Genomic DNA, 144,179 nt, shown 5'->3' with positions numbered 1-144,179 from the left:
TTGCAGAGCTCCCTGGATGCCAGGATGTGAGATGGAAACACAGAACCAAGTAAAAAGACAAATAAAAGAGATGCATTTTACTTCCAGTTACGGAGGCTTTCTTTGAAATCATCCTTTTAATTGGTTAATATGAAGCTCTGGAGAGTCTCATAATAGAGCAAACTCTAGTGCGTGGGCCAAAGTACAAAACCTCTGCTAGCGAAATCTTATAGCAACTAGTTTTGTATACAATGAATCAGTTCAAATAATGTCATTCAGTTAAACGATTTTTATTCAAGTATTCAATGTTTCATACAGACTTCCAGCAGGCTGCTTAGGGCGATACTGGTTTTTAAAGGCCCTGAACCCGAATTATACACCCGTACTACAGTCATGGGCCTATAATGAGGTGAGGGCCTATAACAACCAGTATAGCCTGAAACAGAAGGGCTATAAGTCTATTACAACATTTCACCCACTGACGCAGAATGTTCTAAATTAAAATTGGAACATTGGAATGTTGGAAGCGCCATTGAGTGCTCTGGGCTTCTAATGGCTGTTAAAATTCCAGAGTTCCAACAGTCCAATGTCTGTTTTTCACAGCTGTTGCTGTGAACAAAGGTCATGTGGAGTCCAATGGGATTTAAATCCCCTTGGGCTCACTGAGGCCTTTGTGTTATTTGTTAGAACATTCTGCTCTCTACTGGCAGAATTTTCTAATAGCCTTATAGCCCGCCATAGCTGGGCTATACCGACTATTAAAGGTCTGCTCCTTTGTTAAAGGCCTTCGGCTCTGGGCTTTAAAGCTGTAGTCGGCCTTTAATGGCCAGTATAGCCTGCTACAGAGGGTTATAAGGCTATATTAGAACATTGGAATGTTAAGCGCTCCATTGTGGACAATGGAGTGCTCCGGGCTTCTAATGGCTGGAAAAATTTGGACAAAGGCCTCTTGGAGACCGAGGGGATTTCAAACCCCTCAGGCTCCGTGAGGCCTTTGGTTTACTAAGTAGAACATTCTATTTTCTAAGGGCGGAATGTTCTAATAGCCTACACAGTGGGCTACACAGTGGGCTACACAGCCATTAAAAGCCCCCTTCCTTGTTAAAGGGCTTTAGCTCGAGTCTTTAACACTGGAGCGGGCCTTTAATGGCCGGTATAGCCCATGTGGCGGGCTATAAGGGAGAAACAGAAAGACAAACATTAGTCTTGAGCTGCTTCATTCTCTTCAAAGGAGCTCCCAATATTCTAATGTTCTAATATCGCATTCATGCACTTATAAGTGTTGTTAATAAGGCCAATTTATTGAATCTTAATTTGCTGACCATGGAAAGATAAAAGGCTGCGTTGGCCTTGTCAGCACTTCAACTCCAGACCTTCAATTGCTGAATTCAGGAGCCAGCATTAGCTTACCAATCCATCTCTCCTGTTATGGCTGTGCTTCAACTTAAACTTTGCAATTAGCAGTCTGTTTGCTTCTACCGCCAATGTCTGCACTCCCTCACACACAATTAAGCGGCCCAGTAGCAGCTCCTAAATGTTTGATGTTACCGTATCACCAGAACTCTAGATGTCTCAGCACCTGTTTAAATGAGAATGCAAAAAGGAGTGAATGAAGCCTTCAATGACCAGATAGCCTAGAGTTGTACATAATAAAAAGAGCTGTTGATAGGATGTGTTGATGATATAGCAGAGTGACTACCACAGAGCAGGTAGAAGGGGCAATACCAAGATAAAAATCCAACAGGCTTTTCAGGTTCTACTGAGAGGTTACAGAGCCACAGGTCCTACAGTGTGAACTGTGCTTTGTAAACCAGTGCAAACATATGAAGTATCAAAAACATTTATGTTTATTTTCAGCAACCACAAAATTCCCAGCTCTGCACCCACACTTTAGTCTTCCCTGTGCTGTCTCTAGCCCTTGAGCCTGATTAAGTTGAGGCAGCATTAAAAAAGATCAAAGATACCAGTGAGCAGGAAGAAACATGTTCAACAGTAGGTCTAAAAGATGAATGAATGAATGACTGGTATTTATAAATCATGCAGCTACTCCTACCAGAGTGACCCAGTGCTACAGGTTCACACAAGACTGCCCTGGCGGCGGATTAGCTCCTAAAAAGCCATGTTTTCAGCAGTTTTTTAAAATTCGTCAGATCCATGGAGGTTCTAAGGGCCGCCGGAAGTTTATTCCATGTTTGAGCCCCTTGAAGCTAAAGGATTTAACACCCCTGCCTGCCAGGCGTACATTAGGGACACATGCATAATCTGCAGAGGTTGATCTGAGCACTCTTGTAAGGTGCATAAAGGCAGACACGTCTCCTGAGGTAACTAGCCCCTTTACCATGGAGGGCTTTAAAAAAACTTACCATGGCTTTAAATTTTATCCGCTCCCTCACCGGGAGCCAATGTAGGGCCTTGAGATGAAGGGCCATGTGGAACCTAGATTTTAGACAGAGAATCGGCCTAGCTGCTGAATTTTGCACCACCTGAAGGCGCTGCAGGAGGTAGTCCGGTAGGCCCAGGTAAAGGATATCTGCATAGTCCAATCTGGATGTGATCAATGCCTGGACTACTATCTTCCTGGCATCCAGTGGGAGTAGCGGAAGGAATTTTCTCAACATTTGAAGTAGGCCAAAGCAGTTCCCCACTAGGGCCTGAACTTGGGAGCGCATAAAGAGGGCATTGTCTATGTAGATTCCGCAAATCTTCACTGTGGATTGGGCAACACTAGGGGGAGAGAATTCCTCCGGCCACGATTGGCTCCAGTCGTGCACTGAGGGCAGGCCGAAAAAAATATTCTGATTTATCAGAATTGCACTTGAGCTGGTTCTCCATCAGCCATCTGAAAACCTCAGTGAGAAAGGATTAAATTGCGCCCCGTCAAAGTCTGTGCCTTTTTTGCAAGAGTATCGTCAGCGTATGAAAGTATCATAGCACCATAGGCCTCCACCAGTGGTGCTAAGGGAGACATGTACAGATTAAAAAGTGTTGGTCTCAGAGAAGAGCCCTGAGGGACTCCCACCTGCATACTGGGCATGGAAGGGGGGGTCCAAATTACCAGTTCTCTGCCTTCCAGATAGGATGTTATCCAGGCTAGAGCCCTGCCTCCAATATCCATGTTCTTCAGTCTATTGAGGAGCCTCATATGTGGCACTGTGTCGAACAATGCTGACAGGTCCAACAATATGAGGATCGCTCTGCCCCCCTGATCCAGCTTCTCCTTGAGATGTTCCATCACTTTCAGCAGGGCTGTTTCAGTGCTGTAATTGGCCCTGAAGCCTGATTGAGTGGGGTGCAAGAGATTATGATTCTCCGCATACTCCATGATCACTTTATTGACATGCTTCTCCAACACTTTGGAGAAGGCTGGAAGGAGGGAAATAGGCCTGTAATTTGTGGGAGTATTTGGGTCAACGCTCAGTTTTTTCAAGAGTGGCATGATTTTTGCCTGCTTCCAGAGTGGTGGCACAATGCCCGCTGCCAGAGATGAATTCAGCACCTTATTAATTGGTTGGTTTATGGTGTGCAAGGGCAGGTAAATGTTTCACTGGGCCGGCATGTGTTAGTGATCCAGATTTAAGGCTCATCAGGTAAGTAAGTGAATCCCTAATTTCAATGGCCGGAAAATGTAATAGTTGTGCGCCTTGTGAGAGTACCAAGGCAGGATGAGGCCTACTTAGTTCCTCTTCCACGCTAGATGAAGGTCTATCCTCTCTGGTCCTCACAGAGAAGGACTGCTGGATTGTAACTATTTTATCATGGAAGGACTGGTCCACCAGGTGAGTCCAGTCTGCTGACAACGGTGCTACTTTACTGTTTGCCTTAGGAGCCATAAAGGACTTTACGATCCCAAAGATCTCCTTGCCGTTATTATTAGTGAGCGCAATTTTGTTCTGCAAAAAGCTTATCTTGGCCTCTTTCACCATTTTATAGTGTGCTTTTAAAGCTGCCCTATAAATTTTCCTATCCTCCGAAAGATAATGGTTACGCCACTTCCTTTCGAGATTTTTACATTTACTTTTGCTAACTCTCAAGGATTCATTGAACCAGGGAGCTGAGCGACAGACTCTTTTAGAAGTGCACAAGATCAGGGGAGCGACTGCGTCGATGTTAATCCTCAACCAGGAGTCTATGGCGCAAGCGTCCACTGCAGGATTGTCTGAAAGTGAGGGTAAAGATGAGTCAAGCGCCTTCTGCAGGGATGGCAACAATATCTTATTAAGAGCTCTGAAATTATATTTGGGGGCTTTCATCCGTGAAGGTGCGTACTTCCCTATGGTTGATATCCGAAAATCTGACAAGGGAATGATCCGACCATGTTAAAGGGATCGGAGGATCAGTGTCCAATATTGTATTACAAAAGATTTGGTCTAGTACATGACCCAACTTGTGTGTGGGATCCATAATGAGAGGCATCAACTTACAGGCTGCCATTATTTCCAATAGGGAGGCCACTTGAGGATCCAACGGCTTATCCATGTGTAAGTTTAGGTCACCCAATATAAGAAGGTGTTTATATTTGAGAGCTAGCGGTGTAATACATTCGTGAAGGGACCGAATAAAGTTGCTGGATGGCCAGGTGGTCAGTAGATCAACATCCCAGCAATACCGTGGTGTGGTGACAAAGTGCAGCGGAAGCCAAGGCATTCAGCGCCTTCAAGTAGATCAATTGAGATGGAATCACACTCGACTTTCTATTTGAAAATAACAGCGACACCGCCACCTTTCCTTCCCACGCGATCTTTCCTAATGATCTTATAGACCAACGGGATAGCAGATGCAATGGTGGGATTGGAGGCATCCGACAACCATGTTTCGGTGAGAAACAGGAAGTCTGGGTTCTCATCTAATATGAGATTGTGTATTTGTGCCTCATGTTTTTGCAGCGAGTGGGTATTAGGCACTATTAACCTTTTTTTCGCTAGAGGCTGGCCCCGCATTGAAATCGTCCCAGGTTCTGACCGGAAACCATTTGCATTTTGGGCAGTGTGAAATGACTCCACTGTCCTTTTTAGCTGCAGTTCCACTGCACATATGGGGGGTACCTACATTGAGCAGTGCATCCGGTCCGTATTGTATAGTATGCATTGTACCTGAGGCTTCTCTGGCAGCATCACTGGTGCCAGCCGCCTTCGGGATGCTGATGGGCGCAGACGGGCTTGCCTTTAGCGCGCCATCGGGCACCCACTGTGTGCGTCCGCGGCATGGCCATGCAGCGGGTCTGCTTTTATGCATCTAAGGACTAGAGCGGCCACCTTCCCAAAATGGTGGCACTCTATGTCCACAACGTGAGGCAGAGCACACCATTTCCTTAGCTGAACAGCGTTCTGTGTGGAGCGTTCTAAGCACAGTGCAAGGTGTGTGTGGCATTCAAATTCAGTTTAACATACAATGGCACGTTAATGCTAAAACACACTACTACTAAAAATAGTATTTTTAAAACCAGCTAAAACCTCTCAGAAACAGGCTGACTCGCATGTAAGTATGGGCGGAAAATCCGTTACGCTCGCGGATTTTACGGATTTTCAGTAAATTCGCAATCCGCGAGATTTGCGAATTTCCCGCAAAATCCGCAAATTCTCACGCAGCGGATTTTTTTTTTCTTGGTGATACAATTTTGCGGCGCGCGGCGTTTATCATCATTTGCCGAGTTGTTTTTCTCGATATTTTGCGAGTGCTGCGCCATTTTGGATCTTGCTGCGGGATCCCGCGGGAATTTGGCAAGCGCGATTACGTAATCGCGGCTTGCCAACTTTTGCAGCGAGCGTTTGTCAACGCGAGTACGCCGAGATCACGTCTCGCGGTACTTCGCAATTGCGAGATTTGAGATGCGGCGAGCAGCAATAATCTCGCACACGCGAAAATATAAAATTTGCAATTCTGCACAAGAAATCCACCAGCAAGCAGCATAAACCTTCTTGAAATGATGATTTTTATCTGAATAACTCCTTAGGTTGACATTTGCCTGCACTTTTTTTAGCGAGGAGTCCATTTTGGCCAGGGGAGGTGGGGGGTGGGAGGAAGGAAATGCCCCACAGTCTTCAACTTCCTGTTCCTGTCCAGCAGGCTCCTCCCAGTGCTTTGTCCATCTCCTGGTCACTTTTCATTTGGATCTGGAGCTGGAAGGATTACTTTTTGTGGATGCTGCTGGATATTTGGATTTGAGTCCTTTTTGACTTTCTTTGGATCACTGTTGGATTAGAAATTTTACAAGTAAGTTTGTTTGGGGCATTACAGTTGCTGCAACTACAATTTTGGAATTTTCGATTTTTGGGCTGTTTTGGGGCCTTTTGCCCAGGGGTACTCAGTGGTGGGTGGACTGAGTCTTTCTGTGGGGTGTCTTGAACTTAAACATCACGGAGGACATGGATGGATTGGGATTGTGCTGATTTTTCAGTGATTTTCGTTTTTTGGGGCTGTACTTGTGGCCTTTTCACCAGGGGTATTTGAGTCTAGCATGGGCCTAGTCTTTCTGTGGGGTGTCTTGAACTTAAACATCATGGAGGGCATGGATGGAATGGGATTGTGCTGATTTTTCAGTTATTTTCGTTTTTTGGGGCTGTACTTGTGGCCTTTTCATCAGGGGTATTGAGTCTAGCATGGGCCTAGTCTTTCTGTGGGGTGTCTTGAACTTAAACATCACGGAGGACATGGATGGATTGGGATTGTGCTGATTTTTCAGTGATTTTCGTTTTTTGGGGCTGTACTTGTGGCCTTTTCACCAGGGGTATTTGAGTCTAGCATGGGCCTAGTCTTTCTGTGGGGTGTCTTGAACTTAAACATCATGGAGGGCATGGATGGAATGGGATTGTGCTGATTTTTCAGTTATTTTCGTTTTTTGGGGCTGTACTTGTGGCCTTTTCATCAGGGGTATTGAGTCTAGCATGGGCCTAGTCTTTTTGTGGGGTGTCTTGAACTTAAACATCATGGAGGGCATGGATGGAATGGGATTGTGCTGATTTTGCAGTGTTTTTCGATTTTTGGGGGTGTTCATGGGGAGGGACAGGCCATGTGGCTGGGGGCCATTTTGAGTGCTGCTACAGGCCCTGGCCATGTGCTGGGAGGCAAGTGGCCATTTTGAATGTAGGCATTGTTGTTAGGCCTGCAACCATTTTGCCTACTTTTCAACCTTTATGCCCAGGGGTAGTGAATCTTGCATGGGCCTAGTCTTTCTGTGGGTTGTCTTGAATTTAAACATCATGGAGGGCATGGATGGAATGGGATTGTGCTGATTTTTCAGTGATTTTCGTTTTTGGGGGCTGTACTTGTGGCCTTTTCACCAGGGGTATTGAGGCTAGCATGGGCCTAGTCTTTTTGTTGGGTGTCTTGAACTTAAACATCATGGATGGCATGGATGGAATGAGATTGTGCTGATTTTTCAGTGTTTTTCGATTTTTGGGGGTGTTCATGGGGAGGGACAGGCCATGTGGCTGGGGACCATTTTGAGTGCTGCTACAGGCCCTGGCCATGTGCTGGGAGGCAAGTGGCCATTTTGAATGCAGGCATTGTTGTTAGTCCTGCAACCATTTTGCCTACTTTTCAACCTTTATGCCCAGGGGTAGTGAGTCTTGCATGGCCCTAGTCTTTCTGTGGGGTGTCTTGAATTTAAACATCATGGAGGGCATGGATGGAATGGGATTGTGCAGATTTTTCAGTGATTTTCGTTTTTGGGGGCTGTACTTGTGGCCTTTTCACCAGGGGTATTTGAGTCTAGCATGGGCCTAGTCTTTCTGTGGGGTGTCTTGAACTTAAACATCATGGAGGGCATGGATGGAATGGGATTGTGCTGATGTTTTAGTGATTTTCGTTTTTTGGGGCTGTACTTGTGGCCTTTTCACCAAGGGTATTAAGTCTTGCATGGGCCTAGTCTTTCTGTGGGGTGTCTTGAACTTAAACATCATGGAGGGCATGGATGGAATGGGATTGTGCTGATTTTGCAGTGTTTTTCGATTTTTGGGGGTGTTCATGGGGAGGGACAGGCCATGTGGCTGGGTGCCATTTTGAGTGCTGCTACAGGCCCTGGCCATGTGCTGGGAGGCAAGTGGCCATTTTGAATGTAGGCATTGTTGTTAGGCCTGCAACCATTTTGCCTACTTTTCAACCTTTATGCCCAGGGGTAGTGAGTCTTGCATGGGCCTAGTCTTTCTGTGGGTTGTCTTGAATTTAAACATCATGTAGGGCATGGATGGAATGGGATTGTGCTGATTTTTCAGTGATTTTCGTTTTTGGGGGCTGTACTTGTGGCCTTTTCACCAGGGGTATTGAGTCTAGCATGGGCCTAGTCTTTTTGTTGGGTGTCTTGAAATTAAACATCATGGATGGCATGGATGGAATGGGATTGTGCTGATCTTTCAGTGTTTTTCGATTTTTGGGGGTGTTCATGGGGAGGGACAGGCCATGTGGCTGGGGGCCATTTTGAGTGCTGCTACAGGCCCTGGCCATGTGCTGGGAGGCAAGTGGCCATTTTGAATGCAGGCATTGTTGTTAGGCCTGCAACCATTTTGCCTACTTTTCAACCTTTATGCCAAGGGGTAGTGAGTCTTGCATGGGCCTAGTCTTTCTGTGGGTTGTCTTGAATTTAAACATCATGGAGGGCATGGATGGAATGGGATTGTGCTGATTTTTCAGTGATTTTCGTTTTTGGGGGCTGTACTTGTGGCCTTTTCACCAGGGGTATTGAGTCTAGCATGGGCCTAGTCTTTTTGTTGGGTGTCTTGAACTTAAACATCATGGATGGCATGGATGGAATGGGAGTGTGCTGGTCTTTCAGTGTTTTTCGATTTTTGGGGGTGTTCATGGGGAGGGACAGGCCATGTGGCTGGGGGCCATTTTGAGTGCTGCTACAGGCCCTGGCCATGTGCTGGGAGGCAAGTGGCCATTTTGAATGCAGGCATTGTTGTTAGGCCTGCAACCATTTTGCCTACTTTTCAACCTTTATGCCCAGGGGTAGTGAGTCTTGCATGGCCCTAGTCTTTCTGTGGGGTGTCTTGAATTTAAACATCATGGAGGGCATGGATGGAATGCGATTGTGCAGATTTTTCAGTGATTTTCGTTTTGGGGGGCTGTACTTGTGGCCTTTTCACCAGGGGTATTTGAGTCTAGCATGGGCCTAGTCTTTCTGTGGGGTGTCTTGAACTTAAACATCATGGAGGGCATGGATGGAATAGGATTGTGCTGATTTTTCAGTGATTTTCGTTTTTTGGGGCTGTACTTGTGGCCTTTTCACCAGGGGTATTGAGTCTTGCATGGGCCTAGTCTTTCTGTGGGGTGTCTTGAACTTAAACATCATGGAGGGCATGGATGGAATGGGATTGTGCTGATTTTGCAGTGTTTTTCGATTTTTGGGGGTGTTCATGGGGAGGGACAGGCCATGTGGCTGGGGGCCATTTTGAGTGCTGCTACAGGCCCTGGCCATGTGCTGGGAGGCAAGTAGCCATTTTGAATGTAGGCATTGTTGTTAGGCCTGCAACCATTTTGCCTACTTTTCAACCTTTATGCCCAGGGGTAGTGAGTCTTGCATGGGCCTAGTCTTTCTGTGGGGTGTCTTGAATTTAAACATCATGGAGGGCATGGATGGAATGGGATTCTGCAGATTTTTCAGTGATTTTCGTTTTTGGGGGCTGTACTTGTGGCCTTTTCACCAGGGGTATTTGAGTCTAGCATGGGCCTAGTCTTTCTGTGGGGTGTCTTGAACTTAAACATCATGGAGGGCATGGATGGAATGGGATTGTGCTGATTTTTCAGTGATTTTCGTTTTTTGGGGCTGTACTTGTGGCCTTTTCACCAGGGGTATTGAGTCTTGCATGGGCCTAGTCTTTCTGTGGGGTGTCTTGAACTTAAACATCATGGAGGGCATGGATGGAATGGGATTGTGCTGATTTTGCAGTGTTTTTCGATTTTTGGGGGTGTTCATGGGGAGGGACAGGCCATGTGGCTGGGGGCCATTTTGAGTGCTGCCACAGGCCCTGGCCATATGCTGGGAGGCAAGTGGCCATTTTGAATGCAGGCATTGTTGTTAGGCCTGCAACCATTTTGCCTACTTTTCAACCTTTATGCCCAGGGGTAGTGAGTCTTGCATGGCCCTAGTCTTTCTGCGGGGTGTCTTGAATTTAAACATCATGGAGGGCATGGATGGAATAGGATTGTGCAGATTTTTCAGTGATTTTCGTTTTTGGGGGCTGTACTTGTGGCCTTTTCACCAGGGGTATTGAGTCTAGCATGGGCCTAGTCTTTTTGTTGGGTGTCTTGAAATTAAACATCATGGATGGCATGGATGGAATGGGATTGTGCTGATCTTTCAGTGTTTTTCGATTTTTGGGGGTGTTCATGGGGAGGGACAGGCCATGTGGCTGGGGGCCATTTTGAGTGCTGCTACAGGCCCTGGCCATGTGCTGGGAGGCAAGTGGCCATTTTGAATGCAGGCATTGTTGTTAGGCCTGCAACCATTTTGCCTACTTTTCAACCTTTATGCCAAGGGGTAGTGAGTCTTGCATGGGCCTAGTCTTTCTGTGGGTTGTCTTGAATTTAAACATCATGGAGGGCATGGATGGAATGGGATTGTGCTGATTTTTCAGTGATTTTCGTTTTTGGGGGCTGTACTTGTGGCCTTTTCACCAGGGGTATTGAGTCTAGCATGGGCCTAGTCTTTTTGTTGGGTGTCTTGAACTTAAACATCATGGATGGCATGGATGGAATGGGAGTGTGCTGGTCTTTCAGTGTTTTTCGATTTTTGGGGGTGTTCATGGGGAGGGACAGGCCATGTGGCTGGGGGCCATTTTGAGTGCTGCTACAGGCCCTGGCCATGTGCTGGGAGGCAAGTGGCCATTTTGAATGCAGGCATTGTTGTTAGGCCTGCAACCATTTTGCCTACTTTTCAACCTTTATGCCCAGGGGTAGTGAGTCTTGCATGGCCCTAGTCTTTCTGTGGGGTGTCTTGAATTTAAACATCATGGAGGGCATGGATGGAATGCGATTGTGCAGATTTTTCAGTGATTTTCGTTTTGGGGGGCTGTACTTGTGGCCTTTTCACCAGGGGTATTTGAGTCTAGCATGGGCCTAGTCTTTCTGTGGGGTGTCTTGAACTTAAACATCATGGAGGGCATGGATGGAATAGGATTGTGCTGATTTTTCAGTGATTTTCGTTTTTTGGGGCTGTACTTGTGGCCTTTTCACCAGGGGTATTGAGTCTTGCATGGGCCTAGTCTTTCTGTGGGGTGTCTTGAACTTAAACATCATGGAGGGCATGGATGGAATGGGATTGTGCTGATTTTGCAGTGTTTTTCGATTTTTGGGGGTGTTCATGGTGAGGGACAGGCCATGTGGCTGGGGGCCATTTTGAGTGCTGCTACAGGCCCTGGCCATGTGCTGGGAGGCAAGTAGCCATTTTGAATGTAGGCATTGTTGTTAGGCCTGCAACCATTTTGCCTACTTTTCAACCTTTATGCCCAGGGGTAGTGAGTCTTGCATGGGCCTAGTCTTTCTGTGGGGTGTCTTGAATTTAAACATCATGGAGGGCATGGATGGAATGGGATTCTGCAGATTTTTCAGTGATTTTCGTTTTTGGGGGCTGTACTTGTGGCCTTTTCACCAGGGGTATTTGAGTCTAGCATGGGCCTAGTCTTTCTGTGGGGTGTCTTGAACTTAAACATCATGGAGGGCATGGATGGAATGGGATTGTGCTGATTTTTCAGTGATTTTCGTTTTTTGGGGCTGTACTTGTGGCCTTTTCACCAGGGGTATTGAGTCTTGCATGGGCCTAGTCTTTCTGTGGGGTGTCTTGAACTTAAACATCATGGAGGGCATGGATGGAATGGGATTGTGCTGATTTTGCAGTGTTTTTCGATTTTTGGGGGTGTTCATGGGGAGGGACAGGCCATGTGGCTGGGGGCCATTTTGAGTGCTGCCACAGGCCCTGGCCATATGCTGGGAGGCAAGTGGCCATTTTGAATGCAGGCATTGTTGTTAGGCCTGCAACCATTTTGCCTACTTTTCAACCTTTATGCCCAGGGGTAGTGAGTCTTGCATGGCCCTAGTCTTTCTGCGGGGTGTCTTGAATTTAAACATCATGGAGGGCATGGATGGAATAGGATTGTGCAGATTTTTCAGTGATTTTCGTTTTTTGGGGCTGTACTTGTGGCCTTTTCACCAGGGGTATTGAGTCTAGCATGGGCCTAGTCTTTTTGTGGGGTGTCTTGAACTTAAACATCATGGAGGGCATGGATGGAATGGGATTGTGCTGATTTTTCAGTGTTTTTCGATTTTTGGGGGTGTTCATGGGGAGGGACAGGCCATGTGGCTGGGGGCCATTTTGAGTGCGGCTACAGGCCCTGGCCATGTGCAGGGAGGCTAGTGGCCATTTTGAATGCAGGCATTGTTGTTAGGCCTGCAACCATTTTGCCTACTTTTCAACCTTTATGCCCAGGGGTAGTGAGTCTTGCATGGGCCTAGTCTTTCTGTGGGTTGTCTTGAACTTAAACATCATGGAGGGCATGGATGGAATGGGATTGTGCAGATTTTTCAGTGATTTTCGTTTTTGGGGGCTGTACTTGTGGCCTTTTCACCAGGGGTATTTGAGTCTAGCATGGGCCTAGTCTTTCTGTGGGGTGTCTTGAACTTAAACATCATGGAGGGCATGGATGGAATGGGATTGTGCTGATTTTCAGGGTTTTTTTTCGATTTTTTTGGGGTGTATAACTGAACTGATATTCCTCTGTCTTCCATTGTTTTTAGGTGCAGAAGACTCAAGAGAACCACCAGTGCCAGGAAGAAGTCCTGCAGCGGTGTGTCTGTGCAGCATAACGTCACGCGACGTCACGTCTGGCCTCAGACAACTCTACAATTCGTGCAACTGCGGCCTGCTGTCTGACCTGCTCTGAAGAAGATGGCCCCAAAAAAAGGTCTCCGTAGCTCCTCTAGCAAGAAAGTTGCTAGTAAGGAGCAGAAGAAGCAAGTTACCAAGGAGGCTGGTGTGCCAACCGCCACGTTATTTGGGAGCAAAAAAAAAAGTACGCCTGCAGCAGCAGGATCTGCTGGGGACCAAGCTGGGAGCAGCACCCCCGCTCCATTGGGTTCAGTGCCTCCACCACCACGCCAACTTAAGTCAAAGCCCTTGATTGCTTCAGAGGCAGTCAGTGTACTTCTCCAATCACCATCGACCAGTGATGTTGGCTCATCACAAGAAAGTAGCAGCAATGTCCCTGAATCAACACAGGTTGTTGTAACTCATCTGACAAGTGTTGAACAACCACAGCCGCAACAACAACATGTGCAAGTAGTACAAGCCCAAGTACATGTGGAAGGAGAGGCAGCGCAAGGAGATGCGCAAGCAGAGGTGCATTGAGGGTCACAAGTGCCCACAATAGTTGTTCCTCCCGAAGTAGGGGCACATCAGGAAATTGACAATCAGACCGAGGTATCATTTGAGGAAGCCACTCCTCCTGATGATCATTCATTGTCTTCCACATCCCTAGCAAGGAAAAGATCAAGGGGGGTGTCTACATCTTCTTCAAGCCCACCTCCTACTGATGATCTGGATGACGATTGGGTACCACCACGCAGCCTGAGAGTGAGGCACACCATGATCTGACAAAGATACCTAAGCGTAAAAGGAAGGTCGTCGAAAAACTCATAGCTATGGAGTGTGATGAGGCTCAACAAGAAGTGACTCATACTGCTGCTGATGAAGCCTCTCACGACGACGACCCAGTCATCATAAAGGTCACTGCAGCCCCAGCGGGCATGCAGCAAAGAGACATTTTGACCCTATCCCGAGAAGCTGCTGAGCGTGATGATGATGTCGACGAGGAGTCAATGGAAACACAAAAATCATTGGATTTGGAGTTAACTAGTACACCAACACCTACCGCTTCCATATTTCTTCCTCGCAAGAAGGGACTTACATCTACCTCGACCTCAATTAGTGGTGGTGAAAGTGCAAAACGTACTGAAGTTCGGCAATCCACATCCTCCACTTCATCTGGCATTAGCAGCAGGACCACCACCACCAGTATCGCCGCCTCCTCCGGCACCCAAAGACATTTCAAGTCTCCAGTTTGGGACTTCTTTAGTGTTTGCCCAAGAATGGAAAATGTAGCCATTTGTAGCATTTGTAAGCTTCGAGTTAGTCGTGGTAAGTTTGGTACCAACTATGGTACCGGAGGCCAGAGAGGTCATCTTAGGAGAGCGCACCCTGTCCAATGGTTTGCGCACCTAGAGGCGGTCAAGGAAGCCCGAATTGCACGTAATGAAAACGTTGATTTTTCATCTGATGATGACGAGGAGGAAGAAGACGATTCAAACACTTCACTTACACCCAGTACCCCTGTCAGCAGCACACCCCATGTGAGCCACACTAAGAGTGTGGGAGAGAGTGAGACATCAATGCGGAAAAGTTCATCAGCGAGCGTAACTGGGTCGAAGATATCATCATCATCCCGTAAATCCTTGGTCCAGGGCAACATTAAAAAGATGTTGTTTAATTGTCTATCCTGATCATACTAGACCGGAATCAACCTGTTGTGCTATGTTATCCTGCTCTTGTCTATCCTTCGGAACAAAAACTTTAAAATTAGACCTCAGTACTCCTGGACCAGATCCTTCGCGCTTCTGTATTGCAATGTACTGTATTTGTGAGCCCTCGGGCTCTTCGCTGTGTTGTATTTGCGATTTCTATCAATAAAGGTCTTACAAAAATAAAAAAAATAAAAAAAGATGTTGTTTACACAAGCGCAATATGAACGCAACCACCCACTGACGCGTCTGTATAACACTAAGCTGGCTAAAATGCTAGCTCTGGACCTTCTCCCTTTTTCTTTTGTAGAAGGGGTTGGTTTTCTAGAATTAGTGGCAGAGCTCTGCCCTAAATGGAAGGTTCCTAGCCGGTTCTATTTTGCCCGAGTTGCGGTTCCAGCACTACATGAAGATGTTCTGAAGGTGATTGGGGCAGCTTTGCAGAAGAGTGCTGTTCACACTATACATCTGACAACAGACATGTGGACCAGTGGCGCAGGCGCTGATTACATGTGCATCACTGCACACTGGGTCTCTTTTTCAGGGGCTAAAGCAAAGCTAAACACAGGTGTTGACGCGGACATTGTTTTTAAAGCTGCTCGGAAACATGCAACACTAGCCATGTTTGGTTTGGAGAAACGTCACACAGCAGAAAACATTTTGGATGTCTTTAACACAAAGGTCCTTAAGTGGCTGTCCCCAAAAAAACGCCAGGTTGGTTATGTTTCCACGGACAATGGCGCCAATATAGTTAAGGCCATGAGGCTGGGTGAGTATTTCAGAGTGCCGTGTTTGGCGCACTGTATAAACCTGGTTGTCCAAAAATTCTTGGGTAATAAAGACAGTGCAGCGTACAGAGTATTGGACACCTGCCGAAAAATGTGCAACCATTTCAGCCATTCTTTTAAGGCCCGGAAGCAGCTGAGGAGCCTGCTATATCAACGTCAAATGCCAGTGAAAGCACTCATCCAGGAGGTGGTAACACGTTGGAACTCAACCTTCTACATGCTTGAGCATCTGTATGAGCAGTATACGGTACTCGATCAATATTTCTTAACAGAGGGTACAGCTCAGGAGGACCTGAGGATGGGTGCGGCGCAATGGAACATAGTTCAAAGCCTGACACGCATGCTTCGTCCTTTTGAGTTCTTCACGCGTGCAGTCAGCAAGGAGGACTGTAATTTGGGAAAAGCTATCCCATTGTTGTACATGCTGGAGCACCAACTGAAGGAGGTGTGTTCTGTGTTTGAAAAAGATGTAAAAAACCAAGACTCTTTTGTTCTGGCTGAGAAATTATTAGAGCTCCTACAAGGTGATGAACGTCTTAAAATGATCCACTCAGAACAGCATTACATTTGTGCTACTATTCTGGATCCACGCTACAAAAAGGCGCTGGCAGGCCAAGCATTCTTTCCTTTTGATGATGAACATGTTCCAAAGTACAAATGTTGGCTAGCCTTGTCAGCCAAGAGGTTTGAAAGAGAACGGCAGAAAATTGAAGGAAATGGCAGTACATCAGCAGGCCATCCCCAGTCAAAACAATCCACTTCTGCACCTGTGGCTGTGGCACAAGTGACCTCTCAGCCGTTAAAGACACCGGCAACCGGATCATCTGCACCAGACACAACAGAAACATTGGAGGCTGAAGAGGATTGGCTAGCTCGGCTTGGGTTTGGTTCTCAAAAGGTCAGAGGCACAGCAACAGCTAAGCAAAGTGGAGGAACCTTAGATGAGGACCTTGAGTCGATGGTGAAGGACTATCTGAATGACGCAACAGAGGTCTATGTTAATGCTGACCCATTGGCGTATTGGCATGGGAAAAAAGAATTGTGGCCACAGCTCACCAACCTGGCTTTAAACTACTTGTCTTGCCCACTCGCAAGCGTGTCTTCTGAACGTGTTTTCAGTGCTGCTGGTGGCATTGTAACTTCCAAACGGAGCCGCCTCTCGCCCAAAAATGTGGAGAGGTTAACAATGATCAAGATGAATCAGCACCTCATACCACCAGATTTCAGAGTACGAGAAAGCGTGCCGGATGAAGACGGATGAAGGTGGCCAGCAACATAGATGAGGGAATTTCTACTCTGTCAGGTGACACTGAGCTCACCCTGCCTGAATTCGCAGAGTATGATGACGAAGCCTTATTCTTATTCCTGGACCGTGATACCGAGCCCTGAAAATGAGACAACGAATCAATAACTTTCTTTTTCGTCCTTATTCACTTTTATTCCTGTGTGTCTGTCTTTCTTTGTTGTGCACAGTTAATATATTTCAAACTTTAATCAGATAATCACAAAAACAAGCCCATCAGCAGAACTGTCTTCACTTGTTTGCTAATTGATTTGAAGGTGCCGCAGTCTGCATTCCTCAGGTTCACAAGTTCAGAAGAACATGCTCCTCTATCCTCCTCCTCCAGACTCCTATTTCCATCAAAGCAGAGGGCTGGTTTACGCCCAATGAAGAAAGACTCAGCACTTGTGGGGGTGTTGTTCTACCTCTTTGCAGGTGAGTTGACGGCTCTGGGACCATTGTTGGGAAGCTTTAATACCGGATAAAAGTGGTTTGGACCAAATCAGAGGCGCAAATTTTTTAGTGTTTTTGCTGACTCGCTTGCCTTTGAGGTGCTCTTAGGGGGGGTTCCGTCTGTTTGTGGGTGAGTTTCGGGGTCTGTCAGCACTGCTGGGACACTCTAATCTTGATTGCATTTGCTTTTCAGGAATTCCGTGGTGGCAACCCCGACTTATGGCCTAGCTACGCAGCGCGTTTGGACCGAAGGCCGAGAAATATTGTAAGTAGGAGATGTTGCTTTTGGCCTGTTTGGGGGTGTTATGCTTTTTGGCGGGTGGGTTGGTGGGTCTTGGGGCATTCCTGGGAAGGTCTAATACCGGGTAGAAGTGGTTGGGACAAAATCCACGCCGATTTTATTTTGCTATTTCTGACATTTTGCTCAATGTAGCGTTTTCGGGGGCCTGTTTGGGGGGCTTCCTGGTGTTTGTGGGCGAGTTTCGGGGTCTGGGAGCACTGCTGGGACACTCTAATCTTGATTGCATTTGCTTTTCAGGAAATCCGTGGTGGCAAACCGGACCTATGGCCTAGCTACGCAGCGCGTTTGGACCGAAGGCCGAGAAATATTGCAAGTATGAGATTTTGCTTTTGGCCTGTTTGGGGGTGTTATGCTTTTTGGCGGGTGTGTTGGCGAGTCTTGGGGCATTCCTGGGAAGGTCTAATACCGGGTAGAAGTGGTTGGGACAAAATCCAGGTCGATTTTTGTTTTTGCTATTTCTGACATTTTGCTCAATGTAGCGTTTTCGGGGGCCTGTTTGGGGGGCTTCCTGGTGTTTGTGGGTGAGTTTCGGGGTCTGGGAGCACTGCTGGGACACTCTAATCTTGATTGCATTTGCTTTTCAGGAAATCCGTGGTGGCAAACCGGACCTATGGCCTAGCTACGCAGCGCGTTTGGACCGAAGGCCGAGAAATATTGCAAGTATGAGATTTTGCTTTTGGCCTGTTTGGGGGTGTTATGCTTTTTGGTGGGTGGGTTGGCGGGTCTTGGGGCATTCCTGGGAAGGTCTAATACCGGGTAGAAGTGGTTGGGACAAAAGCCAGGCCGATTTTTTTTTGCTATTTCTGACATTTTGCTCAATGTAGCGTTTTCGGGGGCCTGTTTGGGGGGCTTCCTGGTGTTTGTGGGTGGGTTTTGGGGTCTGGGCGCACTGCTGGCTATATATACTTTACTTTGCAAGAGGTTTGAAGCAAACCCATGGTGGCAGAGGGGAGTTAGGGCCTAGCTGCAGAGCGCGCGCGAAGTGATTTGGGAAATTTGGAAAAAAATGACAAAGTCCCCATTTTTGTACTTTTGCTCTTTGGCTGTTTGGGGGTCTTCTACTCGTTTTCTCCTGGGTTGACGGCTCTGGGGCCATTGCTGGGAAGCTCTAATACCGGATAAAAGTGGTTTGGACAAAATCCATGCCGATTTTTTTTTGCTATTTCTGACATTTTGCTCAATGTAGCGTTTTCGGGGGCCTGTTTGGGGGGCTTCCTGGTGTTTGTGGGTGAGTTTCGGGGTCTGGGCGCACTGCTGGCTATATATAATTTACTTTGCAAGAGGTTTGAAACAAATCCATGGTGGCAGAGGGGAGTTAGGGCCTAGCTGCAGAGCGCGCGCGGAGTGATTTGGGAAATTTGGAAAAAAATGGCTAAGTCCCCATTTTTGTACTTTTGCTCTTTGGCTGTTTGAGGGTCTTCTACTCGTTTTCTCCTGGGTTGACGGCTCTGGGGCCATTGCTGGGAAGCTCTAATACCGGTTAAAAGTGGTTTGGACAAAATCCACGCCGATTTTTTTGTTGTTGCTATTTCTGACATTTTGCTCAATGTAGCGTTTTCGGGGGCCTGTTTGGGGGGCTTCCTGGTGTTTGTGGGTGAGTTTCGGGGTCTGGGAGCACTGCTGGGACACTCTAATCTTGATTGCATTTGCTTTTCAGGAAATCCGTGGTGGCAAACCGGACCTATGGCCTAGCTACGCAGCGCGTTTGGACCGAAGGCCGAGAAATATTGCAAGTATGAGATTTTGCTTTTGGCCTGTTTGGGGGTGTTATGCTTTTTGGCGGGTGGGTTGGCGGGTCTTGGGGCATTCCTGGAAAGGTCTAATACCGGGTAGAAGTGGTTGGGACAAAATCCTCGCGGAAAAGCCTTTTGGCACTTTTTGTAACTTAGGGTTCGTTAGGGTTAGCCCTAGCAGCAGGATTGCATGTGTTTCGGGGTGTTCTAGATTTTTGCAACTGAGTTCTGGGGTCTTAGAGCACTCGTGAGAATGTGTAATTTTGGTTGCAAGTCATTTGAAGAAGAAAATCCATGGTGGGAAAGGGGGGATTTGGCATAGTTAAAGAAAGCCTTTGCCACTATTCTTAACTTAGGGTTCGTTAGGGTTAGCAGTATTTCTATTGCAGGTGTTTGGGTGGGGGGGTTTTCGAGTCTTGGAGCGATGCTGGCTATGGATACTTTTGCTTGGTTGCTTGCAAGTGGTTTGAATGCAATCCACGGTGGGTAAGGGGGTACTTGGGCCTACTTTTACTTTCAAAGTACATTTTGTCACCAGTTTTCTGCTAGGCCTCGTTTTTGGAGATTTGATTGGGGGTCTTCTACATTTTTGCGACTGGCTTTAGTAAGGGTCTGGGTGGGAGCACTGCTGGGAAGATCTAATTTTGTTCTAAAACACAGTTTACAGTACACCTAGCTTGAGGGGAAAGATCCGCTACATTAATTTGCCCATACTTATTTATCCTTCAAAAGGTGACTCAGACAGAGTACGCACTTTCAAAAATATTGTACTGTCTACTAGGAAAATCAGAGTGTGACTTTTTGCACTCCACAGCCTACATACCTTATATTTATTTATCAGTGGTGTTGTAATATTATATCACTTCCTGTTTTTCGTTGAATAATTACAGGCCGGGTTTCAGTCTGTGCAATGGGGAAAAAAGGATGGAGTCAGGCTTCACATTAGCGAGCCACAATTCAGCATCAGGCAGGCAGTGGACAGGGTGTCTTCTGGTCACCAACATTGATGGATGAAGCGTCAGCTGCAATGGAGGAGTGCCGCTAATGATAGAAATTTTTTTCTGCATGCAAATTACTTACCAAATTCAACAGGACAACTACAACAACATACAGATACAGTATCCTTTGTGTTTTTCTCTGACTGTGACTGCATTTCTTGGATCTCTCTCTGCTTCTAAATTGATCCCTTAACACATCACTTAGTCCACTCCACTATCACATCTGCACCACACATAGTCATTTGTAAGTGCTCCTACATAATTCGCAAGTCGCAGCACGCCCCAGCCCGTAGAGGACTGGGATGGCCCCAATGATGAAGCATGTCACCAAGGGGCAACCCTGGTGAGTGAGGGGACACCTAGAAAAAGAGCAATTTCTCCTTTTCTATCTACTATACCTTCCAGACCAACCCCATTGAGTGCTGTGAATGGATTTATAGTGACCAGCAAGGCTATCAGGTATCTGGCAACAGAGACCTTATGTTGAATATAGTTCTCAATAATTCCACACACGCCCTGTACTGTCGCATTCTTTCTTCCACAGTTGTCGAAAGTACTACTTACTTTTCACTGACATGCATGCAGTAGTGCATGCACTTTCAAAGATTGATGGATAGGTTTGTACCCAAAGATTTGTTTATGTTCAATTGTTTGTCCATGCTGTGCTTTTTTTACAGGGTGTCTTCTGGTGAGCAACATCGATGGACGAAGCGTCGGCTGCAATGGAGGAGTGCCGCTAATAAGAGGATTTTTTTTCTGCAGGCAACTTACTTACCACTTTCAGCAGGACAACTACAACAACATACAGATACAGTATCCTTTGTGTTTTTCTCTGACTGTGACTGCATTTCTTGGATCTCTCTCTGCTTCTAAATTGATCCCTTAACACATCACTTAGTCCACTCCACTATCACATCTGCACCACACATAGTCATTTGTAAGTGCTCCTACGTAATTCACAAGTCGTAGCACGCCCCAGCCCGTAGAGGGCTGGGATGGCCCCAATGATGAAGCATGTCACCAAGGGGCAACCCTGGTGAGTGAGGGGACACCTAGAAAAAGAGCAATTTCTCCTTTTCTATCTACTATACCTTCCAGACCAACCCCATTGAGTGTTGTGAATGGATTTATAGTGACCAGCAAGGCTCCCAGGTATCTGGCAACAGAGACCTTATGTTGAATATAGTTATCAATAATTCCACACACGCCCTGTACTGTCGCATTCTTTCTTCCACAGTTGTCGAAAGCACTACTTACTTTTCACTGACATGCATGCAGTAGTGCATGCACTTTCAAAGATTGATGGATAGGTTTGTACCCAAAGATTTGTTTATGTTCACAATTGTTTGTCCATGCTGTGCTATTTTTTCTTGTCTCCCAAAACCTTTCCCAAAAACCCCCGTACCCATCCATTTTTCAAACCCTAACCCTCTTCCCCCGGGCTGTGTGGTTTTGATTGATGTGTGACTAAATTACAGCAATAAATCCACACACTTGCTGGGGAGGATAAGGTGATAGAAACAGGCTGGTGAAGAAATCCGAGGATATATTCTTACTCTGCTTGACAAAGACCCATGGCTAATGTCAAAGAACTTCAACCGAATTAGTTATACTTTACCATTTGTTAGGCTACAATGTGGCACTGTTCTAGTGTACTTCTGTCACCTGCTATATTCTCTATTGTACTGTTGTATTGCTCAGGAGGACAAACCAGATTTAAATTTCTTTTTTTTCATAGGCATGCAACTGCCACTGTGTCACACCACTAGTACCACCGCTATGAGGAAATTTTATCCGCCCAGGATTGCCAACCTTATTCGCTGTTTCCCGTGGAGCCAGCCCTGGGCCTAGCCCTACTTGCAAACAGAAATTACAGGTAAGATAGGCGTTTGGTTGGAGGTAGTATAATGGAGTATTAGGAGAAACGAGAGATTGGATTGACGGTAGTACTACTAAAGTCCTAGGACTATTGAGGAAAACAAACTTACTGTTAAACCCCCACCCACCAGACTCAAAAGCAGTAAAAAACATGTATGGTCAGATAAAGTTTCAAAAAGTATATTTTTATAGCCCTAACAAAATAATCTCCCGCAAGACCCTCCCTAACCCCAACGATTGTCCTTCAAAAGTCCCCAAAAAACCCAACTCCCAATTCCCACCCCCCAAAAGTCTCTAAAAAAGGGGCAAGGGACACTATGGCAGGGTACTGTTGGATTTAGCAGCCAGGGCATCATGCTCCTTGCGGAGGGTGGCAAGTTCGAAGCGGAGGCCCTCCACCGAGTTCTTATAGTTATGGACCTCCTGCTCCAGGTAGGACAGTCTGAGGGATAAGCGGCGCTGGTGTGCCTTGCAAATCCTGTGAGGGGCAGCTGCTTTCTTTGCTGCTCGGCGGTGGCGTTTGGCTTTGGGAGCCCGGCTCCATACCGCTGGAGCACTGCGCTGGCTGGCAGCCCGCACGGAGGAGGATGCAGCTGTCCCAGTGGACGTTGTTGTTATACCAGACTGCGTCTCCTCCTCCTCCAGGGCCACCAGCCGCCGATATTCAGCGACAGTGGCATCCAGCCTCCGTTGCCGGGCCATTCGAGCCAGATCCTTCCTCCTTGATGGTGTCTTGGATTTGGAAGGAGCAACTACATGAAGAAAGAAAGACATAGTCTGTAACCAATGCTCCTTAAGATTAACACAAAATGATTGAGCAGAAAGTTGTCACAGTACAAGTAGCAAATTGAAAGCACAGTACATAACTATTGAGGACAGTATCTATGTAACCTCCGACTTCTTCATCCTTGCTCTAACATTAGTGGGAGTTTAAGGAACAAATTCTACGAGCACTATGGACTTCCATTACAGTCGACTATGACAGTACACCACTCTTATTCTTCTTCTTCTCTCTTGTTTAGGAAAATTGGTACGTTATCTTATGCAAGCCGGCATAATGCCAGCGCAGTGAACTTGCACCAGAGAAAAACAGACGCACACCATGGTGAGTGAGACAGACTTGCGTTACTGTACCGGTCCAGTACATGCAGGTGGTTAAGCGCTTACTTTTCTATTACGGGTGGCACTGAGAATACTCTGTTAAAAGGGCTACTGCTTAATTAATTTAGCTTTCACCCTACAGTGCAAATGAGTATTAGAAAAGGAAAATGAAGAAGCTAAATTATCTGATTATCTATCACTTCACATGGGATGTATTTGATGACATATGGGATGACTTTAGGTGCTTTGCTTATTATTGAGTGAACAGTGATACCCCCACACATGAATGACGTACTACTACTAAACTAAAGTTATTAAGAGAGGTAGGGAGTGTCCACCGTAATATCCGGATATATGCTGTGCTTGCAGTTGCAATACAAACTACTGCTACTATTCATGGTAGTATTTGGACAACGTTACAACTTCTTTTCCTTGCCTTTCCTACACTGGAACGGACGTGCGGGTGCGGTGTTACATGCTCTTCAAAGTAACACTTAGTTCATCCAGTGACCGTCTACTCTCTCTAGATACACATATGCTATCTAAGAGTCAGGTAGTACCATGAATGATCCAGGCATCCATCCATTCAAAGTATATGCACACATACAGTTTCTGTCTCACCCACCCAGGCTGTTCTCCTTCCACCCATCCTTGCTTCATCATTCACCCAGCCATGCACCATACCATATTCTTTCCTTCCCAGCCACCTCGGGGACCAAGCAAACACATATCATTCTTCTTTGCCAGTCATCATTACATTTCTCGTCCTTCCACACTTACTTACACCCTTCTTTCGCTTTTCGTTCATCCCTTCCATCAAGTTCACCTCAGATCTGATTGGGATTCTTCTCGCCAAAAACTTCACAGCAAAGTCGAAGTGCATTTAGAGGAGGCTACTACCTGGTTTATTTATAATACACCCGTGCAGAAAGCACACTCTGCAGTCTTCAATCACAATGACTAAGGAATGTATAGCTTACCTCTGCCCGCCACCACCGTGTGAACCCTCACAGGCATGTCCTTGTCCGGCACTTGCACCGCCTCCTCCCCAGAGTTGTCCTCCTCGTCCAATGCCACCACCACCTCCGCGCTGGCCCCGTCTCCAGATGTTCCACCTACAAAGTACATTTAATAATGTTAGAATACACCACTCACTACTATATAATATTTGGTCTAGGAGGAAGAAAGAAATGTGAAAAAAACAGTATGCAATTTAATAATTTATGACTGTGTACTCTAAAGTAAAAATGTCCCTTTTTCCAGGGAAGGCTGTTGTCTTGCTGCACTTTTTGGCACAACTGATGAATGTTTGCTTTTTACTTTTTAACACGCAACACTTTTTCTCCTAACAGACAGAAGCTTGACTTCTAAGAACACGAGCAGGATCAAGTTCAAACCAGGTGAGAGCTCGGCTCGACCACAAGAAATGTGTCCAATTAATCGTCAGCACTAAGCACTTTTCCATTTTCAGTTACACGTTCACTTTTATGACAAACTTGATTTTAATAAATGTGTTTACTTTTAATAAAGCTTTTAAACTTAAATAGACTCTGGTTTTTGGTCCTCCAGACTAGAGTGGATGAGCTAAAGGTTTTGGAATTTTTGCAAGCATGAGTCCGTGCCTCTGCCATCGGTGACTTTGGGAGCTAAATGACTCTGCCACACTATCTAGTCAGTAAGGAGATTGGGGGTTCAACTACAAAGTCTGTTATCACTGAGGTATGTGGAAAGTCTAACAGCACCTATTATAATTGATAAGCTAAGCAATGCATTATTTAGTGTCCATAGTTCTGTTTGTGCAGATTTGTCCCTGCAACAGTAGTAGAATGGATTGTCCTCCTATTCAAACCAAAAGTAAAGTAGTATCTTATTCTTTCTTGGTGGTCATTCACCTTTTTATTGTTGGCAATGGTCAAAGCATAAACATTTAGAATACTTGAAAAGACATTATGGACAATCCCAGAGGACTGCACTCAGTGCATAGAGCTATTGCTGACTAGAATGGGAGTCCAATGGAAATGCCAAATGTGCAATCTTAGTTAGCTACACAGACAGACTAATAAGAATAATCTAGTAATACCACACAGAGTCATAGTCGAGGCAGGATAAGAATTTAGATCCTGTCTACAAGAAGATCAAAGACGATTTAGAAAAAATCGAATGAGGAACGCTAGGAAAAAATAAGTACTCTATATTAAAATTAAAACTTACTGGGGCCAGCAAAGGAGCCCTCGCCTGCCCGGTCCTGGCCTGCATCGTCAACAGCACCCTCCTCCTCCTCCTCCTGTGTCCTCCTCTTGCCCCTGGGGGAAGCTGATGTACAACATGAAAGAAAGAAAAACAGAAAACATGGATGATATTTCTAAACCAAATCAAACATTTCAAAAGAACTAACAAAATATTTTTGCAAAATAGCAAATAGGGAACGACTCCACGGGATATATTATTGACCATTCTCGTGTGGTCGACTACGTTATTACTTTAGTATTGCTTGATTTGCGGACCGTCGAATTGGAAACTACCCTATGTAACTCACTAAACAAAGTACTAAAAAGTTTGCCTAGGATTGGCAGGCAGCAGTCCGCAGCACGCAAAGTGACAGCCAAAGTCCATCGCGATTGAAGATCAGCGACAACACTAAAGTTTCCTACTACATTAACCAGTCATTAAAATACTCAAACTATTAATCCACCACCACTATTTCTTCTTATCGCCATGTGTACAAAGGAAGGACTGGACTTGAGTCTGTAGGGGCTGATTTAGAAGCCCCTTGCGGCTCTTTTGCTCCATTGTTGCGTGACTTTTGTGACGCAGCGACAGCACAAAAGAGGCGCAATGGTGCGGCGTATATTAACAACGTGACGCATATGGGAGATGCATCACGTTGTAAAGCCCTGCGCCAATAGGGGGCGTTCCGGCGCAAGGGAGGGCGTTCCTGCGCAGGAACGCATCCTAAAAGTGGCTGAGGGAAATCTACAAGATTTAAATCAGTCACTTTGAGGACAATGATGCGTGACTCAAACCCTGCGCCTGCTTGAAGCAGACGTACGGCTTGACGCAGCATTGGGGAGATAGGGCACCCCAGAGCATTGATGGAGCTGCACCATCGTTGCGACGCAACTCCAGCAATGCGCCGCCTTTACGTCACAGATGCGTAACGCTTTGGTGACGTTTTGGGCCCATGGTGCGCCGCATTGTAAATACGGCGCACCATGGGTGATGGTGGCGTGACGCACAATTACTGGCGCATCCCTGCTACTTTGCAGGGATGCGCCGGTAATTAAAAATCAGAACCTTAGTGTGTAGCATTACGCAGTTCTTTAAACTACACTCATACATAATTTCACAGGCCAATGAAATGAACACAAAATCTAAAACAAATAAGCATAGTAGCAACACTACTGAGAAGAAGGAGAGCAGTGTACCTGAAATGCACAGAAGATTTTGAAATATAATTTACCTACAATGTAATGAGCAGCATTATTGCTCTTGGTAAAAAACAAAAATTTGCAATATAATAACACAGCAGGAGAAAACATAGTAGTAAAGAAATAGCTACTACTACTCACCAAGCCCGGGGATCTCAAGGCCAAGGAGGTCGAGCAGATCTCGCTCACGGGTCAAGAAATCCGTCCAGCGATGGGTGGCCTGGTTGTAGGTGCGCCAGACCCGAGAGTGGTGGTAAATGGCCTGGCACACCTTCTCCCACCGCTTCCTGCGCTCCCGGACCCCGTACCCGGCACTGATCTTGCCGCCTCCCATGATGGTCCTGGGGAGGCGGCGCTGAACATAAAAAATTAGTTGGCCCACCTCCTCCGGGGTAAAGATCTCCCTGGGTACGACCTCCTCCCCCCTCAAAGCCCGCACTCGGACTCGGAGGGTGGGGACTGGAGACTGCAGAGGGAGGAAGGAAGCATAGAGAAGGGTATTCAGGAGCAGGCGTTGAAGCCGGTGGCTTCAGCTTCGACAACTGCAGGAGAGCTGTCCCCTGAGGAAGGGCTAGTCATCTGCCCGAAATGCATTGGGAGGATTTATAACTGGATGACTTTTTTCGTTGGATGAAGTATATGCTTTTGTTAAGCTTTGATGAACTTTTGATCATGTATTAAATACTCAAGGAACCTCAAACACAGTGTGGATTCAACTTTGATGAACTGTTTATAGACATTGGTGTCTATTCATGCGCTGTGCTACAGGGCGTCTCCTTCCAATTGGGGGGAGCTTTGTATTAGTTTCCGACTCTGACTGGACCTCAGCAAGTTGGCATACAGAAGGATGACTGCAGTGGTTCATATCTCAAAAGCAGACAAATGACCACTACCCTATGCACAGGGGTATCCCATCTGGAATCAAAAATTAAATTCCTTGCAGAACAGGGAAGGATGCAGAGGACCACGTGTGAAGAATAATACCTGCATTGTGGTATGCTAGGAGGGCACTAATCCTGAACAACTTTTACAGGTACGGCTGGAATACTGGGTCCCGAAGCAAAACTTTCTGCCTGATTTGTGGTGAATCAGGCAAAGGCCTCTCCTGGGGGTTTGTAGGCACGTACCTGAAGTTCAGGATAGATTCATCCGGGCTGTTCAAATTAAAGGGGACATTACTTTTGACTCATGAAAAGTTATGCTGTTTCCACATAACACTAAGCAAGTCCAGCAACAATGTAATACCTTTTAGGGGTGAAACAAAGGATGAAAACCATGCAGTTGGACTACAGACCTCTCTACTGAGCCAAGACAAAAGTCGTTTTCCAAGAAAGAGGTACTTCCTGAAGATTCTGAGTCAGCATGGTCCTGGGAGGAGGAACGACTGACTAGTCCAGCTGAACAGGCTCGGGGGATGCACCAAGGAGTGTCTGGCTCTTGAACATCCACTACAACTAACAGACAACAATAGGATATCAGCTGATTCGAAGAGCAAAGGCAATGCAACCCTAATGTCAGAACAAAGTGGCTCTTATGAAGGGGAGGAAGAGGCATCAGGAACAGAGTTCACACTGAAGCCTGACTTAGCTGTCCAAGATGCAGTCAATGCCAATCACCAAGTCTGAGGGAGGCAGGTAGTTAGTGAAGAAACCTCTTTTAGTTTTAGCTTGTATTTTGTCTTAAAATGACTTTAGTGTTATAAACAATAGGTGAGGCAGCGTTGACAGAAGGAGCTTTCTGTTTCATCTAATACCCAGCAACAAATAGTGAGAGGCAATATGCGAGTAATGTATCCTGATCTCCATCCTACCTGTTACACATGAGGTAATAATAGGTTAACGTAAGTTTTTCAAACCATGATTGAGGTAAGGGTGCAGTGGCGGGTGGCATGGCTCGTGGGTGGTGGGCAGGCTGGAGGAATGACGAAGGAGGACCTGTGGTGGGTGTGGTTAATGTAAAAAAACACTTACCTTGCCACAGGGTCCCGAGTCTCTGTTCCTGCTTTCCTCGTCTTGACTCGAGGAACAGGAAGCACAGCCAGGCTCCCTTAACCAATCACAACACTGCAATGCAGCGTTGTGATTGGTTTTGAGCATCCTGGTTCAACACTCAACCAGGGAATGGGGGCCTGGGCATGTTCTGCATGCAGACTGTAATGCAGCCTGCATGGAGAACTGTGGAAAGTGCGCATGACTGGTTTGGCAGCCCGAGAGGGCTAACCAAACAGTCATTGCGCACTTAGGAGTGGCCAAACCACTCCTCCCCTGTCCTGCTCCGAGAGCAGAGCAGTCCCGCCCACCCGCCCGTCCTCCAGCAAACTAAACAGCACAGAAACATAAAATGATAATAACTTAAAGTTATTTTCATTTTATGTTTCCTTTCCGTTAAGGTTCATGTTAATGTTGCACTGCTTAAAAGCAGTGGAACGGCCCTCCTCCACCATAGCGGAGGAGCCGCCACTGGAAGGGTGACAGGTGCCTCTGAGGGGTCGGCAGTGTAGCGGGGAAATTGGGCTTGTGGGGAATATTAAACAGTTATGGCCAATAATGCACAGCGAACAGCAGCAAATTGTAACTTTTGCCTCTCAAGTTCACATTTATTTATTTATTTATTTTATGCGTTTTTATATAGCGCAGACTTTACCCGAAGGTGTCAGAGCGCTTCACAATAGGAACAGAAATGATACATGAGGAGAAAATTACAAGTGAACAAATTACAAAAGCAAACGTTAAGTTAAATGAGGCAAAAGTGACAATTATGAGCAAACAAAATGCAAGAGGTATCAAACGATGCATTACAGGAGGAAAAAGTGACATGTGTGCAGGTTACAAAAGCGTACAAAGTACAAGTAGAGATATAGTACTGCAATAAATGGCAGACACTCAAACACAAGAACAAAAGTTACGTAGGCAATGGTGGCACTTGTGCAAGTATCTAAAGCAAACAAAATGTAGGATGTAGCAAACAGTGTGCTACAAGAGAAAAGTGACGTGCGCATGTTACAAAAGAGTACCAAACACAGGTAGAAGGATAATACTGCAATAAATGGCAGAATATACTGGGAAGGCACTTCCATAGTCATGGAGAAAAGGATTCTCTATAATGGAAGGTCTTCCTTCAGATAATAGATAGGGTGTGAATTAAATTTGGAAGTGTCTTTGAAGGAGGAGAACTTTGAGGACAGTTTTGAAGGCCTGGGAGGAGGTGGTGGTCCGGAGCTGTGGTGGAGGTGAGTTCCAGATTCTCACTGTGTTTCAGTTTATTCGCCAGGTAGCGAGGAGAGGAGGAGTGAAAGGTTTTGTGGGGGATACAGGCGGTCTTGTAGATAGATCTTGCCTCGATGGGAAGCCAGCGGAGGGTGGATAACATGGGTGTGATGTGGTCGCTTCTTTTGGCCCCATAAATGAAGCGAGCTGCTGAATGGAGAATAGATTTAAGTGGGGACAGGTGGGATTTAGGGAGGCCAGTGAGAAGAGAATTGCAGTAGTCCAGTCTGGAGAGGACTAGCGATTGGACCAGGGTTTTAAGGTCTGGCTCCGGGAAGAAGCGACGAATTCCCCAAAGAAAGCGCAGTTGGTATCGAGCAGACTTTGCAATGGAGTTGATGTGGGAGATTAGATTGAGTTGTTTGTCAAGTATGACACCCAGGGATTTTGCTCTGGTGACAATGATGGGTTTATTGTTAAGTAGATTCATCTGATCCATCCATGATTGAACCGGGGGAGGAGGAAGTGAGGCGGAGAGGAAGAATTCAGTTTTGGGGGGATTCAGAATCATTTGATGTGTTGACATCCAGTTTTGAATGGAGTCCAGAGTAAAGGACGGAGAGATCGTGAGTGGAGGCAACCTTGAGGTAGATTTGAGTGTTGTCTGGGTAGAGATGATAGTGGACCCCGGATTTACTTAGGAGATTTCCCAGTGGTTCTAAATAGAGATTGAAAAATGTGGGTGCAAGTATAGAGCCTTGAGGAACACATGTTCAAAAAAGACTGTTCGCTATTTTGATCATTGGGGCCCTATTAGAGAGGAAGAAAGCAAACCATTTAAGCACAGTGCCCTCCATGCCCATTCTCTGTTGAAGAGTGTTTAGGGGAGTGTTGCGATTGACAGTGTCAAAGGCTGCAGAAAGGTCAAGGAGAATAAGAAGACAAGACCCCCCTGAATCGAGTATCCGCAGCGTGTCATCAATCACTTGCAGCAGGGCTGTTTCAGTGCTGCAGTTTTGGATGAAGCCGGACTGAAAATTGTCAAGAAGATCATTGTCCTTGATATGACGAGAGAGTTGTTTCGCTATACATCTTTCTGTGATCTTCGCAAGAAAGAGTAGGTTAGTGATGGGGCGGAAGTTGTTGAGGTCATTCGCATCAGCATTGGGTTTTTTAAGCAGAGGGGTGACCTGCCCAGTTTTGAAGGGGACAGGAAGGGAGCCTTGACAGAGCGAGAGGCTGACCAGAGTGGTCCAATAGGGAAAAGAATGGGTATAGAAGTTAATGGCAATGGCAATAGGGATGGGGTCAAGAGAATGGTTGGAGTGCTTTGTTTCGAGGATGCAATTGAGGAGGGCATCTTCAGAGATAGGGTCAACGTTCTGCCAAATAGCTAGTGATTTGCGCTCCTCTGGAGGGGTAGGATGAACAACCTGATCCACAAGTGATTTCACTTTTTCGTCAAAGAATACCGTGAAATCCACTGCTTTCTTTGTAGAATCCTCCAACTTGGAGGTTAGGGGAGAGCAGTAAGTATTCTTGATGAGATCAAATAGTTTTTTGGGTCTATTTTTGGCTGAGTCAAGGAGGGTTCTGAAGTGCGACGCTTTCCCAAGGAAGAAGTGCTTGTGGTACTTGGTTCTTGCTGAACGAAGCATGGCCAAATTGCACAGCCAAAAAACAAACATCACCAAATGAACAGGCATGGAATAACTGAAGAGGTCTGACACATATTGCCGGAGAATTCCGAGGACTTTAATGTAGTCCATCACTGCAGGTCTTAAACAACTTTATACAATCTGACCACATCTCACTGAGACACTCACATATGGCTCATTAAAAATGCCCATGCCAACAGACCCTCCATTTCTCTTCCCCTTCAACTACACCAGCGAAGGACCACAGCTGTACACAAAATGTCAAATTACACAACCCAGTGTAGTAACCAACTAAGCAGGCAATATCATAAGAAATACCATAAATGGACCTGCAGAGCTGTTCAAAGCTACTAGCAAACTGAAAAACATAAAAGTGAGCGTTTGTGTCTCACACTTTATCAACCACCATAGTGCTGCATACTGAGTCCCATAACACAATAACTGCACCTTGGTGGTCATCACACACAACCTGGCAACACTTCCCACATGGGATCAAAACAAAGGCAACATCCTTCCAACCACTCACCATACATGGTGTAGCGTGCTCAGTTGCAGCTGCCACCGGACTGGTGTGGTTGGGAATGAAAAGTATTTATTTTTTAAACAACACACTTACCTGGAATCGCGCCGGCTGCCTCCTCCACCCGGTCCTCTGCATCTTCCTTGAGTCTGGCAGCAGAAAGCACCTGGGCTCCCCACAGACAATCACAATGCTGCATTGCAGCGTTGCGATTGGTCTGAGCACAGTGGTTAGACGCTCAGACTTGCATTGGGATGCTGGGCGTATTCAAAGTGTGCATGATGCTTTGGCTGGGCCAAAATGGCCAGGCCAAAGCATCATGCGCACTTACAGAAGGCCCACTACTCCTCCTCTGCAGTGCTCTGGCATCACGGAGCACAACTCCGCCTACACATAAACAACTGAGCCAATGCAGTAGGAGAAATAAACTGCTAATAACGTTACACTATTATCATTTTATTTTTCCTCTTTCAACTGCTCGGAGAGCAGTGGGGCGGCGCTCCTCCGCCTTAGCAGAGTAGCCACCACTGAGAGTGCTTCCAATGCTGGCAAGAGCTTTTGGGCCCACAGAGTGGTAGTATGCACTACATAAATGCTGCAAACTTATTCAATACAACTGTGTTGTTTCGTTTTACATAGCCCAAAACCATATACTAAAGAGACAGAGGAAGACATGGATAACACATACATAACACTGGACAACACCCAATATCCAGGTCAAATTTCCATACTACACTGGAAAGTGAACAGCTTATATGACCAAATTAAGAGAGGCAACTCCTACAATACATAAAGAGGCGCACTCCTATGATGGCAATGTTTCAAGAAATGCATCTCTTGTGAACCAAATAAGCTTTCCTAGGGAGATATGGGGTCGTATTATAGACTGTGCCCCGAGGGGGCAACAGGCATTTGCGCCCGCATTGCACGCCCCCGGAGAGCTGTGGTAATATAGAGAGGACACAGACGCTTGTGAATCCCCTTCTATAATACCAATAGCGCTGGCACACTTAAAGCACCAGTGCTATCAACAGAGGGTGTTCCCTCATTTGCATAGGGGTGTGCCCTATGCAAATGAGGGAATTCCTCGGACTCTGCGCCCGCGCCATATTACAGACACGGGTGCAGAGTCAATAAAGCCCTCAGGAGGCACACTGATAGTGCGCCATTAAAAAGATGGTGCACTGTCAGTGCACCTCCTGTCAGCAGCCCTCTGCGGGGGTTTAAGGGGTCCCATGGACCCAGAAGACATCCACTTGCAGGTGGGTGCAGTCACTGACTGCACCTGCCTGCAAGGGGACCCCTTTGAAAGTGCAGGCGGGTGCCGCCTGCACTGTGAAAACATGGAGCGGCTGCTCCGTGTGTTCGCATGAATGTGCTGCCCTGTGGGCAGTGTGAGTTCACAGCTGCCTTGGGGGCAGCGCATACACCGTAACGGGGTGCATTATCACTATTTGCGCACCTTTTGAAAGGAGCATCAGGCGAAAACAGTGATAATGTGTAATACGGCTGCTGGTTGGTTTCACAAAGGTCTTTCACTCCAGGTTCAAATGGGGACGGAGAGGCATGTCTAGTAGCACTCCCTTTGAAAATAACAGTGCAACAGGCAGACATGCAGTGCAGTTTTCTACAGTTGATGAGAGAGCTAGGTGGGGGTCAAGCGTGAACTCTTATTAGCACTTACATGACCCTCCCACTACACATAACTGCAGGATCTGGGTGCATGGATTACAGGGGCACCGCAATGGATTTTAATAATAGGGGTTGACCTAAACACGATTATGTACAAAGATTTAGATGGCTGCAGCAAGTTCACAGCCATTCCCCTACATACTTTTCAGTTACAGAGCTTAGGCTGAATCCCTGGGTTTTGTTGCTATATGGGGACACTGCACCTAGAGTCCAGAGAATATACTTATTTCCCTGCAGCGCCTTCAACTTTCTCCCAGCAGATGGTTCCCTAGTCCATGTGCCATGCATTGCCTGGGTAAGAGGGACCAAGATCCTCGTATCTGGAATATCCAACCATGCACTGGTGGACACATTTATAGGTAGGAAAATACGAACGGCAAAGTAATATTTGGAGAGCAAGGGTAAGATTTACAAAGAGTTCATGCAACATAGCACAGCAACAGCAATACTTATTTTATCAAACTGCACTTTTGCACTTTGCCTCGAAAAAGGAGAGCATTTATATTATTTCACCGGTATTCCCTCACCTTGGGCCAGCTCTCAGCCGATTTAGGTCTGAGTTGGCCGGTCCTGTGGATTGTTTTTGGAGCGGCCATTTTGGATAGGGAGGAAGCGCTTTCAGCAGGCCAGTGCTCTGTATAAAAGGGGCACTCTTAGCTTGGTTCTACCTTGCTGTGTGTGCGTTTCTTCCTCCTGAGGCGGAAAGCCGGGAGGTTGCTTGGTACTGTACTGTGTGAATTCTTGTACCCTCTCCCTGCTGTGCCACGATCTTTTAACAATTGTAATAATTATTTTATCTAACTGCACTTTTGCACTTTGCCTCGAAAAAGGAGAGCATTTATATCGTTTCCCCGGTATTCCCTCACCTTGGGCCAGCTCTCAGACGATTTAGGGCTGAGTTGGCCGGTCCTGTGGATCGTTTTTGGAGCGGCCATTTTGGATAGGGAGGAAGCGCTTTCAGCAGGCCAGTGCTCTGTATAAAAGGGGCATTCTTAGCTTGGTTTTGTCTTGCTGTGTGTGTGTTTCTTCCCTCCTGAGGCGGAAAGCCGGGAGGTTGCTTGGTACTGTACTGTGTGAATTCTTGTACCCTCTCCCTGCTGTGCCACGATCTTTTAACAATTTTAATAATTATTTTATCTAACTGCACTTTTGCACTTTGCCTCGAAAAAGGAGAGCATTTATGTCGTTTCCCCGGTATTCCCTCACCTTGGGCCAGCTCTCAGCCGATTTAGGGCTAAGTTGGCCGGTCCTGTGGATCGTTTTTGGAGCGGCCATTTTGGATAGGGAGGAAGCGCTTTCAGCAGGCCAGTGCTCTGTATAAAAGGGGACGGGCATGGCTCCGCGCAGAGGACGCGAGCAGCGGACACGCCAGACCTGCGCCTGAGCCGCGCCAGAGTCCAGCTCGTCTGTGCCCGTCAGTGCCGAGGAAGCGCCAGGGGCTAGGGAGACTATCACTCGTACTACACTTCCACCCGATGGTGAGCTATACTCCCTCGCCACGCTACTCTCGCTTAGACTTCCACCGTTACCATGCCATCATACTAGATCCCCAAACAATGCTATTTGTGGTTGTAGTTGTACTACCCCATCGCCCAGGGTAGGGCTGCGATCGGCCAGAAAACATCGAACTCGGTCCTCCGAGGCTCCTCTCAGGTCACAGACAACAGGTCCAGGAGTGTTTTGAAGTGGGTACCTGGAGATATCACATTTATGGCTGGCACAACTTAGTGGATGGGAAAGGCTCCTGGGCCCACCCTAACCAATGGGGCAAATGTTCTGTGCCAACTCTACCCACTTTGGGAGTTTTCAAGGGAGTAAAATCTTCGGGCACACTAAACTTGGGATCTGGGGGCTATGACTGTATCTGGGGAGTGTGCCATGGTAATCTTAGCGTTCTCCCACATCAAACACTAAAATCCAGTTTGGGGTCGTACCCGTACCCACAATAGATCGAGAGACAGATGTCCAGTAAAACAAAGCATGATTTTCAGGGAACCAGACAGCAGTTACACAAGAATTGTTTTGCCAACCTGTTTCTGCCATTTCAAGTGTGCCCCAAATGTTACATATAAACCCTCAGAGACCTGCTTAGCAGGATTTGGCAATAAAGCCGGATTTGACAGTGTGATGCCAAAAAGGATGCTCATGGATAGGTTGTACTATGCCCTCAAAAAATGAATAATTATTCAACTCCTTGATTAGGCAGCAACATGGGGGCATACTCCCTCAATAACTATGTGTGTGTTGTATTCACAGTAGTGTCTGTAGCTTTAACAATCTTCAGAATGGCTTTGAAATCTAAGGTTAAAGATAGGAGCACAGAGAAAAACCTACTATTGGTGAAAGCAAATACGTTAGAGACAGTGCATAATTTGTAAAAAAATAAGTGCAGGGCCCTCGTCAGGAGATTACTTCTGCTTGCACTGCCCAGTTCTGCCAATTACAGTAACAAACAAGCTTCTTATGATCACACTCGTGCAAGTGTGACAGTTCTGACTAGTTTAGCCCCCAAACAGATAAAAATGCCTTTGGCAGCACTTATTAGTCATTTTTAATGTATATTGAATTAATAAATAACTGTTGTTTTGCTGGTCTCCAAATAAAACAGTACCACCATGTGGTAGACTTTCATAAGTGACAGTGTTGGCAATAAAGGGCCGGTGCAAAGTACTGGAAACTACCAGTTCAAATGAAGCACTGGTTAGAGGCAGGGACGGACTGGCCGTAGTGGGCACTGAGCGTTTCCCTGGTGAGCCGCTAGGGTGGGGGCCGATTTTGAGCCCCTGGGGGCTGTGTTTGCAGCATAGCTGCAAAATCAGCCAAAACCGGCCCTGGCAAACAGCTCGGCCGCTCCCAGGGGGGCCGGCCGACCTCTTTGCCAGGGCCAGTTTTGGTTCCAAGTCCGGCCCTGGTTAGAGGCCACAAAAATTGGAGATTTATCAGTTGCCTTACATTCTGACATGATTTTATAACAATGCCTCTTGCAAACGATTCTTGCTCGTAGATCGCAGCGTGCATCGACCTATGAGCAGGAATCCCACTAGTCCCCACTAGGCAACCAGTGACACTACAAGGGGTGGTGGGCCCTCATGGTAAGGGACGACCCCCACCCTGGGTCAGTTATTTTATTAAAATGTGTTCCTTTTCCCCTGGGGGCATAATCGCAACCCCCCCCCCCCCCCCCCCCCCTCAGGTGAGTATAAAATTGAAAAAAAAAAAAAATAATGAAGTTGTCAAGGGATCAGCCCTCGTACACATGGGTCGACCCCCTGTGGGGATAATTTTTTTTTTAATACAAAGGTTTCCAAAACACATTTTGGGATCTTGCCTCTCACAAGAACTAGGCCTACCCACAGAAGTGAGGTACCATTTTTATCAGGGGTCTTGGGGGAATGCTGGGTGGATGGAAATTTGGGGCTCCCCGCAGATTCCAGAAATTTCCATCACAGAGATATGAGGAGAACGTGTTTTTTTATTCAAAGTTTGAAGTTTGTAAAGGGATTCTTGGTCAAAAAGAATGTGGTGAGAGTCACGCAAGTCAGCCCACCCTGGGTACCCCTAAATGTCTACTCTTCAAAAATGTACAAGTTGGCTAATTTTCCCCAGGTGCCGACTGAGCTAGGATCTAAAGCTAAGAGCTACCCACCTTGAAATAAAGGGTCAGTTTTCAATGGAAAAATGGAATGCGTCTATGTGGCATTTTGGGTCCTTTCATGTCGCTGGAACTAGGCCGACCCAAACAAATAATGTGGCATTTTTTATCCAGAGACTTAGGAAAATGCAGGGTGGATGGTAGTTTGTGGCTCTCCGCAGATCCCTGAGCTTTCCATTGCAAAAATATGAGGAAAATGTGTTTGAGGTTTCCAAGGGCTTGTGGGTAAAAAACCATGGTGAGAGCCAACCAAGGGTTGTATGACAAAGGCACCCATGGTTGAACCACGAGTTCCTCTACAATGCGGACCTCACCACGAATACATCTTAACCGCACATTTCTTTATGACGCATGCCTATTCCACGCATGCCTTTACCATGCAATTTCACTGTAAAGTCATAATTGGTCGGGCGGATCGCCACCGCCATGCGGGCGATGGCGATCCGCCCGACATTCTAATGGGCCCCTATGTGTCTGCGGCTCCTCCCATGGCAATCATGAACGAGGCAGTGAGCACTGCTTAAAGGAAGAACTAACCGGGCTGTATTTCTAAAAAAAGTCCTCCTAAAGATAAAACTCTCATGACAGGCAATCCTGTCACCTTTGTGCCACCAGCTCCAACCACAACCTCCCAGACTTACCTCTGCGGGACCCAGTTCAAGGCAGACAGATCATTGTAGGGGGACCTCACAGGCACACAAGCCTGAGTCATGTGATCAGCTCACTGAAGCTCTAAGCCTCCAGCACATCCACACTGGGCATACATTGATAAAACATAACACCATTAGCAAGATATGTGCTGATAAGCACTGACCGGCTGTACCTCTCTCCTCCGAGGATACCTGGGTATCTTCTACTGGTTACCTAAGTAGAGAAGGCATTTGACTCTATTGAGCTGGAGTAAAAGCATAAAGTTTTCTGACCTTTGCCCTGGAATAGTGGTGGAAGGTGACAGCCAAGGCTTCCTCCTTCCTACAGTGCTCTTCACTAAAGTATCGTCAAAAAACGGAAGGTGCACTCATTGAAATCTGACACAAGTTCTTCTTAGTCCAATCAGTTAAATTCTTTATTTCAGTAATTTTACCAAGAGATTCACACAGCCAACGCGTTTCGTAGGACCTTCATCAGGGCTCTAACAGGTAAGTGCCCAATCGGCATGGAAACTTGAAATTGGTCAGTACAAGCTAATAGAGGTAAGCACCATTCAGGGATAGGGTCATCCAAGAAAAAGGTATATATCTGGTGCCCCTGTTGTGATTTTAACACAAGAGTAGTTGACACTAGTTCCCGGTCGTTTCAATTAAAAAAAAACACCCTTTGCAAGAACAATAAGTGTGAACTTTTATTCCAGTTACCATGCCGGAAGTCGCGGCTTAGGATCCAGCTTATATTGCTTCTCAGGAGCCGAATAAGTGCTTCTTCTTTCCACTGTTTCACTTGTCCTTGGATTTATGTGCCTGCAAGTTCACAGTTCTGGTGTGAACCTGGGCTTTTATGGGAATTCACAAGGGCATATTACCAAGCCCATTATCGCCGCTTTAGTTGCAGTTTCCTGCCGATAAAAGCGCCGATAATGTCTCGCCCTTTCTTGATAATATGGCCCAAAGAGTGTTTGTTGTGTGTGCTCCTGAGGTCTTTCTGTGCTACAAAGTATCTAGTTAGAGTTGGAAAAGGTCCAAATGGAACCAGACAAAAGGAGTGTGGCTGTTGCAACATGGATTTAAATGTTTGTCATCTTTCTATATAACTGTATTACCACTTTCCTACTTTGACAATTAACAGGAAAAAGGCAACAGTAGATCAACACATACACCATGCTGTTAGCGACAGAACCAAAATGCATAAGGGGGCGGGACTTGAAAATGGCATTGTGTTTCAGATGAAATTGGAGTATGTACATATGTGCATGGTTAGTCACATGCTGGGACAGACAGGAGGTTGATAAAAAAAAACGACTTGACGAATTAGCAATGTTCAGGGTCAGTCGCGATAAGATCCAAAAATGCTGGAAATATGATTTCAGCGTAAATACTCAATAATCCTTACTGCAAAGACATCGCATGAGCCCAAAATTACAATATCATAATATTGTTTTATATGTACAAGATGTGGCAGTGGTAGGTACATTTTCCCATAGAAGAGAGCTGCCCAAGTGAAAAGGGGGAAACAAATGATTAAATGTGTGGGTCGGGAATGATCCCAGACAACAGAAAGGTGGGTCAGTCAGACGTATGGATGAAAGAATAATGTGGGTCACTGTTGAACTGGGTGTAATGTGAAATATTGGAGCCTCTGATTTGGACAATGGAAGGACAAAGGAAGGGAGAACAGTCCTGGAGAGAATGACACTCAGCCTGACTGTGAGTAACCTCAAACCCCAGCCAGTGCTCAAACAGAACATTCGCAGACGATGTACACAGGTATGCAGGTTAAAGAGCCGCATGACCAATCAAGGCTTGTGGGCGAGTACATGATTTACAAATTAAGAGCATTTGAAGTCAACCAAGGACATTCATATGTGAGCGGAGGGGCTGACATTTAAATGGTGCTGAGAAATTGGAAATTTAAAGCATTATGCTCTAGTGCTATATGGGAAGTGAACATCACTTTGTCAAATTTTATGATGTTTAATAATAAAAAATGGAAACAAATGAATACATGTATAAATAAACAAAAAAAAAAAAAGGCCCAGGGTCAAACATAGGGTGATGTTATTTTCTTTGATAGCATTGGTATTTAGATTGAAGTCATGTGAGGTCACATCACCCTACCTGCACAACTTTGAAAGCAATGAATTAGACATTGTTAGTACTATTCACAGTGTGGAAGATGGCAGAAATCATGTTTTGTCTGGGTTAACATTTGCCAGTCTTGTTAATGTGTTCTATAATCTATTTATAACTAGATGGTCTTGTACTTTGTAATGAGTTAATCTTAGTTAGTTAAATTTTGACAGTCTAAATAAAATGTGATACACTTTCTTGACTGCAGTTAAGTTTCACAGTTCATTCAGCCACTAGCTATCAACAATCTGATTTTTTCTGTGCTTAAAATGTATTAGAGAAAGTTAATTAAAGGTCATATTAGGGATTTCAGGGTGCAGGGCATAGATGTATTATGGAGACCCCTTTTGGAATATTTAGACTTAATGAGTGTTTGAAACAACATATCTCTATGACCTTGTGATCATCACACATCGTAGTGACAGTATACTGTCTAGGAACCCCTTACTGGCAAATTTATGTGGCTATTTACCACCCATGTTCCCTCTCAGCCTCATTTAATCTGCAGGCCTGATCCCAGAAAAACCTTCATCGAGGAATTCACAGACCTTATCATCACCTCATTCATCATCTAATACAACAATATCGCTCTGTTGGCCTTCAACTAACAGGAACTTAAAGCACCATTCAACTTCCACAATACCATGATCATCAAACAGCCAACTCAACACACCCAGACCAAAACCGCCATTGACAATCTGGTCTTCACAGTACTGCAGTGCTCCAGATGATACAGGATTGGTCGAATTGTGGTTCCATTCCAATCATCACCCCTCCAACCTCATCCAACCATAATGTCAATAATAAAAACACTAATCCACATTGCAGCTCCTTTATGGATTTGCCCTTGAAAACTCTCACGCAAGAAGTCATCCGCCTCAGACTCACACAATCACTGACTCCAAATACAATGTCAACCGCGCCATGTACTTACTTCACCTCATCCTGAAAGCCAGTACAGATGGGTTTACGCCCATGAAAATGTGCTCTGTGAAACTAAACTCTCTGCATCGCGTGCAAGAATTAAATAACAGTAAATGAACCATCAGCCATGAGTAAGAAGCCCAAAACCCAAATCCGAGACTGAAATTCCTCTGTTCCTCACACAGAATTCTCCTCTCCACAACCGAAGCAGCAAATAACAAGTAAACCATTATGCAGATTCTTTAAGGCCAACAACGCTATCCTCAAAGCCATCAGGAATTGCCTCATTTTGATTCCATACCTCACAATATTACACTCAACTAGCAATTACAATGCCATCAATCCATTTTCACCAAAGAATACCCCAATACCACAAAGAAAAGCCAATGTCATCTCTCCCATTCCTCCAGGCAGAGTACCGAAGTGGACACCCACATTCAAAACTTTCTAGCAACTTCCCAACCTCAAATGTTATCATTTAGGGGCAACAGTCTCCCACCCACCATCATCAAGCCTTTCTTTTAAATATTTACTCTAACCTCTCAACAAAGTCCATGAATCTGTTGCACGTGGCATCTTTCCCACTGCAGCCAAAATGGAAAGACCCCCCACTTCAAACCGGAAGACCCTTACAGCTACCAACAAATCACAAACTTACCATTCCTCAAAAATATAATTAAACAAGCTACTTCTAGCAACTAAAAGACAAGGTCAACAGTATTCTCCCATTATTGTGAAATCACAAAATGGAGAAAACCAGCCTGACGAACAACAGCTGGAGCAAATCCATTTTTTGGTTTTGCCTACGCAGCGCGCATGCGCTGCATAGGAAAGAGACCTGTAGCCATCGATTGCCTTTTTCTGGCTAAAATGTGCACGTGTTCCATTGCCTTCAATGGCAATGCGTGCACGTACAGCAATTCCCTTGCGGGAGCGAGCTTTGGCAACATATGTTTGTAATTAAATTACAAACACTTAGTGCCCCTGGCTTGCTCCCGCAAGGGAATCGAGCAAGCCCCCTCCTCTCTCCCTCCCCCCTGCTGCCAGCGTGAGGCTTGCGCGCTGGTTTACATGTGCTCTGATCCCTTCTGCCAAGCCTTCTCAGTCACCCTAGATCGGAGGCTGCCCGTGAGAACCCCACTTCTGAAACTCAGCCACCATTTACTACCCACCCACTTATGCTGAATGCACTTCTGCTGATCTCAGAGCTCATCCGTTTTCAGTTTCAGCCTGTACCTCTCCGAAGGGTCCTGGGTACCTCACCAGCCTCTGTGCACTTTTTTACAGCTTTTAGAGATAGGCAGACTAGCGATATGGCATGGCCTCTGTGCAGAATGTTTGCAGTTTACACTAACCAACCGACCCCATCAGGACCCCTGTGCACGTCTGGGCCCTAAGTACAGCATGTGTGTGCTACACAACAAGTGTTGGCTCCCACCCCGACTGCACCAGACCTCTGTAGACAACTAGGGTCTATAAAGAAATTGTGCACTGTGCATCAGGCTTTTGTGCACACCTGGTTCCGTAGGTACACTGCATCATCTAACACAGGTACCTCTGTGCACACTGACCCAATGCGATCGGGAAGCCTGTAATGGATGCACTTTACAATGCCCAACTGAATATTTCATGAGGTCCCTCTGCATAAAAGGCAGCTATTGCTAGGGGAGGAATATATATTCAACCCGACAGAGACCATTCACTGATGCTGCGCCTAAATGGCACATAATGTTCTACCCAGGGCCTGTATGCAAACGGCAGCCCTGTGCCATTGATGACAGGGGAGGTCGGTATGTATTTTACTGGTTTCAATTCACACCCATTTCCTATATGGAGAGGGAGTCAACCCTCTAGAAGGATCACAAACGATGAAAATATGAACAGGTAGCGCTGCCAAGTTTAAAGTTGTGCGGGTGGGTGGACTGGAGGCAGATTCAAGACCCTTCTGTGAGGTGTGTGTAAAATATCGACACCGCAGGGTCGTGCAAGAATAACCACAAAGAGGGCACCCAACCGGCCGCACCGAAGGAGTCTGTCTCAAACTCCCAAATTTAGAACAGCCAATAAGGGAGCAGGATGATCTTGAGGTGCCTCCTGCCTGGGGCCGTGCTCCTGAAGGGTGAGTACTCACAGAGCCCTCTCTCTGAACAGGCTTTACGTGGGATATTCGGTCCTCAGTGCTGTCAGCGTCTCCCTAATTATAATATTATCAGTTCATAATCCAGGGCTGGCTCTATGATTGTTAGAACCTTAAGATGCAGAGGAGCTTTAAGACTGAGGGGGGGAGGGAGGGTGTCGATGGACGGGGGGAAGTTCTGGTTGTCAGAACCTTATAATGCAGAACTTTACGACTACAACATGCTTCTGCTTATGGAAAGCATCATATATGTTTCTGCTGCTCCACAGGGCCACTTTACAGCTTTATATGTTTAAAAAACTTTGGCAGATTTTTACTTTGCAAAGCATTGAGTTTTTAAAATAAACTACAATAAGCCCAGAATCATAATTCCGTGTTCAGGATATACATGCTGGGTATTTGTGCACAAAAGCAGCTAATAAACTCTGCTGACTTCATACATCTCCCAAGGCCTGAACGTATACTGTGGCAATGGTGTAAATTATTAAAATAAACGATAAAAACCATGACGGTACCCGATTATCTTGACAGGATTCGTCAGTTTAGCCATCCAACCACATATTAAATCAATTCTGTCCTTCAAAGACTACCAATCTTGTTTCAAACCTTGCAAAGCAGCAAGCAAGCAAGTCATGGATGGAAGCCTTCGCATTGAACAACAGCCCCCACTTGTGCCCGCTCATCCTTTTTGATTGCTCATTTACACTGGATAGCATTTACCATTAAACCCAGATCAATCCATATCCCATTTCGCACATGGAAATTCATGACAGTTCATTACACGTGTTCTCCTTCTATCTTGCATTCTGGCACCGTCAGATTCCGCCATTTACTGGTACTTTGAACAATACTCCCAATAGTAATAGAGCGGTAGCTTCAATCTCAAGCAGAACAGACAATACACAGTGTTGTAGTTCCGGGTCACATTAAACCTCTGATCAGAGAGGCAGATCTCCAAACAAAGATAACTAATGACACTGAAAGAGAACAGCATTAAGGAGCAGAAGGGTGGTGGTTGTGGGATACCAAAGAAGCCAACCCCTCTGACATATAGAAAACCAAAGAAACTGGGAAACAAAAAGAAAAGAAGAAACGGGGCAAATGCAGTAAGTGTGAGAGGAAGAAAGAAACAATTAAAGATAGGATCAGAAAAACAAAAGATGAAACAAGGAATGAAAGAATACGAAGAAGGAAAGGTGAAAGGAATCAGGACAAAGAAGAATAATAGGTGTAAGTACCAAGATGAAAAAATAATGGCGCTATGTAAAAAAGAGTGAAGAAAGAATGAACGAGAAAGGGGAAAAGAGGTAAAGACAGGATAGAAGAATTGAAGGAAAAAGAGAAAGGATGAAAGCAGGAAGAATGTAAGACGAGCTGTTGAGAGATATAGGAATAGAGACCACATGTACAAAAAGATGAAAGGAGGAAAGCAAGGATGAAATAAAGAAATAATGAAAAAAGTCTAAAGTTTTAAAGATGAAGGAAAGAAGTAGGTAGGCAAAGAAAGAAGAAAATACAGAAGTAAAGATGAAAATGAACATAAAAAAGGATGGAAACAAGGAAAGAAAAGGAGTGCACTACATTGCCAGGGAACTTGTGGTTCTGTTTAACTTTATTTATGTTTTCAATTTCTTTTTTCACATGCAAACCTTTTTCCCTCTTTTATCCCTCCGCTACCTTTCTCTATCCAACTGAATAGCACATCCACCACTCAAACTACTTTCATATTTCACTGTGCTAATTTTCAACACTAATCCTTTATGGGTTCTGGAGTAGCGTGTTACTCGCCAATAAAGAGCTTCAACACCCCATCAGGGTTACAAGCACTATATAAATGCAAACCTTTTCCCTTTTCTACCCCTTCCCAGCCCATCTCAATACAAATACCTGACTAACATATCCACCCCTCAAGTTACTTTATTATTTCACTATACTAATTCAACACTAACCCTTATGGGTTCCAGAGTAGCATGCTAATCACCAAAAAAAGCACTTAAAACCCCATCAGGGGTAGCAAGCGCTATAAAAATACAACCCTCTTTCCCTCTTCTATTCTTCCGCTACCCTTCTCTATCCAAATAACTGAATAACATATCCACCACTCAAATTACTTCATATTTCACTATACTAATTTTCAACACTAATCCTTTTATGGGTTCCGGAGTAGTATGCTACTGGTCAGAAAAGCACTTCAACACCGCTTCAGGGGTAACAAGCGCTATATGAATGCAAATCTTTCTTCCCCTTCTATCCTCCGCTATCCTTCTCACTCGAAATAACTGATTAACATCCACCACTCAAATTACTTTCATATTTCACCATATTAATTCACCACTAATCCTTTATGGGTTTCCGGAGTAGTGTGTTACTGCCCTCCCCCCCCCCCAAAAAAGTGCGTTAGGGATAAAAATCGCGATATAAATACAAACCTTTTTAGGTCGAGTCTAGCGCAGCGAGCATGCACTGCTCTATAGGAGGCTTCTTGTGAGCACTCCAAAACTTCCCCGAAACTTCTCTGTGTGGGTCTGGCAACTCCCACACATTTGATTGGCCTTTGAGTATGGCTTTCAATAATGAAAGCCCGGAAATGGCCAAAGGCGGGCGCATGTCCCACCTCTTTGTTCACTGGTCAATCCTATGACGTTTTGCTGTCGGGAGGGAGCACCGGCGCGCAGGGTAAAAGCTGCATTCCTCCCTCGTCGTGGATCATGTTACTAATTCGACACAGCGTGGTCGCTTTCGCGGTCAAGCTTATTATCCCACATTTCTCTTTTACTATCCACAATTGATATCCATTTTAATGCTCAGCCTGTTTTTTCTTCCACACTTGTCTGTGGTTCTTTCTCATGTTCACAACTTCATTTCTTTCTCGCACCCTTTAATTTGTCACGCTATCTCCCATTGGTTTATTTGACGTTATTCCATTCCCCAATCGCGATCCACTTGTCTGTGGTTTTTCCTAATGTTGATGAAAAGCAGCGTGACTCCCAATACTTTCGATGCCACTCAGTGCAAACCATCTCTAATTCACCTTAATATTTAGCTATCAAAATAACGAGGCAGGTGCTGGAATTGGAAGGCGAAGAACAGGTTTATTGCTCGAGGAGAACACATCACATCAGACACCGGGGCTATCGGCAGGAGGTGCTCTGCCTGCATCTCTGTGGCATGGCCTTTTATACACGTTTTCGTCCGTTTATTGCATGGTCAAACATTCCTGACATCAGTTTATTGCATAGGTAAACCATCTTTGAAATCCCCGCCTCAAGCTAGTTCCCACACAAACCTAGCAGACATCGTCCCCCATCCAGATGTAACAGATGATCGCTATCTCGCAGCTGGACATTCCGACAGGATCTAAAAACACGTGGGATCGGTCAGATCTAAGGGTTTGGGTTATTGATTAAGTCAGACCCCTTTGTTGGTGAAACAAGCCCTGCCGTGTGTAGGTAATAAACAATGTCCACAGGGGTCGGTTAGTGCCTGGGACCGGATTGAGTGGCCAGGTGAAGGAAGGAGGTTAAAAGGGGCTTGCCTGTGCATGGAGGATGAAAAGACAAACGGGTTTGGCGCGGGAAGTGACTCCGGGCCATTGTCATGATGACAAGGTTTTACAACCCCAGTACATTTGACCAGGCTTAGTCAGAGCACTGGGGGATGATAGCGAGATCAGGGTGACACACAGGTGATCAGCAGAGTATGAAATGGCCATGATGTCTAAAATGGTTGCCGCTTACGCGCACGCAGAGGCTCTTGTTAGGCAAGATGGCGCCGGCAATGGTCATGTTTGTCATTTTATTTCTAACAGTCCTCCCTTTGAACATAACTTAGCCACCTTGCTAGTCTATTCCAAGGTCTTTTTATTGTCAGTCCTTGGACCAAGAGAAACATTGATATGTTCAAACCCCAGTCCTTCGAGATGTCTCATAGCTAAACATGTAGTTGGGCTGATTATTGTAGTTTTTGGTGGCTTACAGGTTGTACAGGCAGGCAGATACACAAACAGTAGGAGAAGAAGATCGTTATCAGTACAAACGGCATTGTCAATAATTTATGCAGTGAGGGTAACGAACTGGGAGATGGTGTATAGGCAATAAATTCTTTGTAATACAAAAACCATTTTATCATACTAATTTTTCCGAAGGATAGGGACCATTGCATGTACTTTTGAAAACTGGACTGTGGGGGGGCAAAACTAATAAGTATATTCATGATGGTAACTGGTGTTGTATAATACTTTTGATACACAGTTTACTTTTTCTTCTATATGATATGACATTCCCATGCTATCATTAATACAATGACACTATGAATGCAAGTGATGTATAATTTCACAGAAAAAAACTTTTTCTTGTCCATTTGGGGCATAACGAATACAAGCTGATTGGGAGAGAAATTTGATCTAATATATTCGATGGTCAGTGCATTAGTAGCTCTTCTTTCCAGTGTCTTTTCACAGTGAGCCATCACTGGTAGGCTCCAATTGTTCATCTTAGCGTTGGCACTGTTGAGCTCCGGCGATGGAGCTATGCGTCCAACTCAGATCCACATTTCACGTTGCAGGGCAAGGTCATTCTTTCTCTGTGATCACAATCCCTTTTCCCTGTTTACTAACTAATCTATCGCTGGTACTTAGACAGGGTACCCGCACCTTATTCTTTATCTGTGAAGTCCATCCCTACTAACCCTATCCTATCTTGGTGTAGTGTTCCTCCATCAAGTTGATAAAACCCCATGTGAAAAAGGGGGGTTTGGGGGAGCCAAAGGAAGAGAGGGTGGAGTGGGGTCAGACTAGAAATAGACCAAGGGGGACAGAGACTCCGCACAAGTGAGCCCACAAATTGGACCCAATGGGTTGAGATTTCAGGCACAAGTAGACCAACAGGCTGGGGGCTTCTGAACAGCCATTCTTTCCTTCGTTCTTTCTTTCTTTCTTTCTTTCTTTCTTTCCTTCTTTCTTTCTCTCTCTGTCGGTGTTAGGGCCTCATCCAGCATATCTTGGCCCTGCGGCTCCACCTTGGTCGTAGTCATAGGTGTTCCACGCCTTGCAATCAGGCTGTGCATCGCATCCAACCTCTCTCTTCCAAGGACTGGAGGGCATTCTTGAATCTAGCAGTCAGTATAAAACTAATTTTTAGAGAAATGGCAGGGGAAGATGTTACACAATTTTAGTTTTCTCTCCCAACCCCAAGCAGCTAAGAAAATACGTATCATCTACTAAAAAGGAAGATAATGTGGATACTCTGAATCTTTACATCTGTGCATTCATGAATTTTTACTGTTGTGCAGGTCTACAAACACCTATAGGAATTTCCAGCATACATGTTATCTGTTGTGTCCTATTTCTTTCACGATTATGGCTGTGGCAGGAAATCTAAAATTATTAATCACATAGCCTGTCAAATTCAAACTAACTTTTTCAGCAAAAACCCGTTGTTACAAAACAAATTCCTGAAGGGCTATATTTCCTTCAAGATCTGCTAATCACAAATAAAAAGTGTGATGCATTAATATCATAGGCCTTTAGGTACTCTTCCTAGTATTGTGCACCATAATAGTACACAGGCTGAGCGTTGTCCCATCCTGACAATGTTTCTTACTTTTAACTAAACATCTTGACCTCAGTACCCATTCAGCAGGGCTTACTACAACATTCCTTTCACTTTAGTTCAAATAATTTTTTATAAACATTATTCTTGTTTCTGCATTATCCTTTACAACCTAGCTACTTCATTAGTTAATGAAGGACTTGCGATGTCCATACAACTTATATGTAGGGTGACCAGAATCTTAAAGCCAAAACAACCAAGGACATTTCACAAAATTGGAAGAAGGACTACGATTTTACTTCAAGCGATGAGCGCGCTCCTTAGCAGAGAGTTACAGAACGGTCGGTAAGAACATACATAAATTGCGATTTTTAAACCTGGTAGCTTGCCTGTAAATTAAATTGTTTCCTTGAAACAACTGCTAACTATCCCTGTTTTGTAGAACAAGAAAAAACACCTCCCACCGATTTTAGTCGATTATCTTTAAAAACCGAGACATGAGCTACATTTCTTGAAATTTTCTGGGACAGCTGGTACAAAACTGGGACCATCCTGGCAAAACGGGGACGTTTTGGTAACTCTTCTTATACGCAATGTGCGTGGTAACATGAACGATGATGGTCACTAAAACACTAAAACAAAAGCCACTGACATATAGCTCCCTTTTAAGGGCCAGATTAGGGGACATCAGTCGTCTTACCCATTCTTTCATTTTCAGCCAATTAAATTCCATCATTTTACAGAAAGGAGGGGTAGTAACATGGCAAAATATGGCATTTTGTCTCTGTCAATTTGTTCAAACACTGTTGTGTTAAAGCCAATTAGACGTGTACCGGTGCGGTACAATGTTATCATTTATTCAAAAGTGAATTCACAGCATTCTGTGAAGTGAACGGCTAAGGGTGAGTCCACCCAGTTGTCTTATGGAATCGATCCCAGCGTGGTCATTCCTGGACAGCGTAGGTAGGCTCACAGAGAGAGAGAGAGAGAGTGCACTACAACAAGTTTATCCAGTGCACTTACCACGTAGAACAGTACAGGACAATTCACATATCTAAGCACATACACCAAAGAAAAACACAAAACGCATAGTCTTTGTATACACACAATACAGAATTGGACGTGACAATACATGTACCAAGCACGAAAAGAAAAACGCAGCGTTAGTTACACAAAAGGACTTTTTCATGCACGTCGCGCATCTCATAGTTCATTTCAATTTACCCAGGGGCCAGGCTCCTTCCTTCCTCTTTTGACAGTAGAAGATCTAAGCAGATGACTTGAAAATACTTACTTTTTTTCTGATGGCTGGACACAAGTACAGTGGTACTAATACTTACAGTGGGGTCCCCCAATATCTAGCAGCGATAATCCGAGTTGATATATATGCGTAAAGTAGGGATGCCATTCAGATGTGCAAGGGCACGGCTCTTACATTTCTATATGGATGGAAGAAAAAGAGGTAAATCTCAAACATGACAATGTCTCTAACTTCTAGTTGGTTGGAGGTAGCACGAACCCAAGCCCAGGGGCCCTTCACTTCTTCATTTGGTCAGTTCATAAATCAAAATTCATCATTCTCACTAATGTGCATCACTTTGGTCTTAATATAATAGAAAGCGTTCCTAGGAAGAGCGAAAGGTTGCACACTTGTGATACCTGCTAGAGCCGGGCTCTTTGTACTGCAATCAACCTTCAGGCTCCTGATGTAAACTGCCCTCCCATTCACTGGCCTCCAGGAAACATATTTTTAGCAAGAAATGTGTTTTGTCTTTCACATGTTGGCACCAGGTTCGGGTCTGTTTTTTTTGTTTTTTACTTCTCATCTGGTCACTTTGTCAGCAACCCAATCATACAAAAGCACTCTCACTTGGGCCCATACGTACATGACACATACACACGTATATATATATATATAAATATACTATAAAAAAATTCACGTACTTAAAGATAGTCCCTAAATACAAGGCACAATTTCATAACACTTGCCTATTTTCGCCTAAAGGACAGTGTCCTAAGCCTTTCCAACCTTCAATTTGAAACACCGCTTGCGAGGGGCCAGCATCTAAAACCCATTAATACGCTTGATGACGAATATTTTTAACCCACCATGAACCAGACTCATCTCTGAGATGCAGTCTTTGGCACCTCGGTATAGAAGCCCAGAAATATTCAGTGCTGCAAGGTTAACTAATGGTAGAACGTTCACTACATGGATTGTTCAAAGTGCAGCATAACAGACCGCGTTGTAGGAAAAGGTCGGATTCCAGGTATATTCAGTATAGAGTAGTGGGGGGTGATGTGTTAACGCTTTCATTTAAAGAAAACAATCTACAGTGGTCTGGGGCTGTCCCCTTCCGCAAAATAAAGAAACTATAGGAGGTGGCAAGTTTCATCAGGTGTATCCTTGTTTTTAAGGGCGTGCATCTTTGTTACAATGGCAAGACCAATAGCAAAATTTGTTTAATGTTTGCGTGGAGATCTGTTTTCGGGCAGATGGGGGAAACAGTGCTATTTTAGTTAAAAAAAAACGTGTGGGCACAGTCGTGCTAGGAAGCTAAAGATTTGCAACTGCCAGAGCTGGCTGACTTACCCATGGGGTCCGTGAACATTTGACTAGGACATGCCTTAAGGGCTTGTGCAGGGTGCACCACTCTATATGACATAAATAAGCTGTGCTTTTCTAAAACCAGCAACACATGTCTTGCGCCTGACTCCTAAAATGCGATTGCTAGAAAAACTTTTCCATGTCACAATCTAAACAGATAACCTTTTCTTTCTAAGAGGTTGTGGGTTGTTAAAAACAGAGCAAGACTTTCTTTTAAATGTTCATTCGGGTCATGTGACTTGTGCATGGACATCAAACGTTGGCACTTTAAAATGAGCTTTTCTTGTGCTGATTCTCCAAGCTCTGGTTTTGGCAATGCAAGCAATATAGGTAAGTGCATCTCTCTTTTCATTTAATAGATTTACACCTAACCCCTGTCTAATGTTTGCTTATGGCATACCCCTGGTAAGACTTAGGAACGTTTGGAAAAACTCCTCTGAAAGTTGGCAATATTATTAGAGTGGAACGTGCAGCTCTTGATTTGTGCCGGTGCTTTTTACAATGCATATGCATTTACTTACAGTTTAAGCCCTCTAGCCTAGGGCAGGATGCACACAGCACAGGAGGCAATACATTTTTGCAAACGAGTATTAGTGTATATCAATTGAAACTGACAAATTAAGCACTGGGGGGGGAAGGTAGGTGAAACACATGGTGTGCAGATTAAAAATGTAGGACCTCAAGAACAAGAATGCACCTGGGATTCACGGTCACTTAATATCTGGTAGCGTGCTCCTTTTGGGAACCCTACAATAGTAGTAAAAAAATGTTCAACAAAAATGTGTGCTTTTGCTCCATCAAGGGGGCTGCGAAGTAAAAGAGGCCGAATTTACTATCCTCTCCATTGACATATCTAAACAACAGGATCTTACAAAGTGCTTATGTTGCTTTTGATATAGGAGTTGCATATGTCTGTTATATACTCTTCGGTCTCTTTCCTATCTATGAGCGTTTTTACTATTTTACCGATACCTGTCAGTTCGTTGTTAATTCTTTTATATCTTCTTCTAACTTTTTACAAGCTTGGTGAGCAGCTTTTCGTATTTCCTTATCTAGTCTAGCTTTGTTTGTTTTCTTTTCGTTGTGTTCCTTCTTTCTGCCACAGACCAAAGCTATCAAGCATGTCTTGTGTAGTTCTCTTTTTGCAAAGGGCTATTCCTAGCATTTTCAATTTTATCGGGGTCGAAAGTTCCCATCAGTGGCCACTGTTTTTCCCAGTCTTTCCTAGCGCGTTGTATGCCATTGTTCGCTATACGTTACAGTGGCTAATCCATATGTCACATACATGTCCTTATTAGAGGTGCCTTCCGGCGGTGCCGGATGACTGACCTCTAATAAACGTTCCGGCCAAAACAATCAATCAATTTTTGAGAAGACAGGCATGACGTAACAAGCGGTCAACAACAAATCTCAATAGGTCGTAGACAAAGGTCCGCACTACCTGCCCTTTGCTGCTTGCAAAGAAAGAGAGGATTCCTAATCTCTGTTTGTTTGCACGCAGGGAATGTCTCAACTAAGGGAAATACTAGTATTCGGTCGAACTTATTCAACCAGTCAAACAATCAATAACAAGTAAGAATCGATCTTTCACGACCTTACCCGGACCGTTGTGGACAGTTTCTTCGTCGTCCCCTTCCAGCGCCCGTTTATCTTCTCACTCCAACAATGCGGCGTTCCTGTAAGGCCCCAGTCAGGACCGTGGGTCACGAGAGAGAGAGGTCTGTTCGGAACTGGTGAAGTTCAGGTTAATCGGCAGCCAGACGATAGTCCTCTCAAGGCAGGTTAACCCCAATCGGTTAGTTGTTCGCTACGTCGTTAGGACCTCTCTCACTGGACCCACGTGTCTCTGATGGGCCCGACGCTGGTGCGCTAATTGATGAAAAGCAGCGTGACTCCCAAGACTTTCGATGCCGCTTGGTGCAAACCACCTCTAATTCACCTTAATATTTAGCTATCAAAATAACGAGGCAGGCGCTGGGAATTGGAAGGCGAAGAACAGGTTTGTTCCTAGGAAAAGCGAAAGGTTGCACACTTGTGATACCTGCTAGAGCCGGGCTCTTTGTACTGCAATCAATCTTCAGGCTCCTGATGTAAACCACCCTCCCATTCACTGGCCTCCAGGAGACATATTTTTAGCAAGAAATGGGTCACAATTATTATTTTTTTTTAAATGCAATTTGTCTTTCACATGTTGGCACCGGGTTCGGGTCTGTTTTTTTTGGTTTTTACTTCTCATCTGGTCACTTTGTCAGCAACCCAATCATACAAAAGCACTCTCACATGGGCCCATACGTACATGACACATACACACACATATATATATATATACTATAAAAAAATTCATGTACTTAAAGATAGTCCCTAAATACAAAGCACAATTTCATAACACTAGCCTATTTTCGCCTAAAGGACAGTGTGCTAAGCCTTTCCAACCTTCAGTTGAAACACCGCTTGCGAGGGGCCAGCATCTAAAACCCATTAATACGCTTGATGACAAATATTTTTAACCCACCATGAACCAGACTCATCTCTGAGATGCAGTCTTTGGCACCTTGGTATTAAAGCCCAGAAATATTCAGTGCTGCAAGGTTAACTAATGGTAGAACGTTCACTACATGGATTGTTCAAAGTGCAGCATAACAGACCGCGTTGTAGGAAAAGGTCGGATTCCAGGTATATTCAGAATAGAGTAGTGGGGGGTGATGTATTATCGCTTTTATTTAAAGAAAACAATCTACAGTGGTCTGGGGCTGTCCCCTTCCGCAAAATAAAGAAACTATAGGAGGTGGCAACTTTCATCAGGTGTATCCTTGTTTTTAAGGGCGTGCATCTTTGTTACAATGGCAAGACCACTAGCAAAATTCGTTTAATGTTTGCGTGGAGATCTGTTTTCGGGCAGATGGGGGGAAACAGTGCTATTTTGGTTAAAAAAAACGTGTGGGCACAGTCGTGCTAGGAAGCTAAAGATTTGCAACTGCCAGAGCTGGCTGACATACCCATGGGGTCCGTGACCATTTGACTAGGACATGCCTTAAGGGCTTGTGCAGGGTGCACCACTCTATATGGCATAAATAAGCTGTGCTTTTCTAAAACCAGCAACATGTGTCTTGCGCCTGACTCCTAATTCCTAAAATGCGATTGCTAGAAAAACTTTTCCATGTCACAATCTAAACAGATAACATTTTCTTTCTAGGAGGTTGTGGGTTGTTAAAAACAGAGCAAGACTTTCTTTTAAATGTTCATTCGGGTCATGTGACTTGTGCATGGACATCAAACGTTGGCACTTTAAAATGAGCTTTTCTTGTGCTGATTCTCCAAGCTCTGGTTTTGGCAATGCAAGCAATTTAGGGAAGTGCATCTCTCTTTTCATTTAATAGATTTACACCTAACCCCTGTCTAATGTTTGCTTATGGCATACCCCTGGTAAGACTTAGGAACGTTTGGAAAAACTCCTCTGAAAGTCAGCAATATTATTAGAGTGGAACGTGCAGCGCGTTATTTGTGCCGGTGGTTTTTACAATGGCTATGCATTTACTTACAGTTTAAGCCATCTAGCCTAGGGCGGGGTGCACACAGCACAGGAGCCAATACATTTTTGCAAACATATTAGTGTATATCAATTGAAACTGACAAATTAAGCAGTGGGAACGTGGGTGGGAAGGTAGGTGAAACACATGGTGTGCAGAATAAAAATGTAGGACCTCAAGAACAAGAATGCACCTGGGGTTCACGTTCACTTAATATCTGGTAGCGTGCTCCTTTTGGGAACCCTACAATAGTATTACAAAAATGTTCAACAAAAATGTGTGCTTTTGCTCCGTCAAGGGGGCTGCGAAGTAAAAGAGGCTGAATTTACTATCCTCTCCATTGACATATCTAAACAACAGGATCTTACAAAGTGCTTATGTTGCTTTTGACATAGAAGTTGCATATGTCTGTTATATACTCTTCGGTCTCTTTCCTATCTATGAGCGTTTTTACTATTTTACCGATACCTATCCGTTCGTTGTTACTTCTTTTATATCTTCTTCTAACTTTTTACAAGCTTGGTGAGCTGCTTTTTGTATTTCCTTATCTAGTTTAGCTTTGTTTCTTTTCTTTTCGCTGTGTTCCTTCTTTCTGCCACAGACCAAAGCTATCAAGCATGTCTTGTGTAGTTCTCTTTTTGCAAAGGGCTATTCCTAGCATTTTCATTTTTATCGGGGTCAAAAGATCCTATCAGTGGCCACTGTTTTTCCCAGTCTTTCCTAGCGCGTTTTATGCCATTGTTCGCTATACGTTACAGTGGCTAATCCATATTTCACATACATGTCCTTATTAGAGGTGCCTTCCGGCGGTGCCGGATGACTGACCTCTAATAAACGTTCCGGCCAAAACAATCAATCAATTTTTGAGAAGACAGGCATGACGTAAAAAGCGGTCAACAAAAAATCTCAATAGGTCGTAGACAAAGGTCCGCACTACCTGCCCTTTGCTGCCTGCAAAGAAAGAGAGGATTCCTAATCTCTGTTTGTTTGCACGCAGGGAATGTCTCAACTAAGGGGAATACTAGTATTCAGTCGAACTTATTCAACCAGTCAAACAATCAATAACAAGTAAGAATCGATCTTTCACGACCTTACACGGACCGTTGTGGACAGTTTCTTCGTCGTCCCCTTCCAGCGTCCGTTTATGCTCTCACTCCAACAATGCGGCGTTCCTGTAAGGTCCCAGTCAGGACCGTGGCTCACCCGAGAGAGAGATCCGTTCGGAACTGGTGAAGTTCAGGTTGATCAGCAGCCAGACTGGGTCCTCTCAAGGCAGGTTAACACCAATTGGTTAGATGTTCGCTACGTCGTTAGGACCTCTCTCACTGGACCCACGTGTCTCTGATGGGCCCGACGTTGGTGCGCCAATTGATGAAAAGCAGCGTGACTCCCAAGACTTTCGATGCCGTTCAGTGCAAGCCACCTCTAATTTACCTTATTATTTAGCTATCAAAATAACGAGGCAGGCGCTGGGTTTGGAAGGCGAAGAACAGGTTTATTACTCCAGGAGGAGAACACATCACATCAGACACCAGGGCTATCTTCAGGAGGTGCTCTGCCTGCATCTCTGTGGCATGGCCTTTTATGCACGTTTTCGTCTGTTTATTGCATGGTCAAACATTCCTGACATCAGTTTATTGCATATTTAAAACATCTTTGGAATCTCCGCCTCAAGCTAGTTCCCACACAAACCTAGCAGACATCGTCCCCCACCCAGATGTAACAGATAATCGCTATCTCGCAGCTGGACATTCCGACAGGATCTAAAAACACATGGGATCAGTCAGATCTAAGGGTTTGAGTTATTGATTGAATCATGCCCCTTTGTTGGGGAAACAAGCCAGGGTGCAACACAGGTGATCAGCAGAGAATGAAATGGCCGTGATGTCTAAAATGGTTGCCGCTTACGCACACGCAGAGGCTCTTGTTAGGCAAGACGGCGCCGGCAATGTTCATGTTTGTTATTTTATTTCTAACAATGTTCACTCCTTAATTTCTTTCATGCACCCTTTAATTTGTCACTCTATCTCACATTGGTTTATTTTACGTTATTCCATTCCCCGATCACTATCCACTTGTCTGTGGTTCTTCCTCATGTTCACTCCTTCATTTCTTGCTCGCACTCTTTAATTTGTCATGCTATCTCCCATTGGTACAGTTGATGTTATTCCATTCCCTGATCGCTATCAGCCATCCCTTATACGTTTTTGTATTCATTGTCACCCTAAAGTTTCTTTTTCGATGCCTCTGGTCCATCTTGTGAAGCACAGAAACTCCTCGGGCTGTAGAGATGATACCAACCAGCACAACAGATGTGCCAAACAGAGATCGACTGAACCGCAGCCGCGTACAAACATACACACAAACTGTCAGAACAGCACATTCCAGACTCATGACTACATGACGATGAGAACAGGTTGGAGCAGCTTGAGCATCGAAACCCATTTCCAAAGGTGCACTTTGTAAGCTGCCAGCTTTTATATGCACTTAGTGTGGCAGCAGATAGAGAGCGCCGGGTTTGTGGCATGCTTTTCAATCAGGTTGTTTATGCTGTGGCCTGCAGTGTTCACTTCCATGCCTAAGGTACTGCACCGGCTCAGGGCTGCTCTTTGTAGATAAACAGGAGGCTCTGTCCAGATCTCAGATCTCCTTCGTGCCACCGACCCTAGCACCGTCACAAACTTCATGCGGTTTTTAACGCTCCACCGGCCCTTGCAATGTTACAACTTTCACTTGGTCTTTAATGCGGCATGAGCCCTTCCACCCTACAACCTGCACACCGTCTCTAACGTGCCACCAGTCCTTGCACCGTTACAATCGTCAGGCAGACGGCCCTTACAGTGCATTAATCACAATAAGCATGACGTTGTAAGAGAGCTCCTTTCACAGCCAGCATGGGAACCTAAAGACGTTAACAAAGCCAATAGCTCTGTATAAAGACCTATTGGCCATGCCAATGCTTGTTTCCTCTTCTATCCTTCCACTATCCTTCTGAATCCAAACAACTGACTAACCTATCCACCACTTTAATTACTTTCATATTTCACTATACTAATTTAACACTAATCCTTTATGGGTCCCGGAGCAGCCGCTAATGGCCGAAAAAGTGCTTCAACACCCCATCAGGGGTAACGAGCGCTATATAAATACAACCCTTTTTTCCTCTTCTATCCTTCCGCTATCCTTCCAAATCCAAATAACTGACTAATCTGTCCACCACTTTAATTACTTTCATATTTCACAATACTAATTCAACACTAATCCTTTATGGGTCCCGGTGTAGCGTACTACTCGCCGAAAAAGTGCTTCGACACCTCGTATAGGGTAGTAAGCACTATATAAATGCAATTACAATACAATATTACATATGTTTGCAAAACAAATTGCATGCTTACCAAGATCAGACCTATTGGTTTTGCCAAAGCTTGTTACATTAGATTTGAACTGTGAATCTTAAAGACACCATACTGCACTACTTTAACTTTTGATATGGTGTGCTTCTAACTCCAGACTTCAGCAGTCTCCATTTTCATCCAAAAAGTGTCTGTGGTACAGTGAGCAACATGTACCTCATTAGTCACACACTGAGGACCACTGCTGTAGGGAGAAAAATTTGGCCTCGCCTCCCTTCCATTTATTCTGGCATTAAAACGATGTTGACATCATAACAGGAACAGCCAATTAAATTATGAGCTGGCCTTGGCATCCTTAGCTTTGACTGAACAACAGGTAGGAGTTCTCTACACTGCTGAACTTTGCATCATGGGAACAGTGTATTCTTACATTTGGAGTTGGCTCTTCTCAAATATTACTCAATATTTCTTCACAAAACAATAACTCGAACGTTGAGGCTGTTTTTGAGCACCAATAGAGGGGTGCCCAGCTTAGGCTCATGGGGCCAGTGCCATTGCAGACTATATCAGTGAGCCACATAACATGGGATAAATATAGTCTGTGAATCTACATAGAAAATATTTACATAGTAGGTGATTGCCCTAAATATCTTCGACGACTGCAGCCCACATTGACCTGTTCTGGATGCTTCTGGCCTGCAGTCCCTAAACTGGCTCTTGGAAAGCCAAGCAGGGACGCAAGGTGATCGAACTGGGTAAAAGTGGGGCATGACATCGCAGAATGTATGTCAATGCCAGAACAATTCCTATTACCACACTGTAACTGTAAATAATTAATATATTCCATGGTCTAAAGCTTGGCAATCAGCTTTGAGACTTAAATAAAGCTGCACTTTGGCCCTTGAAACATGTACTGAGTAGGTGGCCTCCATTTTGGAACCAAAGAGATATGTATCTGGATATATTTATATCTAAGTTAAATTCCGCTACAGACATTTAAAGAAGTATACTTTTTTGGGTGCCTGGCGTGAATTGTGTGCTTTAGTAATTGTGCGTTCAAAGGCCATAAAAAGTAAGTTGGTTGTTATTGAATTTTGTGGCGTTATAAGGATTGGGTGAATCGCTCTTTTGATTTTAGGGGTGAATCCTGGTCAAGTTTCCTTTAAATCTTGTGTTGGCACCTGTTCACGGAGTTTCCTACCTACATGTAAAGAGGGCTTCCGTGACAATGAAAGCACCCCCACTATGGGGCTGAAGGAGTTTTCCTGTCCTCCAAAGACAAGTTGAGCAACTAAGGAAAACCACACAGACATACATGGCTGTGAAAGCTATGTGATCAGTGTCTAACATGTGACCTTTGAACTTGAAACCTGAGTTCTATCCTTGACTTGCACACCTGACCGAATTTCTCTTATTCAAAAGATGGTGTGATTCAGATCACATAAGGTTGAATCTCTATGCCTCTATTTGTGGGATCAGCATAGGTCAAACACAACCTTGCGGTGTCTTGTCTAGAACTGTCCAAAGGCACATGTCTCTCCTGAAACTGCACCGCACCCTTGTGTCTGTAGCCCGGCTGGACCCCACACAACTTGAGCCACCTCCGTTTGAGATGTTCCTGGTACCACAGAAGGCTCTCTCTGTAAAGTGATCAACTACTCTTTGCCCACAAATCCATGTTGTATCAAAACCATAAATAACTCAGCCTCTGCTATATTAATTGGCCAATCTGGCACCAGGCTGCTGGCACGCGGACAACCTAGAGGGCTCGCCCACGGTTTGTTAACTGCTGCTCTTAAAAAAAAGCTAATTTTCTAGAAAATATTAGACAGAATGTGCTTATGGGTGACAGTAGTGGGGCACAGGTCCTGTTAAATGAGGCAGCGGGTATTACAATGCCTCAGGGATGAGTTATGCGCTCTCTTACGACATTCTTGTGTTTCCATCTGGCAAGACACAGATTTCGACATGAGGAAGAACCACTGGGCCAAAAAAACTCTTGGCTCGCTCTCAAACCTCAATGTCGAGCTTCCTTGTCGTTGCACTGGGTCTGTGTTGTCTCTGCGTTCCTGCAATAAGAGACGTATGTGTGAAATCACCGGCTGAGGTTCACCAGGTGCCAATGACTCCCATACTGCTGCAAGCATGGCCAAAAAAAGGCGGGAGCGATCAGCAAAGACAGGCCAAACCAGTGGTCGGAATGTAGGAGGCAGCACATGTTTTCAAGATAAAGAAGGTGAAGGCTAATGGGAACCCAGAATTTTCAAATGGCCTTCAAAAGGCCGCTAGGGCTGGAGGAGAGCCCGTCGTACGACACACGTCAAGTAAACCCGCGATGGACTCTTCTGCTCTAGCTGCTTTTTTAATGAACAACATATCACAAATTCAGCTCTTTTCCATAAAATATTGACTACCCTTGTCAAGACTGGTGTATAGGAGAGATAACCATAATAATGCCAAACACAGTAGATAGTATCTGCATTCTTGCCTAATTCTATAATGTTGTTTTTTTTCTAGAAACATGCTGCTTGGATAGCACCTTGAACCTTCAGTGAGGGGCTTCGCGTGTGATTTGATGTTGTGGTAAACACCAACACATCCACTACCTTAACCCTACATAGTTCACAAAATGCCTGAAATACAGAGCACTTCTTAGTGGGGCTGGGCATGGGATGACATGGCATCTTTGGTGGTTTTGTAAGATGTGTCACACTGCTTTGTATATTCTTCATGATCTGCCAGGTCATCCTCCCATTGGATACGAGAATCCAAACGACCACTGGAGGCGGTCCACCTTTTAGCATGAAGGTAAGTGCTCCCATAGTATACCCCCAAACTGACTGAGGGTAACAACTGCCCTCACCTAGAAGCCTGTGAGGTGACTGGCATGGATGACAACAGAGCCATGGTCCAGTGGTGAAGGCCTTTTCGCTTGCATCCCTTTGGGCAAACTATTGCCTTTCGCATGTGAAAGCCAGTTCAATTCCCCATAACAAGGGTGCTTTTCCTCATGTGTGAGGTGTATGTGTGTTGCAGGCTACATAGACATTAAGAGCATGACTGTGCAAGAAGGTAGGCTTCTATGCAGGCAGTTGTTTGTCCATGGTGGTCCCGACAGCCTGTGCGTGCCTGCTGGGGCATCCTCCTCAAAACAGCAGATATCCTGCTGGGGGGTTGAGGTTTCCCAACCCTTCTCATGTGTAGTGTAGGTTTCCACTACTCACTGAAACAAAGCCCTCACCCTTGGCCTATGATTTTTCACTTTGCAAATACACCAGTGTGATTTCGAATATAAATCCAGGCATTGATCATTTCAGACTCACCTTATCTTGGACTCCAACTAAAGGACAGTCTTAGAAAATCTGGGCAATGGGACAAGGGGTGATTCCTCATGACAGTAATGAGTTTTTGAACTTTGAAAGGGCAATCCATAGAATCACATGCTTTTCCTGTTTGTGGCTCTAAAGTTGGGTAAATATTGGCCATATTAGGCCAAGGACTTTATGCTTTGTCTGGACATCAAGGAGACTGTACACCAGTGTTAAGTAGATTTAACAGGTCCAGAAACTTTTACAGTGTTTTGTTTTGTTTAAGATTCAAGATGGATATCTACGTGGGACTGCTGAAGAAAGCTAATTTTTGTGAAAGGTGAAAGGTTTAGGACATGAACAGCCCAACAACGACAGGATCCAGCTGAGCCTAAACAGCCAGGTAGACCTGCGCACGTGTTAGCTGATGAAAAATGCGCCTGAAGATCTTCTACAACGATTTGGCCACCCTGGGTCCATGTGATCTTTGGGCCAATCTGGAAAGAGTGATCACTAAACCAAGTTAATCATTTGGGCTTTGGAGCTGCACAAAGGCTTTCTTGGCCATAATCTTGGAAGAGGACGCACAGTACCCAACTAGACTGCTACTATTAGGGCATCAATACCTTCACCTTCTTTCCATGAGGCACACACCAGCTATTGGGACTGAGTATTTTGGACTGAAGTTGGTTGTCCTGATTCCTTAACCAATTATCCATCATTATAGCTCTTATGATTTTAGAGGTATCATAATCAAATTCTTGTTCTCACCTGGCATAGATGATTTTCTGGGAATAAACTGGTGCCCAGAGTCTCACGGTCCCAACAATGACCTGCGTTCATATACAAGCCCCTAATCTATTCTACCCATGTGGCACCACATAGTCAGTGCTAATACACTACTTGGGCCCTATATTATAAGCCTGGCAGTTTGGTATCCCCGAGAGGGGAAGCGCGCCACCAGACTGAGTTGCCTGTTGTTCCTGCACGCAGCATTTCATTGTTGACTGAACACGGTGCTGCATTTACCAGGTGAAATCCCACATCCAATCAAGTTGCAGGCAGCACGAGGCAGGGGTTGTGGGCTGAGAAGCAGCCCATATCAACCCTACCCAACTACATAAAACACCACAGGGAGGGTGCATGAAATTCTACCCCTTGGCACCCAAGGAACTGGCTTGGCCTCAGGCTGGAGTACCCCAAATCCCCTGCAGCCCCCCCCCCCCACCCCCCACTCAGATTTGCATTCAGCTGAGAAAAGGAGGTGAATCAGACTAGCTTGAACTTGAATTAGGCATAACCCTCCAAAAAAGGGCCCACTTGTTATTTTCTATTCTGGGGAAAGAAGCTTTTAATGGGTGGATATAGGTGTGGGGAACCCAGACGAAATTGGAAACGTCACCACCACTCCCCCCCCACCACCCAAATGGCCAAATCGTAATGAGGACCTTATTTTGGTCCTCAATCTGATAACTGGGAAGCCAGTTTAGTCCTTAACTGGTCTTCACATAGAAAATGCCCTGATTGGACACCAGCTACCATATATCCAGGGTAGCTATGAAACGGAGCACGGAACCTCTTACACCATTGATGTTCTAGTTTGACTTGGATGAGAGTTGTAGTTTAGGTGATGGACTATTTAGGAATGTAAACTCAGCAGCTCATGGTTTAGTCCATGTTATGAGGTTTGCACCCATGGACCTTTGAAAGCAAGAAGAAGAGGTAGAAAAACTATCCTCCTGCATCCTCCTGCATTGTATTTCTACATCTGGAATATCTTCTACCCTGACTAGCACCACCTATGCTTCTCAAAGTTTGGGGTTCCTGAAGAAGAGATCAGACCTCTCCTACGGGCCCCACTATGGGTCAATCTGGGCCCAGGTACAGAGTGTAAATGAAGCTAAATAGGAGGTACTTTTTGAGACCTTAAAAATAGCACATTTCAGACACTGGTCTACTTATTTTTTTACGGCTAACACTTTTACACTTACACCAATAAAGTAATGTCAGCTGTTGGTTATCCAAAGATACGCCTCCGTGATGCGCCAACTCACCCACTAGCACTGAGAAACCCATTACATCTGACTTCATGTCCAATGGTGTTATGGGTGCTCACAATACCCAGTTCTGTCTTATGGTGCTTTAGCTGAAATCTGCAGACATCACTCTTCTAATCCATGCTAGCCAAGGACACCAGTACATGTGTATATGGCAGATTGTGTGGCACTGAACAACTGACTCAAATTGCAAAATACTTTAGCATGCAGCCACATCAATCTCCAAAGCTCTTGGCAGGTGCACGAGGGTAAGCCTAGAGATGCTACAGCATAAAGTGTGCCTTGCAATTCAACTCAGATCAATATTTATTTTATATATCAAGAGTGGAACAGCTGGTAAACAAACACTGAATAATAATGAGACAAACGCGAGTCTTGGGACAGCTGTAGTGAAATGATCCTTCAGAGATGGGGCTATAAAGCCCTCACATTATTTCAGACAACCTAAAAAGGATGGACGCCATATCATAGGATCTTTAGAAACTCTAGCCACGGATATGATCCAGTCCACAATTGTGTGGACCTTAGACTCTGGGGGAACATTGAGAATCTGGCAGAGGAGTTCATGGATGCAATTATGGACAAGCTTCAGATGTTTGTGATGCCAACATCATCATACAATGCTGAGAGAATACCCCAACACATTCCAATGAGCAATGAGCAAACCACTACAATGATGGATGCAAGATATGATAAAGACCAGAATGCATCAGAAATGTTTATTATTGACCCTTTTCAGTCTGGACATTTTTAGGAGGTTGACAATTGGACAAATAATTCATAAGGTACAAACTATATTCTTTCAACAATAAAGAGATGAAGCTTTATAGAAACATTCATAGGGTATCTGCTGAGAAATGGTGACATTAATAATGTCCATGAGAATTGGCTAACATTATTAATCTTATGGATTTAAATTCCAGGTGGAGCCTGCAGACAAGTTTGATTACATGTCTGCCTGGAGGTTCAGGATATTAAAGAAAAATACTTGCCATTTAGAGACAAAAAAGCAGGAGTATCATAGCGAAACAAAATGGCCTAAGTTTAAAAATGATCTGAAGTAATAACAAAGTATGCATTTCAATAGCAAGGCTGTTCACCATTCATGGTTGTTTGTCTGCATGTCTACATGTTTCCTTCTATCGTACAAATAATGGAAGTTCAAAGATGGTGCAATACATTATCTTTGAGGAGAGCAGCATACCTCCCTTTTCTAAAATGCTCACTTCTCATACTGGAAAATTTTCCCCCAGAAAATGCGGCAGCACTACATAGAAAAAACGCATAATAAATGAAGGTGAAATTTGCCGAATATGTCATGCCATTGTCAGTTCCAAACAACTTTGTAAATCCATTTGCAGCCCACATACTTTTGTCTGACTAGCAACTTATTTAAACTTTGTGAGAAGCAAGGATAAAAGCTGTAACTGTTTTGATGACATAGGAAAGGCAAATGTTACATTAAACAGAACCAGCATGAGAAAAGAATGAATTGAAATATGATATGATGGTAGGTGTAGTATTTAGAATTGAAACTATTAAAAATGCATTAGCTTTTCGGTAATTCCAGAATAATAACCTTCCTGTTTCTGTATGGATCTAAAACTGAATTGTTACGTAGCTGTTTGCAGAGTGAAAATACTTTTTATATATATAAAAAGGGCAAATTACTGAAACTTGGGATTGTTTAGGGTCTTTAACCAGTTTTATCAGATACTGGATATCCTAACACTGTTCAAACATGAATAACTGATAAAAATAAAAAACATATATTAAAATGTTGGCCATTTTACACAAGCGGGCAACAAAACCTGTTATAAAATACAAGTGCATATAATAAGCAAGAGGTGAATTAGCTAGCTGAAGCAGGGATGTTGGGTAGCATCCTTTGCCAAGGCATATTGGCTAGAGTGCGGCTTAATGCACTCACAGAAAGGGTATTGCTAATCTACTAATTAGCTGAATTGACTTGCTGCATTTTAAGACAAATATAGTATTTCAACATATGTTTCACCGCAAGATATTTCTTTGATCCCCGGGTCTTAATATGGACTACTGAATTAAATACTTAAGTGCAATATTAGCGTCTGAAAACAGCGGATGATAGACCGGTGCTGTCAGAAAAAGGGGCATTTTATATGGTGTGGTTGTGCAACCTCACCCTTTAATACACTCACCAACCCCTTCAGAACCCTTAGATTTAGTTTTCTCAAATCTAACAACAAGTGTAAAGCAGTTAAACAACACCAAAGCAATTGGAGAAGAAATCCACAAGATACCAAAGAAATCCGATACCAATTTACAAAAATAGACTGTATTTTTATATATTTTTTGCCACCACAAATAAAAGATCCACCAGATGATTCCAGGGATAGAATGTACATGGTATAATAAATTAAAGCATTTCATTCAACTGCGAACAAGCATTGGCAAATTCAACAAATTTGACACTTGGAAACGTTTTGAGTAAAAGGTTTGTAAAGTTGTAATGCAATCAATTAGATTTACTTGGAGCAACCAGCTCCAGTAGGGAGCTAGTTAGGGGGTCCAGTAAGGCCCTCAAAAACAGTTACTTTCACCAAAGAAGTAGTCTTCAGACAGTTTAAGGCGCTTTATCCCCAGTCCAACAGATTACTATGGAGTGGTCCTGACGCTGAGGTTACAGGATGCTAACGGATGCACAAAGATGCTGTGGATGCGACACATTCCACAGGGGTCTTTCTGTTGGGACTCCCCAGTCCATGAAGATGATGAGTGGGTCCTGGACACAGGTTTCGATGTTTCACGAGGCCCTGTCCTGTCTGGCCAAAGTCAAGTTGCTTCTGGACTTCTAGTCGTCTGTTGTCATGTCACAGCCAAATCCTTCTCTGGGCTGTACCATGACTTCTGTGCAACAAACCTGCACTCCGACAACTCTCCTGGATCAAGTAGACCCAGGTGCAAAATCTGAGAATCAGGTCCTGGTCCCTGGTGCTACACGCCGGCAGTGAGTGGCGATGCGGAGATCTAGGCTACCACACGCCCTTAGCGGGCTACTTCATTGACCATGAGGTCAGTCGGCTGACCCTTGCAGTCTCTTTTCTTGGACTGGGCTCTGGAGATGACTTCTCATTCAGCAGGACACAGCAGGCACATTCCCTCTTCTTTGCTAGTCACCAGGTGCAGCAGGTGCAGTCCACTTTGTGCAGCCTCTCTTTGCCGGAAACTTGATGCAGCAGGGCAGTTCTTCTTCGGTCCCTCTTCCAGTACAGTCAAGATCTGAGTTCTGGGTGACACAGGTGCCCCATTAATGCACAAAAAATGCCCTCGGGGTAGGATGCAGTTGGTAGACAATGGGCTACAATGTCCCCTACCTCCTGATGGCCACTATCTGAAAAATGTGCAATCTGTCTATGCCAGAGTGCACCATTCTGCCCACTCCCAAGATGACATAACCCACTCTCAGCAACCAGAGCTCCCTAGCCCAACCCAGAAGTGTGGCTACAAAGGGGGCTACATGCTCCTTGAAAGCCGGTTTGACAACAGGTTTCCACTCTCCTTCCCGGGTGACAGTTACTCTGTCAAAACAATGGGAATTCCTTTCTCCCAAGTGCTCCTCATTTGGCCTTCAAATGCAGCTTCAGTTTTGAAGTTCCCCTTTTGGGCCAAAACCCTGTGGCTTCCTGGATGAGGAAGGTAGCACCTCTCTCCACTGCAGGCTCCTATTGTGTCCTTTCCTGGGAATCATTAGCATGTCTCTCCAGGAGAGCAGAAACTGTCTCAGGTTGAGGTTCCAGGTGCAAACATTAAGGGCATAGCAGGTTGAAGGCAAAAAAGTGTCAACTTTGTAAAAGTTGCACACTGTAACCTGTTACATTGACTTTGACTTCAAAGCCAAGTCGGGCTTAATGTAACAAGCTGTTTGATACCATGCAGTATCAACTTTGGTCACACAGTTTATGAGTTAGCACAGATGAGGGGGTCAGCATGTAACCCTGCACACGTCAAGGGGGCGACCAAGTCTTTCCACAGTAAAACGTGTTTCACTCTCAGAACATGTCAAATACATGTTCTGCCCATGAAATATGCTGCATCCTGCCTTAGAGCTTGGTAGGCTTGAGAAAAGGGTAGCTTACACATATTTCAGGGGGACAGTGGACTTTGCCATGACTTTTAAATGGCAAAGTTGGATTGGCAGTTGGAAAATGCCCTTCCAATCTGCAGTGGAGGACAGGGAGACTCGTTTTACACTTGTCACCCCCAGGGTGGTGCAACTATGGCTTCAATCCTTTGAGGGACTCTGTAACTTATACCCCTGTGCCCTGGGTACCATATACTAGGGACTTACAGGTAAGTTAGCCTATGCCAATTGGGTAGAGCAAATATAACAAACATTTTGGGGTCAGGGCACTGGCACTGAGGTCTGGTTAGCAGTCCGCAGTACACTCTCAGAGTCAAAAAACCAGCAGCATCAGTCGATAGATGCAGGGCCCCCTTACCAACAGTTACACCATTACCAATAGCAAAATTAGAGATACAACTAAAACAACAGCAACTAAAAAAGCAGGCTAAAAAAACTCATAATGCTCTTTGTAAGAGACAAAGCATAATCTGAATCCTGGTTGCCTGCCAAGAGCTAAAACAATAATTTCTAAACTCTCTTTATCACAAGGTGTGGGACTTCCAACGACCTCAGCCCCTTTTCAGTTGAAAGTCAAGAACTTCCTAGATGCCGGCCATGCAGCAGGTACAACAGCAGTGCTGTATAGTTCTAGAAAAGGGCAATCCCTTGTGTAATAGTAGACATCAGTAGCTTAGAGCAATGCCAAAGAAATTAGATCACAGTAAAGACTATGTTCAAGGATTTACAAGAAAGTGTCCCATAGCCAATGTGTTTTTGTTTATCAAGCATTAATCATTTCAGGAACAGATTCACAGGAAAGCTCAAGCCACAGGAGCCTTGTATATAGTTACTGACCTAGCCAGATCAAAACTAGAGGTTCATGATGTCAAAAGTTGTTTTCACAAGTCTTTATCATCAATCTAAGTTTTGAGTTGGTTGCATAGATTACAGTGGGATTAGTGAGTTACCCTTAATACGGTTTGTGAATTTCAAGCCAGTGGCATCCCCAAATAGCCTACCCTTCAATTAGCCACAAAAAGTAGGCCATCTCAACTTAGAACATAAGGTGCTCCAATTTAATCAGTCGAAATAGAAAGTGGATCCAACCCGACTCTCTAAGTATGATCAGCCTGTATTCCCTAAAACTAGCTACCTAAAACAGAGAATGAAACACTAGGCCACGAGAAGGAGTGTCATCATAAAAAGGTACAACCACACCAAGCTGACACAGAAGTCCAAGCAGCGTTAATGGGTCAAACAGAGAATCAATGTGAATGTTTTTTGTGTGGCTAATAACCGTTTGCTCCATAATACACTACCCTTAAATATCTCAGGTTTGATCCAGACGACCTGCATAAATTAAACAGATAAAACAAGCATGCAGACATCCCTGGTTGGAAAGATCACAACTTTGTAATGACCTTGGCCACAACCAAATATTTAAAACAAATCACCAGCTATTTATAAAACAACTGCAACCCTAAACATTAAAACAGAAATTTGACTTAGAATCATAACAGAATGATATTGCATCTAATTTAACCCAGAGGAGATATCTGCACTCATTGAGGTTGCCATAGGTATGGCAGGTGCTAACAATTAGTGTTTTGTATTTTGTAAAATCTCAGAGCACCATTGTTCTAAACCATTGATCAGTTACGACTACCAAATTGAGATGACTAATGACTCGCAAAGAGAAAAGTGTCTCATTTGGCCTCGTTCTCTCTTTGTGAATCGGCGTGGAACCCTCTAAGGGAGCAGCAAGTGGCCCAATGGATTCTGTAAGGGACTCAAGATCCTTTAAAGGTTTTTTATTTTGGAGTGCAATCACTAGGGTGCTGGTCTGCTGTCCCTTGAAGGCTACAACCCCTGTGACTGTAGCCAATCACAGGGTGTCGCATATTGTAACCTGCCTAATAAATAGTAATAATGCAGGTCATTGTGGGACCCTGAGATTTCTTATCTGCAGAACCCTTCTATGAGTACTAAATCAGTTCATAAAATAAAATACTGGCCACAAATAGTCACTGCACAATTTGCAACAACGCTTTACAACCAGGAGGCTAGTACATCTGGCTCATCCTTCTCAAAAAGGTTAGTTGAAAGTCAAGAAAGCTATGAATCGTAGACATCAACCCACTTTTCTATTCTTGTCCACCTTTCTGATATATTCTCAAAACTCCTCATACCCAAGGAGATAAATCTACTTAAAATGTCAGTGTTGTACCTGTTCTACCCTATTTCCAATTCCTCATTGCAATTATCTGCGTTGGAAAGTCTACTTGAGAAAGTGGAGTAAATTCTTGCCTTTATCAAAATCAATTTTTCCCACTGTTTATCGCTCCAAATAGTTTTCACCATAGAAATATTCCCTCCCAACACCCATACACATTTTTGTAGCGTTCTCATCCCATTTTCACCTTGTTAAAACAATTCATTTTGCCAATTGCATGAGTAGAGGTAGGCTTGTTTCCAGAGTGGTAAACACTCTGCAAAATGTTTTGAATAACCAGAAACCTCCCGAGGTATTCTGCATGAGCATGAACTCCTTTGCACCACTTTTGCCACCCCTTACTCTAAACGTAGTAATACAGAAAATCTGATAGACTAGGGGATTTTTCAGATTACTTAGATCTATCTAAGGGTGAAAATAAAGGTGTTGGGAACTGCAAGTGAAGATTACATTTTGGAATCCTTATTAAAACGTAGGTGTACAAATATTTTTTGAAATATGTAGTAACCAACTACATCTGGTGCAGGACATGTTTATAAAATAGTAAGTATCTGAAAACTACAATTAGACACAAAGAGTCTTATCAACATCTGCTGTGTTTTGTTTTTGCCAGTCAATAATTCAATACAACTGGCCTGGTGTATAAAGGAAACCTTCCCTTGGATTGAAGGAAAAGGAATGATTACTGAGCTTTTAGACAATTATTGAAAACCTTTTAATTCTGCCAGTCATGCTCTGCTGGTCCACCCCTTTTCCTATTTGTTAGCATCATGATGCTTCGTGGAGTCCTTGGCAATAGAAATTAAATAAACACGTAAATAACTAAGATGACCACAATTGATTTAAAAGCAATTTGTTTAGAGCCAGAATCTAAGCAACTGTTTCTAATTGGTATACACCCCAACAATGAAACATACTGCTGTTGAAATGTGTTTCTGTTCATCACTGTGTATAATCGTGCTGAAGTTAAAATAAAAATAATAGCATAAAATAAATATTCACACACTATCCTGTTCCACCTGTAAAACCAGTAAAGCGGGAAAGAGGTATTTGGAAGATTTCATGGTCTTAATAAAGGATTGGATGGAGAGTTTTTTGAAAACTACATACATTATAACAATAATTTGGCTCCTCATTAGAAGAGGAGGTGGGGTCGCCAAACGTTCAGACTTAACCGAGTCATTTGAAACCAACACATGCATTAATACCTTAACCTTTCATTTCAAACCAATAATGATACTCTGTACTCTACACTGATTTATCATCCCCCCCATAAGCGTCCATGATTGTGTTAAAATAAGTAATTGAAGATATTGGTCAGCAAGTACTGCAGAGGAAACATTTCATTCTTTTCTGCGATTTGAATCTCTGTTTCATGTCCCGCTCTTGAATCCTGGCTTCAGTTTAAGCTTGCCATGGAATTTTCTTAACCTCAACTTGACTAGTCAGGCCCCACACTGGGTGGGACAGCTGCTAGATCCCCTTTTCACCTCTATTAATGTAATCAAAATGAAAGACTGTACACCATTTGGAGTGATCATTTTGCAATATCATTTCATATTCGGTTGCTTGATCATTTATAACACAATTTAGTCAATCAAACTCCTGTTTGGTCTTGTGAGGCAATAGTTGATCGGTTTTCACAAAATGTCACTAGTTTTTGTCAATCTTTAAGTCACCCGGAATTATTACACTGTTTGAATGAGTCATCAATGCACTAAGATGTGCATGAAATAAATTGTAAGCAAGGCTTTTGAGTCTAAATGGGAGAAACATTTTGATCCTGACCTTAAAACTGAATGCACTCATTTTCTTAAGTTTGACCAAGCGCAGTTTGAGGCTGCGAAAAAGGTGCACTACTCAAAGCATTTATTAAAATGCTCCAAACTTGTCTGAAGATATATTTTCCTAAGTCCAGACACGGCTCAGGTGACAGTATTTTGGTCCTTTGCAGTCATGCCCTGAGGCTACTGTAGAGGGCATTGAGAACCTCATTCACCGCAGCACTTACACAATTTGCTTGTTCCTTTAGGGGAAATAAGTGGAAGAATGGGTTTAAGCTTGTTGATTTGAGGGGAATGGGAAAGCCTTGGAGTCAGACAGGAAACCTCGGCTACTAAATCTAATTTGAGATCAAAGATGTTGAGAATCTCTTGACAAGAAAAGCTATCAGCTCTATATTAGCTTGAATGCGTTGAAGGTAGTTGTCCCCATCCTCTCTGGATTTTCTGTGGATGTTGTCCAGTACTAGCGGGAGGTCATAGAGGGAGAAAAATAATTTCTAGATTTGTAAGGAACTTTTACCAAACTGAATTAGGAAAAATAATGTTCAAATAAAAGATGAGATTTTAAGTACATAACCGTTAAAGTTGCCATTAACCTGGTTTCTTATGAAATCACTTTTTGACATCCTATAGATTCTGAGACTGAGAATAAATAAAAAGTGGCTTTTGAAATTGAAAAGACATATCAGTGAATAAACTAAGGAGGCCTATGGCATGGTATAACCCTACATCAAAGGAAAAGACTGCAGCCAGATACAGCCGATATCGATTAATGGAATAAACCATAATTATTCTGCCTTTAAGGGTGAGCATGCATGTATCCTATCCCCCGAGCATGCAATAATATTAATCATTATTAATAATAAATTACAACAATACAGGAAAATTATCAAAAAGGATAATGTATTTAATACATAATATTGCAGATTACCAGTGAAAAAAGAGGAAAACCTGACTGCATATTGAATTATATTTTAAGAAAGTGAAGTACTCCACGAGATTAATTTCTACACAAAGATTTAAGATAAATATAAGTAAACAACTGCCTAGAAAGAGAGGGGAGTGAATGCCAATAAATGTGGAACATTGGGATGATACCTATTGGAAGAATGTTTGATGCTTGTGTCTAGCCGCATAGTTGATTGATTTATACATCGAGTGTTACCCGTTAAAAGTTATTAGAGAGATGTATAAATGGGGAATATGTTCATAAGACCTAAAGCCTGCTTTTTAGTGAATGAAAAAGTCCTCCTTCATTGAATGTTTACATATGTATTGTTTTTATTTCTAGAGTGAATAATACTGTTTTTAATCTAAAGTCTGTCCTGAAGAAGGTCTTGTCAACCAGTTTTAGTCCACTGGAATGCCGCGTCAACAACTGTTTTGTATTGTATTGCTTTCAATAAAAAAAAAATGTATGTTTTTACTTAGGAGATGTACTATTTGTACACGATTGTCTACTATTTCATATGGTGCAGTAAATACATTTGAATTATGGTTCTTTGATAAGTGTTAAATTATAATTGATGTGTAGGCAAAGGATCACTTTCCACATGGGAGATAATCTATTATAATAATGTCTGTGGTCTCTTCTGCAAAATGTAATGCTGTATATAAAATACTTTTTTCAATAAAAGTTTATAGTTTGAATGCAAGTGTGTGAATAGTATGTGGTTGTGGCAGTAAATAAGAAACAACAACATAGGGAACAAAACTTTGGGGCCCATTAGGATGGCGGGTGGATTGCCCCCGCCAGGCTGGCGGGAGCCACCACTGACCCGGCGGGGGGGTCCGCCTGCCATCCATGCCTGAATGACCCCCCGCCATATTAGTATGGCTGGGGGGTCCACCGCGGATTGAAAGACCGCCTGCCGCTCGAATCGCCAACCGGGCGCAAAAGGGGCATAATATGGTGGCGGTGTATGCAGGACACCGCCATCCATATTATGATGCAGGCGGAGATTGGCCATTCCATGGCGGCATTGCCGCCATGGAAAGGCATGCAGTCTTTTGTGTTGAGGGCCCGTTGTGGGCCCCCGGGGTGTTGGGTGGATGGAGGGTGCATCCTGATTGGCATGGTGGGACCGCACTTATGATGGGCCGTCCCTTTTGCCGTTGCGGTGTCCACCCGCCATTGTAATGATGCCCTTTTTTATTGGTTACTTTAACCCAGTTCCCTTTGTGTCTTAAGGGTTGCTCTCAAATTGTTTTTTTTAGCCTACTGCAGTTACTGACAGGTGACCACACATATTTTTTTGCATGCCTCCTTGGTTCATGGCTTAGGCTGGCTCAGTATTTTCACTTCGGGACGGAGGGATAACGTGACTTTGACAGCAGGTATTCACGGACAAGAGGCCAAATGTCCACTAGTTACTTTAAGCCGGTAGTTGCAGATGGGTTCCCCCAGCACTCAGAGCAAGAGGTAAAAAAAAACAAAAGGGGGAAAAGAAGGAGGAGAATGGCAAACATATAGTGGAGGCTCTCAATATGCCATTAGGATCCACTGATAAGCATTGTCCACGAAATGTTCAATGACAAATAATCATAGTCATTACGGGGATCTATCCTACTAATCATAGCAAGCTTTTTTACACATCTAGAGCACACAAACAAGGTAGAGAATGTGGCTGTGTCTGTTCACAACATGTTCACTCAGCGGCTGAACTAGATATTCGCATAAACTATTGTATAAATACAATATTTTACAATTAATTAACTTACGGAGCATGCATAAATATTATTACTTATATTGCTTTACAATTACTGCCATATGTGTGGCTTTGCCTTGCGCTGCTGGTGGTATTTTCTGGATGACGGTGAGAAAACATAAACCATGTATTCCTGTTGCCTCATATAATGCTTTCTTGCACATGTGTAACACAATATGCGCTGATATGTTTCATTATGAAATTTCAATATAACTTGTATATTAACTTGAAGTGTTCATATGCCTTAGAATAAAAGGTGAGTTTCATGATTCCCACAGGCCTAGAAGCCATTTAATTTGAGGAAGTACTTCTCCACATTTCCTGCATAAAGTAGCAAAGAGTGGCCTCATTTCTAATGTTGGAAGACAGAAGTGTGACTTTAGGAAAACAATGAATTCAGCAGTAGAGTTATGTAGCTTTGTCTTAATTTCAAAGACTTCTCAGTGAGAAGATTCTGCCTCCTGCTCATATGGTCCGGGATGCCCGCCACCCCTTCCACCACCAATCCCAATGGTAAGAGACAGACCCAGTTTGAACTTTTGGAAGGCAGGGGGGGCCTCACGACCCCCCTGGCCGTATTTATTAAAATATGAAACAAAATCTAAAACTTTAAATTAAAAACGTTTCATGTATCATGTACAAAATTCAACTTTCATTACATTTGATGAAGACCGGTATCCAGGCTAACCTTACCAAATCTCTAATACAAAGATTTTCCTAACCGAGTCTAAGATCATGACATAATGCATTGCATACGAATTTTGTACATCCTATCGTTAGGGGCCAGCGGCAAGGTCTTAACCGGTGTCAGATCCCTATCACCAAATTTCCGCCCTCACGTGTGAGTGGCGCATGCGCAGAGGACTTTACCCTCGTAGCCAACTGTAACTTCCCTTGTCATGGGGGCCCCCTTTCACTCGGCGCCATCTTAAGGTCGTCCGAGTTCCCGTGCGGGGTATCCGTAAGAAGGACAGCGTGTACTCCCCCCCTTTCCCCGCACTCTCCTCCGCCGGAGCGGATATCCGGCCCCTGGGAAATTCGTGGGAGGGGCATATAGATAGCCGTCTCCCCGTGGGCGATCCCATCCGTAATGGGTGCCGCCCCCCCGTGGGAGGGGCCAATGGCCACCTCCCCCCGGGTGCTCCCATCCATAATGGGTGGCGCCCCCCCTAGGGACCTTGAATTCACTGCTCACCGATCATGACCTTACCGCCACAGGCCAGATAGTTGACCGACTATCTGGCCCCCCCACACCTCCTATAGGTCATGTCTCCTCAATCCCACTAGCCAAGCTATCATGTCTCCTATCAATAAGTCATTCCCCACCCTGGACAGGTGTACCCCATCATCTGAATAACAGTGATCCCCCAAGATGCACCCATGAGGTATGCTTTGAAGATGAGCAGAGCGAAACAATTTCTCCATTTTATTGTTGACCCCCTTTACCAAATGGTTCAACGCTGTTGTGGACAATCCACCCCTTCATACCTTCCTCGGAATCATGTGTGACCAAGCTATTGTACACCCCGGGAGCGTCTTTGCTAACCAACTAACTGCAGAAAGGATGTGCTCGATTAAAGCTCGTCTGCCCAACCTTACCAAGTCATTGCCCCCAATGTGCACTATGACTACAGATGGCGGTTGTGAGAAGTTGGCCTGATATGCAGTGCTCACTATTCTAGTGATCACTATGTATCAGTCCAAACGACCCTTATTGATGATTGGTTGTAAGTCAACCTTATAGACCAGCTATCCTAGTAGCATGGACAAGAGCAGTCTTTAGGCTAAACTCTAGAGGGCGTGTTAAGCCAGCTGTTATACCATCACATATACCCCTTGAACACCAAGTGAAAGGACACCACACAAGTTGTTATGAAAATGAACAGATATTTATTTATAACACAACAGCACTGGACTCTTTATGAGGACAGGGCGCTAAGCACAATACAAAACTCTTAAAGAAATACTGAAAATCGCACAATTTACACAAATGCCCGAGGGGCACGAAAAACCATATACTATGGAAGTGGAATGCGAAATTACTAGCAGGTAAGTACTACTCTCAGAGGCTTTAGAACCGCTGGGCCTACAATGCTGACACCTTAGATTAGAAGCAGGAGGCCTAGGGACGTCGTGTGGAGAGTGGAAACTCTCACGCGTAATGCGAGACAAAGTCTATGGATACTAGTAAATGCAAAGTTAGTGTTCTCGGGCGAACCCGACTAGGTAGGTCAAAAATGAAAGTGGATCTAGACACTTAGAGAGTGGATCTACGCTGGAGCACCGTGGTACTCGGTTTACCTAGCCCAGGGGCTGCGGCTGCATAGGGTTCAAGTGTCGTCGGGAATCCTCGTTGACGAACCAGGAGCCTGAAGTGGAAGTTGCTGGCAGGCGACCAGTGAAGATGTTCCGGACTGATCCAAGGACTGGATCAGCGAAGAGAGTACATGTAAGCAGAGGGGACCAAGTTATGAATCACTAGCCAGTGATTAGGTGGGCACCAAGATGGCACCGGACGAGGTCACTCAGCCAGGCGAAGAGGTGACACTGGATTCTGCTGCTGCACGGACCAGGGGCGCTGATGTCGACCAGGCTGGAGGTCTGCGAGCTGTCCCACGTCGGATGTCTGCTGCTGGCGATGCTGGATCCGGTGAAGGAGGCAACAAGCCTTGGCTACGGCAAGCCCACGTGGCGACACAAAATGGCGTCTTGAGTGGACCAGGAGGGTCCGAGGAAGGTCCCCTTCAGGAGGAGACTGGGGCCAGTCTAGAGGAGCTAGACCAGCGGTGAAACAAATGTAGGACGTCGTCTGGAGGGTCACTAGCCGACGGGCAAGTGACCGGACAACGTAGCAGCAACCCAGGAGCAAAAGGGCCCCACGCAGATCTGGTGGATGCTGGGGGGCTGGACTTCAGTGCTCGTGCTGCTTGGGGTTGGGGCTTCTCTTACCCCTGTGCACCCACTCGAGGGTCCCTCGGTGGTCGTGCTGGTTCAGTGATGTGCTGGTTCTGATGATCGCCAGGTCCTCTGGTCTCGTCGCACCTACGGTTCTCAGCTGTGCTGTAGAGGCAGGGTGAGGTCAGAGACGGCAGGGAGTCCGTGTCTCATTGAGCTGGGCAGTCTGGTTCCGGAGGAAGGACGTTTCAGCAAACAGCAAGATACTTAGTTGGTGCCTGCTGCTGCAGGGTGACTACTCCTTAGTCACAAGGGAGAAATCTTGAGAAGAAGTCTTGAGTTCCTTTCGTAGAAATTAATTTCAGGATTCAAAGATGATCTAATTTGGAAGGGTCCCCGCTCCTACCTTTATTCTAAAGAAAGGGGCTGGTACGCGACTAGGTCCTGCCCATGGGTAGGACCAGGAAGGGGTGTGGTTACACCCCTCTCCCCTGTCCGGACTTTCCCCAGCTCAGGGGCTGGTGTGCCCCTGGAACTGGTTCAAGCCGGCATATGCACAGTGAGCACCGGGGTGCCACTTGCAGTCACCTTCCTATTCAGCCCTGCCTACCTAGGATACACAAAACCCTGTCTGGGATGGTGCTAGCACCGCCCCTGACAGGAAACCCTTTGTCCAAGCTCTCCTCGCTGGAAGGATTCCCAGCAGCAGGAGGTCAGACTTGTGTCTGTGGTGGGAGCATCCATTTTGTGATGCTGAGGCTTGAGTTAACTTTAACCGGGGTTCACAGTTACACACATGTCGTGTCCCTCTAGAAGGGTGGAATGCTAACCCCGTCGCCAGAATTGGCGAGGGGTTAGTATTCCAATTCGTATGGCACCTTACTCGACATGTTTTGATAAAGCGATACCAGAGTTGGCATAAAACCGCGAGGATTATAATGCACTTAAGAGTATATGGTACGCGATATCATGGAACAGCTATTAGGGCTTGGTTCCGCCAGCTGCAAACGGGCTCAGCTCATGCCAGAGCACCATCTCACATGATTCCAAGGGATCTATGATGTTACAACGCGTTATTTTACAACGCATGCTGTAACATCGCAACTTTTACAACGCAGGTTCCATTACATCGGATGCCATTACAACGCAGGATTTTACAAAGCAGATGCTATTACATCGCATACCATTACATCGTAAGTATAGGTAAGTATAACTTTTTTGAAAAAATGTAATTAAGTTAATTTAATTAATTTTATTTTACTAATATAATTAAAATAATTGTAAAAATGTAATTAATATAATTTATTTAAATAAGTTTAATTTAATTTTAAATAGGAATTAATGTAGTTTAATTAATTTAATATAATTTTATTAATTTAATTTAATACATTTTATAATAGTAATTATTTAAATTTAATTAATTTAATTTAATTAATATAATTGAATTAATCTTAAAATTGTAATTAATTTGATCTAATAAATTTAATTAATTATAATTTTTTTTAATTAATTTAATTTAATTAAAGTCGTACTTTAAAAAAAATAAACCCTAAAAATACCCCTGTACCCCAAAACCCAAACCCAGCCCTAAACCCTAAAAATACCCCTGTACCCCAAAACCCAAACCCAGCCCTAAAACCTAAAAATACCCCTGTACCCCAAAACCCAAACCCAGCCCTAAAACCTAAAAATACCCCTGTACCCCAAAACCCAATCCCAGCCCTAAAACCTAAAAATACCCCTGTACCCCAAAACCTAAACCCCGCCCTGAAACCTAAAAATACCCCTGTACCCCAAAACCCAAACCCAGCCCTAAAACCTAAAAATACCCCTGTACCTCAAAACCCAAACCCAGCCCTAAAACCTAAAAATACCCCTGTACCCCAAAACCCAAACCCAGCCCTAAAACCTAAAAATACCCCTGTACCCCTGTTGGAATTAGGTAGCCTGGCCTAGGGCAAGACTAACATTTAGAGGCACAGTGTAAAGGTTGCAGACCACCCAAAAGTAACTTCACGCAATAGCACTCAAAAAGAAAAACACTACACCAAAATTATATGAAAATACGTGTTGCTTTATATAAAAATAATATGCTCTGTGTTGTCAAGGATCAGTAACTCACATATAAATAGTTCAAATCAGTTTAGATCACTTTCAGGGTCAGCAATTACACGTTTTAAATTACTGGCAGTGTATCACTTTTTAAATGACTAGTAGACACTGTATTTCTGAATTCATATCTCACTTTTGCATTTAGAGAACCTGTACCTTAGAATCAATAGTTACTTTAGAAGTTACTAAACAATTTATCAATAGAGTTTCTAAGGTGCATTACACTTTCCAATTAATCAATAATAACCCTTTCAATTATAACAAATCCACATTCAGCAGGATTAACAGTTTATCTCATCAAACACTGTGCTTATTTAATCTGTTAAATTATAGCTTCCTATGACTCCTCAACGAGATAATACCAGCACTTTACTTTAGAACAGGCTCTAGTATTCCAGATTTGTAGGTACAATCCCCTCTGCCACAGTTGAACCTCAACTCACTAAGAGGACATGCACCCTTTCCCTCTCCAGCAGACACTTTCAGAGATATTAGGTTAATTTAACATTGATAGTGCAGTTAACTGTCCTCAGAGGTATTGCCTCTGGGTACCGTGTGGCATGATCCACCAGCACCAGGATAAACCTGTGACCAGCTGCTGTGGGCGGATCCAAAGGCCCTACAATGTCGATGCCCACCCTCTCAAAGGGGGTGCTAACGACTGGAAGTGGTTCCAGGGGAGCTTTTAGCTTCACCCCTGTTTTCCCACTGGTCTGGCAGGTTACACAAGTCCTACAGTATGTGTTGGACGCCGCTTTCATCTGAGGCCAGTAAAAGTGGAGAACAAGCCGTGCAAAGGTCTTGTCCTGGCCTAAGTGTCCTGCCAGGGGTATGGCATGAGCCAGTTCCAAAAGAAAGGCTTGGTACTGTTGCGGGACTACCAAGGCCCTCGATGAACCAGGCGAGGGTACCTTGGGTTCACTGTAGAGGAGTCCATCCTCCCAGTAAATATGGTAATGTCCCGTAACATCACCTGCTGCTTGGGCTTCAGCCTGTCGCCTCAGTCCCTCAAGGGTGGGGCACTCCCTCTGCCCCTTACAGAATTCCTCTCTGGTAGGACCTCCCTCCACATGCCACTCCGCAGGGATGGGCAAATCCTCCAGAGAGTCTACTTCCCCCTCCACGGACTCCTGGTCCACCACCGCAGGTGGCCGATCTGTCTCATGGGGTGTGGAAGCCGGAGCAGGCTTTCTCTGTCTCCGGGTCTGTCCCTTCTTAGCAGCGGGTTGGGCCATTGTTCCAGGCTCCAACCCAGGCGAACTCCCTCTCCGGGCAGTCGCAGACCGTGTGCTGACACAGGCCCAGTCAGGTGTACCCAGCATCGCAGAATGCGTCCGGTATTCCACCTCTCTCCAAGTGTTGTGTTCCATGTCATTCCCCAACAGGCAATCGACTGGCACGGCAGGGCTTACGGCAACTCGAAGTGAACCTGCAACGTCCTGGGAAAAGCTGTTACTGGGCCCCATTGGCCACCATTGTGCCTCCAGCACTCCCTGAACTGGGCGGAGGCCCGGATTGTCTGGTGGGCCCTTAAAAGTTAACCCCTGGCTAGGGGAACCTGACTTCTTGTTGTCTGAGGCCTGGGACAGCTTAGCCATTATGGAATGCTTATTTAGGCCTTAGGTATGGCTAAGCCTAGACTAATGTATTGTTCATCTTAGCCTGATGCATAGATTATCCGGGCTTAAGGAGATGTTTCTATATGCATAAGGGAAGGTTTTATATGTGCAACCCAAGTTCTTTAAGCTCATTCTTGCTTAACGAAATGCTTAACTTGTCTAATGGAAAGTTCTTCCCTAACTAGGGCCTGGTTCTCTATGTCTAAGGAAATGGATATTCTTCCATAGGAAGATGGTGATTAATTACCCACCAGTAAATGAGGAGATGTTCCATGCTGGGTTAATGAAATGCTGGGGTTGTTATACTGAAATGTTTATTGGAAAATAATGAAAGGTGATGCCTTTATTGAATGTTGATGCATTGGTGAATTGCTTCCTTTACTCTAACCCAAGGAACTGTGTTGTTGAACTGCTTATCTTTACTGCAGGAAATGTTTACCCTGGTATTGGACTGGTTGAGAGGTCCCAAGGCCCATAGTTTATAGGCCTCAATTCCTAATCGGGTAACCCCCCCCCCCCCTGTTTAGGGGCTGTAATGGAAAGCCTACCATTCCCTGATAAAGAGAAATAGCGAGTGATAGACCCAAACCCAGGGATTTTCCATATTCCGCCTAGAGTCCTGTTCAGCCTAGGCCTTATGAAAGGTTTACCTATTAGTAAATGTTCACTAATGCTTGAAGCCTGACTTATTTTGGGATTATTGAACTGTTGGGCACTGAATAAGGAAATGTTACCCTTATCCGCTGAAATGTCATTCCTGGTTAAGGAAGGGGTCGCTCCTGCCAATTGAATGCTTTACCCTCATTTGAGGCACTGTTTATTCCTGCGTTTTAGGAAATGTTATTGCTGAGAAATGCAGTGTTTGTGCTACTAATGAAATGCACATATTACAATAGGCCTAGTTATTACTGCCTTATTTAGGGGAATGCTCTGCATAGGCCCAATGGAATGTGCAGGTCTGAGGCATGAAATGGTTGATCTATTATTAAATGTTTACTTCTGCTAAGAGAAAGGCTACCCTGATTGAAGGAAATTCTTACTTGATAAGATAGGTAATACTGACCTAATGAAATGTTTTACGTTGACTTCACAGGAAGTTCTTCATAGGCGTAAGAAGAATGATAACTCTGATCTACAGTTATTTATGATACGTCATTTATGCCTTCCTAAGTTTTACCCTTAATAGGGGAGGAGGAGCATAAGGCTGAGGCTAATAGGATGTCACACCTTTAGTGAAATGTTTCCTCATTACTTAACGCAGTGTTGTATTCATGACCTTACAATGTATTTCTTACAGGTGATGATGAGAAACCAGGCCAAGGTCAGGCCTGTGGTTATTTAATATTTAATATTTATTATTTATTCATCCAGTATTTATTGCCAAGTGTTCTCACACATGTATTTTAGTGGAAAGCTAATAAGCTAATTTTATGATGAATTCCTAATACCCTGATCCTGCTCTATCTTAATAAAGTTAACTTGAGTTTTTACACAAACTCACTGGAGTGGTGTCACTAATTGCGTGCCCATGTTTCTGACTCAGTGGTTGCGTGTGCTGCATGGTTGCTTAACACATATGCTTTCTGATGCCTACCCGCTCGTGCCATGCTACCCTAGGGGACTGGTGACCCCAGTTCCAACATATTGGTGTCGAGCGGTGGGATCCAGGACTTGTGACCATGCAGCACCCTCCATTGGGACAGGGTGCACAGCAATTGGGCTGCACAATTATTGTGTGTAAGCCAAAGTAATTGACCCCTCCATTGTCTACCTGTGGAAGTCAGCTGGAGGACAGGTGGTGGCTAAGGGTGGGAGAAGGTTGGACTTTGGATTGACCTCCTGGACTTGGAAGCTGTCTATTTGGCCCAGCCCACAACTCCCCTGTTGGTTACTTGTCCTGGCCCCGCTGTGGGAAGTTACTGGAGACCCTGGGCGCCTAGCTAGCCCCTTGTCTAAAATTATACAGGGACAGCTTCAGGAGAAGGAGACTGCAGCGCTGCGGTGTGCAGTCCTCTGCCCAGCATAGGGAGTCCAGAGACTGGTAAATGGTTCTAGACTGACCCCTACTTTGTAAACCCCTGGAGAAGATTGAAAAGAAGGACTCTCCTACGGAGAAGGGCTGATCCTGGTGCCCTCCCCTTGTTCTGCTTGTACCCCAGTGCTGCCTATCTGCTGAGATCGCGCCCCCCCCCTGGTGCCAAACCCCTACCTGCGACCACCAAGGCTGGAGAAGCGGGGACCGCAGGACCACGAGTCGCTCTACACCTGGGTCGGTGTGGAAACGCTGAGGGAGCCGGACCGGTTGTTCAATTGGCCGTGCTGTCCTTTCATCTGGGCGAGTGAGCGACGCACTTGTGGAGCTGTGCCAAGGGCTGAGGTGAGGAGCGGAGCCAGGGAAGTCTTCGGCGGCGTGTGGAGTGAGCCGGGAGGAGAGAAGCTGAGGGGAAGACCTGGGGAAGTACCTACGCAGGAGGATAGGCAGTGGGGGTCAGGGCAGGGTCTTATGATGCTGGAATGACAGGGCCTAGTGTGCTGCTTTACAAGTGTTGAGGTATCCTGTCCCCCCCCACTGACCTAGCCCCGCGGCAGGGAACCCCCAGGGACCACTTGAGGGGATTGGCTGAGGAGATCCAACACCAGCCACCAACTTAACCCCCTTCAAGGAATAAGAAACCAAAGGAAACAAGAACCCAACTGCTACTTACAAGGGCGCAAGAAACAGCTGCGCCAAGAAGAAATCAAGGAACCAGTAACCAAGAAACTTACAAAGGCGCAAGGAACATAAAGCGCCAAGAAGAGACTGAATCTCCACAGGACATTTGAAGAGCCACCCAGGTATTGGCGCTGTGTTGCTCCCTGTGCCCCCTGACGCCACCTGGGGTCCCTGCGCTAACCTACCGCTGCTGTTTGGCATGTCCTGTGAGCTGCCTCTATTTTAAAGCAACTGCTGATGAAGCGCCAACCTAGAAACTGCCTAAGCGCTACATTGCCCTCCAAGCGCTTGACTGGTGAAGAATTGCTGTGTCCTGTGGGAGCGCTGTGAATTGCCTGCAGGGCTGTGGAAGTTGCCCCCCCTGTAAAGCGCTGTGAAGTGCCCCAAGTGCTAGGACTGCCTGCTGAAGCGCTATACTGCCCGGGAACTGCTGTTTGAGCGCAAGCTCCCAGAACTGGGGTGCCCGTGGAAGCGCTGTATGCCAGGAGATGGCTGGGGCTGAAGCACCGCTTGTCCCCACGAGGCTGCCCCCCTGTGAAATGTGATGAGGGAGAGAAGCGCCGTGAAACCCCCCTCAAGCGCTCACCTGCCACGTCCTGGGAAAAGCTGTTACTGGGCCCCATTGGCCACCATTGTGCCTCCAGCACTCCCTGAACTGGGCGGAGGCCCGGATTGTCTGGTGGGCCCTTAAAAGTTAACCCCTGGCTAGGGGAACCTGACTTCTTGTTGTCTGAGGCCTGGGACAGCTTAGCCATTATGGAATGCTTATTTAGGCCTTAGGTATGGCTAAGCCTAGACTAATGTATTGTTCATCTTAGCCTGATGCATAGATTATCCGGGCTTAAGGAGATGTTTCTATATGCATAAGGGAAGGTTTTATATGTGCAACCCAAGTTCTTTAAGCTCATTCTTGCTTAACGAAATGCTTAACTTGTCTAATGGAAAGTTCTTCCCTAACTAGGGCCTGGTTCTCTATGTCTAAGGAAATGGATATTCTTCCATAGGAAGATGGTGATTAATTACCCACCAGTAAATGAGGAGATGTTCCATGCTGGGTTAATGAAATGCTGGGGTTGTTATACTGAAATGTTTATTGGAAAATAATGAAAGGTGATGCCTTTATTGAATGTTGATGCATTGGTGAATTGCTTCCTTTACTCTAACCCAAGGAACTGTGTTGTTGAACTGCTTATCTTTACTGCAGGAAATGTTTACCCTGGTATTGGACTGGTTGAGAGGTCCCAAGGCCCATAGTTTATAGGCCTCAATTCCTAATCGGGTAACCCCCCCCCCCCTGTTTAGGGGCTGTAATGGAAAGCCTACCATTCCCTGATAAAGAGAAATAGCGAGTGATAGACCCAAACCCAGGGATTTTCCATATTCCGCCTAGAGTCCTGTTCAGCCTAGGCCTTATGAAAGGTTTACCTATTAGTAAATGTTCACTAATGCTTGAAGCCTGACTTATTTTGGGATTATTGAACTGTTGGGCACTGAATCAGGAAATGTTACCCTTATCCGCTGAAATGTCATTCCTGGTTAAGGAAGGGGTCGCTCCTGCCAATTGAATGCTTTACCCTCATTTGAGGCACTGTTTATTCCTGCGTTTTAGGAAATGTTATTGCTGAGAAATGCAGTGTTTGTGCTACTAATGAAATGCACATATTACAATAGGCCTAGTTATTACTGCCTTATTTAGGGGAATGCTCTGCATAGGCCCAATGGAATGTGCAGGTCTGAGGCATGAAATGGTTGATCTATTATTAAATGTTTACTTCTGCTAAGAGAAAGGCTACCCTGATTGAAGGAAATTCTTACTTGATAAGATAGGTAATACTGACCTAATGAAATGTTTTACGTTGACTTCACAGGAAGTTCTTCATAGGCGTAAGAAGAATGATAACTCTGATCTACAGTTATTTATGATACGTCATTTATGCCTTCCTAAGTTTTACCCTTAATAGGGGAGGAGGAGCATAAGGCTGAGGCTAATAGGATGTCACACCTTTAGTGAAATGTTTCCTCATTACTTAACGCAGTGTTGTATTCATGACCTTACAATGTATTTCTTACAGGTGATGATGAGAAACCAGGCCAAGGTCAGGCCTGTGGTTATTTAATATTTAATATTTATTATTTATTCATCCAGTATTTATTGCCAAGTGTTCTCACACATGTATTTTAGTGGAAAGCTAATAAGCTAATTTTATGATGAATTCCTAATACCCTGATCCTGCTCTATCTTAATAAAGTTAACTTGAGTTTTTACACAAACTCACTGGAGTGGTGTCACTAATTGCGTGCCCAGGTTTCTGACTCAGTGGTTGCGTGTGCTGCATGGTTGCTTAACACATATGCTTTCTGATGCCTACCCGCTCGTGCCATGCTACCCTAGGGGACTGGTGACCCCAGTTCCAACAACCCCAAAATCCAAACACAGCCCTAAAACCTTAAAATACCCCTGTACCCCAAAACCCAAACACAGCCCTAAAACCTAAAAATACCCCTGTACACCAAAACCCAAACACAGCCCTAAAACCTAAAAATACCCCTGTACCCCAAAACCTAAACCCAGCCCTAAAACCTAAAAATACCCCTGTACCCCAAAACCCAAACCCAGCCCTAGAACCTAAAAATACCCCTGTACACCAAAACCCAAACACAGCCCTAAAACCTAAAAATACCCCTGTACCCCAAAACCCAAACCCAGCCCTAGAACCTAAAAATACCCCTGTACACCAAAACCCAAACACAGCCCTAAAACCTAAAAATACCCCTGTACCCCAAAACCTAAACCCAGCCCTAAAACCTAAAAATACCCCTGTACCCCAAAACCCAAACACAGCCCTAAAACCTAAAAATACCCCTGTACGCCAAAACCCAAACACAGCCCTAAAACCTAAAAATACCCCTGTACCCCAAAACCTAAACCCAGCCCTAAAACCTAAAAATACCCCTGTACCCCAAAACCCAAACCCAGCCCTAGAACCTAAAAATACCCCTGTACCCCAAAACCCAAACACAGCCCTAAAACCTAAAAATACCCCTGTACCCCAAAACCCAAACCCAGCCCTAAAACCTAAAAATACCCCTGTACCCCAAAACCTAAACCCAGCCCTAAAACCTAAAAATACCCCTGTACCCCAAAACCCAAACCCAGCCCTAAAACCTAAAAATACCCCTGTACCCCTGTACCCCAAAACCCAAACCCAGCCCTAAAACCTAAAAATACCCCTGTACCCCAAAACCCAAACCCAGCCCTAAAACCTAAAAATACCCCTGTACCCCAAAACCCAAACCCAGCCCTAAAACCTAAAAATACCCAAACACCCCAAAACATATACCTCAGTACCCCAAAACATATACTCCTATACTCATACTTATTTTAAAAATTACTTAAATTAATATATTTAATTTATAATATTAAAAAACATAAATAAATATATTTATTTATAATTAATATTAATTAAATTAATTAAATAATATTAAATAAAATAAAAAAAATTATATACTTACCAATACTTACGATGTAATGGTATGCGTTGTAATAGCATCTGCTATGTAATATCCTGCATTGTAATAGCATCCGATGTAATGGAACCAGCGTTGTAAAAGCTGCGTTGTAACAGCATTACGACGTAAAAGTTGCGTTGTAACAGTAACATACCGATTCCAAGCACTCTGCCTTCAGGATTGTTAAGACCTGCCATAGGAGTGACTGATAGTAATACAGGTGTCCATTTTAGGGTTAGTTATAGGTATACTATATCTAAAGCAAAGGGTGATTACACCACCTTGCCCCAGCTGTCGTGCAGCCAGTTGTGTCAGATTTAGATGGCCAGCCAGGGGTGGCATAATACATGCTGCAGCCCCTGGTAGGCCCTGGGTACACCTATGCCCTGGGTACAGGGACTGATAAGGTGGCCCAGTACCAATTGGTAAATGCACCTAAGGTACACAGAATCCATTTTAGAGAGAGAGCAGTAGGCCTGGGGCCCTGAATAGCAGGGTCCCAGGTCAACTAAGTCGGAAAACCAGCAAAACACCAGGCAAAAGAATTGGGGGCAACCATAGTCAGGTATCCACCTTCCTACAGCGGTGACCTGTGCCGCCCTAACAATTCTTCCACAAAACTTTGCAGTCGGTCAATGCACAGGCCGCCCTTCCCATGGAAGGACACCCTGAAACCATATTCCTCAGATGTGTGGATCGCATCACCTGTCTTGAATATGTCCGCGGCACGCATCACGTATGAGTGGCCGTTGACCCAGACCACTCGTCTTCCATTCCTTGTTCCTGAAGTGGTGGTTAGCTGATACTGGACCGGTCCCAATTTCCGCCCTGCGTCACAGGCTCGTGAAACTGTAATCCAAACAAAAGACAACAAGCGTGAGTGCTCTTCTTCAGTAACTTACAACATGTGCAGCCGCAAGTACCGTTTGAAACAATTCGAAGACCAGCGGCTTAATTGTTTAACATTGTCTGCCTGCAGACCCCCAGCCATTGCTTCTGTAGTGGCCCCTATCCTGAATGAATGAGTCCCAAAATCACTCGGGTTAAAGCCCGCAGCTGCAATCGTGATTGCCAGCACCCTCTGGAACTGAAACTTTGTTAACGGGGTGCCGTCAGCATGTCACAACAAGGCCCCCCCCCCACGTCGTCAACCTTTGTTTTAGGTAGGCCTCAACATGCCCACTGGACAACAGGAACTACCTGGAGCGTGCTGCAACACAATGCTATTCCCCTGGGCCTCCTGGTCTGTCTTTTACCTGGCTATCGTGATCAGCAGGGAATCCCCCCTCACTTGCGTGTGGTCCCTGTGCAGACCCCCTTCGGTATCCATTTTGTTGGCAGCCACTAGTTCGCTTACCCGCAGGGCCCCATAGAACGCCATCGCAAATGCTGCCCGGAATAGGACGACCTCACTAGGTGAGGAGCATGTCTCCTCCAGTTTAGCCAACAAGGAGGTCAATCTGTCAAATCCTATCGGGTGCCTGGTATCCTTTTTGCGACCCTCTAGGCGCTGCCAGCCGCGCAGCGCCTTTCTGACTATAAAGGAGTCCTTTGGGTCCCTGATCCCTTGGAGCTGAGCCATAAACGATATGGCGGCCTTATACCGACTGGCGGTTGCCACCGACCGGCCCTCCTCATGAAGTGCCACTAAAAATTGGGTAAAGGACCCCTCCTGACCCCATCTATGCTCCCATGCAGGGCCCAAAAAGGCGCAGTACGAGCGGAACGCCCCTTCATAAGCTTTCCTTGTCCTGGGCACTAAACTGGCTGCCACAAGGTTTTGTAGTCCGGGGCGCCGATTTGCCATAATGCTTCGGGAAATGGCGCTGCCACTAGCTCCGCTGAGGGTAAACAATCCCTGGAAGCCTACATTTTGAAACGAGAGAGCGCATCAGCTGCATTATTCAGTACTCTCGGCACATGTTTTGCCCTGAATTGTACATTTAGTCTCAAGCATTTCAACACAATTTCTTTCAACAATCGCAATATCCACTTGCAGCGTGCTGCCTGCTGGTTAATGCACTCAACCACAGTCATGTTATCAGACCAAAATACCACCGAGCGGTTTCAGAACTTTTCTGGCCAGGCCGACAGCGCTACCCAGATGGGAATAGCTATAAAAAACCAATGTTGCTCGTCAAACCACTTGTTTCCCACCATGCTGGCCATTTCTGGGCCGACCAACTGTTACCAAGGATCGCGCCAAACCCCACACTGCCCGCAGAGTCGGTCCATAAACCTATTTCTGCTGACGAGGCCGGGGCTTTGCTCCAGACTACTCGGCCGTTGAAATCCGCCAAGAATGCCAGCCAAATGAGCATGTCCTGGCGAACCTCTGCCGACAGTGTCGTGCGATGGTGCCCTTCCTTGAGGCCAACCATGGCCTGGGCAATGGATCGTGAGAAAGGGCGAGCCATCGGCATAACCCTCAATGCAAAGTTAAGCTGACCCACTGTTTGCTGTAGTTGGTGCAGTGTTACTTTGTCGTTCGGAGACATTGCAACAAGGAGGCCCTGAATTGGGCGATCTTCTCCGCCGGCAAGCGGAAGCAACCCTCCACGGAGTCTAGTTCGATACCCAGAAACTCCAGGGAGGTAGTTGGACCCACCGTCTTACCTGGCACCAACGGTACCCCGAAACCCCGCATGAGCACGCAGAAATCCTGCAATACCTGTGCACAGTCCCAAGAGCCCGCTGGGCCGAGAAACAGGAAATCATTGAGATAATGCATCACATGTTGGTGCCCTGAGGCCTTCGAAAATACCCACTCCAAAAATGAGCTAAACATTTCAAAAGAGGCACATGAAATTGAACAACCCATCAGCATGCACATATCCATGTAGTACTTCCCCTGAAATGCAAAACCCAACAAGTGCTGATCCTGGGGATGCACCGGAAGCAACCTAAATGCGGATTTAATATCCGATTTTGCTAACAATGCACCGGGGCCTAGGCAATTCAACATTACCACTGCATCATCGAATGATGCATACCTCACACTGCAAATGTTTGCATCGATCGCCTCATTAACGGAAGCCCCCCTTGGTGCAGATAAATTATGAATGAGCCTGAATTCTCCCGGCTCCTTCTTGGGAACTACCTCTAATGTGGAACACACAAAATTGGCCGTTGGTGGTTCACCGAACGGTCCTGCAACCCGCCCCAAGCAAACCTCTTTTGCGATTTTAGTGGCGGCCACTGCCGGGTTGTGCTTAACAGACAGTTGGCTTTTGCATGAAGGGGCCCCTCGAAAATTACCCGCCGGGATCCTGAAGCCATACGAGAAGCCATCTCGCAGGATCCCAGCGGACACATGATCAGGGTATTTGTTCAGCCAGGGAGTAAAAGCCAGAATGTCCACGGGCGATTGTTTGGACCTCCGAGGCACCGTGTTAATCCTGCTTGGTACCCCCTTTTCCTCCAGTATTATTGCCTCTGGATCGGCAGCTCGTTTCGGGGTGGGAGGTGTTACCACAACCTGCGCAGGCATGCCTGAACCTGCATGTTCCCTGCGGCCTGCTACACGTTCCTTTGTTAAAACCCCAACATACTCCTCGCTTATTCCTATTCCCGCCCAATCTAGACGGAGTATCTCCCCGTAGGTGGGTGGAAAGGGCTGTGGATGTTTCTGCTGAAAGACCCTGGCGCCGTTTGCACTCGACCCTGATCCACCCGCCGCGCCCGGCAGGAACTGCGCATGCCAAGATACAGTATCCAAACAATCTCAAGTCAGTGTTTCATTAAACTCTTTTGCTTTTTAAATGCCACATCATACCCTTTCCATTCTTCTCCTCCATACTTCTCATGGAAGCCCATGATCCTGCTCTGGTAGCAAGCAAGGTCTCCCAATAGTTCTGGTGTTCGCTCACCCACAATCGCTACAAAAACAGAGAAAGCCCTGATCCAGTTCATCATGGACTCTTCCACCCTGAATTCAGCCATCTTTGCCCTCCATACACTGGGGTGCCATCAATCCTTCTGAGTTTTGGCATATTCTAACTCACGATTGTCTGTCAACAATGAAAACATATTAATATATTTGTTTGCTCACACCATCTCTTTCGTTGCCATAGGAACATGTTGCGCCAAGCATTCCCGCCTTGAGGGTACAGCGCCCTCCCCCATTATTGTGAGCGATCTCTTACCGGCTTCTGATGTCCCTCCGGTCGTGTCCATCGACTTATTCTGATTTTCGACCACGGCCGGGTTCGCCACCTGCGGAGAAATAGAAGGCACGTTCGCTGCCCCAGCGCCCCTTGTCTGCCTGAGCTGCTCGATAATCTGCCTAGCTTCTTCGGCTGGGTCTTCCACAGCCGCGGAACCGCCGCTCCCTTCTTCAACCAAGGTAACACAGCCGCCAACTGAATCACTAGTTCAGGAGGCATTTGGTTGTCATCCAGCGGTGTGATAACCACAGGGATTGGCAATCCCCCATCCGTTGTGGGTACCGGGCTGGACGCTGGTGCTACTGGGACCAGCGGAACCTCCATCGGGACTGGGGCCTCGCTAGGACCCGCTTTCCCCTTCTTCTTTTTCCCCTTATCCCCCCCTGGGGTAATGTTTGGCAAAGCAGGCCCCACGATCCTCTTAGGTCGCCCTGAGGACCCTGCTTGGGCCTCCACTTGTTTCCGGAGGGCCGCTAAGCCGCGACCCAGCTGGTCTACTTTACCAAACTTCCTGTCCATCGCCGACACTTGGTTCACCAGTGTGCACAGCATTCGTTCCATCTCGGAGCTCTTTCCACTCTTCTTACCAGGCATATCTGCGTTCTGTTTTATCTCTGCCTGTTCTCCAGTAGTGACTCGGACTCCAGCTACGCCTTGACGACTGAAACAGAAAAAACAACGATTATGCGTTCAAAAACTGCAGCTTGTTCCCTTGAGGGCTCACGAGCGACGAGTGGTGCATCCTTCAGAGCGCAGGAACAAGAGGACGCTTGCTTGGCTTCCCGCGCCTTTTATCTTGCAGCAGGAAGGCGGGGCAGCGTCCCCATCCCGCCCAGAGGTGCACGGAATTCCGGGCGGGTGTTAGGACAACCCTTTTAGGCGGCGGGGGGCGTGCTCCAACCACGCCGCTATGGGCATACCGGCCGGGACGTGCCTCCCACCCGCAAAGGTTTCCCGGGGGATCGGGGCACCCAGCCATACGTTCGGGGTGACCGAGTGGTCTCCCCTTTCCATAAGATAGTGTTGTTTAAGTAACAGTTTCTGTCAGGTTTCTGCTCTATAGACTTGTATTGCGAAAAAAATGTATAAGAACCATTCACATTTTGCATTACATGCTCCTACTAGCTTTTTGAGTGTAGGTTGTGAGCAATTGCAATTACAATAGTTACCTTATTAATTGTTGTACCCCTGGCTATTTTGCATTAAACGCATGTTAGAAGTTTAGGTCTCCTGACAGATTGTGTTTTATTTTTAACATCTGTCTATCAACAAGGCTAAAGTACTTAAATTGGAAAGGTTTTATGAAAAGAAGTTTGATTTTCTTCTTGTGTTTAACAGTGCCTTGTTCAAGGTATTTGTTATGAAAAACAAAGATGATAGCACCTCCCACTCTTCATGACGAATCCAGGAACTGTGAGAAACTGATCATATTGCCAGAGACAAGTGATTATCTTTGTGTGTCTTGTTGTGCAGAATGTGGTTTTTCAGGTGTAGCAAGATGTGACTGTGCAGTGTTCCTTGTTCTACTGTAGTGCATTTGAAGGATACACAGCAATGGTGTTAGGTCTTGCTATGTACTCCTGTCTGTCTGATCGTGAACAATGTTCTATAAGCCTCTTCGCAGAGGTTTGGCATGCATACCAAATGAGATATCTAACTAGCCATACATGTTACCAAAGATGCATTGTACAATTATGGCTACGGTCCCAATTAAAAATAAAAATCTAGGATTTGTAGACTTACTCCTATTATGATTGTTGAGTTTATTTTGTTTCGTGGTTCACACAACTCCTAAACGTCTACTGCAATTGTAGTTTTCAGAGCATATGTATGTTGGTAGTAACCTTAACCTGAAATGTGAATCAACAGAAGAGGAACCTGCTGGCTTGACAATATAGAAAATTTGTGTTTGCATTTCCTCTTTTTCTTCACAACAAATTTCATTTGAGCGTTTTCTGAATAAATGGGGTGTTTGAGCCACTTTTACCCTAGATCTAAACTTAACATAACCTGACCTGACTATTTACAAAACATAGCCCAAAGGGAATCTTTGCACTAAAAACATTGATTATGTTTACCCAAGGGCATTTATTTTAGGAAAAATGTCAATCTGTGCCTACAAGATCAAACACAGATTCCTGCAAGGAATGCAATACTCAACTGAGCCAAACAAACCAGCTGCAGCCTATGCTAGGAATAACTTTACTACTACATTTTGGATGCCAAAATGCATTGTGAATGCTAGTGGGGAAAAATATAGTTATTGCCGGCACAGTGGAGCTTAAGCTGAGTACAAAAACAGACTCTAATTCTGGTCAAGCCCCAGTGAAACCCAATGTAGAAACAACCCAGATCTTAGCTCAGGATCTGGGAGTGGAACCTCAGTTACAACTTACACAGATGGTACACGACTTATCAGAAGTAACTGTTGTTGGGGAAGATATAAACCTAGATCAAAACAAAGGCAAGTGCAAACAAGGTCCGGATAATGATGGTCCTGTTGTATCCGCCGAATCTGATTCAGATTCTGAAATTTATGAAACCGGTGCCTCTACCTCTAGCGAATTGCAGCAGCTAGAAGAGCTAGAGCAGATAAGTGGCGGATCCCCTGAACCATCAGATAATGAACTTGACTTATCAGAACCAGAGCCCAACTAGAATCCGAGCCAGAATCAGTACAAACACAAGAGTCTGAATTAAAGAAATTGAGTACTGCTTCGAAGGATAGTTTGTTTAGAAAGAACCAGGAAAGAAGAAAAAGAAGACAAAAAAGACAAAACAAACTAACCTATGAGGATACTACGGATCAAGGGAGCAACACTGAACAGATCAGACACAGACCCAAGACTATTCCTTTACAAGACGCTACTGGCTCGGCCTCTAGACCATGTCCTTCCGGAGAATCAAAACCATTTATGATCTCACAACCCAAACTTTGGGATGGTAAGAGGTCACAATCAGAACCTTCTTTGTGTGACATTTTAAAATCAATCAAGAATCTTAAAGAAGACGTGAAGCAGGATAACAAAAAAAAACGACACCGTCGTTCATACTGCCATTCAGAAGCTTCAAGGGGCAGTACAAAAAGTACATGTCTTGAAATTTCGGATAGGATGGTATCAGTGGAAACACGAATGGAAAATATGGAACAAGATGTATCGGCTCTACAAACACTGGGGAAAGAACAGGATGGTATTGTTAAAGATTTAATGCAGAAGGTGGAAGACCAGGAGAACAGAGCGAGACAGAATAATTTACGCTTTTTTGGGGATACCGGAGAATGCAGAGGGGAATGATCCCAGGGGCTTCATGATAGCACTTTTGAAAGAATCATTTCCAGAGTTACATATGTGGGACTTTACTAAAGAAATACAAAGGGCCCACCGCTTTCCCATGACCCTTTCTAAAAAACCTCAGACAACTGTACAGTATCCTCGGGCATTCCTGGTTAATTTTGGTAACTTCCTACTTCGCGAATAAATTTTTGATTTAGCCCGCCCCACCAGCAAAAGAGAATACAAGGGCTTCTCATTTTTTTGTAGACCGGATTTCGCTCATGCAACTGTGGAAAGAAGGTGGAGGCTGAGACAACTAATTTCTCCATTTGAATCAAAGGGTGTCACCGTTTATCTACAGAACCCGGCACGATTAAAAATCATAATTAATGGCACTACGAGAATCTTCTCCAGGGAAGTACTGGCAGAAGTGTATTTAAAAGAAATCACCAAGTCAGACAAAAGCAAGAATAATAAATAGATTACTTATTAACAGTCACACACACAACCGTTGCACTGATTCTAACTGTTATTAATTTGTATATTTGAGTAATAATAGATGCTAACCAAACACACTATGATAAAGATTCAGGTAGACACGGGGGTTTAGGCGAGTGGCCGCCTAGAGCAACCAATCACACTGGTGCCCATAACCTGGTCCAATTTGAACCAGGTAGCCTCAGTAAGGGGTAGTGGGGGGTGGGATGGCCTAAAGGTAAGGGACAGTTTGTTTTTTAAAGGGACACTAGGGGGAATAGTGTGGGGTTGGGGGCACAGGCATGAAATTAGGTCAGAGAACATGGAATTTATAAGAACTCATTTGCTTGGGGAAAGCGGTATTGTCAGATCCTTTTTTTTTGTGTATCAATGAGTCAAATAAAAATATTAGCAATTAATATTTGTGGATTAAACAACCCCAAAAAACGGCAGAGAAGTGCAATATACCTCAATGCAATCGGAGCGGAAATAGTTTGCATTCAGGAAACTCATGTTGAAGCATCTCAAAAATCAATTCTAAAAACTTTAGGCTATAGGGTGATCACGGCAACAAGTCAGGCAAATTAAACACCGGGAGTAACCATTTTGGCACGCGGTAGTAGTCTTCAATTTGGTAAATCAATGGCAGATAAATTTGGAAAATGGGCCATTACTGAATGTCAATATGGTAAAGGGAAAAAATTAACCATCTGTTCGGTTTATGGGTGCATAGATGATGATCCTGCTCCTCTTATATTTTTGAACAATGAGCTAGCACATTGGCCATTACCATTAATTATTTGCGGTGACTTTAACTTGAATCTTCCAGCAGATTGGGGGCAAGGGCCAACCAATTTTATTTATCAAGGAAGGAAACCGAGAGTGTATAAAGCCCTTGAAGAGATCTGTAACACACATGGTATTATTGACTGCTGGCAAATGCACTTTTCAAATAATCCAGGTTTCACTTTTTTCTCCAATCCACATCACAAATTTGCGAGACTAGATTATATATTTGCTTCACATTCTATAGCCACAAATTTCACTATAGATAAATTGCCGAAGGTTTTGTCTGATCATAACCCTTTAATCATAGGTATTGATATAGGTAAGATACAATCGAATCATAAGAGATGGACTTTTGAAAGGGCTTTACTGCTTAACAAAGAATATTGTCAGCAAATAGAAAAATGGATCCTGGAATTTTTAGAATTTAATATTGGTAGTGCCCTGCTGGAAATTGTTTGGGATACTCTTAAAGCAGGAATTAGGGGAGACACCATTAGATTTTCTATCAAAAGCAACCAAAATGAAAAATTGCTAGTAAAAACTCTACAAAATAAATTAGTTAGGAAAGAGGAAGATTTGGTAAGGGCAATTCAGAGAAATATTAACGTGGACAAAGCGTTAAGAGAAGTAACCATCACCAAAAACCAAATTGTAGAAAGATTTACATCCAAAGCAATTTGTAAAGCCACTCAAAATAAGAAAAAGGTGTACGAGCTTGGTGAAAAAGTGGGGCACCAATTGACTGTTCATACAAGGCAGGATCATACCGATAATACAATTAAAGAGATCAGAGACCCTGTGAAAGGCCTTATTCAAGATACTGTCTTAATTAGAGAAGCATTTAAAAGATATTATGAGGAGTTATAGACCGAGACATGTAAAACCCAATCACAAGTAGAGGAATATCTGGATTCGGTCACATGGTCAGCACTTTCTCATACGGATCAAGATATTTTGGCTGAGAAACCTCAATGGGTTGAGATACTTTTATCAATACATAGTCTGTCACCTGGTAAAGCAGCCGGGCTTGATGGTATTCCATCGGAATTTTATGCCAGGTTTAGTAAACAACTGAAAGGGATTTTCACTAAGCTACTGACCCAAGTGTTTCAGGGTGGTCAACCACCAGGGTCTTGGGCACAGGCAAAGATTATTGTATTCCCTAAGAAGAACAAAGACCCAACCGAGCTAGGGGCTTACCGCCCGATCATCCTAATCAATAATGACTCTAAAATGTATTCTAAATTATTGGCCAGTCGGCTTGCTCCACTAATTCATAAAATCATTTCAGTTAGGCAACATGGTTTTGTTCCAGGCCGGTCAACCATCGAGCATATCCAAAGGGTTATCACACTCTTTGACATAGCTGAAGTTGCGGGGGACCCTATGGCTCTTATATTGCTAGACGCTGAAAAAGCGTTCAATAGGGTCTCCTGGTAATATTTATGGACAACTATGTCAAGGAGTGGGATAGGGGAATCATTTATTAGGGCAATACGTATGTTATATGTTAAACCGGAAGCAACATTTATGATAAATGGTTTGACATTGGATCATTTTAAAGTGACAAGAGGGACAAGGCAGGGTTGCCCCTGCTCCCCCTAATATTTGCCCTTTTCATAGATCCGTTTATTTGGAAAATGGACCATAATCAAGCTATAAGACCAATGGTGACCCCCAATGGAGCAACTAAAACATTGGCCTATGCTGATGATATTGCTGTAACAACAACTAATCCAGAGGAGGCCATAAAATTAATTGAACAAGAGGTCGGGAATTTTGGTACAGTTTCGGTTTATAAACTGAACTCAAATTGTTATTATTAACCAACTTAATTATTGTGATAATAGGGTAGTAACGAATGCAGTTTATTTAGGAGTTAATATTACGTCAAATCTCGATAACTTGGTTAAAATTAATCTTAATCCACTACAGAAACAAACGGATCAAGCTTTGAAGAAACTGTATAATTTACAGCTAACCATTATTGGAAGATGTAATCTTATTAAAATGGTATTTTTTCCAAAATTCCTATATTTTTTTTTAGAACTATATGCCTAATGTTTGATCAACAAATCTTTAAAGAAATTGATGGAATATTTTCTCATTTCATTTGGGGATAGAGTAAATCACGTAGAGCCATTAAATTCATCAATCTCCCCAAAGATAGGGGAGGACTTGCCCTTCCAAATTTTAAACTTTATTAGTGGGCGACTATTCTTGATTATAGCAGAGCACTCTTAACCCCAAGCTCACTATCAGAAGAAATGAGTGGGGTTCCAACTCCACATGAACTTATTCTAGGTGTAGAGATGGGGAATCGTCTTTGGCGTTTGACATATGATAGCCACTTTAAAAGGGTTCGGTTTAAAACTTTAAAGGGTATCTATATTGCATGGGGTAATATACGTAAAATTCTCGGGATTGGTAGATTCTCGCATTATACAACCATATATCGAAATCACAACCTCCCCGAGATTTTTTCCGATGCATGCATGGAACGGTGGGTCAGGCTTGGTATCGCGACACTTGGTTCATTTTACAATTCAATCGGGTTCTGTACATTCGATCTGTTAAAAAAGAGATTTGGTCTGCATCATCGTGATTTTTTTAAATATCTACAAATTAGAGATTTTATTTTAAAAAAGGGTGGTGGTAACTCCGCATTCCGAAAAATACAATTAATGGAAACGATTACACAAAATAATACAATTAAAATTGGGGAAATTTATACTAATCTGATTACCATGCTGCCTGACGATTTAGATAAACATATCCAAATTCGGCAGGATCAATTAGAGATTCCAGAATCCTCTATTCAGATCAGTTTCGAACATTGTCAATCAATCTTAGTCTCAACCAAACTACAGGCACAATACTACAAGACTTTTTTCCAACTCTATTATACCCCTAAAAAATAGCTAAGTGGAGTACAGGCAAGGGGACTCAATGTCATCGATGCTCATTACCGGAAGCGTATTTAATACACATGTTAGCAACTTGCAGGGAACTTTTTATTATAAAACAGGAGATATCCACTTTTCTTTCTAAAATTTTTCAAGACAAGATAGAGATAACCACCGCTGAAATCGTAATTGGGGCAAGTGTTGACACACGGCCACCGCACATAAGGGGCTTGATATATGTGGCTATGGCTGTATTTAGAATTTGTCTTGCATAAGCTTGGCTTGATGTATATCCGCCTACATTCCAACAGTGGCAAACACGCTTATTGGCGACTTATAGCTTGGAAACTGCAATATATAAGCAAAAGGGTCGAAACAGGAAGAAGTTAGGACTTGAAATTTGGAACCCCTTAGCACAATGGATTGAACATACGGGTTAAATAAGGATGTATAGGATGTAACAATTTTTTTCTTAGATCTGTGCAAACCATATTTTTGTATAAATTGTGTCCTCATTCTGAACTATGCTTATAATTATGTTTATGTTTATATATTCATTTAATTCTCATGCCTGTGCTAGGGTGGGGCGGGGGTGGGGGGGATGGGTTGTTGGATTAATGTAAAACATCAATAAAGACTGTTTAAAAAAAAGTGCATGCTAGTGCAAGGGGATTTTGTGGTGTAATAAAAACTGATAAAGGCCAGGCTTTGTAAGTGTTCTTGATTCTCACAATGGCCACATCCCAGCCATTCCCCTAAGATCTCTATTTCCCTAACCCTTTTCTAAACTTATGGAAACACTTACACACACCTAAGTAAAATTGACACTCAAATATGCATAATTCCTGGTTCTGGTAATCAAAAATTTGGAATTCTGACTGTAAATGACACTCTTTGCAACTGTAGGTTATGCCTTCTGTTGGAAAGAGAGTTGTGAATAGGGCACAAAAGAACTTTCAGTACTGTTTAAATATTCGGTATTAGCTGTGCCAATTGTCTCTAAGATTTGATTGTGCACTCTAAATGTCTGGTATTTCAGTGACAACTAAAAGTATAAAACTAGAATTTTGTGTTCTGTCAAGTTGGCCTTGAGGATGGTTGACAGCTAATCAGCACACTCTCCTAGACTGCATTTTCCATACTTGCAAATGACTCACAAAGCCACATTTTTAATTCAGTGGACAACAAATGTCTGTTTCTCACACTTTCTCTACCTCTTAAATTTACAATAAGACCAAACACCTAATTAGTAACATAGGGTGCTTTTAACAGGTCCTTGTCATATGCACAAAAAGAGCCAAAGACATTGAAGAACAAACTTTGCCATATCCTCTTTTTCTCCTGGACATCACCGCTGAACCACCCCATGGCAATTCTAGAAATTCCCAGCCCCACCATACCCCTCATATGATCTATACCAACAAAAGCCTCATGCTATTGCCAACCCATCACCATGAATAACAAAGTTACTCACTTCCACAAAACATGGTCCAAATGTTCACATTGTGGACATAATTATCAGCCAAAGAGACACAAAGAAAAATTACCTACTTTCTGGTCTATCGAATCATCAATCACCCAAGAAACCATTCATCCACTCGTGATACATCTGAGGAACAATACAATACTCTGGGCCCATGGCCTAGGTAGGAATGGATGTGTTTTACTATGAATGTCCTCTGCCTAAAACAACAGCTGGAATTTTTTATTTGCATACTTAAAGCATAGGCTTCCTTACATTTTGGCTTCATGTGCAGTAAGTGGCATGCCCATACATTGACCAGGCTGCACTGCTCGAATGGCCTATAATGAGATTAAAATGTGTATCAGGAGCTGCCTTTAATCTGTTCTTGTTGACTTGGATGGTGTTTCACTAACCCAGAAGCAGTAATATTTTCTCTAGAATGGTAAGTGCTTATGTCGCTCTGTGGCTTTGCATGGATTGCATTTTGCTAAGCATTTCTTAAGGTATTTGCTAAAATCCAGGCATTTGAAGAGGCTACAATAGAGCATTGTTGCTAGACTTCTGTGTTTTAGGAGTATACAATATTAGCCTAAAATAGGTCATTTTGCATAGTTCCTCCTGTGGATTTACAAATAGAGAAGCTCTATTTAGAAAATGCCCACTCTACCCATAAAACCATTTTATAAAATCATGCTAAGATTTGTGTAAGTTATAATGCAATAACATTTCTATTTAAACAAAGCGATGTTAAGGGAAAATGGAGAAGATAAGCTTTTCGAGTATCAGTGCCAGTTCAAAATACATACAGCATATCCCTCATGATTGTTCAGCTTGGAATCCTGGTATTCTGGAGGGAAGGAAGCTAAGAGTAAATACATAACAGGTCAAAGCAGGAAGAGATCAAAAGTGAAGTCCTACTATCCACAACAGAAAAATTCAATTTTGGCACGATGAACAGACATTGAGAGGGCTATGGGTTTCAGAAATTGACAATGTTAATAGCAGTGATCCAGTAGTCCATAATCCCCACAGAGAATTATTGTTAAAAGTAGAGCATGAGAATCTCTGACTGTAGCTACTCCTGCACTACATCACAACACATTCCGCAAAGTGGATCCAGTCTTCTACAACTACACTTCTGCAATACTTTAGATTCTGTGCTCAAACATATGTGTTCTGCACAATCTTAGCCACATCAATGCATTGCTCCAAAGAGCTTCTTGAGGTTCCCTCGGCACAAGGGGATCACGAAGGGCGTGATTTAAATTTTGGCAGACATGCTACTCAGCCATAAAGCCATCTTTATGGCTGAGTACCCTGTGTACCAAATTGATGGTCTGCACAAGCTGTTTAGAGTTGGGCGAATCATCATGATTCCGATGGTAGTGCATCACTGGCTCTGCAGCCGGAAACCCTATACAAACATTTGTTGAGCATTCACTTGAAACCTGGCAGCCACAGTCTCTGTGCTGGCGGCTCCTGTGTAGGCACAGGGTTCATCGCAGGGCAGGCCATGATCTTATAATAGAAGGCCATCATCTCTCAGGGAAGCGAACACAGTGTCCTCTATAGCCCCGGCGGATGATGTGCCACCTACCCAATCCTAAATCGGACCCTATGTTCCTTGTGTCATTCACTAGAGATCAGCTTTATCATTGGTGGTCTGGGATATGGATGACATTGAGCCAAAAGATGATTTTCCAGCATTGAGTCCATTTTCTGCACTAACACAACAGTACCCAGCACTGCTCTGGGCTGCAAGAAAAAGCTAATATGGATACTGACTTGTTTCTTAATTGTACTCCACCTCTTTGTAAAAATAGTCTGTTTGGGTGGTATCCCTATGTAGTTGTTTTAATGGAGATGAAAGCAAAAGTCTAATGAGTTGGTTCGACTAGACTTTTTCCCCTTCAGTCTCTCCTCTGAACCATTATGTACCCTTATGGTCATGATGAAAGCACTGTTCATTAGCCACAGAGGATATTGGTTGTGTAAGCTTCATATACAATACCCTAGTCTGTTTTAATTGATTCTCTAAGGCATATAGGCCCTTATTTTTAGGTCGAGCCTGAGCCAGCATGCATGCGCTGCTCTGCGAGGCTTCTTGTAAGCACTCTAAACTAACTCTGTGTGGGTCTTACTCCTCCCACGCTTCGGATTGGTTGTTGCCTGTGTCTTTTTGGAATCAAAGCCTGTAAATGGCTAAAGGTGGTTGCATGTCCCACCTCTTTTGAAAATGTTCACTCCTACAGCATTTTGCTTGCGGGCGCGAGCAGCGGCACGCAGAGCGGCAGCTGCAGTGCCTCCTTGGGTGGCAGCTGCATTCTTCGTGGGTCAGGTTACTCTTTCCTGCCGTGCTTTCGCTTTCACTTGTTTTGTGTTTACTCGGAACGCGGTGTGTCCCCCAACCACCTCCCGCTCGTCTCTGTGTTTCCAGCTTCTGTCGGCGCCTGTTGCTGCTTGTAATTCATGGCATCTCTTAAAGAGCACGCAGAGCATGCAGCATGTTTGAATTTCACAAACTTTATTTATTAATATGACTTGGGAGGATGCACGGCTCTTATTTTAATGGCACGGCACCCGCATCAAGGACGCCGTGCTTCAGGTCGTCGTCTTCTTTTCACTGGCGTGGCTACATGCTGCCTTTATCCTGTTTGGGATTCGGGGGCGTTTAGGACTCTGCTTGATGCTTTACAAAAACACTTATTCACTTCACGTTGGGGCTCTGTGGAAGTTTTTGGCGACGGGTAAATCTCCCGTGGTGAGAGTGGGTACAGTCTCTCCCCTTAACTAAAGGTCGCCAGCGCAGCAGCCCGTAGCATCTTGGAGCAGTGAGGACATCTTCTAGATAGGCCTATTCTGCATGTTTACACCGGTACCCAAGGGCTCTTTACTGTTTTAAGCCTTTGCTTAGGTTATTTAACCGACATGTTGGGTGAAACAGAGGTCACAATGAACCTTCTCGTGGGAATAAAGGAGTCGAGACAACTGCTTGAGCATCTTCTGATTGCGCTGAGGATGGTGGGCTTTCAAAGACAACAAATGATGCCATAATTCCTCGCTGAAGGCGCCAGAAGCCGTTTTTAGTCCATTCAGCTATGTAATCAAGTATCTCAGAGTCAAGGCTCTGTAGAACACACTCCTTGTTCCATTCCACCCAACTTACCTGTGAACAGCTCTCGCTGGGTTTGTCGTGACCAGGCTACCTGATGTTAGTAATAATTCAACGCCTCGTGAATAAAGCACTGTATTCTTACAATATACTTCCGGTTATTAAAACAAGACACACTATACACATTCATTTTTCCATGGCCATCCTACAGCTGTACTTTTTTTAAATTTATTTTTTAGGAATATCCCAGAAACCTGCCTGCCTTTCATAATTTATAGTAAAAAGATGAGTGCCACCTTCGACGCCATGTACTGAATGGAGAGAGTACCATTCTCGGTTGTGGCTACCTACAATCGTCCCAGAGTAGTCACAATGCTGCTTTCTAACAACCTTTCATGGGAAACATTTTTTTCCCCTGCAGTATCCGTTGAGCGGTTGTACAGTAGCCTAATCTGGTTTGTGTTTTCCAGACAAGAGAGGTGTACTAACAACTCATCTTCCTGTTTATAATTGCCTGTCCCTGGGGTAGCTTACCCTCACAAAGATGGCACATTGGATCGCAGCACACCTGGAGAATGCCCCTCAAAACATGTCTGCTAAGAAAAACACCGCGCTCGGAAGGCTGGTGGCGTTAAACACCCGAGCCCTCAGCGCTCGAAGTTAAGTGTTGCTACATTTGATAGATACAACGGAGCAATCACCCTTGTCTCCTGCATGGTTTTCAGAGGAAGGCAGCTTGCCTGCTCCTGCGCATGTAACATAAAATTAACGAGTAAGGTTAGTTCAAGTAAATCAGAACAGAGTGAGCAAGGCACATTGAATGCTAATATTGCAGGACACTGTGCCATATTGGAATCATATCTTGATAGACTGTTTTTGGTCCAGTTCATTACCTTTGTTATTGCTGGAACATACGCTACAAGACTGACTTAGTTTAATCTTCCCCACGTAGGGGTTGCCACATTTTACAGAGGAAAATACCAACAATGTGTTCATGTTTTAAGATCCTGTAAGGATTAGGCATTACACATAAATACAAATGTAAGTAAACCCCTCTGTATTTTTAATGTCTTTACTGTATGTTTAATTATCGGATAGGTCATTTGTAACTGGATTTGCTCTGTTAAATATGCAGTGATAAGGGGAAAGTTGTGGTGATTTCTTTCACTGTTTTACCACCCTGGGCATGAAATACTGTTCACTTCATTAAAAGAAGCATTTACAATGAAATGGTCTCGGCATTGTTAAAGTTAGAGCTATTGGCATTGCTCATGACATTTTTATTTATGTTTTGGTTTTTAAAACATAAATAAATGGCATTGTCATTTTAATCCCAATAGCTTAATCGCTCGCAAATGCGAGACCTATTGCATTTGCACCCACACAGAGCCACACACAAAGCCACCCACACACACACAGAGCAACCCACCCAGAGCCACCTACACACACACAGAGCCACCTACATACACACAGAGCCACCCACACTTAGAGCCACCTACAAAAAAGCTACACGCACAGAGCCACACACACACAGAACCACACACACACACATAGACAGAGCCACACACACACAGACAGACAGAGCCACACACACACAGACAGACAGAGCCACACACACACACATAGCCACACACAGAGCCACACACACACACACAGAGCCACACACACACACGCAGACAGAGCCACACACACACAGACAGAGCCTCACACACAGACAGACAGAGCCACACACACACACAGACAGAGCCCCACACAGACAGACAGGGCCCCACACACAGACAGACAGAGCCCCACTCACACAGACAGAGCCCCACACACACACAGACAGAGCCCCACACACACAGACAGAGCCCCACACACACACAGACAGAGCCCCCCCACACACACAGACAGAATCCCCACACACACAGGCAGAGCCCCCCCACACACAGAGCCCCCCCCACACACACACACACAGAGAGCCCCCCCACACACACAGAGCCCTACACACAATCACAGAGCCCCACACACAATCACAGAGCCCCACACACACACACACACAGAGCCCCCCCACACACACAGAGCCCCACACACACACAGAGCCACACACGCACACACACAGCCCCACACACACACAGAGCCACACACGCACACACACAGATCCACACACACACACAGAGCAACACACACACACACACAGAGCCTCCCACACACACACACACAGAGCCCTACACACACACACAGAGCCACACACAGGGAACAGAGGCCAGAAAAAACGTTCACAACGAAGGAACAGAGGCCAGAAAAAACGGTCACAACGAGGGAAAAGGGGCAGGAAAGCAAGCACAACGAGGGAACGGGGGCAGGAAAGCAAGCACACAAGGTCGCCGGCTCAGCACTAAAAGGAAGGTTTTCATACGTAATGGCTCTGGAGTAGTGGGCGGCCCTTATCCGAAAATAGTTTAATTCTTTAGCCCGAGGATGATGCTATTCCTGTCTTGCGTTTAATGACTAACAACCAGTGATGATACTATAACATTATCCCAACGATAGATGTCCAGATAAGCAAAATCAAAACAAGCCCTTTGCAATGCAATCAGTCTAGCATTATTGAAATTTGGAGTTATTGGCATTGGCCAGTAACATGGCGGCCGGCCTGAGGAGCGGGAGAGGGAGGGAGATAGGCTGCCACGGAGCGGGAGGGAGGGAGCGGGTCAAAGGGAAACCCCAGGAACATGGAGGAGCGGGAGAGGGAGGGAGGTAGATGGGCTGCCACGGAGGAGGAGGGAGGGAGCGGGTCAAAGGGAAAGTGCTGCTCCTGCAGGGGTGATCGCCGCACAGAAAAATGAGGAAACAGAGGGCAGAAAAACAAGGGAACAGAGGGCAGAAAAACGAGGGAACAGAGGACAGAAAAACAATCACAACAAGGAAACAGAGGCAAGAAAAAAACTATCAGAAGCAGGGAACAGAGGCAAGAAAAAACGCTGACAAGCAGGGAACAGAGGCAAGAAATTCGAGCACAAGCACTTACCCTTGGTAGCTCCGGCAGGAAAGCGGACCACGCCACAACACCAACCATCTTTCTCCGAGGTCAAGAAGAAATGCCTCGGAGAAAGCCCCGTCATTTTCGGATTTGGGGGCGTGTTTTTCTTTCTCTCCTCTTCCCATTGGCTGAAATGTAAAATTCCAGCCAATGGGAAGAGGAGAGAAAGAACCTAAAAAAACACACCCCTCAGTCCCAAAAACACAGGGCTTAAATGGACAGACGCCTCTCTCCTCCAATGGCTGGCCTCCGTTTAGGAAGCCAGCCAATGGAGAAGAGTGGCGGGTTCAAGCCCCACACTGAAAAACATAGGATCACGCCGGCGAGACTGCGCAAGCGCAGCCTACACAGGCCGAGACCTAAACAAAGGTCAGGTGGCAACAATACATACACACGAATACTTTGGAGAGACCGTTGGGGAAAATAAGTATTGGCAAAGCCAATAAGTCTCCCCTTTGACACATATTGGCTTTGAAAATAGTTTTAACCATGCTGAACAGCATCCCCAATGATGTGCTGCATGGCTAAAGACTATTTTAACAAAAAGGTTTTTGACATGGCTGATGCGTCCTTTTGTCAGCTTGTGCACCATCCGTGCGCATGCTAACAACTATTCCTTATTGAACAGGTCAGCTTCATGGGTATTAGGCAAGAGGGCGGACAACTGGCCTTCCAGCTAAGCATCTGTTCAATTTTTACCTATAGGGTTGTAGCTGAAAACGTGCACCAGTTTGTAACATTGGTTAGGATAGATGATACAAACAGCTTCCATTAAAGCTTCTGCTATCATGCACCCCTCTAGTTTTGCTCTGTTGCAATTGGGAGGAGGCCTGCAGGATTTAGGTGCAAGCTATGGGCCCACCTGCTTCTTGTGTTGTGAACCACACCCCTGTAATCCTGACCTGCGTGTGGGTCTTCTGTGGGGTCCTTGACAGATCTGCAATGCTGGAGGTGTGGATTTGCATGCTTCAAGCACTGTAAGCCTTTGCATCTTCAAATGAAGCTGCTGCACCCGTTATATTGCAGTGGGTGAAGTTCTAATCTAAAGTAAAGGGTGTAAGGAAGGTGAAACTAAACTTAACTTTTCCATTAAGTTGAAATCTGTATTTGTTGTGCTGCTCGCTGTGTGTGACCTGCTGCTAACTGTATTTGTGATATTGCTATCTGTATGTGCCCTGCTGCTGTCTGTATGTGTTGTGTTACACTTTGAGTGCAAATGCAGCAGGCTCTAAACAATGGCAATGTGTTAACACTTAAATAACCCCTCTAAGTACCGGCATGGACATCTCTATAACAATCTCTTATGAGGTCCCAAAGACGAGACCAATTGGCTATGCCAGTGCTTGTTTAATCTTTTTTCTTTAGTTCCTTGATCTTCTATAATAAAATTAGCAATCTCAAACTTGTGGGATTCAGATAACAACAGAAGGCTGCAATGAAAGACCTGAGACATCGGAGTCTGGTGGGGCTGGGATTAGAACTTTTCGATCTGAGCACTTCTTCGATCAGTAGTTACCCACGACACTTAGTCGCATGCGAATCATTCTGTAGACCTACTTGTCTGCTACACTTTGCTTATCAGTCCTGGTGGCCTACACCGGATGCTTGCTTTGTAAAGGACTGGCCTCTCTTAAGGTTCTCACTGTCCTAAGAGGACTCTTCTCACCTTCGCACTCCAGCACTAAGCAAGTTGCATAGAAATTAACCACTATCTTTGAGTTACAGAAAATTATAGAGTAAAAGCATGAGTATCGATATACTGTTATTATTCAGGCTCATGGGACCTAAATGGGCTTTGTAAAGTCATTCCTCTCATCCTCCAGATTCCATCTTCTGATACTTTTATTTAAGATTTCTGAATTGAGGCACACTTACTGAGTCGGAGAGGAAGGCAATAATAGGAAAGTCTCTTAGATCAGCTACAGTGAATGTGGTAATTGTTGGCTTCTCCAAATTTGAGGAGACTTGAGGAGACCTCTGCAAAGGCAAAGACAAGATTTATTCAGTCTTACCCACTTTGCTTCTTCTTTTCTGTCGAATTTTCAATAGCCAATGTGCAGACTTTTGATGGAAACTAAGAATGCCGCCATTTTTATTGACTAGAGTACTTTCTGACCAGGTCCCCACAAACTACTGAGGAATGTAAAGCTTGACCAAAGTAATTGTACATTTATACGCCTTGTCTGAGGCCTTTACCCGTTGCGTGCTAATGACGAGCTCAGCTCGTCATGAGGCACGTTTGAGCTCCACTCATGACGAGCTGAACTCATCACGGCCGTTGGAACGTTCGCACGCGGGGATAATTTCCCCGCTGTGCTGAACGTTCAAAAAACGGGTGTGGCCGTGACGAGCTCAGCTCATCATGAGTGCAGCTCCGCTGTGCCTCATGGCGAACTGAGCTCGTCACCAGCACGGAGCCGCCGCGCGCGGCCCCCCTCCCCACCGCACAGGAGGTGAAAATCCCCCGCAGGAAAGGGGTTAAATAGAAACACTCATGGCGAGGTGCTAAGTGCTGGCTTCAACTCATAACTGTCCCATCCCCATTGCAGAAGTCTACTCACCAGACTGAAGTCGTGCAGCTCTCTGATACTTGCCATATAGTCCCGAGTGTGGTGCCAGAGTTCACTAATGTCACTTTCAGGGTTCCTCAATCACAAAAAAGGACACGTCCTTTGTGGCTTTGTTGGCCCTGTTCATCACATGTCGAAGTCCACTAGTTGCTAGGCTTATATGCCTCACAGGAGGAAATTACTACGTGGCTTCTGTGACTTTGAGGTCCCAGCTAAGACAGATGTTGAAGTGGCAAGAATGCAGGCACAATACTTTAATACCACAATTATGGCAGTTTGGCCCTGTTGTTGTAAGATTATCTCAAGAATGTTGGGAAAACGATGGTAGATATAGGCACAGCCTGTAGCTGCCTTTCAGTCACTTACCACTCTTCCACGGCTGAATGACTCACCTCTCAAGGTATCTCTGAGGGTGCCCTTTGCCAACCAAGACCATCCCATTACCTGGGCCATCAACCTGTCTGCATATTATCTGGGGCATTTGCCCTCCAGTTCAGGCCCCATTGTCAACATAAGATCAGCTTCCAACTCAATCAGCCACTCCTAACTCCACAGGTGGCCAGAGATGCAGACAGGCTCTCTTGCAAAGAGCTTCTGAGGATCATGAATCTGGGCAAGGATGTCACAACATTCTTGCTGTGTATACTCCGGCATGGTATCATGCATCCAACACAACTCACTAAACATCTAAAAAGGAAGACTCCATTCATTAACATCCAGAGACCGTTTTGAAACAAACTGGACTCCAGATAACCAACACCTACTGAATAGATAAAACGCTTCTCTTTAAAAACCAAATCCACTGCCACCCAGCCTACATTGTCACTTCATGCCCTTTAAGTTGTGAACATCTGGGATTGGTTGTTATGCTCAAGGACAAGCTCTCATGAAAAGTCTGCAAACATAATCGGCATAAATATTTTCTACTTCTCCCAACTTTAACAAACTAGTGTGCTAGCACGGTTGCAGATGAAAATATGCTATTTCCGAACCTACCACATAGACCCTAGCCTTTAACAGACTATTTTACATACTGTTGGCAAAGTTTTACCAGGTCACATAAATACATATATACGGCTAGATGCGCATACATTGGTTACTTCTAAACTCAAAGGGGCAGATTTACAAGCCCTTTGCAACACTTTTGCGCCGCCGTTGCATACCTTTTTGTGATGCAGCAGCGGCGTAAACAATGTGCCATGTTGTGGCTCGTTTACAATGTGATGCATCTAGGGAGATGTGTCAGCTTGTAAAGCCCTGTACCACATTATACCTGCGTCAGGTATAATGTATGTAGGGTGAGCGTTCTCATGCAGGAAAGTCTCGTAGAAGTGACGCAGTGAAATGCGTCACTTCTAGGACACCACCACGTGGAAAGCATATGTCTGCTTGGAATAGGCGTAAGGAGTGATGCAGTGTATTGGGAATAGGCCTCCCGGTGCATTGCTGGAGTTGAACCGTGCGTGCGACACGACTCCAGCACAGTTTGACTTTTGCGCCAACAGATGTGTCCGAATTTCTGACCCATCTGCCAATCCTTGAGCCATGGTGGACCGTATTGTAAATACAGCACATCCATGATGGCACAAGGGTTTCAGCATGGAGGTGCAGGGAAACTGACACATCTGTACAGATGCATCAGTTTATAGTAAATCTGCCCCAAAATTACCTAAGTGCGCCTTTGCCATCTACAAAGCCATGGATTCCATGATCCGGTCTACTGAGCCAACAAACTGAATGGATCTGAATATCAGCAAAGAACTCAAAGCCAACACAGCATGACACTTGAAGACTCATTTGGTCAAAAAGGAACGATAGTGAGACAACAGTTCTCCGGCTTTTGTGAGTTTTGTCAAGAACTCAATACTTTTTCTCAACAGACCACAAAACATATACCTTCCACAAGCTGCGGGAAGTCTGGCTTTTCACTATCATATAATGCAGCAACATTCCCCGGTGGGACACACAACCTACCACCAAACTACAGCAGGTACCACCAGCATCATCACATTGACCAACACGGAGAAGCGCAAACATATTCGAACCTGCAACAGGACAGCGACTAATGTCTCTGCTTTAGCTTATTTACACAGCTGTTTTACTTTCCGCTGATGCTAATTAGTGAAGGAAGCCTGATTTCAGGATGTGAGGCGTTTTTTTGTAAATATACCACATATGATAACATTGAAATGTTTCCATTTTCATAAACACAGGAGACCTACTCGTTCAATTCACCCAAGGATAATGTATTTACAAATAGGACTTAAGAATTAGTTAATAATTTATGTGAAGTGTTTCACAATCATTTAATGTAGACGTGCCACAAATATTTGCGCTGAGGAAAATGTTGCAGATTAAAAGGGGGAAAGGTTAAGGAGAGCTGGCAACACAACCCATAATGTACTTTACTTTAATCACAGCATCCAGCACTCAGAAGCAGCAATGCGTTTAGGTTAATTAGGATGTCAATTACTCCACTCACTTATGTTTTCCAAGGACACAGGCTGTTCCTAAGCACCAAACACTTACAGTTAATTTCGCTGATGCAGAGCGAGGCAGCATTGCCTGCACGTCCACGTGGCATGGAGATGGTGGTCCAACCCAGCAGCGTACTTTCTAGAAGTTCTTAGGATATGAAGAATGCATGAGTGTACAAGGATAAATTATGAAGCAGCTAAGTCAACAAGTTTGCTTAGTCGATTTCAGATCGCACTGCTCAGATCTTGTTGTGGTCGGTCAGTGACAGTGGGTGAGTCCCACGAAAGTCTACTCAATCTTTCATCCTTCCGAGGTCGTTTAATTGAGTTATTTTTGTTGGTTAATACTAATACCTGTTTATCTGGGATTTGGGCTGTAAAATATTGTTAAGGTGACTCTTTCCAGCTTTCCACCAGTTTGCTATGTCCAATTGCCATTACTTTATGTTTTAATATGTGCCAGAGAACTAAACAAAGAGCTAGAAAATATATTTTACATTTAGCTAGGGCAATGAAATGTACATAAACATTTTACATCACGAAACTGGTGACACCACAGCTAGCAGGATTGTGTCTTTCAATGCAGAAAACGCAAATGTGTAAATACAGATAATAATTTACTTCAATATTCCAAAAATTTGATTTTTAATACTACATGAATAATGGGAGCATCATCGTGAAATAAATCTAAGGGATTCTTAAGAAACCTGTATTCGGCATCTTGCCCAGCCTCGTGGTGCTAGAGGCAAGGTCCAAATCAGCAAATACAAATCTATGACAAGTTATCAGATGCTGAATCAATGTAAATGTAGTTCTAGACAGCCATTTTTATTTTCTACAACCTAAATATTGTATTTCTAAATGTGTAAAATTCCAGAAAAACTATTTGCAATAATTAAAATAAGTAGCACTAAAAGTATTAATTACTTTTAGTGCAGAGTGAGCAGTGTTACAGCTTCAACACTGGGGAACTATCCGGGCAACTTAACAGGTTGTGTTATCCCTACTTTCTCTTAACATTCCATGAAGAATTGGGTTCTGGCCATTTAATTTAGTGTGAATGATACGTTTAGGTTCCTTTTAGTGGAAAAGCTTTGTAAATCTAGCAATATGATGCCTACGGGCTGCCATCCCTGGTAACACAGCCTTGTTTGACTTGATGGAGGCCAACAGTCTACAGTGACTCTGGAGGCATAACATGCAAAACTACAAACATCACAGGGTTTATACAAGTTGCCCTCAACATGTTGCTCACTGTACCGTAAGGTGTTGCTCGCCAGATGATCTGTACAGTTTTGTTCTTGTCTGTGGTAAACTAGGCATTAACGTTGTGTAATTGTTAATGGCAGGTCTCCACCTTAAAAGAGAGCTGTGCACTTTCTGGCAAATGCATCAACAATGCCTTTTGCGATTCCTTATTAGCGAAAAATAAGGATTCACTAATAAGGAATAGCAAAAGGCTATCTGACAAATGCATCAAAGCTGTTTGCGATCGCAAACGGTGCGATTCGCAAAAATCGTCCGTTTGCTATCGCAAAATTAGCTTTTGCGATGCATCAAGGGTCAAGGCCCTCGCAATTTGAGAATTCGGAATTAATTGTGAGTTCTCAAATTATGATTGCATTTAAGGAATCGCAAATTCAGATTCCTTAAATGCAATGCATTAAAGTAAAATAATTAGCGATTTCGCTAATAGGGGGCGCAAATTACCATGAAGTTGAACTTCATGGTAATTTGCAAAAACTTTGAAAAATGCACTAAAGTGCATTTTTCAAAGTTCCATTTTACGCCACACATGCCCTGGGGGCATGTGTATGTTGAAGATGTACTCATATGCAGATTTCAGGGGTTCAACAGGGTGTCCTTTTGACACCCTTGCACCCTTGAAATTGCATTCTCAATTTGCGATTCTCTAATTGAGAATCGCAAATGGGCCTATATGGGCCTATAGGCACACCACTGATGGGTTTGCTTTCGCCAGGGAAAGAATTCACAAGCAGGAGGAATCTACCAAATGAAAGACTGGGTCAAATAAAGAATTATCCGAGAAACCAAACCCAGAATTACTGAATGGTCTAGCAGTTCTTCATGTCTTAGCAAGCCACCAGGTTAAAACTCATAATAGGTTACATTTTCCTCACCCACAAAATTACCAAACCCCCTGAATCCTGGGACATGGAAATAGGAGCACATTTCTTGGGCCACTCGTAATTAGAGCCTCAATGTCCAAAAGGAGCTTAGTGATGAAGTGCCCCAAGTTTGCCAAACTTCTGACTCACATTGTGTTGCCAAAAAGTTTCCACCAATGCTACTGACCCTTTGTGCATCAAAAGCTCCATTTGTCCTTTGTGTCTGTGAGGGACAGGTGGCCACTATCTTGTCAAGTGGTCTTTAAATCCTAAGTTGCCAAGTTTTCCTGGCACAACGTCCTTTAAGATTCAGAATTTGCCTATATTTTTCTGATGTTCCATATGAAGAAACGATTTCTTTGGTGAAGTGTCCTTTACATCGGCATCCAGATTTAGGGGTCAATTAGGATCGCGGACGGAAACGTGTTCCGTCCGCCGAGGAAGGTGGCAAGATACTCCGGACCTGCCCGCGGAAAAACCGCAATAGCGATTAGGATCAAATGTGACCGAAACGCCGACCGCAGCGGACGGAGCACAACAATCTCCGTCCGCGGCGGTCGAAGTACACCTGAGGACGCGGCATGCGGACGGAACCTACAAAACACCGACCGCCGCGTACGCACATGACCAGGAGAACAACAACCTCCCCCGCGATACCTGCGTAGTGTCCGTGTCCGCAATTAGGATAACTCCGCAAGTACCTCGGTAGCCACCGCGATCCACGTCCGCGGCGGTACCAATGCTAGGAAAAACGGTGCACCACAGCGGAAGTCCAACATCCCTACAGTCAAACCAATGGCATACATACCGACAGAATTCATCACCAAACACAGGAAAATGGACGACCACCCACCTGACACATCTAAACCAAACACAAGACACAATGACCCACCCCCAAGAACTGCATAAACCACACCTGCCAACACACCCACCTATCACCTGACTGCCAATCAACATTCACACAGGGCCAACACACAGACTATAAATTAACTCCCACCCACTCCAGAAATCCTCTGCATCACAGCATAGCTGCTAGCAGGAGACAACACTTGGCCAACAGCAAACAATTTAAATCATACACATAACCCACACCCAAACACACCCTGTACACAAACACCCACCACACCATATCCAAACACCACACACCAGCACCTCCTAATTCACACAAACACAAACCCCGAGCACCATGGCACCCAAGAAGAATCCAAAATTCACCGACATCGAGCTCAGGGTAATGGTCGATGAGATTATTCGTGTTGAACCCCACATCTTTGGATCCCTAGTGCAGCAGACCAGCATAGCTAGGAAGAACAGCCTGTGGGACCGGATCGTCACCAGGGTCAATGCCTCCGGGACCGTCCCGAGGACCAAGCATGAAATCCAGAGGCGGTGGCACGACCTGAAGACCCGGGTGAAGTCCATCAGAGCCAAGAACTTCCTCCGGGCCAACCACACAGGCGGTGGAACCCCCCGGAGCCCCTACCGTACACCGAGTGGGAGGAGAAGGTGCTGACCATCCTGCACCCTGAGACCCTCGATGGACTTGATGATGGAGAAGAGGCTGGTAAGTACCAACCAAGCACCACAAACACAACAACACGGTGTGCCTCACACAACTCTGAAGACACATCTCACATACCCCAGCCTTGCATGCAGTCCACATACTCACCAACGTCTAAACCACTCCTACAGGCCCCCATGTCCATAGAGAGGGTGGTGGTGGTGGGTGGGGTGTGTGAGGGGACGGAACTACAACTCCCCACAGGCCCCCATGTCCATAGAGAGGGTGGTGGTGGTGGTGGGTGGGGTGTGTGAGGGGACGGAACTACAACTCCCAACAGGCCCCCATGTCCATAGAGAGGGTGGTGGTGGTGGGTGGGGTGTGTGAGGGGTCACTAGTCCAACTCCCCACAGGCCCCCATGTCCATAGAGAGGGTGGTGGTGGTGGTGGGTGGGGTGTGTGAGGGGACGGAACTACAACTCCCCACAGGCCCCCATGTCCATAGAGAGGGTGGTGGTGGTGGGTGGGGTGTGTGAGGGGACGGAACTACAACTCCCCACAGGCCCCCATGTCCATAGAGAGGGTGGTGGTGGTGGGTGGGGTGTGTGAGGGGACGGAACTACAACTCCCAACAGGCCCCCATGTCCATAGAGAGGGTGGTGGTGGTGGGTGGGGTGTGTGAGGGGACGTCACTAGTCCAACTCCCCACAGGCCCCCATGTCCATAGAGAGGGTGGTGGTGGTGGTGGGTGGGGTGTGTGAGGGGACGGAACTACAACTCCCAACAGGCCCCCATGTCCATAGAGAGGGTGGTGGTGGTGGGTGGGGTGTGTGAGGGGTCACTAGTCCAACTCCCCACAGGCCCCCATGTCCATAGAGAGGGTGGTGGTGGTGGGTGGGGTGTGTGAGGGGTCACTAGTCCAACTCCCCACAGGCCCCCATGTCCATAGAGAGGGTGGTGGTGGTGGTGGGTGGGGTGTGTGAGGGGACGGAACTACAACTCCCCACAGGCCCCCATGTCCATAGAGAGGGTGGTGGTGGTGGGTGGGGTGTGTGAGGGGACGGAACTACAACTCCCCACAGGCCCCCATGTCCATAGAGAGGGTGGTGGTGGTGGGTGGGGTGTGTGAGGGGACGGAACTACAACTCCCAACAGGCCCCCATGTCCATAGAGAGGGTGGTGGTGGTGGGTGGGGTGTGTGAGGGGTCACTAGTCCAACTCCCCACAGGCCCCCATGTCCATAGAGAGGGTGGTGGTGGTGGTGGGTGGGGTGTGTTAGGGGACGGAACTACAACTTCCCACAGGCCCCCATGTCCATAGAGAGGATGGTGGTGGTGGGTGGGGTGTGTGAGGGGACGGAACTACAACTCCCAACAGGCCCCCATGTCCATAGAGAGGGTGGTGGTGGTGGGTGGGGTGTGTGAGGGGACGGAACTACAACTCCCAACAGGCCCCCATGTCCATAGAGAGGGTGGTGGTGGTGGGTGGGGTGTGTGAGGGGTCACTAGTCCAACTCCCCACAGGCCCCCATGTCCATAGAGAGGGTGGTGGTGGTGGTGGGTGGGGTGTGTGAGGGGACGGAACTACAACTCCCCACAGGCCCCCATGTCCATAGAGAGGGTGGTGGTGGTGGGTGGGGTGTGTGAGGGGACGGAACTACAACTCCCCACAGGCCCCCATGTCCATAGAGAGGGTGGTGGTGGTGGGTGGGGTGTGTGAGGGGACGGAACTACAACTCCCAACAGGCCCCCATGTCCATAGAGAGGGTGGTGGTGGTGGGTGGGGTGTGTGAGGGGACGTCACTAGTCCAACTCCCCACAGGCCCCCATGTCCATAGAGAGGGTGATGGTGGTGGTGGGTGGGGTGTGTGAGGGGACGGAAATACAACTCCCAACAGGCCCCCATGTCCATAGAGAGGGTGGTGGTGGTGGGTGGGGTGTGTGAGGGGACGTCTCTAGTCCAACTCCCCACAGGCCCCCATGTCCATAGAGAGGGTGGTGGTGGTGGTGGGTGGGGTGTGTGAGGGGACGGAACTACAACTCCCAACAGGCCCCCATGTCCATAGAGAGGGTGGTGGTGGTGGGTGGGGTGTGTGAGGGGTCACTAGTCCAACTCCCCACAGGCCCCCATGTCCATAGAGAGGGTGGTGGTGGTGGGTGGGGTGTGTTAGGGGTCACTAGTCCAACTCCCCACAGGCCCCCATGTCCATAGAGAGGGTGGTGGTGGTGGTGGGTGGGGTGTGTGAGGGGACGGAACTACAACTCCCCACAGGCCCCCATGTCCATAGAGAGGGTGGTGGTGGTGGGTGGGGTGTGTGAGGGGACGGAACTACAACTCCCCACAGGCCCCCATGTCCATAGAGAGGGTGGTGGTGGTGGGTGGGGTGTGTGAGGGGACGGAACTACAACTCCCAACAGGCCCCCATGTCCATAGAGAGGGGGGTGGTGGTGGTGGGTGGGGTGTGTGAGGGGTCACTAGTCCAACTCCCCACAGGCCCCCATGTCCATAGAGAGGGTGGTGGTGGTGGTGGGTGGGGTGTGTGAGGGGACGGAACTACAACTCCCCACAGGCCCCCATGTCCATAGAGAGGGTGGTGGTGGTGGGTGGGGTGTGTGAGGGGACGGAACTACAACTCCCCACAGGCCCCCATGTCCATAGAGAGGGTGGTGGTGGTGGGTGGGGTGTGTGCCAATGCCGACTGAATGTCAAATTTAAATAAATGTACACGTTTAGGCAACATGACTCATCCTCACATTTTTGTTTTGCAGGGGATCCTAATCTGACTGCTGCAATTAACACCAGGCCTCCAGCATCCCCACACTCTGAAATTTCAGGGGACGATTGTCTAGCCACCTCCGGGGCAGAGGATGGTGCTGGATCAAGCAGCCAGCCAGGGACTTCTGGCTCGCAGGTCACACCTGCACCAACAACAACTACGGGCTCTGGCATCACCACAACACCAGCTACTGTGACCTGCACAGCTACCTCCAGCACCACCTCCACCACCACTACTACCACCACTTCTGCCCCTGCCACCCTGCCCAACCCACTGGCCAACGCTGGGGCAGCGCCCTCCCAGCCACGCAGGGAGAGAGTGAGGCAAACCACTAATGCAAGGGCAGATCCTGCAGGCAGGAGCACAGCGGAAAGAAGGCATGATGACACTACACCCAATGCTGTGCAACAGTGTCTTGAAGCACTAGTCCGGGTGGAGGCGGGCTATGCACGTAGCCGGGCACATGCAGACCGGGCCCACCAGGACTTTGTGGACAACACAGCGATGTTGGGGGCCATCGAGAGGTGACTTGGCCAACTTGTGGACATTTTTAGCACGAGGACATCTGCCAACACCACCCACCACACCCCCCCTCATACAACGGCACCGCCAACAACACCGCCACCGCCACCTGCGCCCCTGGCGGCGGATGTGCCACCTGATCAGCCAGCGCCCCCAGCTGACTCCGTCCCGACACAAAGATGGAGGGGCCGTCCGAGGCAGGAAGTGGGCGAGAGCAGTGTCGGAGCTCCTGCCACACGCTCCAAGAGGAGCCGACAATGACTCTTGAGTACCTGAGCCTGCCATCCACCCTGCCAACTATCCGGTCCCACCTGGCACAGGCCTGCTGCACTAGGCAGACAACACCCTATGTGGTGTCTGCACGGACATCTCATCTGCCATTACCTTGGACTCTCACTCCCCCACCCCTTCACTCATTTGTAAATATGCACCTACACCTATGCACAATCTGTAAATAAATAACACTTACTCACTCAATGATGTGTTGCCTCCATGTTTATTCACATGATTGCATCAGAAACAGACGTAACCAGGTTCAGGGATCCAACTGGTACAGAATCATGCCGCAAGGGAGTGACCTAGGGAAACATAGAAATTGCAAACAGACGTTAGGAAACACCATCACACTCATCCCAACTCACTGCAGTGCAACTTTCAACAAACCACACACATCACTACACGAATGGATGACACTACACACATCATGGAGAAGTGCATGTACCCATAAATGAAGAGACACACACACATGCATACATCACATAACAAAACACATAGATGATGCCCAACACAATGACACAAGAGCAGCAAACCTACACAGGGCATACACAAGCAGCACAAGAGGGGCACACTCACAATCAAGGGAAGTAGCGTTCAATGAGCTGCCGCCTCTGGTCCACACCTTCCTCCTCACCACTATCCTCATCAGTCGACATGGGTGGGTCGGGAGGGCGAGGAACTTGCTGTTCATCTGGGTCCAAGAGCAGTTCAATGTTATTGTGCACAGCCAGGTTGTGGAGCATGCAGCAGGCAATCACAATCTTGCATACTTTGCCTGGTGCGTAAGGCAGGGCCCCTCCAGTCTTATCCAGGCACCGAAACCTAGACTTAAGCAGGCCAAATGTTTGTTCCACCACTCGACGTGTCCTACCATGGGCATCATTGTATCGCATTTCTCCTGCTGTAGTGGGATTGCGTATTGGACTTAGAAGCCAAGGCCTGTTTGGGTAAGCCGAGTCGCCTGTGTTTGTGGAAATGAGAGAGAGAGAGAGAAACATCACTACCTGAACATGTGGCCACACAAAGCCACACAGATATCACTCCTGTCACCACAGCATACTCACCAACAAGCCAGGCTTGTGCCGGACGCAGATTTGCCATCAGTTGGGGGACAATGCTGCTCCGCATGATGTGGGCGTCATGTGCAGAGCCAGGAAATCTTGCACACACATGTGAGATAATGTTGTCGGCCTGGCACACCACCTGCACGTTTAGGGAGTGGAAGTGCTTCCGATTCCTAAACACCTGCTCACGTGCTCATGGTGGAATGATCGCATTATGCGTGCCATCAATGGAACCCACAACGTGTGGTATGCGACCCAGTGCATAGAAGTCAGCTTTGACCGCTGCCAACTCTGCCGCCTGTGGAAAATGTATGTAGTCATTCTTGTACAGCATCATGGCTGTCAGTACATCCCGAAGTACCGTGCTGAACATGGCCTGTGACATTCCCCCGGCATGTCCAACAGTGTACTGAAATGTGCCTGTTGCAAAAAAATGGAGTGCCGCCATCACCTTTTGGGTGGGTGAAATGGAGCCTGGATAGGTTCTTCGCGGCTGCAGGTGAGGAGACAATTGATTCACAAGCTCCAGCAATCGACGTCCATCAAGCCTGAATTTCCTGAACACCTCCTCGTCCACCATATCCTCCAGCACAGTGTATGGGCGATGGACATTTGGAGCCCTCCTGTGTGGGAGTAAATGGAATGGAAGTCAATTCACATACAACGCATGTCTGTGCAACTCATTCACATGTCATCGCACTCTATCCAACATGTAATAGGCAGTGTTCAATTAGCATATGTGTGACATCTCTGAATGTCACAACAACATGGATTGACGTAGCAATGTGCACCCACTAGCTACATGATGTGTTGCAACATGTGCAATGCACTTTGTCTCACCTCAACATCACTGCCAACAAGACATGTGACATGACCCAAAAGTGACGGACATTAGTGGCACACCGATGGGCATGGTATGGACACACATGGGATAGAGCATGAAGTGTGGAGTCACGCAATCACGCACACAACCGTCATCATGCAGCTGCAGACAATGAAACAAGGTGCATCGTCAGCTGACATGCAGTCATTGACGCCGCCATGGCGGTGCACTGCTTCTGCTGTTTACGTCTGGCCATACGCCGCCCGCGTTCAACATTACCATTGTCTGCATGTGCACAGACCGTCACGCTCACACACCGGCAAGTGCATGTGCTAGACACCCGGACGAATGCATCATTTGCAACAAAGTTCCAACAGTGGCGCCTCCATGGCGGGGCCCGTATTCGGCGGGGGAGGTGGAGGCCAAAACATCCATAAGCTGATGTCCATGCACATGGCAGTTCATGACCCCCCTTACAGTGACATTGCATCATCCAGCCTACACCGGCCGGCCCAGGCCTGCCCATGACCGTCGTTCCGGCCATGCCAACTACCGCCGCTTCAGGCCCCCTCCACTACCACCGTGCCAGGCCCAGCCCATGACCGCCGTTCCGGCCATGCCAACTACCGCCGCTTCAGGCCCCCTCCACTACCGCCGTGCCAGGCCCAGCCCATGACCGCCGTTCCGGCCATGCCAACTACCGCAGCTTCAGGCCCCCTCCACTACCGCCGTGCCAGGCCCAGCCCATGACCACCGTTCCGGCCATGCCAACTACCGCCGCTTCAGGCCCCCTCCACTACCGCCGTGCCAGGCCCAGCCCATGACCGCCGTTCCGGCCATGCCAACTACCGCCGCTTCAGGCCCCCTCCACTACCGCCGTGCCAGGCCCAGCCCATGACCGCCGTGCCAGGCCCGCCAGGGCACGGCGGTAGTGGAGGGGGCCTGAAGCGGCGGTAGTTGACATGGCCGGAACGGCGGTCATGGGCTGGGCCTGGCACGGCGGTAGTGGAGGGGGCCTGAAGCGGCGGTAGTTGGCATGGCCGGAACGGCGGTCATGGGCTGGGCCTGGCACGGCGGTAGTGGAGGGGGCCTGAAGCGGCGGTAGTTGGCATGGCCGGAACGGCGGTCATGGGCAGACCTGGGCCGGCCGGTGTAGGCTGGATGATGCAATGTCACTGTAAGGGGGGTCATGAACTGCCATGTGCATTGACATCAGCTTATGGATGTTTTGGCCTTCACCTCCCCCGCCGAATACGTGTCCCGCCATGGTGGCGCCACTGTTACAACTTTGTTGCAAATGATGCATCCGTCCCGGTGTCTAGCACATGCACTTGCCGGTGTGTGAGCGTGACGGTCTGTGCACGTGCAGCCAATGGGAGGTGTGGACATGGGCCATGGTTGGCCAATAGCAAGTACCGTATGCTGTTCACCGCAACACCAGGGCCAATCATTGGCCCAATTCCGAACACGCTTTCACGGCTGACCAATGGCTGGCGCCGTATGCCACTGACATGGCCACAGGGCCCTATATATGTGTGATGTGCTAAAGCATACCTTCTACGATGACCACCGACTGCTGCCTGTGACCATCACCTCCACCTGCTGCTGCGGAGCTGACCACCGACTGCTGCCTGTGACCATCACCTCCACCTGCTGCTGCGGAGCTGACCACCGACTGCTGCCTGTGACCATCACCTCCACCTGCTGCTGCGGAGCTGACCACCGACTGCCGCTCTAGTGCCATACTCCGTGACCTTGGCATGTCGAGAGTCAAAGAGATCCGGTCTCGTCCCTTCACCGCCGCGGAGCTTGATATCCTCGTGGACGCTGTGCTCCTCAACTATGGACGCCTGTACGGCGCACCCTGACAGGTGGTAAGTGCAGTGGGGGATAAGTTGTTGTGCATGAGGTGTCATATGACACCTGGGCTCTAGGAACTTGGCGGTGTGATGTGTGACCAACAAAAGATTCGATATGTGCATGGCTGCAGAGAGAAATGTGTTGCTCCTATTTGTGTGACTGGCCAACTGTCCACTGACTTCCACCCTTTTGTCTCCCATCATGGTAGGTGAAGCTGCACCTTCGCAAGGACGTGTGGAGGAGCATAGCACGTGAAGTACGAGCAGCGGGGGTGTCCAATAGACGACATACACACTGCCACAAACGCTGGGACGACATTTCCAGACTGAGCAAGAATGTAGCGGAAGTGACACTAGGGATGATTCCAAGGACGGCACGTCTGGCCCGACGCTCAATGACCCCTCTCATGCACCGTATCATAGCTGTGACGCATCCTGACCTGTCCGAGCGGTTGCGTGTGGATGAACAGCAACGTGGCGGTAAGCATACTGTCAGTGTATGTTGCTTGTGAGTGCCATGCATGTATGGTTGACTACACACATTATGGACTTCCGTCGATCGTGGGGCTCCTTCCAATGGCATGTTGGTGACATTGCCGCAGTTACATTTCACTTTCCGATGCGGCATGTTGAGACGCCACCCGCTAAGCGGTTCAATTTTCATGCACATGCTGTAGTGCTCCGTCACCCCTTGGCAACACTTGTGTGCAGATGTAATTCCTCATGCCCAGTGTGCATGCTGTACATGTATTACGGCCAACGCCACTAAATTCCTGTGAGGATGACTGGTTGGGGTGGGCCGTGTGCAGGTTGGGGGATCGATGGACATTGTCATCATTGGCTTTAGGGATTCCATAGCAGTACTGTACGCGAGTGTGCCCATGACTTACACCAATTTCCTGTGCATTTCAGCTTTGGCAGAGGGCACTCAGCCACAGACGGCGGAGATGACGAAGGCAATGCATCCGGATCAGACGTCGCGCACACGCAGACTGACACCGAAGGGGCCAGCGCCGGAGAGGGGGACAGGACCGTCCCGGAGGACTCGCATGTGGAGACAACATCGTCATCATCTTCCGACAGTGTTGGTGAGTCAGCACTGTTGTCACAGACTGGGAGTGGCCAATCAACACCTTCGGTCGGGACACAGCACACAGGGCCCACCCTGCCGCCAACTGCACCATGTACTGTTCGTGCACGCAGGAGTAGGGGGAGCAGAGTGGCGTTCGGTGTCGGCACCGCTGCCCCAGCCTCGGTGAGCCAAAATGCTCTTTGTGCAGAGGCTGTTGATCTGTTGCGACAGCTGTGTGTGGGGCAGACCAATATGATTAATGCTTTCCAAGACCACGATAGGAAGTTGGGGCAGGTGGTGGCATTCATGGAAGGTATGCATGGTGATCTGGCTGGTATACACAGGACACTGCAGTCATTGTCTAACAGTGTGTCGTCTGCCATTGTACAGTCGCATGGACTGGGTGGTACTTCTGTTCCACCATCTACAACTCTGGATGTGTCAGGTGGGAGTGAATTTTCTGACCAGGACTCTAATACAGGTTATTGCACTAGAAGCAGCGTCAGCCAGCACGTCAAGGCACGGAGGCCTCAGACCCCATCCCCTATGTCAGGTAAATCTGTTCACAAGGACAACGTCAGATATAGTGGAGTACACACACGTGAAGCTAAAGAGGGGTTGGGTGTAATGGCCACACATGCTGCACACAGCCATCCCACACACAAGGTACTACCAAGCCAAGACTCACTCCCACTTCCAGTGACACTACCTTGTACGAGGACATTGAGAAGACGAATGAATCTCTTGAGGGCTCGCATACTCCCAGTGCCAGGGACACCAGAAAGGAAGGAGCCACTTCCAAGGGCAGGGATACCAGGAAGGAATGAGCCAGTCCCAAGGGCAGGGATACCAGGAAGGAAGGAGCCACTCCCAAGGTCAGGGAAACTAGGAAGGAAGGAGCCACTCCCAAGGGCAGGGAAACTAGGAAGGAAGGAGCCACTCCCAAGGGCAGGGACACTAGGAAGGAAGGAGCCACTCCCAAGGGCAGGGAACCTAGGAAGGAAGGAGCCACTCCCAAGGGCAGGGAACCTAGGAAGGAAGGAGCCACTCCCAAGGGCAGGGACAAGGACAGTCACAACACAAACGCACCTAAGAAGAGCACGGACACTCCCAGGGGCAGGGACACACACGGGCAGAAGGTGTGTCCTGGGGACATGTACACCACACACGACAAGTCTGCTGCCTGGAACAGGGCACCATCCAGGGAACAGGGAAAGTCCGCAGACAACAGTACTCCTACGGAAATTGAACATCCAAGGCATCTCCCATGGACAGTGGCGCTGTCAGGGACAGGCATACATCACCCATTGTTGCACTGAGGCAGCTGTTTTCTGGGAAACGGAATACAGATGTCTCTGCAGTGGAGTCACCCCTTACCTCCACTCCCATCAGGGCCCGTCAGGGACGGATGCAGGTGGACCCTGTAGTAGCATCCCCCATGACACATGTTGCAGAGGCCACAAGGCAGCCACACAGCAAACGACAAGCAGGCCCCAGCACGTCACCAGAGAGCATTCCCCCCCAGCAGATGCCACTCCCATGGTGGGTGAAATTTCTTCTCAGTCCGGTCCACTTGTAAGTCCTGTCCTGTCGAGGGTGCAGGCACATGTCCAAAAGAAACGTAGACACACAGCATTGACACATGCACAATCCGATGTCGCACAATTGCAACTATCTCCCGCTCCCAGAGCCACCCTGCCTCCTGGACCATACAGCCCTGTGGCTCATCATTTCAGTGGTCCCAGTGGCGCTGGTGCAGTTGACTCGCATGTGTCTGTTAGGGGCAGGGTATCAGTTGAGACATATCCTGTATCAGGTGCTGGCAGTGTATCTGGGTCTATGGGCCATGTGTCAGTCACTCGGTCTGTGGCTGTGTCTCACACTCATGTATCAGGTGCTGGCAGTGTATCTGGGTCTATGTAATTGTAATTGTAATTGTAACAGTATTTATTGAGCGCGATTGCTGCCCGTAGGCGTCCAAGCGCTGAGTTGACCAGAAAGTGACGGAAGGGGAGCTAAGGTACATAGGTTTTGACAAACAGCAGTGTTTTTAGGTTTTTTCGGAATGAGAGGAGATCTGAGTTGGACCGGAGTGAGAGGGGAAGATCATTCCAGAGCCTGGCGGTGTTCAGCGAGAACAGTCTTCCCCCGGCCCTGGTTCGCTTTACTCTGGGAACAACGGCAAGGAAAGCCTCCGTCGATCGCAGGTTCCTATTGGGATGGTAGGGGGTGACAAGATTACTGTTGATCGCTGGGCCTGTTTTCCAGAAGGTGCGATGCGCCAAGCACAATGCTTTAAAGGCCACTCTCTGCCTCACTGGCAACCAGTGGAGACTTTTGGGAGCAGGACTGGCAGACTGAGTGCGCGGGATTTCCAGCAAAGAACGCGCTGCACAGTTTTGAACAACCTGTAGTTTTCGGAGGGTAAACTCAGGTGCCCCCACGTATAGGGCATTGTTTGAGTCCAGGCGGGACTGGAGAAGACATTGAACCGCCACCTTTTTAGCCTCTAGTGGAAGTAACGGAAGAACCTTCCTCAAGATTCTAAGTAGGCCAAAGCATGTGGCAGATAATTTTGTGGCCTGGGTGGAGAAGGAGAGTTTGTTATCCAGCCACACTCCCAGGCTCTTCACGCTTTCCTTGGGGATGGGTGGGGAGACCAGTGCATTGGGCCACAAGGAGGTGAACGGCACCGGGGAGGATGGGCCTAGGAGCATGAGCTCCGTCTTTTCTCCGTTTAGTTTAAGGGAGGAGTTGGTCATCCATCCCTTAACGTCCTCTAGACATTTTAACAGATCGGCTGGGGAATGCCTGCTGTTCTCGGTAGCCAACGAGACCACAAGCTGGGTGTCGTCGGCGTATGACACGATTTTAATGCCATACGGTTCGACAACACTCGCCAGCGGCCTCATGTATACGTTGAACAGTACAGGGCTCAAGGAGGAGCCATGTGGTACTCCGCAGCTCAGGGGTTTGCTAGTGGATACTGTCACACCGTCGAAGATCTGAAACGACCTCCCAGACAGAAAGGAGTCAAACCACCTTAGAGCGTCACCTGAAACTCCGATGTTATGGAGACGGTCCAGCAAGGTGGAATAGCTGACCGTATCGAAGGCGGCACTTAGATCAAGGAGGATCACTGCCACTGAACCTCCCTGATCCAGTATCCTTCTAGTTTCTTCGGTGACTGCTAATAAGGCGGTTTCTGTACCGTGCTGTGGTCTAAAGCCTGTCTGGGATGTGTGTAGTAGCGAGTTGTCCTCCAGGAACTGAACCAGCTGTGCGTTTATGTGCTTCTCTAACACCTTGCTCGCCCAAGGGAGAAGTGAGATGGGGCGGTAGCTGGAAAGGTCGTTTGGGTCTAGGCTGGGTTTCTTTAGCAACGCCCGTACCATGGCCTGCTTCCAGGCTGTGGGGACAGAGCAGGCAGAAATGGACGTGTTTAGGAGATCCAGGATTACAGGCAGGGTGGCTTTACTTGCCTGCATCAGGACGTCTGGAGGAGCAGGATCACGGGGGGAACCCGACTTGACCGAGCGGGCCACTTTACTTAAAGTGTCGAGGTCGAGCGGGAGGAAATGCTCGAGAGAAGGCTGGTCTGGGTGAGGAGGTGGTCTGGGGGGGAGTGGTTTGATCGCCTCCGGGGGTGTGGCTGCGGATGGGAAGGTAGAATACATTTTTAAAACTTTGTCATGAAAGAAATCTGCAAGCTTGTTGCATTGCTCCTGGGTTTTGTTAGGAGGGGGAGCCGTGTTGGCACTAGAGCATTGTTTTATGATTTGGAAGATTTCCTTAGGTTTTGATTTCGCTCCTAGTATTTTCTCAGAGAAATGAGTTGCCTGGGCCGTTCTGATCCCTTCTTTATAGGCTTTGATCGCCTCTTTGTAGGAGGTCTTTTTATCTGGGAGGAAATCTAAACGCCAGGCTCTTTCGCGTTGTCTGCAAATGCGTTTTAGCTGTCTTAGAGAGTCGGAAAACCAGGGGGCAGATTTCTGTAGTCTCTTCGAGAAGGATCTGCGAAGCGGGAGAGTCAAATCTAGTGAATGGGTGATCCAGCTTCCGTAGTTGTCGTTTGCCACATTAGGGTCTAGGCAGGGTGAAGGGCGGGTGGAGTCCAGTTTATGCAGCCAAGATTCCAAAGGGAGTTTAGACCAGTTCCTCCTGATGGTGACTTGGGGAGGTGCTTGGGGGGTCTTATGTGTGACCCAGGTAAAAGGGACCAGAAAGTGGTCTGACCATGGAAGGGGGATGGGTTGATCGACAGTTAGATCCAGGCAATTACTAAATATGGGGTCAAGTAAGTTGCCTTTTTCATGGGTCGGAGCTGCCACCAGTTGGGAAAGTTGGAGGGCTTCCAGATCTTCTAGTAATTCCTGAGCAGTATGGTCTGCAGGGGAATTGAAATGAAGATTCAAGTCCCCTAGGATCGTATGGTTAGCAGACGAAAGAATTCTTTCCGCTATGGCCATGTGTCAGTCACTCGGTCTGTGGCTGTGTCTCACACTCCTGTATCAGGTGCTGGCAGTGTATCTGGGTCTATGGGCCATGTGTCAGTCACTCGGTCTGTGGCTGTCTCTCACACTCCTGTATCAGGTGCTGGCAGTGTATCTGGGTCTATGGGCCATGTGTCAGTCACTCAGGCTGTGGCTGTGTCTCACACTCATGTATCAGGTGCTGGCAGTGTATCTGGGTCTGTGGCTCACGTGTCAGTCACTACATCTGTGGCTGTGTGTCACACTCCGGTTTCTGGTGCTGGCAGTCTGTCCGATGCGGGTACTTCACGCAATCCACCTGGTAGTGTGCTGTAAGTTGCTGTAGTGTGCCCTCAGATGTACTGCCTCTGATGGACTTGTGCCTGGCCATGCAGTGTTTGTGCACCTAGCCCCTCTCATGTACTGACTCTGATGTACCTGCTCTGGTGTCCACACTGCCCTGTTGCTATCCTCATACTGATGTACTGCATCTGATGTACCTGCTCTGGTGTCCACAATGCCCTGTTGCTATCCTCATACTGATGTACTGCATCTGATGTACCTGCTCTGGTGTCCACACTGCCCTGTTGCTGTTCTGATACTGCATTGTGCCCTCTCATGTGCTGCCTCTGATGTACCTGCTCTGGTGTCCACACTGCCCTGTTGCTGTTCTGATACTGCATTGTGCCCTCTCATGTGCTGCCTCTGATGTACCTGCTCTGGTGTCCACAATGCCCTGTTGCTATCCTCATACTGATGTACTGCATCTGATGTACCTGCTCTGGTGTCCACAATGCCCTGTTGCTGTTCTGATACTGCATTGTGCCCTCTCATGTGCTGCCTCTGATGTACCTGCTCTGGTGTCCACACTGCCCTGTTGCTGCCCTGTTGCTGTTCTCGTACTGATGTACTGCATCTGATGTACCTGCTCTGGTGTCCACAATGCCCTGTTGCTATCCTCATACTGATGTACTGCATCTGATGTACCTGCTCTGGTGTCCACAATGCCCTGTTGCTATCCTCATACTGATGTACTGCATCTGATGTACCTGCTCTGGTGTCCACACTGCCCTGTTGCTGCCCTGTTGCTATCCTCATACTGATGTACTGCCTCTGATGTACCTGCTCTGGTGTCCACACTGCCCTGTTGCTGTTCTCATACTGCATTGTGCCCTCTCATGTGCTGCCTCTTATGGGCCTGTGCCTTGCCATGGACTGTTGGTGCACTTAGCCCCTCTCCTGTACTGCCTCTGATGGACCTGTGCCTTGCCATGGACTGTTGGTGCACTTAGCCCCTCTCATGTGCTGCCTCTGATGGACCTGTGCCTTGCCATGGACTGTTGGTGCACTCGGCCCCTCTCCTGTGCTGCCTCTGATGGACCTGTGCCTTGCCATGGACTGTTGGTGCACTTAGCCCCTCTCATGTGCTGCCTCTGATGGACCTGTGCCTTGCCATGGACTGTTGGTGCACTTCGCCCCTCTCATGTGCTGCCTCTGATGTACCTGCTCTGGTGTCCACACTGCCCTGTTGCTGCCCTGTTGCTATCCTCATACTGATGTACTGCCTCTGATGTACCTGCTCTGGTGTCCACACTGCCCTGTTGCTGCCCTGTTGCTATCCTCATACTGATGTACTGCCTCTGATGTACCTGCTCTGGTGTCCACACTGCCCTGTTGCTGTTCTCATACTGCATTGTGCCCTCTCATGTGCTGCCTCTGATGTACCTGCTCTGGTGTCCACACTGCCCTGTTGCTGCCCTGTTGCTATCCTCATACTGATGTACTGCATCTGATGTACCTGCTCTGGTGTCCACAATGCCCTGTTGCTATCCTCATACTGATGTACTGCATCTGATGTACCTGCTCTGGTGTCCACACTGCCCTGTTGCTGTTCTGATACTGCATTGTGCCCTCTCATGTGCTGCCTCTGATGTACCTGCTCTGGTGTCCACAATGCCCTGTTGCTATCCTCATACTGATGTACTGCATCTGATGTACCTGCTCTGGTGTCCACACTGCCCTGTTGCTGTTCTCATACTGCATTGTGCCCTCTCATGTGCTGCCTCTGATGTACCTGCTCTGGTGTCCACACTGCCCTGTTGCTGCCCTGTTGCTATCCTCATACTGATGTACTGCATCTGATGTACCTGCTCTGGTGTCCACACTGCCCATGCTCCATCCTAGACTGTGATGTTACTCCGATTCTGCGTAAATAAAATTGTGATTCATGTGTCGTGGTTTGTCGGAGTCATTCTTGCGTGTGTGATGCTGGTGTGGATTTGTATTTTCTTTAGGGCGGTGGGTTCAGATACATGTCACTCTCCCCTACCTGGGTCACGACTCTTGGAGGCGTTGCCGTACACAGGAATATGTCCATTTCGGGACATGTCACTCCCCCCTCCCTACGTCACGGCCCTTGCAGGTACTCCTCTCCAGTCAGCGAATGGTTTGTAGCCTACCTGCGTCGTCGTCGATGGTGGGCCAAGACGAGGACGTAGTGGTTCGCGTAGAGTATCGGGTAAGCCTGTAGTGCAGGGTCCATGTCGGCGAGCGGCTCGTGGTGGGTATGGTCGCTGTGGAGCATCCACCGTGTTCAGGCAGGTTGTTTTTCCGCCGCGCTTTTATGTGTGTTTTCCGCCATCTTGATTTGGAGGACGGTCCTAGACGTCAGTCCGTACGGCGGAGTCTCTGGATAGGTTACGTCTGCCGCGTGGTTGGGTGTGGTGGTGCGGCGGACCGTGTTCTACCGCCGCGGACGGATTTTGGCACGTATTTCGTATCCTGATTTGGCGGACGGAGTGTCCGCGACGGGCGCACGGAAAATAGGCATGTTCCGCATACTCTGGGTCTGCCGAGGCACTTCCGTCCGCCATCCTAATGAGCCCCTAAGAGTGGGGGTATTGACTAATAACAGACCAATTATTGAAATGCTGATTTAAAATATTCCAAATAAAGGTTTCTTGCTGGCCCCAATTTATGTTGTTTATTCCTTACTGACCTTAGGTCTATGATTGTAGAATTCTACTTTTCTCACCTAAAGTTGGGAGTTATCACATTGAATCCCTCCTTTTGTTGAGGGGCTATCTTTATTAGAGCAAACTCCAATAGGTTTGCAGAGATCAATGAATGCTCTAAATTATTACTGTGAAACCAATAAGTTAAAATTAAATATGGATTACACAAAAATTATTTGTTTTGGTTATAAACCTATTGTTTGCTCATAAAGGCCAGTGGGAACTAAATTAGAGGTTGTCAAGAATTATCAATACTTAAGTATGACTTTTATCGGGGGCAGAGCTTCACACTAAGGGTAATGGCTACTCTCCTCTGATGCTCCGAGGAGGAAAGTGAGGCTGGAGCCATTCATCAGTTTGCCAATGTACCTGGGGGTGTAAAAATGTGGGATCCATTGTTTGGCGACTAGTCGGGGGCAGGCATTATTTTTATTGAGAATGCACTGACTCTGCCGTAAATCTGACTTTATGTACACGACGCGCCCGAGGAAATGAAGAGCTCACTCCCCAGCGGCTCAGTGTCTACATGCTTGAAGCAGGATCTTTCTTCTGATTTTGTGGACAGCTTTCAGCAGGTAACTGGGGGGAATTGCTAACGCATCTGCGGTTAGCACATCGGAGCGCACTCCTCTCAGTGCCACTCCATTGTTCCTCCTCAATTCGGATCACACTCTCCTTCCTGCTATCACCCGGCATGAGGGGCATTCTTGAGGGAAATTGTCTCTTTCCCTGCTGCATCCCCATGGCACCTGGAATCCTTTGGGCTTTTTACCAGCATTTACTTTTATTATTCCTTTCCCTGTTAACTTGCAGATTTTTCTTATTAAAGATTCTTAAAACTGACTTGTTGAGAGTTTCTTTCTCTCCCATAGAAGTCTTCACACAAGATTTTTTCACTTATGGGATTTTATGGTTATTGATTATATTCAATTGATCCCCATACCTTCATATTGACTCTTGCTGCAACCTGTTGAAACAAAGCTGACTGGAAATATCTGATGGTGTGGCATGGAGGAATGGTGGAAGAGTGCCTTGAAGGGAGAGAGGCTTGACTGGAGATTACTTTGCTCCTCAATTCATTGTGCTGGAGAAAATAATTGTTATTCTAATAGGTCTCATTATTTCATTATACATATTTCCCTTCTCAAAGAGCCTCTATTCTGGTATGAGTCCAGCTTAAGTAAGAAAACGTTGTATTTTATTTGCGGACAGTTATATCTCTAATTCAAAATGTAAGCATATTAGACAACTGTTATATAGCGAAGCTTTAACGGCTGCTCTGAACGATAGGTCTCTTCCTCCCACTATGGCGGCCTCTCAAAATATCCTTGCAACAACAATGTATACTTTACTTAGAGAACTTTTGGACATTAAAAATGAAATAACTTCAGTAAACAATGCTGTATCAGTGAATACCCAGGAAGCACAGTCTCTTGGGGGGTGGGGGGAGTTGCTTAATTCTTTTCAAGCATGCAACTCATAGAAGGTCGATTCGCTGAGGTCAAATCGCAAATTGATAAACTACCTGCGCATGGTCATGACATCTGGTACTTCCAACAGAAGATGATTGACTTGGATATGATACAATTTCTCATTACCCAGATTCCCAACCTGACAAAGCTTACTTTCTCCCGACAACCTGAATTCCAAAGTGTCCAATGAGTATGTTCCAAAAACTCCACTTGTACCGCCCAATCCCATCATATTCTGACTTGTTACCTTCATCATCAACAGGCTCGTCAAATCAGATCGGCAGCAAGGAAACCTGGTCTATACACCTATATTAGTGCACAGATTATGATTACAGCTGAATTTTCTGCTCCTACTAATGAAACACTTCTTGCTCTGTGCCCAAGGTTAAAGAGAAAACAAATATGGTCTTTTGGAACGGGCAACTTTGATCATAATGTATCAAGGACAGACTAAGGAGAACTTTGATCCTGATGGTATATGCATCTACAGATTCTAAACTTACCTTCATATCCTATCTCAGTAGATTACTAACAAAGTTGGACCCACATGTTAGTTAATATGAGGATATTGGAACATTACTTTGACCCATTTATTGATAGATCTGGCAAACCTGATACTCATCCTAATAAGGACAGGATTGTGCTTGCACATTTCATTAACAATCACTCAATACAGGAACCCTGGAGATTGTTGCAGGAAATGAAAGAGACTACACTTTAACGTCATACTCCCATTCAATAAGTATAAGAATGTACTACTTCCTGCCCTCCTCTTCTGTTCTACAACTGGTGACTCACACAAACATAGTTGCATGAAGTATATCTGACCCTGACCTTATCGATATCTGCATTGACTTTGGGCTTTCATGATCTCCGAAATCTCCTTGGAGACTCAATCTCTCCTCATATAAATCTCCACAACAGAAGCAACTACAATGCTCGTATATGGAATCATTTAAAAAAAATTATGAACATTCAGTTTCTAATGTGCATACACTTTGGGTGCTGGGAAGGCAGTACTGAGGAGATTGATAATGATAGACACTGCACTTACTAAATAATTAATGAATATCGCTAGAATAGATGTCGAGAAGGAAATCTCAAATCTTACTATGACCTATTCTCAAACACAATCCCCAGTAGCATTAAATAAGTTGCCATCAATGTAATTCACTCTCAACAATCTTTATACCTCTCATGCAGAAAACTGTCTATTTTGTATTTGTCAACGGCACTACGAACGTGGGGGAATGGCTGGGAGATTGCTACCTTATCCAATAAGTCAATAAGAATTCTCCCCAGTGATCCCCGCTATTAGAAACCCTGATGGTGTCATACTTACAGTCCCCTCAGAGATTCTTTCCCAATTCCAGACATTTTACAAAACTCTTTACACATCCATAGATTGTTGATCGTTCAGAAGAAAATGCCTTCTACTCCAAACTTAATCTCCCAAAATTGACACAAGAACAGAGAGATGAACTAGAAGGAGATGTCACAAGTGACAAGATACTTAGGGCAACTTGCTCCTTGGCTTCTGGTAAAGCACCGGGGAAAGTTGGGTTTCCAATTGAATTTATTTAAAATCACCAAAACCTACACTGTCCCAATATTGGTTTCTGTTTTCAATGAAGCTTTGCCATTGGGGCATTTACCTTCTGATTTTCTGTGGACTCGTTTCACGGTTATTCCTAAACAAGTTAAAGATCCTTCAGAATGCTCTTGCTATAGACCAATTTTGTTAATAAATTCTGATGTTAAAATATTCACCAAAGTTCTAGCGCATCGTCTTGGTTCAGTAATTACCTCCTTAATACACCCCTCTCAAGTTGCCTTTGTCTCAGGCCGTTCATCTGCTAATCATCTGCATCATCTGCATTATCTTGCATTTATTATGGCATTTGCAAAACGACAAAGAAGAGAACGTCATTCTTTCTTTAATGCTGATTTTAAGGGTATTGACACTACCGCTGGGGAACTTAAAGCCGTTTATTATGCAGATAATATCCTTCTGACTCTTTCCATCCAAAATCATCAGCAAACACTTTATTTTCTTAATTAGACACGTTGTCAAGTTTCTCTGGTTATAAAATTAATTGGAATAAATGTGGGGCCCTACCAATGACCCCAGTTACTACTGTTGCTGCTATTAAGGGGTTCCCATATAAATGACTACCCTCAAATTTAAAATATTTAGGGGTATTTCTCTAATAGAGGCCTTAAGGATATGATTGCAGATCATTTAAATCCTGTAACTGACCAGACCAAAAGCAATTTTCAACGATGGACACTTTTGAATTAATCATTGTGGGGTAGGGTACAGATTATAAAAATGAATACCCATACAAAGTTCAGGTACATTTTTGGAATGATCCCACTTCTAATCCCAAGATATTTTTTCAAAACATTGACATCCATTATCTCCCAGTTTGTGTGAGGCGGCGAATGAACTTGTTTGAGTGGTTCCAAATTACACTGCTCATCAGAAAAGGGGGCTTGCGTTTTCCCCATTAGGAACGGATTGCACAACAATTGTCTCACTCTATCTATATGTTAGCCGCTCATAGGAATATACCACTATGGGTTATGCTAGAATGGTCCATACTTCAATCTGACATGGACTTGGCAATTTATTATACCAAACGCTAGAAGTTTACAAAATCTACTAATCCTATAATGTATTACTCACAATTAGCATGGCAGAAAGCACATAAACTTAAGAATTCTCATATTGATCTTCACTATGAAACCCCGCTATGGAACAATGCAGATATCACATATGAAGGGGCTGAGCTCAATTGGCCTCTCTAAACCAGGCATAAAATGTATTGTGTAACGGACACATCATCAATCTTTGAAATCATTATCCAGCCAGTTAACAACAAGAATTTGGTCTCCCTTTGTCACAAATGACAAGATATACTCAACTCTCATTCGCCCTTGCTCCCCAATTATAAGGTATATTCATACTCAGAAACAATTGAAAGGTACGGTCTCTGGTCTTTATGCCATTCTAATTGGCTCCTCATTCTCTACTAAAACCTCCAATAATTTAAGATCATGGCAGTCCACTCATTTGAATACAGAACTTATGGACAAAGAGTAGGACACTATACTGAAAAACTATAAGAAAGGACTTAGAGATTCCTGTCTTAAACTTAATAACTACAAAATACTGCATGGTTGACACTGGTCTCCAGCTAACTTACACTCAGCTAAACTTAGTCCTGATTTCCTCTGCTGAAGATATAGTACACCAGATGTTATGTTATGTTATGTTATTTGTCTTTTTGTATAGCGCAACGGTTACTCAAAAAGAGTATCCCGGCGCTTTAGGTAAGGCGGACAGATTTCAGAATAACACAACACAGATAAAAGAGGTGAGGAATCAACAGAAAAAAACAGAGCTACTGGCAGACCTATTGAGAAAACAGCCAGGTTTTGAGACCTCTTCTAAAATCAAGGAGGGTAGTCGCCCCCCGCAAAGGGAGCGGTAATGAATTCCACATCTGTGGAGCCAGAAGACTGAAGGAGCGACCCCCTAGGCGGGCCCTCTTCATGCGCGGTACAGCCGCCAAAAGTAAAGATTCCGACCTCAACGAGCGGGTAGGGAGGTAAAAGGTCAGTCTCCTGTGATATAGTTCATATACTGTAGGATTGCCCCTACATTCGCACATTTTGGCTTCAGATTGAAGACTGCTTGAAGCACACAACAGCACGTGTGAGGTTGTAAAATGTATTTCAAATGGATGTCCTCAGCAGACAGCTCCTTACATGATGCTGCTACAACAGTAAATCCAGTTTCTGCAGAACTTAAAGGAGCTAGCACTCTAAGTTCTACTTGGAAATTCTACATCAATTAACATAACAGTATGTGATAAGCATTACACATTTTTCCTTATGGGAAAAAAGCAGAACAAATCAGATAATAAATAACATAGCAGTAACAATAACAATATGAGTTTTTACTAAAACACATTGAGTAACAATGAGAATTATCTCAAATGCTCCACTTTGCAGACATTTCCAATACTCCACACAGTTCCATTCTCCAACACAACCACGTTACGTCTGACCTCAACAACCTTCAATGGAGAGAAAAATGTACTGTCTCCCTTTATCACTACACCCCACTTCTTAGTAACAACCTAATCACCCACAGCAATCATGGGTTCCTTTACACCTTTCCTTGTGTTATAATACTCTTCCGCACACCTCTGTTTCATCGTGACTCCAGCTTTACTAGTCTGATGATCCACGAATAAACGATCATTAGAAACTAACCATACAGGATTCTCCTTCCTTCCCGGTTCTCTAGTCTTCCAAGAAATGAAAGGGTGAATACCAGTGACAGCATGGGGAGTAGTTCTGTGTGCCCACACCAATTTCTTTAACTCGTCTTTCCAGGATAATCCATTGGCCAATGACAACTGTATGTTGTCCATAATTAAACAAATAATTCATTCAAGCACCCCATTTGCATGTGGTCTGAACAAAGCTACTCTTTCATGAATAATACCACACTTTTCCATAAACTCTTTCATTTGTCTTGAAACAAACTGTACACCATTGTCTGACACAGTGGTCTTTGGCACTCCTTCCTCCAGAAAAACCTCTTCTAAGAATTCTATCACATCTTTAGAATTGACTACACTCCTGGGTTTAAACACAAACCACTTAGTATGGTAATCAGTGAGTAAAATGATAACCCTGGTTTCACTACCCAGCTTATTTTTAGGACCAAGAAAGTCCATTGCCAGCCTTTGCCAGGGCCTTGCCTTATATCTCGACACACTTAAGTGGAAATTCCCTCACGTTTTCACTTTATTACTGTTGGCACAAGCATTACAATGTCTAAAAACATCCTCGACCATACTATCCAATCTAGGCCACCAATATGTTTGCCTTATCCTCATCTTCATGATGTTCCTCCCAGGATGCCCCTCATGCGCTAGCTCCACAATCTGATCCCACAGTGCCTTAGGAGGTACAATAAGACTCCTCCTCATCAACTTGTTGTCCAGGATGCTCAACTCTTGCCTAACACTCCAATACTCCTTTATCTGCTCATCTCGACTCACATTAGGTTACCATCCATCCCTAATATTATCCTTTACCTTTCGCAACATCCCACTCTACTTTTTTTAATGCTACACATTCATGAACTGCACATTCGACATCCACATCGGTTTTTAGCTTTACCATTTCAACTATTTGGCTTTTGGTAGGTAAACGAGATAGGCAATCTGCCACTATGTTCTTCAACCCCTTTAAGTATTCTAATTCAAAATTGTACTCTAAAACAAATCAAATCCATCTCAAAATCCTCGGAGTAACTACTTTCTAATTCTCTGCCACCCTTAAACAAATGCACTAGTGGCTTATGATCCGTTCTAACTTTGAAAGGCAAACCCCAAAGGAAATTTTTTAAATGTTTGATTCCCCAACAGCAAACAAGGGCTTCTCTTTCAATCACTGAGTAAGATCACTCAGCACCTTGCAATCTCCTGGAGGCAAATCATATAATCCTTTCTTGTCCATCAACAACTTGAGTCAATACTGCTCCTAATCCCACACCACTGGCATCTGTGGTCAGGTAAGTTTTTGCTGTTACTTCAAAGTGGCCCAGGAAAGAAGCACTTATAATGCTTTCTTTGATTTTCTGGAACGCACCCTCACACGCATCGTTCCACACAAATACTACATCCTTTTTCATTAACAGTCTTAATGGCTCCACTATCTCAGTAAAGTTCTTTACGAACTTTGAACAATATTTGGCCAACCCAAGGAAGGACATCAATTGATCTTTACTCTCCGGACAGGGTGCATCGTTTATTCCTTGGACAATACTCTGTTTAGGTTATATACCATCACATGATATTATGTGTCCCAAATAGGTAACCCTTTTCTTTCTAAATTAACACTTTTCAAATTAACAGCCATCCAATATTGCTCTAAACGCCTCATGACCTCTACCAGCAACTCGTCATGATGTGATTCATTTTTTCAAGCTATCATGATATCATCTTGGAGATACCAGACATCATTTAAACCTTCAAATATTTTCGTTATCACCCTCTGAAAAACTGCTGATGCAGATGCCAGCCCAAATGGCATTCATAGATAATGGAAAGCGCCTAATGGAGTGACGAAGGATGTCAGGTGTCTGAAATACTTGTGCAGGCTGATTTGGTGATACGCTGCTGTCATATAAATAACCGTAAATAATTTCCCTCCTGACATGGCTGACAACATTTCAGAAATATTAGGGAGTGGTTGTCTGTCAATCCAAATATTTCGATTAAGATCTCCCAAATCTATGCATAACCTGATCTTACCACCCTCCTTAGGAGCTATGACGATCGGAGCCAGCCATTCCGATGACTCAATGGGCTCGATTATTCCTTGACTCAATAATTTGTCTAACTCCCCTTGCAAAGATTCTTTCATCAGGAGCCGGACATTGCGTACCTTATGTACCACAGGGGTTGTCTTTTTAGGTCTCGCGCCTAGCGTTACACTGCGCAGCAGTGTTCGCGCAGCGAAAGTCCTTTTATTCGGGGTTCAGAAATGGACCCTGGAATTGAACACGCTCGTGCGTGTGTTTTTACTTTTGTGGCCTGCTATTGGCCTTTGCCTGCGAGTTTATTTTAAAGATCACGCACAATAGGCCAGAGGCGGGTGCATAGCTCCACCCATGGCCTATTGGTGTCTATTACGCACATTTCTGCGCGTAATAGAAACCATATGTCTCGCTGTGGCGAGCGAGCGCGCACCACTCGCGGCTTTATTTGTTGTGCGAAAGTGAAAGCGATCGCTTTCCTTGTTTCTAGGTTTAAAATGTCTTGCTCCGCTAAAGTCATAAGGTAAAAAGCACGCCTTTACAAATTAACCAAGTATCTATCAAGAAAGGTTAGCAAGACATTTTCGTGCAATTTCAATTTTACACAGTTAACCTCAAATTGGTATTTCACAATGGAATATCCCTTATTTTAATTACATTTCCGATTAAACAGAGGTTAACAATGAAATGAGGGGTGCGCTGGTTTCTACACATGGGCGTGGTGGCTTGTGGGATATCTCTGGCCGTCCCCCCTCTCTTTTCTCTCTGAGAAGGAGAGCCGAGGAAAAAACAGGCTAGCTTCACCTCCTAGACTCCTACAATAATGTGTTGGCGGCTGGCCCGGGGGAGGCCAGTTCTTTTCAGCCTGTGCCAGTCCGTCGGCAGGGGGAGGGGTAAGAGGAGCTGAAGGAGAAGCGTTGCCCCCCTCCGCCAAGGAGGGGGGAAAGAAGAAGGAAACACCTCGGAAAACAAAACAAAAAAAATGTTCTACTGGGAGGGGGCGGCGGGGTGAAAGACAAGCACCCCCCGGACAGAAAGCAGCAGCAGCATGCAGGTAAGCACCCGACTCAGGCGTCACAGCCGCTATCTTCAGGGGTTGAATTCGGGGTGGAAGGGACCAGACTAGTATACCCACCTCATACTTCCACCCAAACAACATGGTTCCTGCCCACTCCAACTTCCTTATTTTGGGGCATTTTAATCTATGGGCAGAAGGGGACATATCTCACCCTTTTAAAGAACCACAGAGTTCCTGCGAAATTGTTGGTCTCTAACAACTTGTGCGTGGTCCTACTCATCAAGGAGGCCATACATGGGGGGCATGCCCAAGATGGCAACCGGAGCAGACGCAGCCTAAGCAGCTCCGCAGCATGCCCGCCTAAAAATCAGTTTAATACTCCTTCCACCCAGTCGCATGGAGACGAAAACGAGGCCCCCGCCAATGAGACAATGATGGGTGCTGTGCGAGCTCTCCGTCACTGACTACTATCCCTAAAGCAGTTGTGGACCGAGGTGAAACCGAGAGAACTCGATACTGGTGCACCAAGCAGCCCTCGTGGTGTGGCTCGTCCGGCCTTCTTGAAGCTGTTTCTGGGCGCTGCACTGGTGAGTAATTTGGCAGTAACCGGAGACGGGACACACGCTCAGAGGCGGGACACCGGACCGTGGGAGCACTTCATTTCGAAGGCCTCCCGGGCGTTGCGATGGGTGGCACTGGGTGAGCGGAGCGGCTGACCTGCAGCCTGCACTGGACTGCTAGACAGCAGGAGGTGCGTTGATGTGAGGGACCCACTGGGCCTTATCTCCACAGCAGACATCTGGGCCATGTGGTGGCTACCTGAAGAGGATGAAGCCTGCACGTCCAGGGCGGGCGGGCCACCTTGATTACATGGATGCGGCCAGAGAGATCACCCATGCCTGGAACGAAACAACAGCCATTGCTGTGGGCTGGAGGTAGGCTGTGCCAAGTCTGGAGCGAGGGGCTCGCAGACCGTTGGGCTGCTGGGGCATGGGGGAGCTTCAAGCATCCCTTCCCCCTCTCTCCTCAGTGTGGGAAAGTAGCACTTTCACTAAGGATATCAAGTCACTTAGGACATTAGCGGTGCACGTGGGCCCAGGGCCACTGCATTTTGCAGTGCCACAACCTCCTGGACTGCTGGGAGCCCTTCCTGCAGCACTGTCCCAGGGCTGCGCAGGAGCACCCCCACAAAAACCCAGGGGGCAAAGGATGGGAAATACAGGGTCACAAACAATATAAAAGGAGGGAATCAGTAAAAAAAAGAAGAGACTCTGCACCCGGGGTCGGATGCAGCTGGCCTGGTGAGCTTACGTGACATTGGTGTTAATGCAGGTGGGCCACACACTCAGGGCCCAGGGCACATTGACACGACCACTGCGGAACAGCTGGAGGTACTACCACTCATCCTAAAAATCCAGGAGAGGGGGTCCCAAGATCCCTCAAACCCATCCTGGCCTTCTCCCCTTGGTGGTGGTAAGGTGTGTGTGTGGTTGTATGTGTGGTTGTGTGTGTGGTTGAGTGTGTGTGTGGTGTTGAGTGTGTGTGGGGTTGAGTGTGTGTGGTTGAGTGTGTGCGGTTGAGTGTGTGTGGTTGAGTGTGTGTATGGTTGAATGTGTGTGTGTGGTTGAGTGTGTGTGGGGTTGAGTGTGTGTGTGGTTGAGTGTGTGTGTGTGTGTGGTTGAGTGTGTGTGCGTGTGTGGTTGAGTATGTGTGTGGGGCTGAGTGTGTGTGTGTGAGGTTGAGTGTGTGTGTGGGGGGTTGAGTGTGTGTGTGTGGGGTTGAGTATGTGTGTGTGTGTGGGTTTGAGTGTGTGTGGGGGGTTGAGTGTGAGTGTGTGTGGGGTTGAGTGTGTGTGTGGTTGAGTGTGTGTGTGTGGTTGAGTATGTGTGCGGGGCTGAGTGTGTGTGTGTGAGGTTGAGTGTGTGTGTGTGGGGTTGAGTGTGTGTGTGTGGGGTTGAGTGTGTGTGTGTGGGGGGGGTTTGAGTGTGTGTGTGGGGGGTTGAGTGTATGTGTGTGGGGGGGGTTGAGTGTGTGTGTGTGGTGTTGAGTGTGTGTGTGTGGTTGTGTGGTAAGGTCTCCTGATTGAGTACCCTCCCTTCCCCCTCCCTGCGGGGATAGTCGCCGGGGCCGGGCAGAGCATGTACGCAGACATGACAGTGGCCCTCATTCAAGCACACTGGTGAGCGTCCTGAAAGACACTTCAAAATACAGTACCGTGCTCCTCAAACTCTGAGCTTTGACGCCCCACCACAAGGACAACACAGATATGGGGAAAGACCGGCCGCACAGGGAGGCACAACAAACAAAAAGAAGGATCAATACAAGGTGATAGGATGAGCAGCAAAGACAGAAACACTACACGGACAGCAGAAGTGGACGTGCCTCTCCCACTGGCGTGCAAATTCTCGTGGCCATAGAAACCTCCAGCACCGCAGTGCAGACCAAGATTGACGCAATGTTGCAGGACATAGGCATGCTCTGAGTCGACCTCAGCACAGTGGCGGGGGAGAAAGCCAAGCACCCCCCAGACAGACAGCAGCAGCAGCATGCAGGTAAGCACCCGACTCAGGCGTCGCAGCTGCTATCTTCAGGGGTTGTATTTGGTGGGGAAGGGACCAGACTAGATTTAGCCTTCTTCTCAACATAATTGGTGTCCAGATCCTTGTAATCCCCTCCTGATTATGGGTTGCTAATCATTCCTCTCCCCTATTGACCTGTTTAGCCGTTTCCACATTGGCCTGTTAGTTTTAACCTTCTGGTCTGGCCTATTTGTATTCTGGCTCCTCCCATGTCCATGCAATAGGTCTCGCAGTTACACAAGTTTAAGCTATTGGCATTGTAAAGGACAATGCCTTATATTTATGTTTTTAAAACGAAAACAAAAATAAAAAGCATGGTTATTTGCAATCTCAATAGCTCAAACGTGCGTAAATGCGAGATCTAAGGCATTGTAAATGCTTGTTTAAGAATGATTTTATCAGAAAATCCTTTCAATAGACCCAAATCATCACTGTGTACACAAGGAAATTTCTTCATCACCCACTCGTCAAATGTATCCACAGAGTTCACACATTGCGACTCAGGTAATGACAGTATGACAGGGTCTTTCGCAGTAGGATTTAACATTATGCCCAAATCCTTCTGATGGCGCCATCCCAAAAGGTTAGAGCCATAAACAGTTAAATACATTCGTCCATACACTACTTGTCCCTTGAATGAGATATATATCCATCTCATACTTAGAATTTCTATTTTTTTCCACCATATCCTACTGCTTTTATGTCCGGTTCGGATAAATCATCATATAATTCTTTAGATATTGTGTCTTTTGACACCAAAGTGTACATACTCCCTGAATCAACCAACATTTCCACATGCAATTTATCTAAAGCTAAAATACAATGTGGTTTCTCTAGTTTCCCATCACTTTCTTTCCTTGCAACATTGAATTCCTTTGTATGTGTAACATTGTTGGAAACAACTCACAACTCCTCATAAATAGGTACGAAAATGTCAGTAACATTTTCACACACTTCCTCAACCTCTTTAACACTACCTTGTTTATATCTAGTTTAAAACATTTTCAAAAAATGGCCTTTCTTCCCACAATTACGGCATACAACTCCTCTTGCTGCACATTTAAAGCTTGTTGCAATATGCCCATGAGCTCCACAACGGAAGCATTTTATTTCCCTTGTAGGAATTTCTTTGTTCCCACCGTCGTTTATTGCATTTTTCTTTATCCCTTCAATGTCATTCTTTGCTATGCCTTTGGAAACTGGTTTTTAAACTTCACAAACAGGAGTGCACTCTTTTTCAATTTTAGTTCCAACTTTCGACGAGGTATCCATTCCCTTCAACCATTTAGAAGCGTGCTCCATGCCCTTGACAACTTGAATAGTTCCCTCAGGACTGAGATCTTTCGTTAGCAACTTCTCTCTCACATGTTTATCATTAGTACATCTCACAATCTGATCTCTAATGAGGGAATCAATCAAAATCTCAAATTTACATGTCAGAGATAAACTACGTAAAGCTGCTACATAAGTATCGATATCCTCTTCCAACAATTGTACTCGTGTAAAGAACTTATGTCGATCATTATGGACATTTCATACACATTGTTAGGTTGCACGTCTCCCATACCTGAGGAAATAGCTGGTAAATTTTCATATAATCTCCTTCCTTCTACTCCCAGATGGTGTATCAAAATAGCTTGGCGCCTAACAGGCCCATATCTATCACCACCTATAGCCAATATGTAGGTGAAAAATATTTTTTTCTGTTGTTCCCAAAGAACAGGTAGCGATCCCGGAGTAGCTAAAAATGTCGGTGGTGAAGCCATGGCTTGGTCAGACATGTTGACTGCAAAAGAAAATAAAAGAAAATACTAAAACTAAGAAGTAAAACAACAAATTGACAAAACAGACTGACACAATAGATTAAAATAATAAATATCCCAATCTTTATGTGAGTCTATCTT

This window comes from Lissotriton vulgaris, chromosome 5, assembly GCF_964263255.1.
Source record: "Lissotriton vulgaris chromosome 5, aLisVul1.2, whole genome shotgun sequence".
NCBI lineage: Eukaryota > Metazoa > Chordata > Amphibia > Caudata > Salamandridae > Lissotriton > Lissotriton vulgaris.
Note: the sequence above shows the minus strand (reverse complement) of the source record.